The sequence below is a fragment of the Neofelis nebulosa genome, chromosome 3 (assembly GCF_028018385.1).
Source record: "Neofelis nebulosa isolate mNeoNeb1 chromosome 3, mNeoNeb1.pri, whole genome shotgun sequence".
Classification (NCBI taxonomy): Eukaryota; Metazoa; Chordata; class Mammalia; order Carnivora; family Felidae; genus Neofelis; species Neofelis nebulosa.
Genome location: NC_080784.1, coordinates 196,158,023 through 196,302,201, shown reverse-complemented (window position 1 = coordinate 196,302,201; position 144,179 = coordinate 196,158,023). Strand labels below are relative to the sequence as shown.

The 144,179-nt window shown below is 39.8% G+C and overlaps 1 protein-coding gene and 1 long non-coding RNA gene across 12 annotated transcripts; one reads left to right on the top strand and one right to left on the bottom strand.

Moving 5' to 3' along the window:
• Positions 1 to 11,118: 11,118 nt before the first annotated feature.
• On the bottom strand, positions 11,119 to 17,862 carry LOC131507806 (uncharacterized). Its single transcript, XR_009259717.1, has 2 exons — positions 17,039 to 17,862; positions 11,119 to 11,406 (listed from the first exon to the last, which is right to left on the bottom strand). It is a non-coding gene; the product is annotated as an uncharacterized LOC131507806 (long non-coding RNA).
• A 15,329-nt stretch (positions 17,863 to 33,191) lies between these two features.
• CPEB2 (cytoplasmic polyadenylation element binding protein 2) lies at positions 33,192 to 106,366 on the top strand. 11 transcript variants are annotated; one of them, XM_058723065.1, is made up of 13 exons: positions 33,211 to 35,104; positions 38,019 to 38,300; positions 39,065 to 39,154; positions 47,863 to 47,953; positions 65,057 to 65,107; positions 72,985 to 73,008; positions 87,754 to 87,924; positions 89,138 to 89,227; positions 92,540 to 92,596; positions 93,736 to 93,854; positions 94,164 to 94,278; positions 96,756 to 96,937; positions 102,334 to 106,366. In XM_058723065.1, exons 1-13 carry the CDS (start codon positions 33,407 to 33,409, stop codon positions 102,559 to 102,561), a joined length of 3,198 nt encoding a protein of 1,065 aa, XP_058579048.1. In that variant the 5' UTR covers positions 33,211 to 33,406; the 3' UTR covers positions 102,562 to 106,366. The 11 variants fall into 11 exon arrangements, 10 of the variants coding, with proteins under 10 accessions (XP_058579052.1, XP_058579053.1, XP_058579048.1 ...); XM_058723069.1 differs by lacking the exon at positions 39,065 to 39,154 and having other exon boundaries at positions 33,209 to 35,104; positions 38,019 to 38,309; XM_058723070.1 differs by lacking the exon at positions 39,065 to 39,154 and having other exon boundaries at positions 33,210 to 35,104.
• The last annotated feature ends 37,813 nt before the right edge of the window (positions 106,367 to 144,179 follow it).

Below are 144,179 nucleotides of genomic sequence, written 5' to 3'. Positions count from 1 at the left end.
ATAAATGCCACAGAACATTTATTGGACAAAAATTCCTTTTTTTTTTTTTTTTTTTTTGGTGAACTACTGTATCAACTTAGGCTCTCTGAGAGACAGACACCAAGAATGGACACAAAAGTCTTCCTGGGAAGAACACCTATAAGATAAGGGAGGAGGGAGCAGAGGGAGAGCATTCAGACCATGACACAAGTCAGACGCCGGTGAAAGGAGAGAGGGAAGGAAGGAGGATCAGTTGGGAAGAGCCTCAGACCACAGTGTGATTCTCAGAAAGTCTCAACCAGGCCAGCGGGGGTTCCACAAGCAAACACTGCCTGCTGGAGGAACCCCATGTCAGGGAGGAAAGGCCTGGCTCTTGTGCTCCTGCCATGCTCAAATGTTGGCTAGGAATCGAGGGGAAGCAGGGCCATGGCACCATCAGATAGGAAAAGTACAACAGCTGCTATCAGCTGAGGTCCCCACAGCAGGTTCTCTGGAGGGAAGATCCGCGTGGCATACCTCCACACCGCCGTCGCCCCTGTGACTGCATTTAGACGAATGGAATTCACACATGATGCAATGTCTGCTGAGCAAGGTTGGGTTAGGCCATCATTTAAAGAACATCGCTGTGAGGTTGGCACTGCACTGGGCAGCTGGCAGGCTTTACTACACACCTTATTGCTCTTGAAGGACCAGCCGGGAGGAAGCAGCTGAGGCTAGTGTTGGTCCTCTGGTGGGATCCATCAATAGGGAAAGTAGCTACGTTGCCAATTGAATGTGTCTGGAAACTAAAGCATTGAACCCTTACTAGATGAGGCATTTGCTGAGCGTGGACTCCAGGTGTGAGCAGCCCCCTTTTGTATGAAGGCAAATTCAGGCATAATACATATGTATGTACATATGGGTATGGTTATGGGGGTATGGCGTGTGTGTGTGTGTGTGTGTGTGTGTGTGTGTGCATTATTTGGAGGCCATGTTTCTTTCACTCAAAAGGAAAATAGCCATATTGGGCTCCACAGAAAAAACACATCTATTCTTGGAACTTGAATTACCTACCCACTTTATTGAATAGAAGAACATTAACTTTAGCATTGCTTTTTAGCCACCAAAATTATAATACCTAGATTTCTTTGAAAAGCATCAATAACACGGCAACTCTCTAAGTTTTCCCTCTTGAAATGAGCTCACGGACCACATTCTGAAGCTCAGCAGCCCCAGCTGGCCCTCGACACTGTGTGTTGACCACAGTTCTGTTCTATACCTTGTACTGCAAGGGCACAGGCATACAGAACCCAAAGACTCAGTGCCACACTTGGAAGGACACAGCGTATTGGGCAAAACAGACAAGGAAAAAAGAGCTATAAGAGGTCTTTGGAAGGACTCTGGAAATTCAGAGAATAGAGCCACAAGTAGTGATTATGGGAACAGCAGTGATGAGCTGAGACCTCCAGACAGCCGCCTGCTCTGCCCTGACAGCCTGCTGCACACACCTGACAGCCAACTTTCCCTCATCTTACTCTAAACCTTGGCTTCTTGCTTCACCTTGGCTCTCTCACTACAGATAGGGTCAGTGTGATCCTTGCCACCCCTAGTTCCTGAGTGATGCTGTCCTACATCCATCCATCCATCCATCTTTAATCAAGGACATAATTAGGCACAGGATTCATTTATATCACAATTTTGTGCTAACATCAGGTCCCTTACACAATAAATATCTATTTTGTTATGTTAATTTGTAATATTAACCATTCATATCACTTGGAGAGTGAATGGAAAGATAAGGAAATAAATTCCAGTAATTATAAGTGACCTGTTTTCTCAGCTATATTTTGCAGAGATGGCAACTCAAGGTTGAAAGAGCATGAGCGTAGTGGCGTAATCTCAGAATTTCCTGTAGATAACCTGGACAACTTTCTGAATCTCATTTTCTCGATCATAATCTGAGAAGTAGAGATAATGCCAGCCATCTTGCCAAGTAAGTGTTAAATTCTATATCAAAGGGCAAAGTATCGTGATTGGATTAGAGTAAAATAAAATGCAGAAAATAAATGTATATATCAAAAACAGGGAATTTTAATTTTTAAAATAAGCTGGAGGTAGGTCAAGCCTTCCTAAACAAGTCAAAAAGTTCAGAAATTACAAGGGAAAAATATAATAGATATGAACATATACAAATTATTAACCTCTATGTGGTAATATATACATGAACAAAATTCTTAAGCATGTAACAGACCAGGAAAAAAATAGTTGCATCGTCTATAACTAACAAAGATCAACAACCATAATATTTAGTGAATTCCTTCCAATTAATAAGAAAAATATAGGGGCACCTGTGTGGCCCAGTTGGTTAAGCATCTGACTTCGGCTCAGGCCATGATCTCACAGTTGGTGAGTTTGAGCCTCGCATTGGGCTCTGTGCTGACAGCTCAGAGCCTGGAGCCTGCTTCAGATTCTGTGTCCCCCCTCTGTCTCTCTGCCTCTCCCCAGCTCACACTCTGTCTCTCTCTGACAAAAATAAGTTGACATTAAAAAAAAAAATTTAAAGAGAAATACAACCCCACAGAAAAATTACCATTATGTATCAACAATTCACAGAATTACAAATAGCCAATAAGAAGACTTAAATGATAAGGTGATATCATTGTTTTCACCCACCATACTGACAAAAAATCTTAAATATTGATAATATACTTTATAGACAGATATATGGGAAAATGGGTACTTTTATATGTTGCTATATATGAGATACTATAAGTCAAGGTATCTGCTGTACAGCAGGCTTCACTGTTATGACTCTTGGTTCCAAATATGGAGGAAAGCCAGGTTCGACTAACTTGAATAAACAAATTTAAAAAATACATTATTATTATAATCAATGGAAATAAATTGGGATATTTCCCGAATCTCAGAGCTCCTGAAACACTGGGAACCAGGCATTCAAACCACATTTGGACTCTTCCCTTCTTTCCTCTCTGCATGTTGTTTTCAGATTTCTCTTTCTTGGTGTTGACTGGCTTTCTCCATTTGGTGGAAAGTGGAGAACTATGAATTTTATGTCTTATGGATTCAACCAACCGAAAATGACTAACTCAATTTTTCAGTTCCCCAGGTCCAAAAATCCTAAGGAAGGGATTCACTGACCCTGATTAAAATCCATGATCACCCCTGGACCAATCACTGGTGACCTGAGAGAGGGGCTTCCAGGATTGGCCCACCTTGAGTCTGGTCCCACCCCTGACACAACCCACTGCAACAGAAGATGACTTGGTTTAACTTGGCGATTCCCATCAGAAGGAAAAGAGAAGGCATACTTCCTAAAAGAAGGGAAAGCTATTCTCAGAAACAACAAAATGTGCTGGCCAGATATAAAAGCAGTTAAAAAACACAGGCATAAAAAATATTTTTAAATTAATTAGGCAATTAAATGATGAATTAGTAGCCAATTAGAAGTATTTAACACTGTGTATCAAGGCTAAATTCATATAACCTTATGTCCACTAATTCTACATCTTGTCATTTACCCTGAAAAATTAACATATATACACAAAAGGAGATTAAGTTTTTAAAAATGTGTATTTATTTTTGGGAGAGCACATGCAGGGGAGGGGCAGAGAGAGGGGGACAGAGGAACCAAAGCAGGCTCTGAGCTGACAGCGACAAGTCCAATGTGGGGCTTGAACGCACCAACCGTGAGATCATGACCTAGATGAAGTAGGACGCTCAACCGGCTGAGCCACCCAGGTGACCCAAAAGAGGTTAATTAAATTATTAATTTATTCAGCAAATATTTTGTGCATACCGTGTGCCTGTGCTCTTTTAAGAGCTGAAGCAAGAGTAGTAAAAGACATAAAAGTTTCCGCATTTATATTTGAGTGGGGAGCACGGAAGATAAGCAAGTGATTGGCACATTGCAATTGTTTATTATTAAGCATTCTGTCCAATTTCGATTTCTAGACTTCACAATCTCACAATATAAATGTATTTTCAATTTATGCTCAGGGAGTTTTCATTATCTTCAAAGCTCCATTTGTGATACCACATACGCTTGCAATTGGAAATGGTATCAGGTTATGTCTAATTTTTATGGAATTGTACACTTTACAAAGAGCTTTCACATTTACTATCTCATTTCTCTCGTGCACCAACACTGCGACTTAGGGAAAGGCAGGCATTATTATTATTTTGATCAGCACTGAATCCCCAGAGCCAAGCAAAGCGCAAGGCATAAAGCGAGCGTACAATAAGAGTCTGTTGGAGGAATCAAAATTAAGAGGCGCATAGCAAGTCTTCTAACTTAGAACTGCTAATCCAAATTCTTGAATTTTTCTAGCCACACAATGTTTGCCATTTCTAGAATCGTCTAATCATATCCCTCTTAGCTTAAGGACCTTGGAGTTTTGCTTTTTCATTCTGAAATAGATAGATATTTTGTTGATGGCCAATTTATAGAACATGAACTACTCTTATAAAAGCTGGGACCAACAGCAACTAGAGCTCAAAGTATGGAGTGTAGAAAGTAATGCTGGCAACTCTCAGACCTGAGCCTCCCGAGAAATCTGAGGCTTGTGTTTTCATTTTAAACACTTCCTTGTGACTTGGACAAGTCACTACCTCTCGGTGAAATGAGGTCATTATTCTAATTGAATGCTGATCCCTTCTGGCTCTGAAATGTGACGGTGCTTCAGCTTTTTCAGCCACGCCTGCTGCATAATTGTGGAGATCAAGGTTGTGTTTTAGTTGACTCTGAAGGGCAGGGATACACATTGCAAAACAAAGTCATTCCAGGCAGTTCTGTGAGCAACTGAGTTGCTCCACAAGTTGCAAACTGATGGTGAAGAACAAGTATGAATTCTTTTACATGATAAAATGAGTCAACAAAGGAGGGTTCGTTTGGGCCCACCCTCCTTCTTGGAGAAGTAAGACTCATTGTACACCAGGACAGGACTTTGCAGATGCCTACGTAAAGGCAATGGATGTGGACAACAGAAAAGGAAAGTCTGCTCTTAGGCAATCACCTTGTACTAAAGGTCTGCTGACTGAACCAATCCTTGAACAGGATATAACACCATTAATGACATCCTTCCGGATTACCAAGAATAACAAACACACATAGCCCCTCACCTAAATGTTCACGACAGCCTTCCGCAATGGAAAGTGAATGGGTTTTGGAATCTCAAAAAACCCGAACTGCAAAGTCCAGCCTCTGCCCTGAATAACCTTGAGTAAGCCATTTAATCTACCTACACCTCAAATTTATAATCTACAAAACTATGATAAAAACTAGCCTTATTGTGACCATCGCTTCTTCACAACGCATACAAATATGGAATTATTATTATGTTGTAGTCCTAAAACTAATACAATGTTAGGTGTCAATTATACATCAGTAAAAAATAAATAAATGATAGGAAAAAATTGGTTTCCGTACGGTTATCTTGTATTCTATCTTCTTTCTAAACTTACTTTTGAGTTCTAGGATAGGTCTTAGGAGGGGGGTTGGGTTTTTTTGTTTGCTTTTCGTACCTGCTCTGAGATTTTCCATGTAGACGATCGTATCATCGTATCATGGCAGTTTTATTTCTTCCTTCCTGATATGTATACCTTTTTTTTTCCTTTTCTTTCCTTATTCGCACCAGCTAGAACTTCAGTATTATATTGATTGAATGGGATAAGTACTAACATCCATGTCTCATTACCAGTTTTAAAGGGAAAGCTTTCAGTCATTCACCATTAAATATAATGCTAACTGTAGATATTCTGTCAGTTCTTTTTATCAAGTTGAGAAAGTTCTCTGAAAAAAAAAATGTCTTAATCATGAAAGGGCGTTGAGTTTTGTGAAATGCTTTTTCTGCACTCAATTGAGAAGATCATATAATTTTTCTTCCTTACTTGTTAATATATGGTTACACTGATTGATTTTCCAACATTGAACAAGTCTTGCTTTCTTGGATAAATATCATTTGATCATGAAGCATAATTCTTTATGTATGTTGCTTAATTCTATTTGCTAATATTTTCTTTAAGATTTTTATGTTTATGTTCATGAAAGATATTCATCTATAGTTTTCATTTTCTATACTGTCTTTTTTGGATTTTCATTTCAGAGTTATATTAGCTTCACAAAATGAATAAGAAAGTATTACCTTCTAATTTTTCTCCGGAAGAGGTTGTGTACAACTGACGTTAGTTATCCTTAAGTGTTTGGTAGAATAATCCAGTGAAAACATCTGGACTTGGAGATTTCCTTTTTGAGGGTTTTTAAATTACCAATTCAATTTCTTTAAGTATTTTGGGACTCTTCAAATTATCTCTCTTATTGGATTAATTGTGACAGTTTGTGCTTTTTGAGGAATTGATACATTTCATCTAAGTTTGCAATTTTTTTCTGTGTGGACTCATTCACTTATTATCTTTTAAATGCCTGCAGGATCGGGGCGCCTGGGTGGCGCAGTCGGTTAAGCGTCCGACTTCAGCCGGGTCATGATCTCGCGGTCCGTGAGTTCGAGCCCCGCGTCAGGCTCTGGGCTGATGGCTCGGAGCCTGGAGCCTGTTTCCGATTCTGTGTCTCCCTCTCTCTCTGCCCCTCCCCCGTTCATGCTCTGTCTCTCTCTGTCCCAAAAATAAATTTAAAAAGTTGAAAAAAAAATAAATAAATAAATAAATGCCTGCAGGATCTATAGTGATATCCTCCATTTCATTCTTCATACGGATAATCTGAATCTCTTCTCTTTTTTGTCAGGCTTGCTAGCGGCTTCCCAATTATATTGATCTTTCCAAAGAGCCAATTTTTTGTTCATTGATTTTCTCTATTTTTTTCTGCTTTCAATCTTATGAATTTCTGTTTTCATTATTATTATTTACTTCCTCCTGTTTGCTTTGGGTTTATTTTTATTTTCCTTTAATTTCTTGATATGAGAGCTTAGATTATTAATTTGAGAATTGTCCTATATTCTAATGCAAGCAGTTAGTGCTATAAATTTTCCTCTCAGCACTTTTTTAGCTGCACTTCACAAATTTTTACTTTTATTTTCTTTTCATCTAATGTGTGCTTTTTAAAAATTTCTTTTGAGAATTCCTCTTTGACTCATGGGTAATTTAAAAGTGGGTTGTCCAGGGCAGTGGGCGGCTCAGTCAGTTGAGCATCCAACTTCAGCTCAGGTCATGATATCAAGGGTTCCTGAATTTGAACCCCATGTTGGGCTCTCTTCTGTAAGCACAGAGCCTGCTTTGGATCCTCTGTTCCCCTCGCTCTCTGCCCCTCCCCTGCTCACACTTCCTCTCTCAAAAAATAAAAAATGAAAGTGTGTTGTCTAGTTGTTAAGTGTTTGGAGATTTTCTTGTTATTTTTCTGTGAATGATTTCTAGTTTGATTCTATGTGGTCAGAGAACATGCTCTGGGTAATTCTAATTCTCATAAATTTGCTGTGGTTTGTTTTGTGGTCTGGTATACGGTTAGTGGCTTAATATATGTCTCCTGGGGTGCTTGAAAAGAACGTGTATTCTGCCGTTGGGTGGAATGGTTTGTAAATGTATATTAGATCTCGTTGGTTGATGGTGTGGAGTTCTTCCATGTCCCTGATGATTTTCGGACTAGCCGTTCTGTCAGTTGTTGAGAGAGGAGTATTGAAGTCTCCAAGTATAATTGTGGATTTGTCAATTTTGCTTTCTAGTTCCATGAGTTTTGCTTCCTGTAAAATAAGTATTGATATGTTAGTATTTAGGTTCGCCATTCAGTTCCATCTCTTCTGTTTGTTCTGTTTTTCATTTCTCTGCTTTCTATTCTTGCCTTCCTCATGGGCTACTGATACATTTTCAGAATTCAATTTTGATTGATCTCTAGTGCCTTTGAGTATATCTTTTTGCACAGTTTTTTAGTGGCTGTTCTATGTGATACATACATAACATCACAATTTACTGGTGTCAACATTTTTACCAGTTAGAGTGATATAGACATTTTACTCCTTTTATGTCTCTTTACCCTCCTACACTCAAAATATAATTGTCTTAAATATTTCCTCTACAGACCTTTAGCACCATATCAGACAGTACTATTTTTGTTTCAATCATTTAACATAATTTAGAAACTCAAAAGGGGGTGCCTGGGTGGCTCAGTCATTAAGCATCTGACTTGGGCTCAGGTCTTGATCTCACAGTTGAAGAGTTGGAGGCCCACATCCGGTGAGCTTCAGCCTTGCTCCCAGTTAACAGGAGCCCTGCTTCAGGTAAAACACAAGCCCCGGGTGAACCCCACTTCTCTCTCTTTCTCTCTCTGTCTGCCCCTAGTGGGATTTTCTCTCTCTGTGTCCCTCACTTACTTGCTCTCTCTCTGTCTCTCAAGAGAAAGAAAGAAAGAAAGAAAGAAAGAAAGAAAGAAAGAAAGAAAGAAAGAGAAAGAGAAAGAAAGAAAGAAAGAAAGAAAGAAAGAAAGAAAGAAAGAAAAAAAGAAAGAAAGAAAGAAAGAAAAAGAAAGAAAGAAAGAAAGAAAGGAAGAGAAAGAAAGAAAGAAAGAAAGAAAGAAAGAAAGAAAGAAAGAAAGGAAGGAAGAGAAAGAAAGAAAGAAAGAAAGAAAGAAAGAAAGAAAGAAAGAAAGAAAGAAAGAAACTGAAAAGCTACTCATGTATTTGCTTACCATGTTCCTCTTCCTTCCCTGATATTCCAAAATTCTTTCTTTGTTTAAAGAATTTCTTTTATCCATTTGTTTAGAGTAGTTCTCCTAGAAACAAATTTCCTTAGTTTTCCTTTATCTTAGAATATTTGATTTCCCTCTTATTCCTGAAGGATATTCTTACAGATCTAGAATTCTGCATTAATAGTTCTTTTCTTTCAGTAGTAAAAAAAATGTCATGCCACTTTCTTCCAGCCTCTGTGATTTCAAAAGAGAAATGAGCTGTCCCTTGAATGATTGTTTGTTTGTTTGTTTGTTTTCTTGTATAGTTAAGGTATTGCTTCTCTCATGCTTTAGGCGTTTTTCTTCATCTGTACTTTTTAGATGTATGACCATAATGTATCTTGGAGTGGATTTTTTTTTTTTAGTTCATCCTGTTTGGAGTTCAGTCAGCTTATTGAATCTATAGAGTTTATGTCTTTTGCCAAACTCAGGAAGCCAATATTTCTTCACCGTCCAGTCTTAGCCTCTTTCTCCTCTCCTCCAGTATTCTTGTGACACAGATATTAGGTCTCTCCTTATTATCACACAGGTTCCTGAGCTTCTGCTCACTTTTACTTTAGTCTATCTTCTCTCTGCTATCAAGATTGAGTAACATCTATCGTTCTTTCTTTGGATTTACTGTTTCTTTCCTCTGATCCCTCCATTCAGCTGTTGAGTCCATCCACTGAGTTTTTTTTTATTTTTGGTTATTGTATTTAGAAGTTCTAAAGTTTAGGTTTTTTTGCTGAGCCTTTCATTTTTTAATTTGTGTCAAACATGCTGATAATTACTCATCGAAGCATTTTTAGGACAACTGTTTTAAAATCTTGTCAGCTGAACAGAAGAGATGGAAAAAAAGAATGTGTAAACTTGAAGAAAAACAATAAAAATTTACCAATCTGAACAACAGAGAGAAGAAACTGAAGAGACAGACCGACCAACAGACACTGTTCCTGCAGACAGGAACCTGTGTGACTATATTAAATGTTCTAACACTTGCAGCGCCAGAATTTGGAAGAGAGAAAAGAAAAGAAAGCTGAAAGAAATAATATCTGAAGACTTCCCAGATTCTAGCATCTTCGTCATCTTGGTGTTAGCACTCATTGTCTTTATTCATTTATGTTGAGATTTTCCTGGTTCTTGGTATTACAAATTATTTTCAGCTGAAACCTGGACATTCTTAGTATTCTGTTAAGAAACTCAAGATTTCATTTCAGCTTTCTGGGGACTCGTGGGTGGCTCAGTCGTTTAAGCGTCTGACTTTGGCTCAGGTCATGATCTCGTGGTCCATGATTTCCAGCCCCACGTCAGGCTCTGTGCTGACGGCTCAGAGCTTGGAGCCTGCTTCAGATTCTGTGTCTCCCTCTCTCTCATGCCCCTCCCTGCTTGCACTCTGTCTCTCTGTCTCTCTGTCTCTGTCTCTCTCTCTCTCTCTCTCTCTCTCTCAAAAATAAATGAACATTAAAAAAATTTATTTCAGCTTTCTGTTTTAGTGAGCTTTCTATGTTGTTGCTTTGGTAGAGGAAGAGGAAGGTGTTGCCTCCTTACTGTCCCATTGAGATTGACCAGGTTCCTCACTTGGCCTCTGTTGACACCTGAGGAGGGGGAGGGGGTAGGAGCTCCATGGTACTGCTGGGAAGAAGTGGGATATCCAACTTCCCAGGAGGCCTCCCCCAACTCCCCCAAAGGGGAGGAGTAAGACTACTTCATAACTTCTCCCCACATGTCCTCCAATGTCACCACAGGGTTTGTATAATGAGGCACTGGTAAAATCTTGACTATCCACGAACTCCTCTGAAATCAGCCTACTAAGTGTCTTTCCCACAGCCCTACAACTAGGAGAATTGAAGTGATATCTCAACAGCAGCGGGGAGAAGGAGGTAAGCCTCATTATTGCAGGGTGTGGGTGCAAGTCCAGGTTTCACACACAGTCTCCCATGACACTGTGGATGGAATGGGGGGTGAGGCGTTTCCACGACTACTCAGCAGGAATGAAAGTCCTTCTCTAACGCCATCCAGTGCGTGGAGGGGTACCTTGTTATGTCCTAGCTAGAGTGGGGCCCTAGGCTACCTCTGGTCTTTGTCGACATGGGTAGGAAGTGGGGCCACAATCTCTTTCTTGTGGTGTTTGGCTAGAGTAGAGCAGCTATTGTTTAAAAACTGTCTGTGATGTGAGACTGTCCTTTTCTTGGTCCTTTGGTTTCAGAGAGCAGGCTATTTGGGGGCTTTTCTCCCCCTGTACCTGTTGGCTTTCCAGTATTCTAGCTTCTCCAACTCCAACTTTGGGATATAAAAGGCAAAAAGAAAACCCAAGGACCTCACTACCTCATTGTTCCTTGGGTTCCAAGGTTCCTAGGCAGATTTTCCTCTTCTTTTGCCTAATAGGCAGTCTATGTTTGCTTTATATATAAAGTCAGGGGTAACTAGTTGTACTAGTGGGAGAAACAGGGAAAAATCATCTATGGATGATTCAATGGAAACTGAAGTTCTGAATGTTCATTTGTATTAACATTTTATTGTAAGAACAATTTTGAGTCACATTAAATAAAGTGAAAGCTGGAAAAAAGAATTTTATTTTTAAAATTTTTTTAATGTTCATTTGTTTTTGAGAGAGACAGACGGAGTGCCAGTGGGGGAGGGGCAGAGAGAGAGGGAGACACACAATCCGAAGCAGGCTCCCAGCTGTCAGCGCGGAGTCCGATGCAGGGCTTGAACCCACAAACCGTGAGATCATGACCTCAGCTGAGGTCAGACACTTAACCGGCTGAACCACCCAGGCGCTCCTAGAAAAAAGAATTTTAGGTGATCAGACTAATATTAACTGATAACAATATTGTAATGACACACAAGATTCAGGCTTGCTCATTTGCTCATATCGGTAGCAGAGGCGTGTACGTGTCCAGCCAATGATCCAAACTAAAAGCTAGTCTTAATAAGCAGATAGATAACTGCCTGTGGGTGTGTGGTTCGATGCTGCTAAGTAAGCCTGCCTTCCTCAAATAAATCCTCTCTCTGGCTCATGCATTGCATTACCAGGCTTAAGCTTTATCCGTTAGCTTATGTCTATAGTATCTGTTGAAATATAAACATCTATGGAGGATATATGGTACTAGTCTAGACCCCAGTACTGCTGCGGGCTGTGAGTGCTTACCAGTAGAGAGGAGCAAACAGATACTTAACAGAATCAAATAGAAATGAGGACCAGTCATCACAACCCCCAAATATGTTCTTTTGGACACACATACACAGTCACGTACATGTGTCTCCGAAAAAACAATGAAATGAACAAGCAAAAATATCCAGTTCAAATGGCACTTTGGATTGTAACTGATACATTTATTGACAACCGCTTGAGGTGTTCACAATGTGGCAAGAAGAAGTTGGGTCCTCCCCATTAGCTGGAGGAGAGAAGGTTTGGTTTTCTTGGTTCTCTCTCAGCCATTCAGGAGCTAAGCTCAGTAAGGATTTATTAAGCACTGGTGACAGGCACCAGATTATGTACTAGGGATAAGAATTCATAAATCACTTCTCTGTGCTTTCTCTTATTTGATGGCTCTTCTACCAAAAGGATGTTTCTAAAAAATTGGCTTTCTTTATCATTAATCTGTTCTGCACTTTAGAAACTGCTTTTCCCTTATCTCAACCAATTAATTCTTAAAATAAGGTAGAAACCTCACCTGTTATTGTTCATATTTAACAAATAAGGACAGTAAAGCCCAGAAATTTAAGTGTCTTTCCTACAGTCCCCCAAGTGGGAGAACAAGAATGAGGTCTTAAATAGTGGCCTTGAACCCCCAAGTCCAGGACACTTTTCACCCCACACCACAATGCTATTCAGCCCCTGAGAACCATTTCCCTCTAAAGATCTGTCAGTCTTTGGTGAAAATCTCACTTTACGACTATGTTCATTTTTCTAAACTTTTCCCCCAGAACCAAAAAGTCCGTGAGGGTGGGGACTTTATCATTTATAATTCATTATAATTTTATATGTCTGTCCTTGTTGGCATTCTATTGCTATTTGATGAGTTACCTTGGATGTTCTCCCTTATTACCCATAGATGTGCTTCAGTCCTTTCCTAGCTTGATGATCCCAGCTAAATTAATAAAATTCCCTTAGTTTGGGTTCCTTTTTGGAAAATGAGCATAATAATGCTTACCTGACAGGGCTGTTGTGAATATAAGACATACTTGATACATGGTAATTATTATTATAAAATATGTAAAATCCCTAAGACACTTTGGTTTGGAACAGGCCCTTTTCTCTCCCCTCCACTGGGTTGCGAACTTCATGAGGACTGGAATAGACTATTTAAAAACCATGGGGTGCCTGGATGGCTCAGTCGGTTGAGCGTCCGACTTCAGCTCAGGCCATGATCTCACGGGGTTCAAGCCTGCATCGGGCTCTGTGCTAACAGTTCAGAGCCTGGACCCTGCTTTGGATTCTGTGTCTCCCTTTCTCTCTGCCCTTCCCCCACTTGCACTCTGTCTCCCTCTGTCTCAAAAATAAACATTAAAAAAATTAAAAACCATAGCACAGTGCTTTGTACTTATCAGTCATCAGAAAGAGATTTGCCAAATGAATAGACAAAGAATACAATACTGCAAAAATATTGCGAAAGTACAATACTGTTTAATTATCAGTGTTACAAAATATTTAACGTTACTAAGAGCAATTTAGTACGGTACTTTGGCAGTTTAGTAAATCTATGTGTATATTCGTGACTAAAATAAAATATATGATCACCAATCACTCTGAATCCTCTTACTTTAACACATTTACTCTATTATTTATTTTACTTATGAAGTCCCCATCAGCTCCTTCCAACCTGCCTTCATCCTTTCCTGGGAACTAATCATTCATTCATGCATGCAATTAACATTTACTGAGCATTTACTGTCTACCACAAACCAGGTTGCAAAGATTCATAAGACTCTCTCCCTACCTCTATAGGATTTATATGCTACAAGGGAAAGCCAATGCATAAACAATTTATAATTAATGGAGGTGTTATGATAGAAGTACAAAAAAGTGCTCTGGTTATAAGAGTGATTCATTCTGCCTGGGGAGTTTGCTTATGGGAGCTTACATGTGGGGAAGTGATTTTTTTCTCTTTGTAGACTAAATTGACTTACTAGTAATAAAAATAGTTTCCATTTGTGTAGTACTTTGCAAAATGCTTTCACATCCATTTATTCTTTTTATCCTCACAATGAAAGCTAGATAGTTTAGTGGTTTTTTAAAAAAATACATCATCAAAAAAGGTAGCTAAGAGGCCAGCAGATAAAAAATATGGAAATCTATTTGAAAGCCTGTAGCTAGATGATGCAAGCCAAAACTAGAAGTAAGACTGTTAAAGCAGAAATCATTCCAAGAGTTAATTGCAAAGACACATTCCTTCCCTTTCATCCTCAGTTGCCATTGCCTGATCCCCCACCTTGCTAGTAGGTTCTGTAACAACCTTCTAAGTAGATTCTCTGATTTGTATCTCATCTCTCTCCAAGCCATTTGCTACATGGCCATAGATGATAATTTTTACATACAAATTGAACCATGTAGTCTTCCTGCTTAAAAGTCTTTTTATCCTATAGAGCTCCTCCCTCTCTAAGTCCAAATACTTTTGCATACTACATGAAGCTTTCCATCATCTAAACCTACCAAATTCTCCAAATCTTGATTGGTTATCCTCCTCCAACCATCTTATTGATTTATCTCAAAGCTATCATACTATTTCCATCTCTGTGGGTTTATAGTGTCTTTGGTCTGGAATGCCTAAGCTCTCCACTCATCTGTCTGGTGAAATGATGATAGACATAGAAAGTGTGCATTTTTTTTTGTAGTTTTATGGTTTTATTAACAAAATACGACGTGCACAAAAGCTGTCTATTCATTGTCTTTGCTGTGCAGCTTGGCATTGGGATTGGTGACTCTGGTGGTCAGCTGGGCTGCTCTTTCCACAATGGTTTTGTGGTTCCTGGAGGAGACATTGTGAGCATTCTCTCTACAGTGAGATTTGTTGCACACCAGCAGCACTTAAAACTCCTTGACGTTGTGGACTAAGAACTTCCAGAAGCCACTGGGCAGCATGTGCTTTGTTTCCTTGTTGCTCCTGTAACCAGTGTTGGGCATCAAAGTCTTGGCTTTTGAATCTGCTGTGCGCCCCGTGCCTCTGGGTTTCCATTAGTTGCACTTAATTTTGACACATTGGTCTGACTGGTGCCAGATGAACTTCTTGGTCCTTGGTTTGGTTTTTTTTTTTAAGTTTATTTTTGAGACAGAGAGAGACAGAGCATGAACGGGGGAGGGGCAGAGAGAGAGGGAGACACAGAATCTGAAGCAGGCTCCAGGCTCTGAGCCATCAGCCCAGAGCCCGACGCGGGGCTCGAAGTCATGGACCGCGAGATCATGACCTGAGCTGAAGTCGGACGCTTAACCGACTGAGCCACCCAGGCGCCCCTCTTGGTCCTTGTTTTAACTGTCTTGAGCTTCACCAGAGGTCTAAGGAGGGCCACAATTCTGAGCAAGAGTTGGCTGTCACCACCACAGACAGCCCCGAAGAAGAAGCCAAAGTGTGCGGTGTTGATCTTGTTTATATGTAGACTGACTTAATAATAAAATCTTGGCAACACATTTTGCCTCTTGTTTTCTTTTTCTTTTCTTTTCTTTTCTTTTCTTTTTCTTTTTCTTTTCTTTTCTTTTCTTTTCTTTTCTTTTCTTTTCTTTTCTTTTCTTTTCTTCCCCTAAATTCATTACTGAATAAAATACAGCTTGGGAATCAGTAGTCTAGACTTTTCTCTTTTTTAAGGAAAAGAGGGGAAAGATCACTATTTTTTTTTATGATTACATAGATATTTGTATTCATTTAACATGGAATTATTTTTTTCGAGAGTCTATTCTGTGCCATGGGCTTAGGAACCAGCTGGGGATAAATCAAAGCAAGGTAAGGCATTAGTCTATCATGGATCTTACATTTGGTGAAATAAATAGAAAATAAAATTAACTAATTAACTAAATTTTACAGATTGGGGATAAGTGCTATTAAGGAAATAAAGGATGGCTGAAGAAGGGAGGTACTCCGCAGCAGATGGTCCATGAAGATCTCTTGGAGGAAATCCCATTTAGATGAGACATAAAAGAGGAGAAGCCAGTCACGCAGCTGGGAGAAAAGTCTTCTGGGCCAGGGGACATCTTGGGGCGTTTGAGAAATTGAAAGACCATTGTGGTTGTGAGAGAGGGGGAGAGTGGTGCAAGTTCATGGTGGATCACGCAGGACCTCGTAGGCGAATGCAAGTAAGACACTGAAAGGTTACAAGCAAGTGAATGATGCACGTGGATGCAACAGAAGCTACAGGAGAAAGGGTAATAAGAAAGGACTGTAAGACAGCAGAAGCAGAAGTGAGGAGACCAGTTAGGAGGCTATCATAATGTTAGTAAAAGTACCCAGTGTTCCTGGCACCCTGAAGTTTAGATGAACTGCAGGGAATTTTTAAAATATGATCACTATTCACAGGTGTGTTTAGGTCATGCAAGTGGATTTTCAGTGATGAGATGTGTCTTCGTCTCTCCTGGTCTGGCCCTTACCTGCTTCTCTAGCCTCGTTCTAATGGCTGCACATCACACTCTGCCCCCATTCAGGTAGCCTTCTCTCCACTTCCCCCAACATGTCCTACTGTTTTCCTCCTCCAATCCTTTGCTATCCTTGCCGATCCCTCTTCCTGGAATGCTCTTCTAATTCTTCTCTGATCATCCCACCCCCATCCTACATCTTTTAGGGCTTAGTTCCAGTACAACCTCTTCTATGAAACCTTTCCCAATGTCCCAAATTGAAGTAACCATTCCTGCTTTTGCACCTGCTTATACCATGAACAGATGGCCATTTTTAAAACCATGTCTGAGTCTTTATAAAGGTCAGGAACTATTTACATATATATTTATTTAATCATCAGCACCTGGCACAGAGCCTGTCTATTTTAAGTAATTTCACTGACTTAGACAATAGAAAGGAGGGAGGAAGGGAAGAAAGAAGGAATGGCATCCATTTGTATGGTGTTCAAGGGGTGCCCTCAGTGGTCCAGAATGTATCAGTGGGAATCGGTGTTCCCTGTTTCAGTAAGATCAACAGGAAAAACCATCCCAGCACAAAGCCATCTTCTCACAGACCTGAGACACAGTCATGACTCTGGTGCATAGACAAACATTGTTCCAGATTTCAATTAAACTTATCTGAGATAAGTGGAAGGAGAATCCCTCAAAGCTACACAAGAGAGGGTTTACTGACGAGCATTGTAAGTTCTCTAACTTTCCATTTTTCTAAATTTACTCCCGTCTTTGAAAGATTTTCTAAAGTCCCACCACTTCTTGGAAGTCTTTTCAGTTCAATGGGGACAAAGTCATTGGACTCAACAATTTTAACCCACCAGATTAAGAGTAGGAGCTCTGGGATTTTGGCTCTACTATTAGCTCTGTGGTTTTAGGCAAGCTGCTTAACATTTCTATGCCTCCATTTGTTCACCTGTGAAATGAGGACAATAATACAATTTGTCATAGAGTTGTAAAGTGGATTAAATGTTTAGACTATCACCTTGCATGTAAGAGAGTACTAGGTAAATGATAATATTTAATATTATAAATTGTTAACAGTTTGTATTTTGTGCTACTTTATAGACAAGAACTACCGAATTCCTTTTCTTCATTCCATCCTTCCCTAAACAGGAAGAATGCAGGTGCCTCTGTTTCAATCATCATAACATTGCTTATTTTAGAAGTCATGAGATTAAATAAATATAGGCTACATTGAGGAGAGAGTTTCACCTTCTGTATAAATAAATATGTCTGCACTTAACCTAAAATATAGGAGATTTTTTTCATCTTTGAATCCTCTGTGGTATTTGTTGCTTCTGAGTCTATATTGGCAACGGTGAGACTTGGCAAGATAGCTAATCTCGTATAATGGCAGAGAAATGGCAGAACATCCCTGCCTCTGATTCATGAAATTTAAGCAAGGCAGTATCTGTCAGATGCACCAGGACTTTTTTTTTCTAAACTGGAATGAGCTGAACACAAGTATAAAGCTTATTATCAATCTCATTTTCAGTTCCTTTGAAATCTTTTGTGAGTCTCTCCTATCTAAGGAGACCAGCCATCAGAGAAGAGTCTATGTGTGGTAGGGGATTAGATTAAACAAATGCTTACAGAAATTCAGTACCTGTTGTTCTCTTTCCATTCTCCTGTTAAGAGGGCACATCTTGGGGCGCCTGGGTGGCGCAGTCGGTTAAGCGTCCGACTTCAGCCAGGTCACGATCTCGCGGTCTGTGAGTTCGAGCCCCGCATCAGGCTCTGGGCTGATGGCTCGGAGCCTGGAGCCTGTTTCCAATTCTGTGTCTCCCTCTCTCTCTGCCCCTCCCCCGTTCATGCTCTGTCTCTCTCTGTCCCAAAAATAAATAAAAAACGTTGAAAAAAAAAAAATTAAGAGGGCACATCTTATGCTCCTTGGTAAATGAACCAACCACAGAGGTCTCTAAATAGGGTGGGGCCTTTACACTGTCAAGGGATGTCTGATGTTTCCCCATGGACAGATTCCAGATTATGTCCCCAAGAAGGATGAATAAATCAATCAATCGATTATTTTTCATTTACATTTAAAGTCAACAAACCAATATTTTTTATACATGTGTTGTGCCTAAATTTTGAATACTCGTGATCATTAACAAAAGAGAGACTATGTTAGTATTCATCAGCAAGTTAGACCCACAGGCATATTACAGTCTTACCAGATCAGTGTTCCTAATTCCCTCAAGGAAGTAGATCCTGCTAGTCAAAAAGTCTTCTCGCTTTTTTCCACAGCCCCTGTCCCCAGATTCCTCTGGACACCTGCTGAGGCATTCCATCTTCTTGAATGATAGGGTAAGCAACTGGATTCATAGGGTCGAGATGGAAATAGGACATGGGGTGTAACTCAGAATATAGTGGTTTTGCTTAGTTTGGCCACTTACTAAGTGTGCTTCCTCATGGATTCAGTTAGCTTTAGCTTTCATTTACTCAGTAATAATATTGTGCCCTCCTTCCATCTCACAGTTACTTTGAGGATATTTGAATTGTCTAGACAAAAATTCTAATCTGCCAAGTGACATGCAGATGTCACTCTGACTCTGCTTATTCCATAGCATGGGAGTTAGGTGCAGGTGGCCTCTGGTATTAGATCACCTGAGTTTAAATCCAGGCTCCCATGCACTACTTGTGACCTTGAACAAGTTCACCCTACTGTTTCCACATGTGCAAAATATGAAATGGAAGGGCCCCTGAGTGGCATTTGGACAATGCCTGGCACCTGAAAAGCATTCCATAAATGTTTGAGTATGGTCCAAAAAGGATTTTTTTTTTTTTTAAGTGGCTACCCCTTGACTATGTGTGAACTTGCAGGATGCCAAGGAACGGACAAGATCTACATCCTACTTTTGGAGGTCTCACATACTTGCCAAGGGTGGACACTCAGGTGAACGAGTGTTATGATGGAGATACAATGGGGTAAAGCATAGGGCACAGACTCATTCCTAATCCCCTGCTCTGTCTTTTTGCTCATAGTCGGTTTCCCTGCTCTCCCAAGACAGCTTTCCCCGATAACTGCATCCACTTTCATGGCTTCAGCTCTCATCGGTGTACCAACAGAGTCAAGACCGCTAGCCAAGAATTCCACTCCCATTGCAGGATATCTCCATGTAGCTTACTCTCTCCCCTGTACGTGACCCTATACCTATTTCAACTAACTCTTCAACCTAATCATTGACCAGACTATGATGATTCTATCAGAGAAATGTTATATCCTACTTCACAACTCCTCTACATATTGACTACACACATCCTGTAGTGTAGGAGCTTCCTCAGCATCTCGTTGCCTGTAGTCTCAACTTCCCCTCTCCCCAGTCATCCACCTGAGTTCTTCTAAAGCTTATGTCTGTTCACAACACTCCTTTTGGGAAATCTTCAGTGGTTTCCTCTTGCTGATTCAACAGTGCTTTCTTAGGCCTACAGGACTCAACATAAGTCCCAGGCTCCTTTCTACTTTTTTCCACACATCTCAGACATCAACACACAAAAAAACCCTATGCACCTTTCCAGAACACACGTGTACCCTCTATCCTCTCTGCTTTTGCGCTTGTTGATCCTGGTGTTTCAAATGTCTTATCTGCCACCCATCCATCCACTCTCCTTCTTTCTCATCCTTCGGTGTTCAGTTCAAATGGCACTGACTGCACAACACATTCCCTAATTAGTGAATCCCTCAGGATTTATGGTTCTTTCATCTGGAATTACACTTACCATGCGGGTTGAAACAAATGAATTAGCAGTTTTTGGTAGGTCAAAAATGGTCAAGTAACAGTAACTTAATGTATTCCCCTTAAAGCATTAATCCCACTTCATTAGTCTTTTTTTTTTTAAGTTTATTTACTTATGAGAGAGAAGAGAGAGAGAGAGAGAGAGAGAGAGAGAGAGAGCATGGAAAGGGCAGAGAGAGAGAAAGAGAAAGAGAATACCAAGCATGCTCAGCGCTGTCAGCATAGACTCTGATGTGGGGCTGGGGCTGGAACTCTTGAACCCTGAGATCATGACTTGAGCCAAAATCAAGAGTTGGACGCTTAACTGACTAAGCTACCCAGGTTCCCCTAGACTTCTTAATCTACATGTATCCTTCATGTACCCTGTCTTCTTCACCACTGCCCAGCAGAGTGCCAGACAGGAAATAGATGCTTACAAAATACTTGTAGAATTCAAGGTGATTGCTATGTATGGATCTTAATACCAGGCTGGCCCCCCTTAAATCTAGGTCTCAGGCTTTCTCTCACATTCCTGGGGACTGGCAAACAAAGCTAGTCACTCAGGGCAGTCTTCTCAAGTCAGTAGTGAAGATTATTTTTCCCCATTTCCATCAGGACCCTGCTCTCTCCACCTACCAACTAATAATTCCCTAACCCAGATAGGGAAAAACCTACCTCCAGGGCCATCCTTTTTTTAAGCAGCAAGTATATAATTTGTAATGTTACCATTCATTCATTCATTCATTCACTCATTCATTCATTCATGGTGATCTGATTGACACCGGGAATAATAAGGCAACTTAGAGATGATGAATTTGGAGTACCTTTGCTCTTTGTGCCTAGTCTTCAAACATTTTCCCTCAAGAATCACTTTAAGAACCATTGAACATTTAAAATATCTTCTGGAGGCGCCTGGGTGGCTCAGTCAGTTAAGCAGCCCACTTCAGCTCAGGTCATGATCTCACAGTTCATGAGTTTGAACCCACATCGGGCTCTGTGCTGACAGCTCAGGGCCTGGAGCCTGCTTCGGATTCTGTATCTCCTTTCTCTCTGCCCCTCCCCTGCTCATGCTGTGTCTCTTCATTCTCTCTCTCTCTCTCTCTCTCTCTCTCTCTCAAAAATAAATAAACGTTAAAAACATTGTTTAAAGAAAATAAAATATCTTCTATATTTAAACAGTTTTAAGTGTCTTGTGCATTTTAAGTCATCTAAAAATTTTTATCCTAAGTTCAAATTGTTGCAAAGGATGTAATTTTTAACATATATTTAAATATAATGACTATCATTTTAAATATGTCCAATGAAATTTGAATACTATAATAATGTAATATCCATGACCAGCTATTAAAATATATTAATATATATGTAAAAGTTTATTTTGTAAATTTTAGACCTTTCCTTTTTCTCTTTGAACTCATCTTCCCATTATACTGTCTCCCTGAATTTTATACATATATATGAAATTAAAGCTGTGGAGCTGCATTTTTAGCTCAATTTATGGAAATTGTCCATTATATGCCTTATTGGTAAACCAATACGCCAAATCACACTTTCTTGCAGAGAAATTCTGTCTTTACCTTTTTATTTCAAATCAATGTGCTAAACAGCATTGCAAGAACTATTATAAAAAACATTGAGAAATATGTTACAAAATGAATCCTCTAAGATTATGAAAAGTAGTCAAGATTAAAAGAAGTCCAACATAAATAACCCATTTTCATAAATCATAAAAAGATGACTAAGTATGCTAGTTCTCATTAACTAATTTGTAATAGAGCAATGAATGTACAGTTTATGTAATAATGAGAACCTCGTTCTTCTAATAAGAACGTGTGTCTCTCTTTAGTCGAAAGGCAGAGTATGGTAGAATGGAGCATACTTGATCCAACTACATGCCATCTGGAGGAGACACACTAGATTCAAAGATAAAGTGGGAAGTAAAAAAAAAAAAAATAGAAAAATATACACCATGCAAATGGCATCCTAAAGAAAGCTGGAGTGGCTACATCAGTATCCAACAAAATAGACTTAAAGACAAAATTTGTTCCTAGGGACAAAAAAAGGGGGGGCATAATAATAAAGGGGACAATCCATCAGGAAGACAAAACAATTATAAACATAATGCACCTAACAAGAGAGTCCCCCCAAACATGAAATACGATGCGTAAAATAAAGGGAAAAATAGACAACTCAACAATTATATTTGGAAACTTCAATAACCCACTTTCAGTAATGGATAGAACAACTTGGCACAGGACCAACAAGGAAGTAGAAAACTTGAACTCTGTAAAGCAATTAAATGTAACACATTATCTATGGAACACTTCAATCAACAACAGCAAAGTAGATCTTCTTCTCAAGTGCACATGGAGCCTCCCCTCAGGATAGAGCATATGTTTAAAAGCCATAACACAAATCTCAATAAATTTGAAAACATGTGATCAAACAAAATACATTCTTCGTCCACAATCAAATGAAATTCAAGTCATAATAACAGGAATAAATTTGAGAATTCATGGATATGCGAAAATTAAACAAAACATACCTAAATAACAAATAGGTCAAAGAAGAAATCACGAGGCAAATTACAGAATAATTTGAGATAAATGAAAACAAAACACAACATACCACAACTTATGAGACTCAACTAAAACAGCAGTCAGAAGGGAACAGCTATAATGCTTGCATTTATGAAAAGAATAAAGATTTCAAATCAATAATGTAAACTTCTACCTTAAGAAACTAGCAAAAGAAGAATAAACTAAAACAAAAACAAGCAGAAGGAAGAAACTAATAAAGATTAAACCACAAATAAATGAAATAGAGAATAGAAATAATAATGAACACCAATGAAATCCAAAGTTAGTTCTTTTAAAAAAATCAACAAAAGTGACCATTAGCTAGGCTGACCAAGAAAAAAATAAAGGACTGAAGCTCCTAAAATCAGGAATAAAAGAGAGGATCTGGAAATTGTAGACCAACAAATTAAAGAAACCTAGATGAAATGTATACACTTCCACATAAACACACACGACTGAAACAGAAATAAGAAGAAATAAAAAAATCTGAATAAACGTATAACAAAGAGATTGAATTAGCAATTTTAAAACTTCCCAAAGAGGGCTCCTGGGTGGCTCAGTTGGTTGAGCATCCAACTTTGGCTCTGGTCATGATCTTGCGGTTCATGAGTTTGAGTCCTGCGTCAGGCTCTGTGCTGACAGCTCAGAACATGGAGTCTACTTCAGATTGTGTTATCTCCCTCTCTCTCTGCCCCTCCCCCACTCGTGCTGTCTCTCTCTCTCTCTCTCAAAAATAAATAAACATTAAAAAAAAAAAAACTAAACAAAATAAAACTTCCCAAAGAAAAGCCCAGGCCCAGATGGCTTCACTGGTGAATTCTGCACATTTATAAAGAATTATAGAGAATTAATTATATATTAATTAATTATAATTAATTATAATTATAATTAATAATAGAGAATTAATACCAATCCTTCACATACTCTTATAAAAAATTAGAAGAAGGAGCATTTTTCCAATGTTTCCAATTCTCTTATTTTATGAGACCAGTAGTACCTCGATGCTAAAACCAAAGACATCATAAGAAAACCACAGACCAATATCCCCTAAGAATAGAGACACAAATATCCTCAGCAATCTAAATTCAGCCGTGTGTGTGTGTGTGTGTGTGTGTGTGTGTGTGTGTGTGTGTTTAAACAGCATAACCAAGAGGGATTTTTCAGAGATGAAATATTGGTTTACTATCTGGAAATCAACATAATACATTATATTAACAGAATAAACCACAGAAACCATAATCATCTCAATCGATGCAGAAAAATCAATAATTACTTTTATATCAATGACATGATGAAAAGATAACATTTTGCAGGTGTTGAGTTAAAATATATTACTCAGGTTAATTTCATCCGTCTCTTTATCTTTTTTTAGATGTGGCTACTAGAACATTTCGCATTACATATGGAGCCTATATCTGTGGCTCACATTATATATCTAGGGGACAAAGACGGTCTAGATGGGTCTCGGTTGGAAGACCAGTGCTCTAACAGCATAGGGTATCTTTTGTGCGTGGCTCCCTGTATCGCTTGCTGGAGGAGAAGAGTGACACTGAGAATGGTCAACCTGCCTAGGTTAACAAACTCCACCCTGTAGGTGTCACAACTGATGCTGGAATCTACTTCTGCCCTGAAGCCAGAGTTTGTCCCATTTACATCAATTGTCTTCCTTAGGGATCAAGCCATTACCAACCTCTTTGTGCATGTTTTGAATAATCGTTTGGTTTACCTTATCCACCCCTCCATCCTCTGCCCCAGCCAAGTTCTACCACTTAGTTCTTCTATCTGGCCCTGGAGTTGCCTCTTTCCTTTAAGCTTCATAATAGCTAAGAGTTTTTGTGTGTTTGTCAAAACATCTGTTCTCTGTCAAATGTTACAGAAGACTCTCTACTTAAAATATTTCTAATCATCTTCACAACCCTCGCTTTGGGATGATGATTGTTGTTCCTTCATTTTTACAAAGATGAGAAAACTAAGGTCCCGAAACTTAATTGCTGAAGTTACACAGGAACAGAGGGAGTTGGGACTAAAAGCCAGGTAGACCTCTGACTCAAGAGCCCCCAGGTGTCCAGGATGTCCCTCTTCCCAGTCTCCTAATGTGAGAGAAATATGGATCAACTGTGGGCCTTTTTAAAAACATTAGCAGTAGTATTTATATATATATATATATATATATATATATATATATATATATATATATATGGGATTCACATCCTCATGATAATTTTCTAAAGTTTTTTTTTTTTTTTTCACACAAATCTATCTATAATTTTTCTCTATTGCAAATTGAGGTCTATTTTTCTTCTTCTTACTGTGGATGATGTTCTGCAAACTTCCTAAATGACTTACACTTATACATGAATTTTGGATAAAAGATGCAATGAACTCCTATAGTCCCACCTAGAGCACAGTAAAGGTGAATGGATAGCAGTAAGGACAGTGCACTAACCTGGGCTAATATCAAATATTCCTCTTGCCTCAGAATGTTATTCAGACATTGTCTTTATACTTAATCAATCCTTGTATAAAAATGGGGGGTGGGGCACCTGGGTGGCTCAGTCGGTGGGGCGTCCGACTTCAGCTCAGGTCATGATCTCACGGTTCGTGGGTTCGAGCCCTGCCTCGGGCTCAGTGCTGACAGCTCAGAGCCTGGAGCCCGCTTCAGATTCGGATTCTGTGTCTCCCTCTCTCCCTGCCCCTCCCCTGCTCATGCTGTCTCTCTCTGTCTCAAAAATAAATAAAAACTGTAAAAATTTTTTTTAAAAGGGTTGTAATGTGTGGTATCAAATAGAGTTCATGACTTTTCTTTGTTAACCAAACATTCACAGTTTCCAAAAAAAGGTTTAAACCTTTTAATCTAAGATTCTAAAAGTATTAAGATCAGATTTGATAGATGCAATATTCTTCATCTACATAAAGTTTAAATATTTAATATTGAGTCAAATTCTTCTTCACTTTTCTCTACAGAGAATAATTTATCAATTGAAGGAGTTAGCTTTCCAGAACGAAAGAAAATAATTAAATGCAATATATACTGCCAGGCCTCATTATTCTAATAGGAAAAAAATTAGTATGCACATATGAAAAGTATTTCTGAAGTTTTGTGGTCTATATATTTCAAAAATAAAATGCTCTCAGTCCGAGATCACTACTGCACATTGCTATTCAGCTAGTTAGGCGTTACTGAAAAGTTTTAAAAGATTACTCTTTCCAACCATTATCCTTTAGTAGAAGCAACAGCCATTGCTCTTAGGGCTTGTCCCTGTGTCTCTGTTTGCCTCAGATAAGTTGCATTTCTCAGGTGGTAGTCCAATGGACAGCTAATGGAGCAGCAGACTGAGCAACGGGAAGATGGGGGCTTTAAACCCAGGCTGTGCAAACTACTGGATGCAAATTACTTTATTTCTGGACTTTGTTTTCCAACGATAAAATAGGAATACTCTTTGCTTATCTAGTCACGAAGTATACTATGACAGGCTAAGGAGATAATAAATGGAAATCCCTAGGATTACAATGTGTTTCAGTGTGTGATTTCTTCTGCCTTCCTGCTGAAGTTTCCTTGGTTCAATATTCCATATTCACCCCAGGGTTCCACCCATGACCAGCCCAGCAAGATTATGTCACAGCATGTAGGACTCCAATTTAGTAGGTCAGTTTCAGCCTAGAATCTCACTGTTTATGACTCTGTCTGGACAATTAGGGCTGGGAATTATCATAGCTGATATCAACAGCCTCTGTGATGCCACAGAAGAATGCATATATCTTCAGTTTTGTTCAGGGTGATATCCCCAGCACCTAGCACTCAACAAATAGTTTCTGGATACATAAACACATCAAGAACCTGGAAAAGAAAGGAATATATAAGGCAGGCATAACCACTCCCTCCAAAGATTTATAATCTAGTCAAATTAACTACACCTAAAAATACAAGTCAAGAAGCAATGGAATGGTTAAGTGAGTCTATGTGCCAATGAGCATGTGGTAGGAATTACTGCAGAGGTTGACGGCTTCTCTCCGAGGTGGGAGTACTGGAGTTGGATGACAAATCTCCCAGGCTCCACAAAGGGTAACATAACCTGTGAAGACCTTTTATTGTGTTTGGAGTCTACACATTAGCAGCAGGGAAATATTCTAGATATTTTTCCTTTGTCAATGCATTCATCTTTGAATAGCACAATAACTGGAATGGAGTTTTCAGGTAGGTATTGACAAAGAAAACAATGGGAAAGAGTGAGATTTTGTTGTTGTTGTTGTTGTTGTTACAGTCTATTCTTTTTTTTTTTTTCTTTCCTCTAGCAAACACAGTCACTAATGTTATGGTTCTCGAGAAAATGGCGTATCCCCTTTTAGTTGTACTTTTAGGTGTACATTTTCTTCCTTCCCTCCCTTCTTCTTCTCTCCTTCCCTTCTTTTCCTTCTTTCTCTCCTTTCGTTCCTTCATCTCTCCTTCCTACAGCATTCACTGGGAAATTACTAATCCACAAACATGTATTGAGCACTTGCACTTCAGGTATAATGACAGGCAAAAGGATGCCGAGATACATAAAGGAGAGTTCATGACCTAGAGCAACTCAGAGTTAAAAGGGCAGATAGCGAAGGAGACAGAAAATTATTGTCCATGTGACAAGTGTTCTAATAAGAGAAAATTATCATGACAATGTTGTATGAGAATGTACAAAAGGATTTAACTCACTGTCCAGGGAGAGTCAGGAAAGGCTATGGCATTTGAACTGTCTCTTGAATAGTAAGGATGCATGAGCTGATGAAAAGAGGTAGGAAGCATTCCAGAGAGTAGAAACATCATATGCAAAGGTCCAGAGGTATGAAAAGACATGTCTGATATAGAAGACTGGGTACTATGGGGGAGTGACAGGAGATAAAGGCAAAGAGGCATGTTGCAGATAACTTCTGAAGGGTCCCATTCACCAGCGAGTTTGGACATGATCAGGTGGAAGCTAGGGAGGTGCTTATTGACCAGAATGTGTGACAGGATGATCGTTGTTTGTTGACACTATCAAAGGGAAGAGATTCAGAAAAAGAAATAGTAGGGAAGCCAGCTAAAGTCTGTGCACCAGGGAAGGACAGAGAAAAGACTGAGAGCTAAGACACAGGTAGAGGAGTGGACTGAGGAGACAACATTTGAGCACTATTTCTGCAACAGAATTGACAGAGTATGGTAACTGACTGCTTTTGGAGGGTAAGAGAGAGGCAAGAAGAGGATGAATCATGTTTCCAGCTTGAGCAACTGTGTCATGATGCCATCAACCCAGTGAATGAGCAAAAGAGGAGGAACAGGTTTTGGGGAAGCTGGTAAGTTCAGGTGTGGACATATTGATGTGTCTGAGCCAAGGTCAAGCTTTTAAAAAGGCAGTGGGAAATATGAGTTTGGCACATTAGCATATAGATGATATTTGAAAACATGATAGTGGATAAGGTCACCTAGAAAGAGCATGTAGAAGTAAAGAAGAGAACCAAGAATATAAGCCTAAGGAACTCCAACGTGTGAGGGATACGTAAAGAGAAGGAAGGCAACGGATAAGAGTATGAAGAAAGGTTTAGAAAAGCAGGAAAAGAACCAGAAGTATTAAACACGGTGATACTCTGGGGGTGTTGTGTCAATAAAGCAACTTGAAGTTGGACAAGGTCAGTATGGGCCTTAATTTCTACTCCCCACCCTTCCCTCCTGCCCCAACCCAAAGTCAGGCTAATGAGCTTCCAATGAACACTAACCCTTTCCCACCCTATGGGGTCAGTAACATTTCCAGGCTGGAAAGCAGTAGGAAACCAGCAGCTTGGCTGGTCAGCCTCAAGTTGGCCTCGTTGCCCTTCTACATGAACTCATTCCCTTTCTATGAGCTGAGCCTTGACTCCTTGTCTCTGCTCCAGCTCCTATAATGAACCCTTCCATTTCATTCTCCTTCCTCGATATCCCAGTCCCTCAAACCTGGACTCCTTCTCTAGGCTCTTAAGACAGAAGTCCTGCCTCCTGGAGTCCGGGTTTATCTATTCCCTTGCGTTGCAATCCTGAGCTGCCCTATCTGTGCATCCTCACACATTTACCCTGATGATGTCTGGAACTATCTTGCCTTCCTTAGAATTCCTAGGAGCATGTAGGTGGTGTTTGGGTAACTCCTGCCAACATATAAGCAGCTGATAAGTGGACCCTCATATTACTATAGTATACTTACAGCTATTATTCAGTGCATGCACAATTAACAGTTCTTAGGTGCCTACTGTGTGTCGGGCATCATTGTTCCAGGTGCCGAAGATGCAGCAGTGAACAAAACAATGCACCTTTCCTTGTAGAGTTTGTGATCTAATAGGAGGATAAACAATGTCGGTACACAGAGTGCCAGACAGGGGGGAAAAAATCAAACCACTTGTGAGTAATAGGGAGGCTGGAATGGAAGGATGGGGCTGCTCTTTCAATGGTGGTCAGGGAAGCTATCACTGAGGAAATGAGCTGAACAGAGACCTAAAAGAAATGAGACAGAGACATGCAAAACATGAGAGCGAGCCCTGCTGGTATTTAGGGGACAAGTGTTCCAGGGAGGGAGAATTACAAGCGCAAAGGCTCTGAGGCCAACTTGGCCTGGTATGTTAAAGAAATAAGCATTCCATTGTGGGTAGAAGTGGTCATACGGGTTAGTGGAGGCAGAAGGCAATCGTGAATGACCATTTGGTTACTGAAAATGTTTTGACTATTATTCCAGGAAAATATAAGTATTCAGTCAGGGAAGTTGACATGATCTGCCTTCCATTTTGAAAGGAGCCTTTTGGCTACTGTGTGAATAGACTACGGGGAGATGAGACCAGAAGCTTGGAGGGTAGTTAGGGGGTGATAGCAAGAACCCAAGGGAGAGATGATGTTGCCTGGCCTAGGTTGCTTGTGGTGGGCAGTGATTGCATTCTGGATATGATTTCAAGGGACAATACGCCACAGGTAATAATGGTTTGAATACGTTGTAAGAAAAATAGAAATCAAGAATGACCTTTTGATTTATTTGTTTATTTATTCATTTATTGGCCTGAGCAGCTGTAACAACGGAGTGCCGTTTACCAAGATGGGGGAGTTCAATTTTGGACACGGTAAATGTGGGATGTCTGTGAAACGCTAGGAGGTCTATGAAGCCATGTCCTGAGCAGGTGCAGGAAGGATCTGGTGTGCCAGTGGAGGAGCTTGGCCTTCGATGGGAGTGTGAGGTGTGGGCAAGCCCTCCACGCAGCAGGAAGGAAGAAGGTGTGTAGGAAAAGATGCACGGTGCCCGGAAAAGGGTGCCGTGAAGACCTGAAGAAGCTCTCCTGTAGCTACTTCTATTTTCTCAGTGAAGTAGAAAGCCAGGTCAGCGGCTGAGAATGAGGGTAGGAGAGAAGGTGTAAAGAGGCTTTGAGATACAGGAGAAGGTGTGAAATAGTCTTCTAGGACAGTGACAATAAATTTCAACTCATGGCGGGAGCACCTGGGTAGTTCAGTTCGTCAAGCGTCTGACTCTTGATTTTGGCTCCGGTCATGATCTCCTGGTTCGCGGGATAGAGCCCCTTGTCTGGCTCTGCACTGACAGCCTGCAGCCTGCTTGGGATTCTCTCTCTCTTCCTCTCTCTGCCCCTCCTGCCCTCATGTGCGCATGCACTCTCTCTCAAATAAATAAATAACCTTTAAAATAACAACAAATTTCAACTCATGACCTAATCGTGGGACTTAAAAAATCAACTTAAGGATTGGAGATCAACTCAGTGATTTAAAACAGTAAATAGAATTTAAAAGTAGAGTTCATTGCATGTAAAAAGAGTAAGAATTGCTTAAAGCTTTCTTTCAGGTGCACTTGTATATGTGTATGTCCTAGGTTGTAGCAATAATATTTTAAAGACACTGGCCCAAGACAGTGGTAGAAAATGATCAAGAGACTGTCGAACAACGTCAGGGACCAAGTTGACGACCATATAGTTAACAGAGAATACACCCTCCTAAGATTTTGGCATTGGATCTTCTAGAACACCACATCCACCCTCCCCTTCCTCTGGCCCACCTGCACCTCCACTATAGGAAACCTTTCTGCTTGAATATTTTCAACGATGGCACGCCAGCTTAAAAGATCGAGATTTCAGGATGTAACTTTCCTCTCTATGAAAAAAAATGAGTCGTCACAACATTCCCTAAGATGTTAAAGTGGTGCGCAGAGGGTCTGGTAGTTGGATTTTGGAATTTGGTGTACTTAATATGAAATTTGACCTTACTGTGCAATACCAAACATGACAGCTTTTCTCCTGTTTTGGAGATCTCTAAAGCCTCCAAAACAAAACCAGTATCAGATCACCAAGAAATCTTGTTTTTTTTTCAAACTTTAGCCCAGAATTGTAGCATTTGGCTTGTAAATGTATGCTCTCTCTCCTCCTTACATTGCACTAATGGCAATTTTAGTGGATGATTGAGCTAATTTTCATGCCTATATTTTCTTCCTCTTTCAAGACTTGTTGTTGGATCGGCTGGTGATTCCAAATATAACTTTACTTAGAAAAAAAAATGTGTTCATTTTTAAGACAGTCTTAAAGTCTTCAGTTGTGAAGTAGTTTTTGCCTAGCAAATATATTAATAAATAATATTTAAGAAGTTGTCAATAGACGCTGTGGAAATGGCCATTTATATTTTTAATTATAATGAGCTCAGGTTATTTTCTAGACATTGTAATTTAGAGTAATAAAAGTATTTCTCCTGTTCTATATTTTGCCTGATTGTTAAAAATGGTTCTGAGATTATTAACTCGAATCAATTTTCTACACACCTGACCAATTTCTGAACCATTTGAGTTTTTTAAAAACACTTTTTCCTATTGTAAAGGCAATATCAAACTTAGTTCATTAGACAGGCTATCAGACATAAACCTTACACATGAAACATATTTTCCTTTTGCAATGTTGTTCTCTTTCTACTGTATGTATTGTGATTTACGTAAATTTGAAACACCTTAGTAACAAAAGTAGAAATGAAATTTTATAGAGAATGAGGACTCATCACAAAGTACAGTCTGCCTACATCAGTCCACCTATAACACTATTTAATCTTAGACTAGTTGTAAATCAAAATCAGGTAGAGTCTCACAAGAGAAAAAATTAACTATGTGTGGTGATGGATATTAAGTAAACTTACTGTGGTAACTACTTTCCAGCATATATAGATATACCAAATTATTACGTTGTACACCTAAATCCATACAATGTTATAGGTCAATTGTATTCCGATTTAAAAAAGAATTAAAATATCAAGTAGTCTGAACACCCCCTCTACTGCTTTTGGGATTAGACTGTATTCTAGGATTCTTTAAATAGTTTCCCTTCCTAAGTGCCAAGAAAAAGTTAAAACTGCAAAACAGGATCATTCTGTTATTCTTTATCTAGACCCTCACGTAATATTTGTCTCTATGTTAAATGCTTCTTCAGAAAAGGAAATACACAGGATTAGTGTCTCTGCTATTGCTTCCAACAAGAGCTCTACCATGGAAAGCTCTTTCCCCTTCCATTTTGCAAGCCTCAACAAGTCTGTTGCTGAGTCAGAGCCTCCTTTTTTCCCTGATGTGAGAAATCTTTCTCTCTTGAAAACTCATAAAGCTTAGGAAATGTTTGAGTCTCCCTGCGGGGGAAGGGACAGGGGAGCCAGAATGAACGTGGTGAGGAGGAGTCCCTCACACAGCAGCCCTGGCACATTGAATGCTTTTGTGAAATACGAAGACTTGGACATGGCCCAGGGTTACCACGGGAGCTCGCCCCGTACGTAACCTGTTATATGCATATGTGTGTAAAAAGCCACCCCGAGCCTGGTTAGGTTCCTGGGACTCTGCTCCTCATTGCTGAAGTGAAAACATTTGGTGTACAGCTGAGGGTTCTTGTTTGCCCTGCAGAAAACACCTTCACGCAGCTGCAGGAAGGTCCAAGGCAGCACACAGCACGAGAAGCTAAATACGGAAACAAGCCCGAGAAGGCGCTTTCTAGGGCGACGGGAAGCGAAGACACGTCCAAGACTGGGACGTGGTGGGGCACGAGGTGCGGAGAGAGCCGCTCGGCGGTCTGCAAGGCAGGCAGAGCCCGCACGATCTTGCCGGCCTAAGGACCCCAAGGGCTGAGCCTGGAAGGCGAGAGGGGCCACGGTCACTAGGAGCCGTTCCCAGTCTGGTTCCCGGGCCTCAGTTTCCCCCGCGGGCCCGCGCCGCCCTGGGAAGCCCGCGTCCCAGCGGCCAAGCCTCATGTGACCGGGGGCGGGGCGGAGGTGACAGGAAGGAGGCGGGGCCGCGAGGGCGACGGGGGAGAGCGCGTGCGAGCCCCGCGCCGGGAGGGGCCGTTGCCCAGGAACCGTCGCCGCCGACGGCTCGCGCACGCCTTCGTGCGCGCGCGCGCGCCGGGCGCTCGGACTCCGGTCGGCCGCCTTCCACCGCCACCGGTCTCTCCTCTTCCCTGGATGCCGAAGGGGCCGGAGGACCGAAGCCGCTCGCTCTCGCGCTCCCCCGCCTTCCTGGGAGCGCAGGCGCGCCCCCGGCCGTGCCTGTATATTAATGAGGGGCGGGGCGGGGGCGGAGCAGCGGGGGCGCGGCGGCCTCGCGCCCGCGCGTGCCGGGACGCACCGCGGGGGGCGGTGCGATTGTGAGGTGGCGCTGACGCACGTTCCGGAGTTCTTAAGCGGCGAGGGCGGCGGCAGAGGCGGCGGCGGCACCCGAGCCGGTCTCGGGAGGCGGCGGTGACTGCCGCGAGGGGTGGCGGGGCCGAAGTAGGTGCCCCTGGCTCAGTCACGGTGTCCCTCTCTCACTGACTCCCCCTCCCTCCACCACGGCCGCGCCGCCCCAGATCCGGCGGTTTCCTAGGCGGGGCAGCGGACGGGGCGCCTCTCCTCCAGCTGCCGCCGGCCTGATAAATGAGGGACTTCGGATTTGGGGTGCTGCAGACCGCCCCGCTCCGAAGCAGTAGCCCCGGGTCCCTATTCGGCAGCGGGGCGTACCGTCCCTACGCCACGGGGCCCACCGCGGCCGCCGCCCCGCTGCCCTCCACCACGCCCTTCGGCCCGCTCTCGCCGCCGCCGTTGCCTGTCACCGGCTTCTCGGAGGCCGCCTCCCCCTTCTCTATCCCCCTAGGCTGTGGCGGCGCGGGCAGCTCAGCTGCCGCCGCTTCCTCTTCCTCCCCGTTCTTGGCGCATCAGCAGACCATGCAGGATGAGCTGCTGCTGGGGCTGACACAGCAGCCGGCGCGGCCGCTCTCGGGGGCGGCGGCCGCGGAGAAACTCCCCAACCACCACCCCGGCGGCGGCACGAACGCGGGTGTGACCCACCTCCTCCCCTCCCAGGACTTCAAACCGAGTCTGCACCACCCCTCCTCCTCCTCCGCCTCCTCCTGCTGCTGCTGCCGCACCTCCTCCCCGCAGGACTTCAGTAAGCGGCAGCAGCAGCAGCTGAGCAGCCAGAAGAGGAAAGAGTTCAGCCCTCCCCACCTTCCCCACCCTCCGGACTCGAAGCCGCCGCCGCCGCCGCTCCACTGCCCCGGCCGGTTCAGCCCGCCGCCGCCCGGCCCGCTCCTCCAGCCGGCGCAGCTCGCCCAGCGCCAGCAGCCACAGCAGCCGCCGCAGCCGCCGCCGCAGCAGCAGTTCAGCGTACCGCACCCGCAGCACCTCCCGCCGCAGGACTTCGCCCCGCGGCAGCGCCCGGCCGACCTGCCCCCGTTCCCGCAGCTCCAGCCCTCGCCGCCCGCAGCCCCGCGGCGCCGCCACGGAGGCGCGGGCAGCCCTCGCAAGACCCCGGCCGCGGGCGAGGGCAGCGCCGCCGAGCCCCCCAATGCGGGCTTGGCCCCCTCGACGCCGCCGGTGAACCCCGCGCCGGGCTCCATGGAGTCCCCCAACCACCCTCTGCTCAACAGTCCCAGTAACCTCCTGCCCGGCGGGGCGCTCGGCGCGGGCGCCTTCAGCAGCCTGCAGAGCCCGGACCTTCCGCACCCGGGCGGCGGCGGGGGCGGGGGGCCCCCGGGAGGCGGAGGGGGAGGCGGCTCCGCGTCGCCGCCGCCACTGCCCGGCTTCGGCACCCCCTGGTCGGTGCAGACCGCGTCGCCGCCGCCCCAGCCCCAGCCCCAGCCGCCGCCGCCGCCCCAGCAGCAGCAGCCGCCTCCGCCCCAGCAGCCGCCGCAGCCGCAGCCGCAGCAGCCCGGCTCCTCGGCCGCCACCCCGGGTGGCGGCGGCGGCGGCGGCGGCGGCGGCTCGCTCAGCGCCATGCCGCCGCCCAGCCCCGATTCAGAGAACGGCTTCTACCCCGGGCTGCCGTCGTCCATGAACCCGGCCTTCTTCCCGAGCTTCTCGCCCGTGTCCCCGCACGGCTGCGCGGGACTCAGCGTGCCGGCGAGCGGCGGTGGCGGCGGCGGCGGCGGCGGCTTCGGCGGCCCCTTCTCGGCGGCCGCGGTGCCCCCGCCGCCGCCGCCCGCCATGAATTTACCTCAGCAGCAGCCCCCGCCGGCCGCGGCGCCGCAGCAGCCGCAGAGCCGGAGGTCGCCCGTCAGCCCGCAGCTCCAGCAGCAGCACCAGGCGGCGGCCGCCGCCTTCTTGCAGCAGAGGAACTCCTACAACCACCACCAGGTACGGCGGGCGGCGGCCCGGCTGCGCCGCGGGGCCGGAGACCGGGGCGGCGAGGGCCACTCGCCCAAGTGAGAGGGGGGACTGGGAGGGCGGAGGAGGGGAACGGGGCTCGGGACGCCAGTCCCCGGCGGGGCGGGCGGGCGGGCAGCGGCCACCGTGGGCTGCGAGGCTCCGGTAGGGGGGTCGCGCCGGCAGCCGCTGCGGTCGGGCGCCCCCTCGAACGCCCGGCGCGGCGGGGGGGAGCGGGGTTGGGGCAGCGGCCGAATGGCGCCCGGGACCGAGGGCGGCGGCGGCGGCGGCGGGCGGGCGGGCGCCGGCCTGGCCGTCCCTCGCAGCGGGCGCCCCGACCCGGAGGACCAATGTCGGCGATCCTCGAGGACGGGCCGGGGGACGCGGGGCCGGCGGGCTCGGGCGGCGGCCTCGGACGAGCGGCCTGGGGAAGCGAACTTGCGAAGGAGGGTCGTGATCGCCGCAGACGGTGCGTGCGGCGAGCCGGTGACTCTTCCCCGTCGTCCAATGAGGGGACGGGCGGAAAGGAGAGGCTTTTTTCTTTCGAGTCCGTCTCGTTGCGAGTCGGCCCGCGCGAGGTCTGGCCGGGGGCGGCGGTGGCCCGGCCGGGACGAGCCGCCCGCCGCGCCCGGGGCCCCGCGCTGAGCTGTCAGGCGGCGGGAGAGCGGAGCCTGCCCGCGGCGGCTCCGTCCGCCTCTGCCGAGGTGCCCCGCGAGCCGCTGGCTTTCTGCGCCTCTTCGCGTTTGGGGACGGTTTGGTGGCTGGTGAGGCCAAAACTAAACTTGAATCCGGGAATCGTGTGATACCTCGCAGGGGGGACTCACGTTTTTTGGCGGCCTTGACCGTCTCTTGGGTTACGGGGTGTGTATATTTTGAGTGGGTAATGCAATTATGAAATAACACGGGACCGGGTTTTGTGTGTGTGTGTGTGTGTGTGTGTGTGTGTGTGTGTGTGTGTGTGTTTTATTCATCCGGGTCCTTTCCGATTCAGGCTCCGTTTTGTTATCTTCCCAGTACAATGTTTGAATGACCGCCGGCTTTGGTTCATTGACATCGAAAAGCGTATTTTGTTGTCCTTTTTTGATCCAGTCAGCATTTCCTGTAGTGATTCGTATGTTTAAGGTCATTTTCGTGATCAAGGACCGAGACAGAAGCAGAATTGGACCTTAACCGGTGCTTACTTACTCCTGTAACTTTTTCCATTGACCAGTTAAAGTTTTCAAAGGTTAACCTTTTAAAGGGCGAACGCTGTCTGACCAAAGTAACAAGTTGAGAGTTCTCTGAAATGAGAGTAACAGTTAGTCTTTCTTTCGAGTCCCCGGTGTCTCCCCGAGGAAGAAGAACGTGGCCTACAAGGATTGAAAACACGTCATTTGGAAATAATAGTCCGCTTTCCCATGATTTTCACAGTCTCGAGCAGCTGTGTCCTGCGTGTCAGGGTGTTGGGTTTTTTCCGCTGGGAACTTGCCACAGAAAAGTATCGATAGGTGCTTTTGTGCTCTTGGAGCCCTGCTCCCGGCCATTGGAAGACCGCGTAGGGTGGTTGGTATTTAACTGTGATCTGCGTCTTGTCAGAAGATGGTTCTCCCAGTGAAGTTTAAGAGGTCACACAGCTGCCCTGTGGAATTTTAGATCGCTGGAAGAGAACTTGAACCCTGTGTCAGCAAGGAAAGTCAGGCCCTCAAGAATGGAGTGATTTCTTCATGGTCCCCCCAGCTATGCTTTTGAACTGTGGGGAGGGCGAAATGGCAGCATATATTCATGATTATCTGGGCATTTAAAAAAAAATTTTAATAGGTACTAGGGGTCAAGTTCTCTCAAAAAGAGAAAGCTGTCTTACAAGAAGCAGGTTTCGTTTGAGGAATTCTTGACATAGTAACTTACTGACTTAGAGCAGCTGCACGGTCCATACTTCCTTTGGCTAAGCGTTAGAGCAAGCTTCTTGGCAATGTAATTGCTAGCAATTAGTATTTTTCAAAAACCTACGCTTATTGCCTCGTGCTGAATTGTCCATTCTTTGGCGACTGACAGATAAATAAATAGAATTTATTTTTGAAAATGAATGAGGTTACTGGAGACTTGTATGAAGAGCTCTACTAGAATAATCAAAGCATATAGTTAGTTGTTTTTCTTCAGTATATCTCAGTGGATCCACCTATGGGTAACATCAGATAATTGCCTAACAGTTCATGGATAATTAAGTGAAAGAAAAACAAAAACACTTTAAAAGAAACTACATTAAAATTGGAGTAAAATATCTTAAAAGTTGAATACGCGATAGGAAAAAAAAAAAAGAAAAAAAAACCAAACCCACATATTTTCCATACACTCCCTACCCTGAAAGGCGTTTTTAGTTCATGCAAGACAGTAACAGCAAATGTTATTACCATTATTCACTTTTGTAGCAGTGCCATTGGTTTTGGAAAGCTAACGTCTAAATATCTTACTCCGATTGTTACTCCTATCTATTAATTAAAGACCGGATTTTTACTTGTATGCCTAGTAGAATATGGTTGTTTTAAGATCACAATGTAGGTTCTATCTTTAAGGACCTTCAAAGTTAATTTCAATTTTAAACTATTTTTTTCTTCTTCCATACACGATTCTGAAAGGACAGAAATGTAACCGCCTGGTTCTATTTTAGCAGTTGTCATGAAATATCTGCTCGATTCATTATAATTTATAGTGGACCAGACGATGAAAACTCACCTAGCAGGAAATGAGTATGTTTTCAAACAGCAAGATCGCAAACCTATTACTTTTCGTAAACTCTTAAGCTATCCTTTATTGCCTTTAGAGATTTTTTTTTTAAGATTATATATATATTCTCAGCTCAGGCCGAAATTTTAGTTTGAATTGTAAACTCTCTAAATGCCTGTAATTTAAACATACGTGTTTTTCTCAGCCTCTTCTGAAACAATCTCCTTGGAGCAACCATCAGAGCAGTGGCTGGGGCACTGGAAGCGTGTCGTGGGGAGCAATGCACGGCAGAGACCATCGTAGAACTGGAAACATGGGGATTCCAGGAACTATGAATCAGATATCTCCATTGAAGAAACCATTTTCTGGTAATGTCATAGCACCACCGAAATTTACTCGCTCTACTCCATCACTGACTCCAAAATCTTGGATTGAAGATAACGTGTTCAGAACCGACAACAATAGTAATACACTCTTACCCTTACAGGTAAGAATGGTATGTAAATGGTCTTATTTCTAATGTTGATCTTTCAAAACAAGACATTGGGTGGTGGTGGTGGTGGTGGTGGTGGTGTGGAAAAACTGACAGATGAAAAAATAAAAAAATTCTGATTTTAAGCATTAATTTAAGGACAAAATACAAAAGGATAGAGAAAATGGATACTGTAAAAAATTCTCTAAACACATGGTAGAAAAGAAGCTTCCTAAAATGTAGAAAAACCTGCTGTGTTTCTCCAGTGCATATTGAAGCTTTTAATTGGCAGCTCAAGAATGCCTTAATTTCTTAATGTTTAATAGGCCACCAAAATGAGTTTCTCCTCCAATATCACTAAACTAAAATGTTAAGCAATTGTGCATAGGTTTGACTGTGATCAGCTGTGTGTATATTAAAATATACCCAGTACAGCTGTGATTATGGCAAAATAATATTAAGACTTTTTACATCCAATTAAAATTTGCCTTCACTGGTTCAGGGACTATTTTTTCCTAAATGTGGCTTAATAGTTATGATGATTAGACACTTTTTCAGGCCTTTTAAAATGTTTTATTGATATTATAGTCTAATAAAGCTATTTACGATGAGATTTTTTTTTTTTCTCCTGAGACCTTCAGAGGGCCAAAGATACAAGATAGAAGGAACTTTGATTGTTTTATTTTCTTTCTTTCTTTTTATTTATTTATTTTTTTTTTGTGGGTGGGTGTGGGGAAGAGAACTGCTTATTTCTGATGAAAACTTCTATGCTATTGAAGGTGAGATCTAGTTTGCAGTTACCAGCTTGGGGCTCAGATTCACTCCAAGATAGTTGGTGCACTGCAGCCGGAACATCCAGAATAGACCAGGTAGGCTGCACAGTGTATATTCTTCAGGATTTTGACTAGGAGTTTAGTGTTTATATTATGAGTAAGATTTATTATTAACTTTCCATTTATACCTTTTTAAAGCCTATGTCAGAGAGCATTAAAGCAATTGATTTTTAAAAGGTCACTTGACTTAAACTATTTAATATAAAATGTTTCATTTTCAAATTTATGAGTAATTTATAATTATTTCATTATTTCCAAAATATAAAATTTTCTTTTTGGAAAAAGGAATTATATACCCAAGAGCACCTGACTTTAAACATCAGTCAAACTGAACAGATTTTATCTTTGAGAGTTGTTTTCAGCTAGGGACAAAATTATGGATTTGCTTATCATTCAACTTTAAGTTTCATCAATATTTTACAGAATTTTTTTAGCAAATGCTTGTCATGGAATCTGCTACATTTGTCTTGAGGTATATTTCTGAAAAAGCCAGTCTTCCATTTTTTTCACCTTTATAAAAAACTTCGTGTGTTTTTATTCTTTATTCTTTATTTATTCTTTATTCTAAAATTTGTCACTGCTCTTATATACTATATTCTTCTAAAGAGTCAGTTTCCTGTAGAAAAGCCCTAAATCAAAAAGCTAGGAATCCATCTTAATCACATTACTTTCAAGCCCTTTGTGGTTGCAAAATGCTATCTCTTTTCCTGCAGACTAAATTTGAATTCAAACTGGGTACCCAGTGATGAGAATTATTACAGGATGAGTAGAAAACTCAGTCCTACATGAGGATTCTTTACTACAGAGCCGAAGCTTGAATGAGCATAGACTTGACATTGTGGGATCCCACTGAATGGAGCTATGTTCTCTTTAGCTAAGGCTCTCCCTTAGTTAATTTGTCAACATGAGATGATTTTACAAGTAAGGACTGTATAAATAGATCAATAAGATGTTTGTAAATAGCCTTCTAACCTGGAGGGTTAGCAGTAACTTCAGTAATCTACCATTAGCACCTATGGTAGACAAGTCCTACCTATTTACCAAAATAGTCCTGCCAGGATCTCCACTTAGAAATAAGTGGTTATCTCACATAATTTATAATTTATAATTTATAATTTATTGTTTTGTTAACAATGTAAGTTAGCTATCCATCTGTTTCTACCCTCTTCTCCACTCTGGCTCAGTTAGGCCATATTAGTGACATTTTTATGGTAGCCCTTTTATGTTGTTCAAATTGAATACGTAAATGCCTAGGAGATGGTATGTTTGAAGAGGAAAATTATGGTAATCATTTTGAAGGTGGCAAGGGACGTGTTTTTAGAGAAGAAGAGACATAATTATTTGAAGAGCAGGTGTAGGAAGCAGCACGAGGATCCATAGACGGGGGATATTAACTATGGAGAAGAAAGCAGACAGATTAGCTGTCATAAAGGGACCCCCGGGGGCGGGGCACCTGTTGAGAAATGAGGTTATTGAGATGCTGTCAGTGGGTGACGTGCTAGAGTGGATAGAAGTGATGATGAAAAAAGGGAAGTTTTCAAACTGGGCCCTACAGAGGTGCCCTTCCTTGGCTGCTCTGGGAGCCTCCAGTGCTCCCACTTAGACTTCAGTCAGAGCCGCTCTGTTCTTACCCATGTTATAACCGAGCATTTCACATAAATTCATTTTACCAAAAAAGATTTAGGTGCTTAATGTTTTTTTCTTTTGGTAAACTGCTGAGATACTAGCATTCCCTGTGGACCCTTGAAGCGAGGTGTGATGTGATGGAAGCTGAAGAGTGGTGAAGAAAAAGATGGTGGAAAGTGAAGTGAACTAGAAAGAAAGGAGGCCTAAAACCTGAACGTCCTTCATCTTTCTCAGTCTTTATGACATCGGAGCATACTGTTGATGCGCTTTCATCTCTTTGGGTCATAGTTTCCTGATCTATAAAAGGAGAACCTTGAACTAGATCATGGAAGGACTTTTTAGCCAGCTCTTATACTTTCTCTGATCTATTTTGGCCATTTCTTTTCCTCCTTATCCACCTCCCCCCCCCACACACACACACACACACTTTATTTTTAGAATACAAGGGTCTTAGTTTATTGGGGAGAAGGGGTGGGAATTGGACTGAGGCAGTCCAGGTGTACTGTATGGCCTCCCAAATAGGCTGAAAAGCAATGTTGTTCTCTCTTTTGAGCACCCTAAGGTACTTAACTATATAAAATTTGTTCTCTGTTTCTATCTTTCCATAAAAGGTTGAGGTATTTGAAGTTGAGGTTCTTAAAAGTACAGCAACAGCTGTAAACTTCCAATTGGTATCTTAAACCATTGGGGAGTTCCTCACTATTGGCAAAGTTAAAATTACAGAAAATTCTTAAGCACTTAAATATCTGGGGAAATATTTTCATTCTGACTTTTTTCCCACCACGTACAACATTTTAATACTAATAAACCTCAGTTAACAAATACATTATTTTAAAACATTTAACTTTTTATTTCTTTTAGTCTCAAATCGAGTAGGCCTATAAAATATACTGAATTGTAAAACCAGAGTCTTAATTTTTCTACCTGGATACTTGAGGCCTTACCTATACCAAGAACTGGACATGTAATTAACATTCAGTAAATGGGAAAGAAATCATTCTGAAAATTGGTTTTATTTCAGTTATATATAGCATTTTTAGGGTTGGTTGGCATTCTCTTATTTTAAGTAATTATGTCCTTATGGAAAAATCTTCAAATTTAGAACTTTTAAAAACAAGGGTAAAGTTTTATGCACATTTCTGACTTTAAAATTAATGTGGGTGGGGCGCCTGGGTGGCTCAGTCGGACTTCGGCTCAGGTCATGATCTCACAGTCCGTGAGTTCGAGCCCCGCGTCGGGGTCTGTGCTGACAGCTCAGAGCCTGGTCCTGTTTCAAATTCTGTGTCTCCCTCTCTCTCTGCCCCTCCCCTGCTCATGCTCTGTCTCTCTCTGTCTCAAAAATAAATAAATGTTAAAAAAAAATTGTTTTTAATAAAATTAATATAGGTATTTTAATTTCTTTAAAGTGCTATTAACTAGTTAACCTTGCAAGAAATTATACTTAGATGTGTGATTTTTAATTACCTTAAAATTGAATTTTCAGTTAGATACTGAGATTTCAGTTTATTTATTCATTAATACTTGAATTTTTTAAAGCAAAAAGTAAATATACTTGTAGCTGAGATTATTACTTAAAGGTTTATATATGGCACATTAGTTCTCTCTAAATAATTAGCAACGTGGTACCTTTAAAGGTGTAACATAGCCGTAAAGCCTATGAGATGGTATGTCTGTCCTCTAGCTAAGGGATTATGAATATATTTAGTTCTGTATTTTTGTTCCTATGGAAGTTCTTGAGTGTGTCACGTAAACTACCTTAAATTCATTGAAGATGCTTTGCACCAATCTTTAATATCCAAACTGTTATGACAACATGATAGATGATAATTTGGAGGTCTCTCAGAAAAGTATATTATTTGGTATCTTTATTCACTTTGCACAAAAACAATAAATAGTAGCAGAGCAAGTCCAATTTTTCATTCATTTAATAAAGCATTCCTTAAATTTTGGTTCTTAAAGGTGATGAACCTCATTTAAGGACACTGGTGGTAGTCATCAAACTGTAAACACTGAAAATGAGAGAGAATGGGTCTCTTGTAACCTGCTTAGGTAATGGATGCTTTTTAAGTTTTGTATCCTGCATTCACTTCTCTAATTGCACTTGATACATTTTTTTTTTTTTAATTTGTTTATTTTGAGAGAGTGACAGACTGTGCACACCCACGAGCTGGGGAGGGCAGAGAGAGAGAATCTTAAGCAGGCTCTGCACTGTCAATGCAGAGTCCTAGGCGGGGCTCAAACACACAAGCCTTGAGACCATTGACCTGAGCTAAAGTCAAGAGTCAGACACTCAACCAGCTGAGTCACCCAGGGGCCCCTGTACTTGATACATTCTTATACCGGATATTTTCTACTAGCCTTTTCATTTAACCCTTGTGGATACTAGTATACCTTTGGCCGTTGGGGCCTTTAAAAAAATTTAAAAAAAAAAATTTTTTTTTCAGTCCCTGTCATGCCACTTAGTCAAGGTTCAGATTCATAAAGGAAGTTCAAAAACTGTTATGTTCATTATGTATGAGGTAGTGTTTTAATTATCCTTGAGCTATATGGGGAGAAGTTCTGTTCTTTGCCTTTGAGAAGGTGGAAGCCCAGTTGGATGAAGAAGGGGTGTCTGTGTAGAACAACTAGAGACTGATAGGAGAGAGTAGGAGCCTGATGCTACATTGTGGAGGGAGACAGTAGCATGTCGTCTGCTGCTCATTCACCACAGTGCAGTAGCACTGCGTCATCAGGAGTGTAAAATCAGTGTTTGCTTGAAATGGAGGACAGTATTAATAACAACTTTGCTGTTTTATTTTAAAGCAAAAATTGGAAAACCAAACACAAAAATGCAACAAAAGTGGATCTCTCTACTTAGCCAGAAGGATATATGTTAAAGCATCTGGTATATCTTTAAACATGACAATAGAGGGTTTTTCCATAATCCATCTCCTTATTCTTTGGGAGAATATTTCATTTTCAAGAGGAAAATGTTCTACTTGACCATGTCTTCTGAAATGAGCAGGGTTTTGCATATTTCAAAGTAAAAATGTAACATCCCATTGAAACGTTCCCTTTTAATTAAGTTTAAGTTCTTTCTGTTGTACTAGTTTTAATATTCTTGACCTCTTTAGTTATTTTTCAGCATTTATAATCTTTTTTTTTTTTAGATTATCCTATTTAAGATGAGGATTTGAGATTAGATTACTTTGGTCTTTCTGTGTCCTGCAGTCTTTCTAGGACCGTATGGTTGTTTCTGTAAGTCTTTATGCCAAAAGTCTGGGTTCAAGAAAATAACAAAATATTAGAATATAAGAGATTATAGTTTTCCGTTGTTTTCTGAGCTTTGCCTGTTCACTGTTGTGGGATTCTGTAATCTCAGTTTATGAAAACCCATTTAAATCGATTCTTTGCCAGATAATTTTCATATTTAAGGTAGATTCCTCATAGTGATTCTTACTTTTGTGAAACTTCTTGGCTGTTTTCAAATAGTCATGTAGTAATAAACGTAGGTTAAGTTACATTGCTATGATTTTCCATATGTAAGCTAATCAGCTTTGGTGTGTTTATGTTTTCCTTAAAATGGTTTCGGGATTTTCATTTAGTTTTTAAATCAATGGCAGTTTTTGTGAACACAAATTTTTCTAATATCCTTATTTTAGAAAAATGCATATCTGTTTTATAGTCAGATTTGTTTCTGTTGTTTTTTCCAGAAGTTATATTTTAATACCCATACATTATTTAATGGAATTACCTGTATTTTTTTAGACATGAGCCTACAGGTTTCATTAAGTCTAGAAAGTGATTTTGAGGTGTCAGGAGCTCTTTGCCTGGTCAAGGTTATTTTGTGTTCAATGCTTTAAAAATCATGTGGGATGCAGCAGATGCTTACCAAAGTATAAGTTGGCTAATATTTGTATAATGACTTTATTCTTTTCTTTACTAAAGGAGGAGTTTGTTTCATTATGAAAGACTTGAAATGCAAGGGAAAATAGGGACCTGATATGTGGGCATTACCCTATTTCAGTTCAACGTAGGCATTAAAGCTAAAGCTATTAATACGTGCCGCTTTTTTGAATAACCGTTGTCGGTTGACTATCTAGTGATTGCTGATATTTATTGAATAGCGATTTCCCTTCTTACCTTAAGTAATTGCCCCTGGCCCATTGAGAGTACATATGGAGTTACTTCAATGATTTTACTCTAAATTTTGCTCTAAAGCAGGATCAAACTCAAACTCCTTGAATGGAGTTAGAGTGTGACTAAAAACCAAAAAGCAAAAGTCATTTGGGTGGTGGTGAGAGTCACCATCAAGTTCATAGGTCTGTTAAGGATGGGGCGTAGTCTGATTCTGTTAAAGAAAACATCAGCCTGAGAAGATAGCCTTAAACCATAACGTATTTTCTTTGTAAGAATTTAAGGCAAATAGAATATAAAGTATTTATAATACATCTTAGAACCTGTACAATACAGCATACCTAATGAGGTTTCTTTGCTTAATTATGTGAACAGTTTTTATCATGATAGTTTACATTTTTTAATTCTGTTAATTCTATTTTAAATACATTTTAATACGTCTTGTCTTAGTTACCATTTGAGTCCTTATTCCTGGGGGATTTATGGTCCTGTATGTAGTCTTTGCCCTCACAGAGCTCAACTTAAATTTGCCAAGTTTTTTTTTAGTAGAGTTAGGGTACTATTCATTCAAAAATATTTGAGAGCCAGCTATATTTCATAATTAGAAGGTCCTTACCCCTAATTAGCTTAGTTTAGTGGGTGAGGCAGGAAAATCAACAAATTAATTATGCATAAAGTAAAATGGAAGCACAGAAGATGGAAATATTTGGAGAGATTAGTAAAATTGTATGTAATTTTTGTCCAAGGGCCATGTTCTTCTCTATACTAGTTTTATTTATTTCATTTATTACATAGTACTTTGAGTCTTTTGCTTTTCTAATAGGTCTATTTGCTTTGCTATGGCTTTTCTATTATTAAGGTGGACTTTAGGCATTGTCTACTCTGAAATAATTTTTTTCTTTTCTCGAAGATAGAGCAGTGCCTAAAGAGGTTTAGTAAACTATAAGATCAAGAAGTCTAGCACTTCTTTAAGTATGGTTTGTGGACTAGCAGTCTAAGTATCACCTGAGAACTTACTGTAAATACACATTCTTAGGGGCCTCTCTAAACCTATTGAATTTCAGACTCTGTCTCAGCAGAGTCCCAGCAGCCTGGGTCCCAGATGATTGTGAAGCATGCTCATGTGTGAGAAGCGCTGTTGTAGTTCAGTGATTATCTGTGCCTCCTTCACCAAAGTCATGTTAATGATGTAAAATAAAGTAAGTAGGGGCACCTGGGTGGCTCAGTGGGTTAAGCGTCCGACTTCGGCTCAGGTCACAATCTCGCGGTCCGTGAGTTCGAGCCCCGCGTCGGGCTCTGTGCTGACAGCTCAGAGCCTGGAGCCTGCTTTGGATTCTGTGTCTCCCTCTGTCTCTGCCCCTCCCCTGCTCATGCTCTGTCTCTCTCTGTCTCAAAAATAAATAAACGTTAAAACAAATTTTTTTAATAAAAAAAATTAAGTAAGTAAAAGACAGGGAGTACCAATGTAGCTGTATTGTGGTCATGCTGGAGTAAGAGCTCTGGCCTAGCATTGTGTCTTTAGTACTACTTTGCACACTTCTAAATTCCTCAACAGCAACTTGTTTAGTCTATAATACTGATTCTGGCCCCCTAGTTTTAAAAAGTTCACAACCCTAATTTAAACCTCAAGTGGAGTAAATAAATCAACATATTTTCACGAAAGCTTCTTAGGTTTGTCTTCAGCTTTCCAAAAGACTGTCTCTAAATCATCCCTAGATTGTGGACTCCTTTGGAAAACTGATGAAAGTCCTAACCCTTTTCTTCAGGAAAAAAAATGTGTGTACACCCATACAGGATATTGTACATAATCTCAGAGATTTCATGGTCCTTCTTGGAGCTCATGCAGGTTAAAAAATGCCTAATTCTAATTTCTGCAAAGAGTTTTTCCCCTACTTTTCTGATTCTTCCCTTTTTCTGTGTTAGTCTTTTTTTTTTTTTTTTTGGAGAGTTAAAAATGGCCCGCCCTGACTCTCCTTCATATACAGACACTTGTACAAACACCTACACACACTTAAATGGGTGGGGGTCACCACTGAAATTTTTATTTGTTTGTTTGTTTGTTTGTTTGTTTTTGGTGACTTGGGCATGGGCCAGAGCTTGCTGTGGTAGTTCCCTGTGTGTATTTGTTCAAGTACATTGAGGGTGTGTTAGGCAGAAGAACAGTATAAATTCATTAAGCATTAAAGAATCAGATTCCTTCTAGTAAGCAAGTTGAGAGATTTAACATTTAGCAAACAAGACTCCCAGCTACACAAAAGACTTCGTTCTGGGACTTGATGAGGCAGGAAACTTGGAAGGTGGGAATATTGTCATCCCTTTCCTCCCTCCACCCCCTGCCTTTTTTGCAGGGTTTGGTGGGAAAGCGGATTTAGAAATGCAGAGACCAACATGTGAGAACTTCAGAGAGCAAGATTTGAATATAAGTATTCTAGGTGTTAGTCTTTGTTCTGATATTAATAGTTTCATTCTTTTGATTTTTATGGTATGAGATGTTTATGCATTTATTATTGTGAAATTCTGACCAAGTCAAATAATGTGTACCCCGTTTGATAGATATTTAAAGTGTGGTGCCATTATGGGATTAATTCCTTTCCCCCAAAATATTTATTTTTCAAGTGCCAGTGTCTTCCTGGATATATGAGAAAAGTATAGAAGTTAAATAACAAACTGCTTCCTACGTGTATAACATTTCACAAATCTTTTTAAGTTGAGAGTGATAACAGTAGCAATTATTTTACTGTATTAATGCTGCCAGTGAAATAAGATTATTTTTGGTATGTGATTTTGGAGATCTTAACTGTAGCATTCTCTCCAATACAAGAGATATTATAGCTCATGAGATCTTTAGCTACTGATACTGTCTTGGGATGCAGACTGATAAGTAATATATTAATCAGATGTCCTCTTTTATGTAAGAAGGTTTAGATGGTATGGTATATTTATCATCAGTTTTTGAAAACTTGTATAGATCATATTGAGTCTATTTCTTTCTCTTCTTCTAGGATCGAAGTAGAATGTATGACAGTTTGAATATGCACTCTTTGGAAAATTCCCTTATTGATATTATGAGAGCAGAGCATGATCCTCTTAAGGGTAGGTGGCTTTTTTTTTCTTGTATCACCCACCGCTTTGTCTCACCATTTTATGTAGGAAAATGAGCACTAAGTAGCACTTATGTTATCTATAAAATTGTACTACGTTTGTTAATAAAAACCTTTGTGAAATGTCATCCTTTTTCCTTTGTAGCTTATATAGATACCTGCTGATTTATGCAGAGAGAAATGTAAACCTGTGTCTCTTGTTATTGAACAAAAAGCCACTGTTTAGAGATATCTTGCAGTTTACCAGAGGTTGAAGAAAGGGTCTAAAATTGTTTAGTTCAGGGGCACTTGGGTAGGTCACTGGGTTAAGTGTCGGACTCTTGATCTCAGTTCAGGTCTTGATCTCAGGGTCGTGAGTTCAAGCCCTGCATTGGGCGCCACGCTGGGTGTGGAGCCTACTTTAAACACAAATGAAAATGAATGAAGAATAAATACATAAATAAATCTGCATGCACCTTATTAGCTTCAGCCCACACACTTGAAAAAAAAATTATGAAGTAACTTTTCCAAAATTCTGTCAAATTCAGAAATAAAAAAAATGCCTTGGAATATTTGTATTTACAGTTCACAGTGATGCCAACCTAAAATTGTCCTTTCCCCATTTTTCTTCTACCATCATAGGATTTTGAAAGGGGATATTTTATGGGAGCTTCTCTGAGGTTTCATACAAGTTGGGGCGAATTAGGAAAAAGAGTCAGCCCCACTGATCCCACAGTATCAGCCTTACTGTTAACTATATCTGAAGATATTCCATTAACATACTTGTTTTTATTTGTTTGTACATTACTTGTTGTTATTTTACATTTCTTTGTACAATATATCTCCTGCCTTTCAGTAGTAACAGTGAACATCTAGCAAACTGTGTGCACTTGAGTGATAAGAGATATGTTATTTATTGCTGCACAATAAATTATTCCACAATTTAGCAGCTTAAACAACAATAAATATTACCTCACAGAGTTCTACGGGTCGGGATTCAGGAGCAGCTTAACTGGTTAGTTCTGGCTGTCTGAATCAAAACCATGTGTTACTTGGTAATTTGTCCATATTTTTAATTCTATAAAGCCAAATAAGAATTCCCTTATAAGATTTTAGCCCAAAACTGTAGCACTTCAGTGTCGGCAGCAAGGTGGTGGCTTGAGGCTGTGTTGGCAATACTGGTCAGTTATCCAAACGGTTTGTTCTGTTTCTGGATTTTGTTAGTTTCTTGTCTAATTCCCTTATTTTTAAGGGGCTTAAGAAGTTCAAGGGATCATCATTAGTGATTGTTAGCAATGTGTGGGGATGGTAATTCTCCTCCTCAGAAACTAATAAAGATTATTATACTTTGGAATTTTTGGGGTTTTTTTGGCAGGGGGTGGGGGTGGGAGGGTTGGGTGGAGGGAGCTGCTTCTAACCAAAACCCAGTCTAATTTTTCGAGTATCTGTATATGGGGTCTTTTTCTCTTTCACTGTTATGGTGACAGTTCCAGTGGCATCTGTCTTCTATCCACTGTTTGATAATAGAATCCAGTAGTTTATGATTACGAAGAAGTTCCCTCTCTTTATTTCTTTGGTTTATGTAGAAAGAAAACTCTTAGAAATTCTAATGTAAGATAAAGTCATCATCAGCTGTTAGCAGCAAATAATGAAAAGGTTTTCATTGTCGTTTCTCCCAGTCGTCTTTAAAAAGGCCTTTTAAAGATGTTAAGAGAAACCATTCTCATTTCAAGTTTTCTTTTTTTCTAAAGTCTATTTTATAATAAAACTGGAGAAGACTTTGAAAAAGAAAATGGAAGCAGCATAAGACCAAGAGGAATTTAATAATTAAAAAACAAATCTCAAGTGAAGGCAAAATTCTTTCGTTAGAATGGGAAGGGGAAAATGTGCTCAGTACCACCTTTAGCAATTATGGTAACAAATCTCTGTTCCTTTTTTTTTTTTTTTTTTTTAATGTTTATTTATTTATTTCAAGAGAGAGAGTGAGCAGGGGAGAGGCAGAAAGACAGGGAGAGAGAGAGAATCCCAAGCAGGCTCCCAAGAGCCTGACGTGGAGGTCAGTCCCACCAACCATGAGATCATGACCTGAGCTGAAATCAAGAGTCAGAGGTGTAACTAACTGAGCCACCCAGGCACCTCACAACTCTCTAATTGGGAGTGTTTTGTATCCTACATTTATTATGGTAGGAAAGAAAAGAAAAAAATAAATAAAGAAAAACATCGAGAGATACCTCTATAGAGAAAGAAAGAAGACCGGTACTTGTGCATACTGCCATCAAATGGCTATTAAAATGGTCCTGATGCACCACAGCTACTACTGAAAGACTCTTCTTGTCTTACTAGTACAGACTTCACTGCCTTCTGGGACATCCTGTCATGTATCTTCCTCCTGGTACTCTGATCATTGCATGTTTTCTCTGGGCGGGACCTCGGTAAAATCTGCTAAAGCAAGGTTGTGACAGAACAGAAGAAACCAGTCTGTGGACTTCCCCCGTTTGTCCAGTCCTTGTCTTCAGGGCAGCACTGCAGCCTGTGTCCCGTCTCTTCCATCTCATCTTTTCATTCCTTTCAGAAAACTCTGTCCACTGTTTAATACAGTCTTTTTTTTTTTTTTTTTTTCAAAAAATAGAATTAATCTTACTTTATCCTTTTTAAATGTTTTCAAAGGTCAGCCATGTGCTTTGCCTTCCTTATGGGATCTAATGGAAAGGGAGTTGCAGTGTAAATTTTTTAATGAATTTCTTGTTTACCTTTCTATTAATGATGAAAGCTTCTAGAAAATTTTTCACATGAACTTAAGTGATAAGAGATTTTACTGTTATGTATTGCTGTATAACAAATTACTCCTAAGTTTAGCAGCTTAAAACAACAATAAACATTTATCGGCTCCACAATTTCTGTAGGTTAGAATTCAGAAGCGGTTTAGCTGCTTGGTTCTGGCTGAGGATTTCATGAGGTAGCAGTCATGTGAAGGCGTGACTGGGGCCGGATGTTCCTTTTCCAAGGTGACTCACTCATGTGGCTGTCAAGTTAGCACAGGCCATTGGTAGGAGAACTCAGTTACTCACCATGTTGAGCTTTCCATGGGGTGTCCTCACAGTATATTTTCTGGATGCCCCCCTCCCCATCCCCGCCCTGAGCAAAGATCCAGACTTGAGGTTAATGTTCCAGGGTCTTCTATGACCTAACTTCAGAAGTCTTACACCGTCACTTCCGTGGCATCCTACCAGTGACATAGGTCAGCGCTACTCAACTGGGGGTGGGGGTGGGGGGGGCGGGGGCCACTACTCAAGAGATGTGAATACTAGGAGGCAAGCATAAGTGGAGGGTGTCACGGAGGCTGACTTCCACAGAGATAAAGGCAGAAACTATAAATTGGCATTCGGTTTTACTTTTCTAAAGGAAAAGAGAAACTACTCAAGGTAAGAGTTAATGTCAGTAGAAGAGAAACAGTCAAGCAGCTCTCTGGAATCCAAAGGAAGTCTGGCAGGTTACTGGTCTGAGAACTGACTGGTTGTACTAACACCTCCCATCCCCAGTGAAGTCCAGAATACTTCACTCTACAGCTTGTTTCCATTTTCCCACTCTCCGGTGGTTTTTACAGGTCAGTAGGGGAACCTTTATTATTTACTGTTAAGGTTCTGTGGGTTAGCATAGCAGGTAGGAAGGGTCTTGTCTCATGGGGGCTCTGCAGATGTGAAGTGACGGCAAACAAAGATGGAGTTCTGGATGCACGTTAGTCCATAGAGTGTGCCTACTTTTCTACCAGGCAGTGTCCAAGACCTTGGCTGTAATTGTGTAAAACAGATACAGTCTCTGTTCTTAAGGGATTTACAGCCTGCTAGAAAGAAGAGACCTTATACGTATAATGTACATACATACGTGTGATATATTAATATGATGTTTATATACACATAATCTATAACCAGAGTGTTTGAAGTGCCATGGAGGGAGATGATAAGGTGCTTGGGTAGGTCATAAGTAAAGGGAGAGAGATACTTAATTCATCTGTGGAGTGAAGAAAGCTAAGACCTTAAGCTTGAACAGCACAAAGATGAAAAACCACTGGCGGCAAGTGTCAGCTAGACAGAGGGGCCGGGATGTATGGAAGAGCTTGTCACATTTGAGGAACTGAAAGCAGACAGTCCTGGCATAGCTCATTTAGGCTACCTGATGCTGACTGGCTGTAACTGGATATAACTGCTCAGCCCTAGGGAGCAGGTGCTGTCTTCTCCAGATCGTGAGCACTAACACACCGTTTTATGCTTTCCTTAGTATTCGTGACACTGATCTGTTTTTATTTATTCTGCATTGGTTTCTTGCCATTAACATCTCATTTTCTGATGACCGTCTTCATTCTTGGCAAATATTTTTCTTTTCAAAGGAAGAACAAATACAGATTCTTTTAATGCTTAAAGCAAATCATGCTTTGCCAACTGCAGTTTTGCAATTTTGCAGTTTTGTTTTTGCATACCTATATTAAATAATCTGTGATCTTGCTATGTATGTGTGGGTCAGTTCATTCTGCTTTAAACAAAAGAACAAGATGGTGATTATTGTTAAGCTCTCTATCCTCCCTGCCCTCAGCAATCTGCAAAAATGTCTTACTGTGTAAGCATTTTTACCAAAATTTGCTCATCCCCCTCCCCAAAAGGATAAGAGGAAAAAAGAAAAAATTAATTTCAGCTAAAAAAAAAAAAAATGATTCAAAAACTGTGGATAGCAGTGCAGTTTAATATTACAGTTCTTGGAAGTATCCGCTTTAGCAATTCACAATGACTTTACCAGTGTTCCCTAAACAACTTAAAGGAATCAGGAAAAAGGATTTAGAGTAGGATTTTATGGCAACACATGTTTAAAAGTGGATGCCTTCAGAACTTTATTTACTATGTATTTTCGCGTCTAGCATCATTTTTATCACTTGACTGCTAAGCTCCTATTTTCCAAGACTCCTGAAGTAGAATCTGTGCTGTTTCACTGAGAAGATAAGGAATTGCTTCTGTGTAAGGTGCTAAATGGTTGTGGTAGTACCGAATCAATTCTTGCCTCTTTTCTTCTACTCTTCTTTTCCCTCTGGTTCTCTTCAGCTGGCTGTAATGTAAATTTGTAGTACTAAGTCAGAAAATACCTTGTATAAATTTCCGAAAGTCTCTGGTATGAGAATTTACATTTTTGAACCTAAGAAGTGTTGAGCTGGACAGAGATTCTCAAACTCTGAGAGCATGTGTATCAGGCGGGTTTCAGGAGCCCAGTCCCAGAGATTGTGCCCTGTGGCCTGTGCAGAGAGCACACTTGGAGACACTCTGAAACAGGGGAACAAGATGAAAGAGATCTATTGGAAGTTGTAAACATTTTAATGACATTATTAAAACACAGCAAAGTGCAGAGTAAAACTAATACCAATCATCTATATGCCCGAGCAGTTCTGTTGATTCTCTTAAGCTCCTGGTACACTGCCTTCACTGATTTCTCTGGCAGAGAGTGGAAGGCATCCTTCAGAACAGATTTTACTTGTTTTCGGCCCACTTGTGTTTCCTGGAGTAAACTTTTCAGGAGTTCCAGAAAGTGCAAATCATGTATAATAACATGTCTTCAAAAAAAAGATCATCAAGGAGGGATTGCTGTATATATGCTTTCAATCTTTAAAGAAAATGTTTCATTTTTTTTTTCTTTAATGTTTATTTGTTTTGAGAGAAAGAGAGGACACACAAGTGGGGAGGGGCAGAGAGGGAAGGAGAGAGAGGATCCCAAGCAGGCTCCACGCTGTCAGCGCAAAGCCCGATGCAGGGCTCGAACCCAGGAGTCAGACACTCAACCGAGTGAGCCACCCCAGCATCCCAAAAATATTTCTTTTTAAAAAGGAGTGAAATTTGTGCATACTTTCCCCTGGATTTCATTTGTTTTTATTTTTTCCTACAGACCACAGGCCTTGATAAATAAGAAAAAAAATCATTAACTTTGAAAAAAATCATATTTATATCGAAGCCGTGCACATTTCATTATTTTGACGTTAAGAGATGCTCGCTGTTGATCCTTGTAATATGCCTCATACCTTAATACTTTACCCTTCAAACTACTCAGAATTGAATTCATCTCAAGAAAAGTACAATTTTCAAGATTTTAACTTTTGTTTTCTGTGAGAATGTCTGCAGATTAAAGAGGAAGTTGTGAAAATGTGGTTGTAAAAGTTCTTGTTTTAGAAGATTTACATGAAGTATAGTATCATGAATAGAGATTTTTTAAGTTTTATTTATTTATATTTCTTTTCAGGTAGTTGCAACAATAAGTAATTAGCAACAATATTATTAAATTTGAAAACAAATTGTTATTTCTTCAGGCAGTTTTGGCTGTTTAAGCAATTTGAATTACAACAATATGCAGTTTTTCTTCTTTAAAAACTAAAACCATTCAGAAACCACAGTGAATTTTCTTAAAATCACATTTATTTATTCAGAGCTTATATGGGTTTACTAAAAGCCTGTTTTCACCACAAATCTTCATTAAGACTTTAATTATGGCCTTATAACTCTTATTTTTAGGTTGAAAGTCAAGAAATACAACATTTTTCATATAGAATTTTTCACGGTAAAAATGGGTACTTGGGATAATTAGGCCTATGAATTTTAGTTGCTTTTAGTATTTGAAGGGTATCGGAGAATCTCTAATGAAGGATTTCCCTGTAGAGTATAGGACTTTATCCTTTTTTAAATGTTTATTTTCTTATTACAAAAAAAATAGTATGTGTTCATTAAAGAAAATTTGGGAAATCTGGAAGAATTTTTCAATCATCAGTTATTTCCACAAACTAAAATAACCAACCATGCTTGATATGTTGGTGTATAATTTTTTCTAATCTTTGTCTACTACATATAAGCTTAAAATATTTGCAATAGTCAAATCTTTTATCTTCCCTCAAACCTGGTTTGATATGTACCCGAGTTAAAAAGTCAAATAGTGCCATAAGGCTTCTATAACAAAAGATAGAAGTCTTCTCTCATTCTTTTCTCTTTGCTTCAGATCCCCATTCCTTAGAGGTAGGTAGCTAACTTTCAATGTTTTTTTTTAATGGATTCTTCATGTAATCGTTTGTTAATAATATGCTGAGGCTTCTAAATTTCCTACATTTTTGGTATTATCTGTTGACTGTGAACTTTGACTTGCCCATCCCCCAACACTTACCCTGCTCTGTCCTCTCCAAATGATTATAGGATCATTTTTGTTTAAATCAGGAAGTGTATTGGGGCGCCTGGGTTGCTCAGTTGGTTAAGCACCCAACTTCGGCTCAGGTCGTGATCTCACGGCTCGCGAGTTGTAGCCCCGCGTTGGGCTCTATGCTGACAGCTTGGAGCCTGCTTCATGTTCTATGTCTCCCTCTCTCTCTCTGCCCCTCCCCCGCTCATGCTGTCTCTCTCTGTCTCTCAAAAATAAATAAACATTAAATCAAGAGGTGTTTTGCCATGAAAATGCAGATACTCATGGGTGAACCTCATCTGTTTTTTACTGTAATGTAACTTTTTTCTTCTTTTTCTTAGAATTAATCATTGTCTCTTTTGGTTTGATTGCTTTGTTATCTAAGTACTTGTCACTGATTCATCCCAAAATTTATCAATAGAACCCTGAAGCTTCCTTCAATACCTCTAAAAACATCAAATAATCTCAGATTGATTTTTTTTTTTTTTTTTCCTGCTGTTGAAGGCATCCTTCTGCAGCCTTTCATAACTGTCACTGTGGGACTTCTAGAATGCTGAGAGTTCCTTTTCCTGTGGGATCCTTGTCCTGATCTCTATACCCTTTTCTTAGTGGTCTATACCTTTGTTTTATTGGGCCTGTTTTATAGTACCTTCCTTCAGGTGGGACATACATTTTAGATCTCATACGTATGAAAACGTGTTTATTCTACTATGTAAGATGATAGGCTGGTGTGGAATTACATGTTTGTAATTGCGAACACTGAAAGCATGCTTCATTGTCTTTTACCTCTCAAGGTTACCATAAGTGTATTACCATCATGATACCTGTTAATTTGTATGATCGATTGCCTTGTTTTGTGTTTTTAAAATTTTTGTCTTTCTTTCTGGAAGCTTTTAGGATATTTTCGTGCCTGCGGTTCTGAAATTTCATAATAATGAAATATGGATCTTCTTATGTGTATGCATGGGGGAGCCCTGTCTTTCCCTTCCTTCCTTCCTTCCTTCCTTCCTTCCTTCCTTCCTTCCTTCCTTCCTTCCTTCCTTTTTTCCTTCCTTCCATTTCTTTGTTTATTTCCTTCACTGCACATCCATTGGGCCTTTTTAATTTGAAGATGCATTTCTTTCAATTCTTGGACATTTTTGGCATTTTGATCATTTCTTCCCTTCTATTTTTAATATTTTTCTTTCTGGAAATCCTGTTCTTCAAATAGTTAACCTCCTATACTCATCTACTTGCCTGTTTTCCATTGCTTTATCTTTTGTTTTACTTTGGGAAACATTCCCTCAGTTGTTACTCTTCAACCCTTTTATTGATTTTTCTATTTCAAAAATTTTCTCTGAAGAACTTTTAGGACCCTCTTTAAAAAAGTCATTGAACTTTCCTTTTCTTCCTTGATACTGTTTTTCTGGTGTGCTTATCTTTAAACACTATATTGTAGTGTTTGTGGATTATTTTTCCATTTCCTTGCAATGTTTATACTTCTACGTTCCTCTTTTCTGTTTGTTTGGTTTTGTTCTTTCATTCATGCTGGAGGTGTTTATCACATATCTTACAGACCTTTGATGTCTGTTCATTTTTAAAGATGAGACACAGGGGCGCCTGGGTGGCGCAGTCGGTTAAGCGTCCGACTTCAGCCAGGTCACGATCTCACGGTCTGTGAGTTCGAGCCCCGCGTCAGGCTCTGGGCTGATGGCTCGGAGCCTGGAGCCTGTTTCCAATTCTGTGTGTCTCCCTCTCTCTCTGCCCCTTCCCCGTTCATGCTCTGTCTCTCTCTGTCCCAAAAATAAATAAAAAACGTTGAAAAAAAAATAAAAAAAAAGAATTTAAAAAAGATGAGACACAAAAATGGTGATTGGAAGCTCTGTGTATGTAGTTGGGATTGACAAACCAGTGAGCATTGCTATAAGCCAACCAGGTGGAACTCCCACAATGTCTGTTTCTAGGTCTTTTCTTTCAGTCTGGGAAATGAACACCGGATGTATGTCGTCCATTCTTCTGTCTGGGAGCTAGAGGCCTGACTTCTCGCCTTCTTAGAAAAGCCAGAGAGAGGGCTGTGTGTCTCTCTGATTCTTTTAAAAACTAAAAAGCAGTCCTCGACTTTCCCGTGTTGAGTTCCACCCCACATCTACTTGTAGTGATAACTAGAGCTTCTTATTCTGGAAGCTCTCCAGGTGTCTATTGTGGTAAATGGCTTGTTTCTGGATAGTCTTCCCAGGCACGCACCAGTATAGGTGTCAGAGATTTCAGTGATTTCTGGTCTACACAGGCAGTTAACCACTCAACCATTCCTGTTCACAGCTTCCAAAATTTTGGTGACATAGTTCTTCTGTGATCCTGTCTCATTTTATTTGTCCTGATGGGGTTATGCCTCTTTAAAACTTCCATGACGCCATTTTTAGGGGTTTCAGAAAGCAGCAAAGATGGACACAGGCATTCAGTCGTCCATGTTCGGTTGGAAGTCTCTGTAATCCCTAGTCTATTTATCTTTTTGGTGAAGCCCCCCCACATGCTTAGTCAGTAGTAGCTTACTTTATTAAAGATTGTTAAAGAATTCTATTCCTTTTAAATGGAGTGCCTTGCTCATTTATTTTTGATTCAGTAGCTTGTTTTCTTTTTTAATGTATCTTTCACACGACACTGTGTCATGGGAGCAGTGAGCACCTCTGTTTTCGCTCTGTCTTGAGTCAACATTTATTATAGTTCCAAACAAATAGAAAGGGCTCAATAAATTATTGGTTGAACGATTGAACATTTTTCTACAAGGAGTCATATTTTTTGTCAATATCTACTTAAAACTTTTAAAAATTACTTACATGCATATAAAATAGTTTACATAACCATTTCCCTACAGTTGGAAATTTAGGTATTTCAAATTCTTAAATGAAAATCAGTGAGCTTTTTGTGTTTATTTCCATAGAATAGGCTTAATATATATATTTTTGAGATTCTAGGTATATATTGCTGACTTAATTTTAGGTTTTATGCCATTTAACACTGCTGCTGGCAATGCTTGATTGCCCATTTGTTATTCTTAATATTACTTTCATTTATACAACTATTATAGGTTAAAGTTTTGCAACCATTAGTCCAACCTGATTTTAATGTTAATTTAATGGATCTTAATTAGTACCAGTTTTATTGGAATAACTTTATGATGACACATTATGATGATTAATGACTTAAGTTTAGCCTCTGTTGCTGTTGTCTTTCTTTTTGTGGTTATACTTTACTTGAAACAAACTTTTTGATATTCTATATTCCATGATGTTTCTTAGTTTATTTTCTAATATTAATTATATAAAAGTTTTAAAAGTTGTAAATCATTATTCAGTGAAGAAAATTTATGATGGGGCCCTGCTTTAAGAGTGAGTTAACTAGATTAATTTTCGTGGAAACTCAGATCGATGGTTTTTATTAAGGAATGATTCTGTTGCTCTCTTGGGATCTGGTACTTTGGATCTAAGGGTCTTTTCTGCATTTGTATGATCTTATTCTTAGGCTTTTATGAGGCTTGCATTGAGATTTGGGAGTGAGGTCAGGAATGACTGTCCTGCCCCTTGGATCTGAGCAGAGATTGGAGTTATTCAAGGTTGGTAATGACCACATTCTAAGTGGATTTTACCAGACTTCCTACGAACCATTTTTTTTTTTTTCTAATTAGATTTGGAAATAAAGGTAAAGCATAGACAATGATAAAATATGAGGAGAGTCTACCAAACCAGTGGGAGCAATGCTTTGTATTTAAAGCATATAAGAAGAATCTTTTCATTTGTACAATATGTTCGTGTGTATAAGAAACACACACACACAATATAAAATGTATGGTACATATCATGCATTAAGCACTTGATGCATGTCAAACACTGCTCTGAGGACTTTACATGTATTAACTTAAACATGATTCTCACACCTAAGATGTAGATATTTTATCTTCCATTCGGGTGACTGTTGTGGCTTACTAACAATAATTGTCCAAGTGGCAATGCTAGGAAGTGGTAGAACTCTGGAGTTTGTGTTTTTAACCATCTTAGCATACTGCCTCTCTTAGTATTTGGTTTAATAATAATTGTAACCCAATCTCCTTATGATTCTAATATGTGGTTAAAATTTTTTTTTTCTGTTGAAAGTAGTTGGCAGAATGTGTAACATTGTTCTTTAGTAATTTTAATCATCACTAATGAGGAATGGGTTGGCATCATCAACTGTGAATATTGGGGCTTTGGAGATCATATTTTGGATGTATTCTTTAAAAAAAAAAAGAATATTTGTGGAGAAAGGAAAAAATTCATCTTGACAGAGAGCAAAAAAAGCAAGACTTGTCTCCCTCCCTCTCACCATTTTAAGAGGTGTAGAAATGAACTGATAAAAACTTACTCTGCAATTTTTACGTTTACTGAGAGAATGGCCCACCTACAAATACGTGTTTAGTACTATGCTTTCCATTAAGCTCATGGGTCATATAATAGAATGAGATAATTTCGTTCATCGATTTAGCTAATACTTAAGGGCCTGTTATGTACTAGGCTCTGTTTTATTTATTCATTTATTTAATTTTTAATGTTTATTTTTAACGAGAGAGAGAGAGAGAGAGAACAAGCAGGGGAGGGGCAGAGAGAGAGGGAGACACAGAATCCGAAGCAGGCTCCAGGCTCTGAGCTGTCAACACAGAGCCCAACAAGGGCTTGAACTCACAAACCACAAGATCATGACCTGAGCCGAAGTCAGACACTTAACCAACTAGCCACCCAGGCACCTCTACTAGGCTCTGTTTTAGATGGTAGAGATACAGTAGAGAATAAAAAAGACAAGACTCCTGCCCTCATGATCTTCTGTTTTAATGAAGGGTGGAGATAATAAGAGTCAATGCTATGAAGAAAAAAAATACAGTATCAAGGGGATAGAGAAAGAAACTGCTATTTTAGGATGGTCTCTGATGGCATCGTTTAAACACCTGAGTGAAGTGAGAGGTATAGGCTTTGGTCATATCTGGACAAATGCATTTTAAATAGAAGAGGAAATCTACAGATCCTGAAACGGCAGTATGCCTGGCATGTTTGAGGAACAGCAAAGAGGCCAACGTGGTTAGAATGGTAGGGGATGAGAGGCCAGGTATTTATTCTAAGCCTGGGAGGGTTTTGAGTAATAGAGAAACCTGAGCTGATTGAGGCTTGAAAAGGATCTCTCGGGCTGCCGAATGGAGACTAGACTGTCAGGTTATTCTAGTAGTGTGTGAAGAGATGGAGATGGCTTGGGCCGGGGAAACCAAGAAGGAGCCCGTGAAGAGCAAAATCAGATCTAGGTCTGTGTTTATAAATCGAGCAGTGAGGATTTGTTGGCAGATTTGTACACAGATGACACACAGTGAGGTGTGGAGGCAACCCAGGGTTTGGGGATGAGCATCCATATGGAAGGAAGACGGTGCTCTGTGCTAATCTGGGAAGTATGGGGTTGAGGTATAGAGGTTGCGGTTAGAGATACAAACGTGGGAGTCATCTGCTCAGAGATGATGCATGGAGCTTGGGTGGTAGATGGTATCACCTAGGGAGGCCTCGTGGAAAGAGAAGTCCCAGGACTGAACACTGGGGCTTCAGCATTTTGCAAAGCTGAGGAGGAAGACACAGCAGAGAGTATTTAAGGAATAGCTAGTGAGAGGAAACCAAGCGAGTGTGGTATCTGGGAAGGGAAATACGATGCTTCAGCAAATGGGTTGCTAGAGGTTATTTTGGGACTTTCAGCTTAAGGCAACACAGACATTAAGAGATGTTGGGAAACTGCTGCATTTTATCCTTTCTAATTCACATTTCTGTAGTTTTAAAAGTATGGTTAAATCTGAGAAGTGACATGTCATTTTCTATCATCTCTATTTTTAAGTGCATTTTATTGAGACTAAGTAGGTAGTTTGGTGAAAGAACTTAAATGTACATGAAATCGTTTTTAATGCTGGCTTAGTTTTACTGCATGTCTTTAAATACAGCATTGTTTCAAATTTTAGTAATTAGTGATTTGCCTATATGTGATGAATTGTAGGCAGTTGTCATACTTCTGTGTTTTGGCTGCTTGAATATACATCTAAAATGGCCAACATGTATTGCCTTGTTTATACGTGTTATACAGATAATTAAAATGACAATAGACTAGTAAGATAATTTTAAAGATACTGTAGGTCCTCTTAATTATTCACTGATAGCTAAGAATAAATACATATTTTTGAAAGTTATTTATTTTAAATTTCATAGTATCTTAATGTAAAAGAAGTGCCAAGAGGCAGTAGATACCCATTAATTGTAGACATATTAAAACTATAATGAAATTATTATGCTTTATCATATTTTCACAATAATAAATTATAACCTGGTTCCCTAAAATTCAGTTTGCACAAATTTGTACTAGAGGGCTTTATTTGTAAGGTTAGGTTCTTCTGGGACAACAGAAAACACAGAGCAGCTTAAACAAGACAGAAGTATTTTCCTCTTCCAAAAGAATACCACACCTAGAAGTAGGGTAGTGTTGTTCATGGATCTAGGCGCCTGTCTTTTTGTTCTGCTGTCCTTACCACCCCGCTTCGGCCTCAAGCTAATATGGCTGATTCAGTTTAGCCATCACATCTGCATCCCAGCAAGCAGGAAGAAGGTAAAGGAAAGAGAAGATCTTCCCTTCCAGGATACTTCCCAGAAACTGCACATAACAATTTTGTTTTGCATCCCATTGGCCGGATCTTACTCACGTGGGCACACGTTAGCTACAAGGGAGTAACTCTGGGCACTTCTGTGCTTATCTAGGATTTGGGGTTCCCATTATTGACAGGTATAGGTGTCAGTGTGCAGCTAGCAATCTCTGCGCCACTGGGCTTTTTACACAATAGGGAGGAACCGATTTTATACCAATGTGTGTTTTTTCTGTGTTAACGTATAAGTTACCTAATACATACTTCATAATCATCCCATGAATTTTGTAATGGATTTAGTATAGGAATTTGTCCTATATCCAACCATACCTATCTTTCTCTATATTTTATCAACTAGGAAGTCATTACAAGATAGTGATTAAGAGTATGGAGCCATGCTGTCTAGGATCATATCTGCCAGTGGTGTAACCTTGAGCAAGTTTTTTAACCTTGCACAGGGTCTTTATCTTCAGAGGAGAAGATAGTCGTACCTAAATCACACATCGTCGTAGGATTAAACGATTGGTCGAAAAGAACTTAGAAAAGCTCCTGGCATGGAGCGAGCCGTCAAATTTTAGCTATTACTATAAATTGTCATGTTCTTAGTGGAAGTAACTTTAATGGTATCCCAGGTAAAAGTAAATTATCTATAAATTTAACTTGTAAAGATGTATTGATATTTTGCTGTGATTGAGGAAAAGGGACCAGATAATTTAAAAAGAAGTCTGAGGGGCGCCTGGGTGGCGCAGTCGGTTAAGCGTCCGACTTCAGCCAGGTCACGATCTCGCGGTCAGTGAGTTCGAGCCCCGCGTCAGGCTCTGGGCTGATGGCTCAGAGCCTGGAGCCTATTTCCGATTCTGTGTCTCCCTCTCTCTCTGCCCCTCCCCCGTTCATGCTATGTCTCTCTCTGTCCCAAAAATAAAAAAAAAAAAAAAAAAAAAAAAAGAAGTCTGATTTGTTTATTTCATTGTGGTGTGTTTGGCTAATTATATTGAGAGATTTTCCTGTTTGGAGTACTGTATTTTAGAACATGTATACAAATATACATTCTGCAAATAGGTATCTATCTTTTGAAGTTTTTGTGTAAGGTGTGCCTTTTAAGTCCATTCAGAGCCAAGAAGTCAAAAGACTATTAGCAATGAAAATATACTTGTGTCTTGGGATAAGTAAAGCGAACAATCAACCTGTTACAAGATAATTACGTGGCGATTCAAAGTTGAGTGTCTTTTGAAGTGGAACCAGGCTTAAAGCTTTGTGCCTGGTTGTAGGAGGTCTTCCCTGAATCTATGGCCTTGGTTAAATATTCCTTGTGTTCTTCATACAGCGTGCTATACATAATTCTTTTAACACTTGGCAGGCTTTATTGAAGTTGTTTCTGTCTTTCATACTACATCATAAACAGAGACTCATTCTTATTTGTATATTCTGCATCCTATACACTTGTAGGTATACAAGACAATGAGCTTGTTACAGTGAACAGCAGTACAGGTTACCACTTTTGTAGGGGTTGTGATTTTCATCTCAAGTCAGAAATAACAGCATTTTTTCATGGCCTTAAATTATTCTCTAAATTTGGTCATGTGCAACAAGATGTTTAGAAATAGGCATATTTCCAAAGTAAGCTACGATACTTGAGGCAAAGTAATGCTCCGTGATATTGAAATCCAGTTTAGGAAAGTTCTGCTTTCTAACTCTGTATTCGGTACCTTTTGTACGTACTATCTTTATTTCTCACTCCGTACTAAAATATTAACAACAGTGGACTTATTGTGTGTTTTTAGAGTATGGCTGCTTTATTAGTGTAGCTGGTGTCATGTGAAATGCAGAAGTAAATAAGAGTGCATTGTCTTTTGAAGGACAGTAACATTTGTTTCACCTGTTGAGCCTAAAAACAGAATCTGCTATGGTTAAATTAGAGCCCAGATGAAGTGTGTGTATATGCATAGGTGTACGTGTATATCTGTAACTATATGTCTAATATGTATATTTTAATGTTAAAATTGAATTATCTCCCCCACTGGCAGGTGATCAAGTTCTTTAGTTTCATAATTAAAACAAAAGCCTCTGTTTTGTATGGGATGTGTGGGCGTAACACAGGGCCTCAGAGTGTGTAGGGTGCTTGCTGAGGTGGTAAAGCTAGACACAATTAATCTATACATTAAGTATAGATTAATCTATAGTAAGGAGTATACTCCTTACTAATCATGTCAGATTCATGCGGAGAGTTCCGGGTTACTCTTCTGGCGGCTGTGCATCCTGCACCATCACAGGATCTGCCAAGGGGCTGCACTGAAAACTGCTGACGTGCCATCGCACAGACATTTCATTCTAGTAACTTTCTCAGTGGATTTTAATGAACCTTTCTAATAGTCCATCAGAGATTCAGGCATTAGAGGAAAGTCCTGTATTTTAATGGACTCTAAACAACGATCATCCTTAATGTTGGCATTTAGTCAAACAAGTGTTACGATGTAGAAATGCTGAATAAACCACAGTGTGTCCCTGCGTACCTTTTTTCTTTGCCACGGTGGCCTACGGTCCTGTCATCCTTTCCGCATGTATCAAGTGCAGAGCTCTCGTATGAGGAATGACTCAAAGGAAATAGGAGGCTACTATGCTCTTAAACCTTAGTATTTTCATTTTTTATATTTTTATTGTATCAGTTGTAAACTTTGAGCAGGTTAAACTTGCAATATGATTTATAATAATATGTTTAAGATGTTTTTATCAAACTTCCTTATTTACATACAGCTATATATAAAACTGTTGAATTAAATGGCAAGCTGTGATGAGTTTTTGCTACTCATTTTTTATTTTAATATTTAGGTGGTTTTTTAGTTAGGAATATAATAAATTACTTCAGGTTTTATTTTTTGAAAAAGAAAGCTGTGAAGAGAATTGTAAACAGTTTTGAAAATATTTAAACATTTTTATATCCTATATTAAGTGTGAAGGACTAGGATACCTGTATTGTTCTTACATTTCAAAAAACAAATAGGCCTTATTCTCTAGGCATTGCTCTGAAATCACATTGTCCTCATATGATCTGGGAACTAAGGTTAACTGTTTTATGTTTTGGTTTCAAATCTCAAAAGATGATTTTGGTTAATATGCTTAAACATTAGCTTTTTTTTAAGAAATATACTGTCTTCAGTAATTTCCTCCTTATTCATTTTCCCTTTTTTTTTTTTTTTTTTTTTTTTTTTTTGCCTTTCAAATAGCTCCATAATCTTAAAACTTCCCTTTCCTGTCTTTTTAAAGGTCGACTAAGCTATCCACATCCAGGAACTGATAATCTGTTGATGTTAAATGGTAAGTTGTATACAAACATTTTATGTTTCCAGTTGACTTTTATAAATAAATATAATTGAGTACATGGTTCTCTATACCTTGCATATACATAGAAGTTAAATATTTTATAGGTATAAAGATAAAGCTACAGCGTTTCCTGTACAGAAAGCAGAATTAGGAGTTTGGAATGTGCCTATTTCTGATCTCTGGCATATAAATTCTAGCTGTCAAAGCAATTATTGCAATGTATTTGTGACAGTATGATTTAATTCATTGATCACAGATTTTGGAGATCGTCCTGAGTTTGAATATTGTCTTTCTAGTTTTTGGTATGACTTTGTTTAGAAACTTCTGTGAGCCTTCATTTCCCATCTATGAAATGGGAATAACAATCTCAAGGATTATTATGAGAATTAAATGAGATGATGTTTGCAAAGTGCGTAGAACTTGTTACTTAGTATAGCACTTGTGCTTATGTTAACTAAGGAATGAATATACTTGTGACTCTGTAAATATGGTGATCACGCTAACTTAATTTATTCTAACTAGAAAGTTTACACAGTGAACTTCACCAGAGTTAGAAACAGGATAAATAAACTTTCATTAAAGTTTGTTCTCCTTCTGTTGGACAAACATTGTTTTCAAGTCCCAGTACTTAGCACACCCGTGACTGTGGGAGTAGACATGGAAGGTGAAAATATCCTTCATACAGGTATTTTTAAATCAGAGGGTGGACAAAGAGAGAGAAGTAGAAAGAAGGAAGAATAGACACAGTCTTACTTAAAAAATACATAATTATATCATTAGAATGACTTGGCTCTTCTATTTCAACTAAAGCTCTGTTGAAAACAGATGATAGGGAGGTTGGGGAACAAAGGTTGAAAAAAGGCCAGTGTAAAGCTAGACCTTGTGAACTTATACTAAGTAATAAAGACTCTAGTGACAGAGGGGTGGGAATAAAGTCCAGGCTTCCTGGGAGATTGGCAAGGTGTCAGATAGAATTTTGGAATGAGAGAAAAATTGAAGAAGCAGGGTGTCTGTGGTGCGATTGATTGCTTCATTCAACTTTAGATTGTTATATATTGAGTTGCCCACCACGTGCCAGCGTAATCTGAGCACTGGGGTATGTGTTAGGATCTTGAAGGATGGTTAGAGGTCAAATTGGCAAGGTCCTAACACTGGGGCCTAATTGTGCTCTCTAGCTGAGGCCGTGTCTGGGCTGGACCTTACAGCAGTACAGCAGGCCACATTCATGAATTCAGTGAATTATGGTGCTTACATAGACTTTGACCAGAAGGGCACTAGAAATCGCATTCCAGGACTTCTTCAGTCAACTTTTTTTCTACCATGGAATTAAAACAACACGTCACTTGAGTAGCTGGTCTCTAAACTCTGTATCTGTGACTAAAACTTACATTGATGAAATTGAGTTTACAAACTGAAAATAGATCATAATTTTGTATTATCCTCATGACTTGATTTTATAAAATGATGGGATTAAGCAGCAAGCTCTTTATGTATTTATCCTGACTTCCTCAAATAATTTGCTTTTGGGACGTTCTGTGTGATAAAGATCATTCCCATTTTAACTTCTAAAAACAAGTCAGTAGAAAAACTTGAATTTGTGTATATTTCACATACTCTGTTAAGATCCATTTGAAGGAAGGTGCTGTATGAGACAGTTTGTTAGATGATTCACAGATGATCTGGGATTGCTGTGTGCCTACCACACTAGCACGATTCAGAAGTATGTTGCAACCACAATAGAATACATCAGTTATGTATGAGCAAAGAGCTTAGGAGCCACACTGTTTTTGCACTAAATATTATTAAGCTAATTGAGTTCATCAGTTGCCTGAAGCCTTCATAAATAACCTAGATGTTAGGTTATCAGTGTTTTATCACCTAGTAGACACAAGAATATTTTATTTCAGGCAAGAGTTGAACCTTGTGGACAAATACGCTTTTTCATTATGTGAGCACTCTTCATGGCCTGCCACTTCAGAGCCATGTTACGTGCTCGATACAGTGAGCTGTCCTGGACATTCTGAACTTCTTCTGGCAAGGGAGTAGGGGACAGAAGAGATAATGAAACTAGGACATCAAAATGTGTTTAGGTCATAGGGACAATTTGATCCAGAGAGAAAAAAAATTATTTTGCTCATTTGGGAGCATTGTTAAGAGGGGAGCAGAGGTCAAGAAATTGGGTATATTTATTATGATTGGGAAGTATTTGAATATTAAGAATTTAAGTAATTTTTTCTAGACATCAAGGTCATTGAAGAGAGAAGTGGGCAAATGGCAAGAAGGAGTAAGGGGAAATTTTCCTTGAGCTGCTTTTAATTCTTACAGTTCAACTATATTCTTAGCATATTGTCTCCCTAGGAAATATGGGAATTAAGTGATGTCAATACCAAGCCTCTGCCTGTACTAAATTATTATTAAATATTATTGATTAAAAGAATTGTAGCATCTCAATACATAGACCTACTTTTTAAATTATGTCACAGATTTGAACTCATCATTAGCAACTAAGTAAGTTGTGTTACTTAACCAATAAGCATAGCTAATATTATTGACTTTGAAAATCAGTATTTGGCAATAAATTATAAGTCAGTGGTTTCGTGTGTGTGTGTGTGTGGTGGTGGTGGGGTTAACAATAGTTAACAGTAGTTGGTACCACAGACTCTGGAGCTAGATTATCTGGATTTAACCCTAACTTTGCTATGACCTTGGACAGTTCACCTAACTTCAGTTAGACTCAGATTCTTTATGTCAAAAGGAGATAAAATGCTGCCTGCTTCAGGGGATTGTTTTTTGAGAAATGAGGGAATTCATTCATGTAAAGTGTTTAGAACAGTTTCTAAAAGTGAGAGTTAGCTGTGACAGTGGGTGATGGTGAACAGTGACAAAATGACTTTGAAAGAGTATTAATCTGTCTTGTGAATACATAAATTGTTGGAGAATATAAATTGAAAGAAGACATAGCCAATGTTTTCAAGTATTTGAAGGATGTTCAACATATATGTAGTGACCAAAGAAGGTTTGTCTTATGTTACTGCAGAAAGTCAAACCAGACCCATTTGGAAGAAGCTATATAGGAACAAAATGTGGGTCAAAAGCAAAATGACTCTCTCATAGTGCTCCCTAAGGAGTGGTGCACATGTCCCATGTGGTACCCAAGACAATCTTTGGTGGCGCACAAATACATATTATAATAAATGCATGACTATAACAATTTGAGAACATTCCTTAGAAAACACAGAACTGGAAGAAATCTATGATGTTACTAGGCTATTATTAGGTGCTAGGCTTGAGTCCATTTAATAAAAATAATATTATAAATACTAGTGTAGTTGTTATGCAGATAAGGCAAATGTTGTAAAAAGCTTTCATGAGTCTGCCTTCCTGGTCAATTAACATTATAGTTAAACTGTGAAATATTCCTTTAACGGATAAACAGGGAATGGGGTAAAGGTCAGGAAGTTGGTCAGACTGGGTAAAACTGTGAAATACCTCTCACAGATCCTTATATTTCAACCTCTCTTAACTCAGAAAAAGAGATAGTATCCCACATCCATATGTCTCTTGAAGTTGTATAGACAAAATAAAATTTAACAATAAAAAAATGCCATAGAAATATAACTGCAGGTAGGCTCCTGAACAGACCATGTTCCTCCATCTAACTAGAAATCAAGTTGAATTAACTGGTGGAGACTGCTACCATTGAATAAATATTGTAGAGGAGTCCAAACCTAACACCCAGAAGCACTTTAGGGAAGTAGTATTATATAGGAATGGGTAGATTGTCTAAAAACCAAAATGCAAGCACTATCTGAATTTAGAATGACGGCTTAAATGTTGTACTTCCAAGTGTATAAATCTCACATATTTTATTCTCAGTAGGAAAAAACAAAATAAAACCACCTGTTTTCCATAGCAGTGAGGACCCATGCAAAATGATGTATCATTCAGGTGCTTGTATCTGTTTGGATCATGTTGTGCTCCCCTCACCCCTCTCCCAAGGAAAAATAGCTTATATTTTTATTAGTACATATGGCTTTTCAAAAGGGGGACAGATAGCAGAAGTACAGGGGGATGCAAGCTAGTTTGAAATTTAAATTTGCTGTCATTAGCCATATATATCTATGTTTATAATCAAGGGCTTGCTCTACTGTTTGGGAGGAGAGAGGTTATGTTTATCTTTTAATTAAGAAAACTTAGTGAAATTGTATTTCTGAGGGCAGAGTCTCTAAATGTACTGTATTAAGTCCTGAAAATAGGAAATTTGAGTACGTAATCCTTTTTTATGCTAATGGAAATAAGTGGAGTAGATAACAGATTTATTTTAGATCTTGAAAAGGATAATTTGGGGGTATATTTCTCTCCCTGGTTTTGGCTTTTCAGAGCAAGAAATAAGAATTTCTTTAGTTTCACACCAAGAGAACTTTAACCTAAATATTTCTGGCTAATTTGTTATGTTTCCTTATCTGTTACTCCAGCTGCAGTAAATCGGGTACCACAGCCATTGCTAAGAGCCAATATGTAAGGGCACAGAGACACTGAAGAGAATGTCAGAATCATCCTTTTTCTTTTTTAGTAGCAATGGGTTAGAACCTAAATGAGATTATTGATAACCCAGGACCAAATTTTAAACTCACTCTTGTAGGAAAAATTTTTTTCCAAAGCTTTATTATTATTATCTTAAAAAAACGTATGTGGAGGGGCACCTGGGTGCCTCAGTCCAGCTTCAGCTCAGGTCATGATCTCACGGCCCGGTCCTTGGGTTCAACCCCCACGTCGGGCTCTGTGCTGAGAGCTCGGAGCCTGGAGCCTGCTTCAGATTCTGTGTCTCCCTCTCTCTCTGACCCTCCCCCCCTCACGCTCTGTCTCAAAACTAAAATAAACATTAAAAAATAATGATAAAAGGGGCGCCTGGGTGGCGCAGTCGGTTAAGCGTCCGACTTCAGCCAGGTCACGATCTCGCGGTCCGTGAGTTCGAGCCCCGCGTCAGGCTCTGGGCTGATGGCTCGGAGCCTGGAGCCTGTTTCCGATTCTGTGTCTCCCTCTCTCTCTGCCCCTCCCCCGTTCATGCTCTGTCTCTCTCTGTCCCAAAAATAAATAAAAAACGTTGAAAAAAAATTTTTTTTAAAAATAATGATAAAATAAAACATATGTAAAAAAATATAATCTAACATACATACACACACACACACATATTTACACACGTGTGTTAAATAGCCAGTTCCTCACTTCTGAATGCGTGGTAATTTTTAGTAATAAGTTTTATAAAACTTAGGTAACTGAAATTGAATGTTCTAAATAGTTTTTATACAAAAATTGCTCACTTTTTTTTCCTAAGTCCTATTCTAAATGAGTTTGGAGGGGCATATTGTTTAAAGAAGTCTTCCTTAATTAAAACTTAATGAATAGTAATTTAATGATTTTCTTTTCTCATTGGGAACTTTTGATAACTCTGAATCCGAGTTATGGTGGAACAGAAATTCACATAAGAAGATCTCGGGTAGGAAAGTGAGTCCGTACTCCGTTGTTTAGTGTGATGATAGCAGATTGGTTCTTTCCATGACAGGGGATAGGAAGTGTTTCACATGATCTAGCTTCATTTGCAGGCAGTTCTATTTTTGGTAATGTAGAGAGCTGGAATTTGAGAGTTGTCCAGAAAATAAGTGCAATAGCTCTTTACAGAACTCTAAAATTCCTCAGGTATGAGGTAGTTGGAGAACTCTTCTAAATAATGTGTTCAAGCCTAGGAATGAGATGAGACCTAAGATGCTATGAACATTCATATGTATTTTGACTATTTTAGCATTGAGTAGCCTCAGCAAAGAACATAACAGCTGAGAATATAAACTGGTTGTCGTGTCATTAATTTTCTCAATAGGTCAGGAATTGTGGACCACGTTATTACTTCCTTATAATTCATAACTTGACTTTAAACTTGATGAGAGTAGTTTTATTCGCTTTGTAAATGATCCGTCTTCTACACCCATGACTGAAATTCCGTAAAGCAAATCTATACTGGATTAATATCATTTCGATCATGCCTGGAGAGAAGTAGGAAGCCTAACTTCTTAGACTTGTGCTGTGACCGTTTGGGAGCCTATTGACCATTTCCACACTTAATACAACGATTAAGACTGCAGGGAATTCGCTCTTGTATAGTCTGTTTTTGACAGCTCTTTTAAAATTCCTACTCGATTTTCCATAGTTGATCCGCTATCTCTTTGAGACCCTGTGTTTTTAAGGCCTTTATAAGTCTTCCAAGATTTCCACAGCAAAATTCTAAATGTCATTTCCGCCCCTACCTCACCCTAAACGAATATGTATGTCAGGTAATCTATATGTAATGTATACAGGTAATGTACATCTAAGCTCGATAGACACACAAAAACACACACAGGTAAGCTTGTATATAAACTAATGTACAGGTCAGACAATCTGCTAGGCCGTGAGGTAGCTGGAGCTCCCAAAAAGGTTAAAACTGCAGTAGTTATAGCTAAATAAAGACAATAGAGAGGCAGAGATGCAAATGAAGTTATTTTGTATAACAGACTCTGTTGTAAGCCTTGTATTTATTGACTTAAAGTGTAATGACTAAGGGTTACTGTAGGGGTATTAATCCTATATTTTCACCTGTGGGCACACTTCTTTATATTAAAGACTCACATTGTAAAACTTCTGTAGTAGAATGTATTTAATGATGTGAAATGTTTTCCTTTGGTCTTTGCTTTATACTTTTGGGGAAGACTACATTTCTGACAACTCTTAACATATGTTTCGATTTGAGATTTATTCAGAAAGAAACTTTCCCCGGCCAAAAAAAAAATTCGTAAAACATGGGTTAAGATCTTGATTTTAACAGTGATTTTTGTTTTAGTTTACTGCTTTGATTTCATATATTAATTCCAGGGTAAAAATCGTCATTGTGTACTCAGATTTGCAAGGAGGAATTATTTAAAAATAAGTTGTGGGTTTTATCAAACTGGTAGTTTATTATGGAGAATAAATTGCAGTGTTTTTTCTCCATATGGAATTATGTAAACTGCTAATAAGGTAGTTTGAAATGTCTTTCTGCTTCATACTTCTGAATATTTAACATCTGTGCTAGTCTATGATGATACTAAGAACAATTTGTATCTGAATCCCTTTTACCCCAGAGAGAGAGAGACATAAGCACTTAGATAGAGGTTATAAAATGTACCAGAAGGATTGAAAGCATTGGTAACTGTAGTGTATCATTAATCATTTTTTCAACTAAGCAAGTTTGAACATGGATTGATGTCTTTACCTTCTATCTAAGCTCTACAGGCTTCAGAGTATCAGTTTAACATTGTTCTATCTTTTCATAGCTCTGTGTCTTCCAGTACTTTCTCCACACAGGGCTTGATATAATGTGAATTGGATTTGAATAGCTGTTTGTTGGACTGTATCTGCTGTATCTCTCTTTATAATTAGTAAAATGAGGATTTAATTCAAGTTGTTTGCATTTATTACTTGGGATGCTGCTTAACTGTAAGGTGTTACATATTACCATCTTGATCAGGTGAAATAAATATTTATTCATGAATTGGAGCATGTATGAGAATAAATTGCATATTTCCTGTTAATTTCATTTTATGGTACAGTGCAGAATATATATATATAATATATATATATTATATGTATAATATATATACATATATTATATATATATAATAAAAGTGGTTTGTAAATGGTAAAACACATGCAGCTATTACATGGGGACATTGTCCTAGCTCTTAAAACAAAGTAGTCCTAATTACTAGATGCCCACTTAGCTTTTCATATCACAGATATTTGTATGTGTGGGCTTGTTTTTAGTTCTGACATTTTACAATTTGTCCTTTGTTTACATGCAGCAAGGAGTTATGGGCGAAGACGAGGTAATTCCTTTCTGTTTGCTATGGTATAACTGTTTTTAATTGGGTTTTACTGATCAACTCTATAATTAGCCTAGATTTTTTTTATGCACTGAAAACTCACAGAAAAGTTATATTTTGATTTGCACACTTGTCAAATTTTTGAATCCTGTATCTCTTAACTTTAAAGCACATTTCCATACTAATTTGGTTACTTAATAAATGTTTTCCTTTTAGACTGTCTAGACTCTAACTGTTTATTTTCATACCTTTTAAAGTAAAGCTGCTGTTTATAGTTTGCTTAAGAAAAATGTTTAATAAACACTAGTGAAGGTGACTTGCAAGGCGATTTTTCTGCTCTCTAAATCTGTAACTGGTTGCCATACCTATGTATATAATTTCCAACCCCAGTTTATTAGTTTTATGTCTGACCCAGTTGAAACTAAATAATACCAGATAAGCTATTGTTAACACTGGTGTATAGAAATCATGTTGCTAACATTTCTGTGTGTCTTCGGAGAATATAATGCTTTCCTTCTCCCTCCCCGGACCGTGCAGGCACACTCACACGCTCTGTCACACACCCTTTTTCTCTGCCCCGCAACAGTCTTCCTCTCTGGTTTCTTGCTATCTGAAGGACAAAACGAGGCCTCTGAGATGCCGGACTACTAAACCTCTTTGGAAAGCAGCTGACAGTGTCTGTGGCGCTTTAAACTTGGCTTCTCTTTTGTATGTACAGAGAGACTGAGAGGGAGAAAAGTACATGGGATGCAAAGAAGCAAAAGTAGCTTTACCTGCTAGCTTATCCTCTAAGTGCGCAATAATCATGATACTTACGTAGCTGTCATAAGGACCAAAATGAGTAAAAAGGGTTTTCCTTGACCCCTGAAATCTCCCTTGAGCCATGGAGGATAGACCATAATAATAGTGCCTTTTGATACATTTTATAACTGCGTGCCAGTGCTTCACTTTCTTTTCATGTGGTCATGAGTATGTGCACTTTGAAAACAAACAAGCTAAATCTTTCTGCCACCGCTGATGACAGAAACAAGTATTCTATGTTCTTAAGTAGTATTTCCAGTTTTGTATTTCACATTGTCTGAATTTAACTTCCTTTTTGGAATCTGTTTTTTTCCCATGCTTGACTAAGTCTCTTGGTTCTTTAGTTTTCTTAATGAAAAAATTATAGGATATAGAAACTCAAAACTCAGACACTAAAGCTGAATAACTTTCTGAAGGTTGCGGCTAGCAACTGAGAAGAGAGGGGGAAGGTTAGAACTTTAGTACCTGTTCTCACATCTGTAGACTGCCTTGTTTCACTGTGCTTTTTAAATATGGAGCTTTGGTTCTTGTGGCAAAACCCACTTACTAAGCTGTGCTTTTTAGGTATTTTTGAAACTACGGAGCATATTTAATTTAGGATCTTTTCCTTTTATACACTTTCATCTTTTAACCCTAGTGGTTTATTCTTAATGTAATTTGGCATACTCCAACTTAATATCAGGACCTAGGAAGTTCTCAGGAACTGGGTGTCAGAAAGTCCTGTTGTTTATCATCTTTTTTCTCAGTTTAATAATGGTAGACTATGATTATGATATTAAGAAAAAGCAAATTTTTCTTCTTTCAGATAGAAACTTATTACTGCTCTTCATGGCTCCCAGAGGATAGAGATCTATAAGATTTCCTCTACTTTAGGACTGCCTGTCAGCTTTGGAAGAAAGAAGACTCTCACATGGTCCTAAGGCTTCTACAGAAGCTTTCTGTAGGTCGGAACTGACCTGTCATACTTATTTGGCTTAGTGTGGAGGGATAACGCCTGAATTTTCCTCTCAAGTTATATGGCGTTAGTAATTTTTTAGTTGGTTCTCTGTGAATAGTCGGAGTCTGCTTTTAAAATTTCAATTTTGGGGGCGCGTGGGTGGCTCAGTCGGTTGGGCGGCCGACTTCGGCTCAGGTCACGATCTCGCGGTCTGTGAGTTCGAGCCCCGTATCGGGCTCTGTGCTGACAGCTCAGAGCCTGGAGCCTGTTTCGGATTCTGTGTCTCCCTCTCTCTGACCCTCCCTCGTTCATGCTCTGTCTCTCTCTGTCTCAAAAAAATAAATAAACGTTAAAAAAAAATTAAAATTTCAATTTTGATAATCAAATGAAAAGTGTACCTATTATAAATACCTATTGAGAAGGTTATGTGAATTTGAAAGTACTTTGACACAGTACGTAATAAAACATTAAAAAAAAAAAAAAAACACACACACACATACCAAAGGAATGACTCAGAAAAGACTAGAAGTAGCCTGGCTCTCTTCCTATTTTCTACTCATTTTTTCCCCCTTCTGTGCTAGATACAGTGCCATTATCACACTGATAATTTTTTAACTTCCAAGATCCCCCTTTTATGGGCTTCATGTTTAACGTTTGGTCCATCAAAGGAGCTGCATTTGTTAATTTTATTTAGTCATTTTTCCTTTCTTAAAAAAAAAAGTCTTACACATATCTGATCTACTGCTCATGTGGGATGTGTCACAATAAGTTGATACAGTTTGTACCAAAAATGAGACATTGCTCTCCACCACTGCAGTAGTCGGTGAGTAGCTTTAACTTTTCATAAGACATTTTGACTTTGTAGTCCACTTGGGGAAGAACTATATTTTTCTTACTTGCCACCTTAGACTCACCTTTAAGCCCAGGCACAGAGGAGCTGTTTTCATTTAAAAGATTTCCCACTGGACTGCAGTCAAACCAAATTACTACCAAAACGACTTTATATATTTTAATTTCCTTAATAATGTCAATAAGAACTTCACATCAGGCTGTTTCTAGATACTAGTATATGAAATATACCTTAGGAATATTCAAAATTTAATTGTACTGGAAGTAATTAAGAAAGAGCAAGTATTTCTCTCCCTGTTTTTCACTTGCAACCTGCCCCAACTCCTCTGCGTCTCTACACCCTAGGAGCCATAAAAAAGTTCTACCTCAGAGCTGCCTGGGGGGCAGGATTAGGAAGGAGGAAGACTCTCATATGGGGGGGGCAGTCTTTAATATATGGAACACTATCTTTTGTGTTTTATTTTCTGTTCGGCATTTCTTCCATTCAGTTCTAAGAGTGAACATACTGGTCTGGGTGGGAGTGTGAAGAGAGGTGTGAAGTGTAATGTAAGTTCTATCCCTCCTCTTCAAACGTTTTTATATTGCCATCTATTCCTTTCGTAAAGGATTAAAGGGCTACTGTGCTCCCAAAGGAACAAAAATATATGCGATATTTTAACAAATAGAAATAGAGCCTATTTTAGTTAATAGGACTAAAACATCATAATGCAATCTTTTCTAGCAGGTAATCTCAAAGCTTGAATTAATAGCTTGTGTATGGAATGAAATAGGAGAAATTATTTTAAAGGGAATGAAATTATGGAAGCTCAGTTAGGGAGGTTGGATTTATTTACACTATGTAGCCATTCAGATTTATGCACTGTAATAAGCAAGGAATTATTAGTAAGACAGTATACTATGTATTGTTCTAAAATTGACCCCGGGATGTTCTGAATTGGTTCGATTTGGTTTCAATCCGTTTGACTCTTAAACAATCTTGTCAAGTAGCCCAAGTAAGGGTGCACCCCCTAAATACCACCACTCTCAAATCCTTTTATGATGAAATCAAGGCTGAAATTCTTCATCTTTGGTAAGTGCTTTTGATACCTGTCAAAGAATGGGCAAAATCTCCAAAGCATGAAAAAAAAGCCAGAGTAGTACTGGAAGACAGAGGTCAGCAAACCGGCCCACAGGCTACACCTCCTGTTTTTATAAACAAGGTTTTATTAGAACACAACAATGCCCATTCATTTACTTTTGTCTGGTTGCTTTGGAGCTACAATGATGGCAGAGTTGAGGAGTTACAACAGAGAATGTAAGGCCCACAAAGACTAAAATATTTTTTACTCTCTGGCCCTTCACAGAAAAAATTTGCTTACCCCTCCTCCTTGAAGAGACTTACTCTGCCTAACTCTACACCTATACCCAGCCAGACCAGTTTCTAAAAAGAAACAAAATTTTAGTGAACTTACGGCCAAGTATAGTATGTCTAGAAGTTAATGTACAAAGATGTAATAACTAGGTTATAATTGATTATTAAAATTAAATATCTTATCCATCCCCTATGTGAAAAGAATGAACCTATTATTGGGACAAAATCTCTTTAGGTGATAAGGGTACCTTAATAGCTTCTCAGTTCTTTGGAAAAGCATGCCTGATCAATGATTCTATCTGATTAAACAGGTAGTGCTTGAGAAAGTGCAGTCTCAAACCTACTTCTATTGTTTTGATGGTGGGTTTTTTTGATCCTTTCATATTAAATAAAAATCATGCCATCACATTGGTAGATTTTCTACTCCAATAGAGTGACTGCTAAGATCTTAGAAGATGAGAAGAATATTCATAGTCATCTTTAATTTATATAGCTTGGTTTTTATTTTTAGAACAACAGTTAGTAAATGAAAGTACAGGATAACACATTGAGATCAAAGAATTATGCCTAGATTCAAGTCATAAATTGCCTAATTTTGTACAAATGTTTTCCTTTCCTACCTCCCCCTTTTTGATATGTTGAGAAATTTCTCTATTCTGGGCTTCCAAAATAAGGTCAAAATCTGAAAATATAGGGGTGGTTTGGGCATAGGCACATAGCCAGTGGAGTAAAATTAGTAATTGCTTACAACTCCTCTAACAGCACATACCAGAAGATCATGTACTGGTTGCTAACTATCATTCTGTCACATGGCCTAGTCATAATTTAGCCTTTAGCCCCATCTTCAGTTAAGGAAGCTCCTAATCTGGCTTTTATTATTGTGTGGAATAAACATTATTATAGGAATATAGAAAAATCTCATGCATTCTCTAAGCCTTTTTATTTAAAATATTTTGAAATGAATAATTTGAATCCTAATTGTCCACATAACAAATAAGGCTCATTCATATTTGAGGTAGTGGCTGTGCTTCTTTACTATAAAACCTTTGCCAATTTTCTGTTTTGGGAAAAGGTATATTGTTAGTCCTGTAATAGGAATATAGATCCTCTAACTTTGCCTTCACGTGAAAAGGATTTTGGTGACCTGTTTAAAAAGCCCTGGCAATACGGAAGCTGTATTAGACCCTTTCATTGGCAATGATTAGGCAACCTTCATTTATTCTTTTTTTTCATGTTTTTCATATCTCATTCACCTCTTACTACTTCCTCTGTAATTTTTATTGTAACTACTATTTTACCTTTCAGATTTTTATTGTACATTTTAGGTGACTAACTTATCATAAGGTATTTTACTTGAAGTAAGTAGGGCTTTTAAGCACATAGTTAAGAATGTCTCCAGTTTTCTATATTTTACCTTGATATGGCCTTTGGAATATTTCTGTACTTTTGCTCAAGCAAATATCTTCTACCTATAAAGCTTTTCCCCTCTTTTCTCCTTTACATTTTTGTCTCTAAAACTATCACATTCTTTGTAAATCTCTTAAAGAATTCTTAGTTAGATGCTCACTCTAATCTTGGTTGTAACTAACCTCATATTATATTAATTCTCATGTTTATGTTTATAGCATGCGTGTATGTTATAAATGCCTATGTATATTACAGACAAATAGGGATGTATATACATCTTAAGTTAGAATCACTGAAGTAGGATTTTTGTGTAACCATTCATACTTGTTGCCTTGTAGTATTAGTCAAGAATGTCATAACAATAGTTAGAGAATATAAATGGAGCATTTGATGTCAAGGTCAAATGATGATTTCTAAAATAGAAAAAAAAAAAAAAAAACAAAAAACCCCTACCCCTCCAAACAATGCAGTCTAATTACAGTTTAAAATTCTTTTGACTATAGAGCTTGTTGATCAATATCCTTACTTTGCTGCTGGTTTTAACAGCATGGAAATCTCACCTTTAAAATTATCTATCTAGGGCGCCTGGGTGGCTCAGTCGGTTAAGCGGCCGACTTCGGCTCAGGTCATGATCTCACGGTCCGTGAGTTCGAGCCCCGCATTGGGCTCTGTGCTGACAGCTCAGAGCCTGGAATCTGCTTCAGATTCTGTGTCTCCCTCTCTCTCTGCCCGTCCCCTGTACATGCTCTGTCTCTCTCTGTCTCAAAAATAAATAAAAACATTAAAAAATTTTTTTTTTTTTAATTATCTAGAGAAAAACAAAAAACACATCTAATTACTATGGTAAGAAGTTTAGGAACAACCATATCCAGTTCTTTTAAAAGAAGAAACATTTGGGGGCGTCTGGGTGGCTCAGTCGGTTAAACGTCTGACTTCGGCTCAGGTCATGATCCCATGGTTCGTGGGTTCAAGCCCCACATCCAGCTCTGTGCTGACAGCTGGGAGCCTGGAACCTGCTTCAGATTCTCTCTCTCTTGCCCCTCCCCCACTTTCACTCTGTCATTGTCTCTCAAAAATAAACATTAAAATTTTTTTAAATAAAAGAAAGAAGACATTTTAAAATTTCATAAGTAATTGCTTTTAGATACTTAAAAATGTCAGTCTCAAAGGGAAATTTAAGATTTTGTAGAACAGAAATTACTGTCAGTTATTTCTTTCTTACTGGTAAATAGAGTCATTATATGAATATACCACAATTTGTCCATTAACCTACTAATAGACACTTGAGTTGGTTTCCATTTGGACTATTGTAAATAAAAGTACCATCAACATTTTTGTATCCTTTTTCTTTTCTGTGTGTGTGTGTGTGTGTGTGTGTGTGTGTGTGAGTGTGTGTGAGTGTACATGTGCACATAAGCACTCATTTCTCTTGGATATATAAGAGCAAAATTGCTGGTTTATAGAATGAATGCATATTTTAACTTTATTAGAAACTACCAAGTAGCTTGCCAGTTTTACACTCCAACAGAATATAAGACTGACTTTGTACTGTTAGCTTTTTAATTTTACCTACTCTGATACATATATGTGATGTCTCATTATGGTTCTAATCTGCATCTTCCTGATAACTAAGGGTCATATAAAGCACCTTTTCATACCTTGTAACCCATTTCATTATACTCTTTTGTCAAGTTTCAGTACAAGTCTTTTGTCCATTTTTAATTCAGTATAAGTGTTCACTTAGAGGAGTTCTTTGTGTATTTTGTCCTATTTTCTGGTAGTTGCTTGTCTTTCCATTTCACTAACACTGTCTTTTGATAAGCAGAAAAATATTTAATTTTGTTGGAAGTCCAGCTGTTTTCTTTTATCTTTAGTTCCTTTTAATCCTAAGAAATCACTGCCTATCCCCAAATATCGTGAAGAAATTCCAGCAACTTTGTTGTTTTATCTTTCACATTTAAGTCATTGATCTTTCTTGAATGTATTTTTGGTATGGTGTGAGAATAGGGATCAAGGTTCCTTCCCCACCCCCCACACCTGGATATCCATTGGTTCACCACCATTTAAAAAAAAAAAAATTTTAATGTTTGTTTATTTTTGAGAGAGAGAGTGTGAGCCAGGGAGGGACACAGAGAGGGGAAGGCACAGAATCAGAAGCAGGCTCCAGGCTCCAGGCTCTAGGCTCTGAGCTGTTAGCATAGAGCCCAATGCAGGGCTCGAACTCACAAACTGTGAGATCATGACCTGAGCCAAAGTTGGATGCTTAACCAACTGAGCCATCCAGGCACCCCTCTTCACCACCATTTATTGAAAAACATCTTCCTTTCCACATCGAACTGCATGGATACTTTCGAAAACATGAAGTGACTGTAAATGTATGGGTCTGCTTCTTGACTCTGTTTTGTTCCAGTTAGCTATTTGCCTATCCTAAGTGTTACATTCTTTAATTTTTTTTTTTTTTTAACAATTAGTTTATTTTTGAGAGACAGAGCGCAAGCTGGAGAGGGACAGAGAGAGAGAGGGAGATGCAAAATCTGAAGCAGGCTCCAGGCTCTGAGCAGCCAGATGTGGGGATCGAACCCACGAACCACGAGATCATGACCTCAGCTGAAGTCAGACACTTAACTGGCTAAGCCACCAAAGCTTATGATTATTTTTTTATATTATTTTATACTATTATTATAATTATTAATAATCATAGCTGACCAGTAAATCTTGAAATATGGCTGTATAATCCTCTGACTTTGTTCTTTTATGTGATTTTTTTTAACTGTTTTGAATTCTTTGATTTATCATAAATTTCAGAACTTGCTTGAGAGTTTCTAGAAGACAAAATGTGCTCAGATTTTGAATGCCATTGTATGCAATCTATACATGAGATAATTTCACATCTCACATGTTGATTTCTTCTCTCTATTCATTTATTTCAGTCTTGTAGAATTTCTGAGCAAATTTTTGTTTTCAGTGTAAAGGTCTTACATATCTTTTGTTTAATTTATTCCTAGGAATTTGATGAGTTTTGATGACATAAAGAATGGCACTATTTTAAATTTTTTTCCCTATTATTATTACTGTCATCTGGAAATAAATTGATTTTTGTAAGTTGATTTTGTATTTGTCCCGTAGCTAATGCACTTACTTCAAGTAGTTTGAGTCTTTTGAATTTTCCATATAAAATCATGTTCGTAGCACAGACAGTTTTACTTTTTCCTTGCAAGTATTAAACACTTTATTTTTTCATCTTCCTGCACTAGTTCTGCCAGGATCATGTTGAATATAAATAGTGAACATCCTTCCAGACCTCAGGGGAAAAGCATTAATAGTTTATCATTAAAGATGTAAACTGCAGGTTTTCAGTGCTCTTTATCAGATTGTGGAACTTCTTGCCTATTCCTAGTTTGCTGGGAGTTTTTAATGAACTTTATCAGATGCATTTCTTACATCTGTGGAAATGATTGATATTTCTAGTTCCTTGTGTTAATATGAATTACAGTAATTGATTTTCAAATGTCAATCAGTCTTATATTCCTGAGGCGAGCTCCACTTAATCATGATGTATTTTCCATTTTTATATATTTCTAGATTCAACCTGTGACTATTTTCTTTACAATTTTTGCCTCTTGTATTCTTGATACATAGTTTTCTTGTAATTTTCTCGCCAGGTTTTTACTATCAGGGTTGCAAAACTAGGTAGGAAGTTTAGCTGTTTATGTTCATAGGCTCTGTGTTGGTTGATGTCCCCTTTTTCATACTTAGTACTGGTAACTTGAGTTTTCTAATTTTTCTTGATGAACTTGATAAACTCTGCTTAGAGGTAAATCAGTTTCATGTTTTTGAAGAGCCATTTTTGGCTTTGTTGACTTGCTATCATGTTAGTCTATGTTTTATGTCATTGACTTTATTTTTTTATTTCCTTCATCTTTCCTTGTGTTTAATTTGCTATTCTTTTTCTATCTTTTTGTGGCAGAAACTAGGATTATTTTAAGCATTTCTTGTTTTCTAACATGCGTGTAAAAGTAGTTTTCCTCTAAATATGGAAATTTTCCTCTAAATATGTAGCTTATGCTGCATCCCATAAATTTTATGCTGTGTTTTCATTATCATTCAGCTTCATTCTTTTGAAATGTAAGAACCTGAAAATATATCCTAGTTTCAGAGCAAAAAAAAGGAGGAAGCTAGTTGAATTTTGGTTGAAAACTGTTGCAAATATTTTAGTCCAAATTATTTTATAATCCAGTGTTACTTCTCTCAGCACACATCCTTTTACCTTTGCTGTAATTTTCATGTACTAAATGTAGGTATGTGTCATTCTCAGAAAGCATGTTCATAGTGTACTGTATGTGAAGTAGGTCATTACTTAGAGAATTGTATTAAAGTTGTGTTTCGAGTTGAATTAAATTGGGTGATAAGGAAAGATAATTGGCAAGATAAAACATGATGTTTTGGGGGACGTCTGGGTGGCTCAGTCAGTTGAACGTCCGACTTCAGCTCAGGTCATGATCTCCCAGCTCATACGTTCGAGCCCTGTGTCAGGCTCTGTGCTGACAGCTCAGAGCCTGGAGCCTGCTTCAGATTCTGTGACTCTGTCTCTCTCTCTCTCCCTCCCCGACTCGTGCTCTGTCTCTCTCTCTCTCTCTCTCTCTCTCAAAAATAAGTAACATTAAAAAAATTTTTTTTATTTAAAAACGTGATATTTTTGTTGTTGATGTATACTCAGTTAACTCCTCTTTTAAAAGAGCATATAATTCCATAGCTTTTATGGCTTCTATAAAGAAAATGGTCATGATTTTACAGCAATGAAGGTTCTTATTAGTATGTGTAATATGTTCTTAGCCTTTCCATTACATCCTTTGTTTAGCTGAGCTTTGGTTACTAGATTTTAGACATATAGATTATGGATGTTTGATAGTTGCTTCACTAACTATATTTTATTTATTATAGTTAAAGTGGTATTTTGTAATACAGAATCATCGTTAAATGCAGTTATAATATGAATATGCTTACAACATTATAGTTAACACAGAAAATTTAAATCCTTTTTGGGTCATGACCTCTCTTACGTAGTGACTTCCTTTGTCACTGTATTTAGTATTTCGATTTAGACTCTAAATATTTATGATCTGTATTTTTTCTCAAGATAAATGTTTGTTAAAAAGAGTGCATATCATATTCATGGGACTGCTAAATTCATATGTGTGTTAGGGCACTTTAGAGTGAAATAATTTCCAATGTATTGGCATGTCTGAAATAAGAATAATTTTTCTACTAAAAACTAGTTATATAATATATGTGTTTTTCTGCCTCATATTATTCCTTTTAAAATATAGAATTATTGAAGTCCACCTTAGAAATTGAACCAGTTAAAATATTATTTATAATGGATCTTGATTTTTTTTTTTTGTTAAAGTAATTAGATAAAATACTTTGAAGGGCTTTCTTTCTGTTGGTCAGATTATTGACAGATTATTGTCAAATAATGTCAAATTTGTCAAATAATGTCAAATAATGTCAAATTAATGTCAAAACAGATTATTGACATTTGTTTTTCATTGACCCTTATTTCTAATAGCAAAGGTATTGGAGAAGTTAATTATTCACAAAGTTCACATAGGCATCTTTCAGAACATCTTATTTAAGTTGAATTTGAGTCTGTGCTATAATTTCCTATTCCTGTACAAATATGATCTTTCTACCTGGTTTTGATGTTAAAAACTTCCAATTCTTATTTCCAACATCCAACCAGCTACAGTTCACAGCACGTGAGTCCCCTTCTCATCCCATCTTTCAGTCTGTGCAGGCCATCACATTTCATATTGCCTTTGTTGATACCACTTGCACTGTTATGAGTCATATCAAGATGATGAGATAGTTACTTTTTTTTTTAAGTGTATTTATTTTGAGAGAGAGAGAGGGAGAGAGAGAATCCCAAGCAGGCTCTGCAGTGTCAGCACAGAGCCCAGCGCAGGGTTATTAGATCTCAGGAACAGTGAGAGCATGACCTGAGCTGAAATCAAGAGACAGACACTTAGCTGAATGAGCCACCCAGGATCCCTATTTAATGACGTTTTATGACTCGGATATATTAAGGTACAACGCTACAGATTCCATGCATTGTTTCTTCATCCCCCCACACCCAAAAAAAAACAAAAAACAAAAAACTTTCATTCCATCTCGGAAAAAAACAATTTGTCTGCATTCTTTCTCTTTTTCCATCAAAAGAATCATCTCCTTTTGATGTCTTTACTTTATAAAACTCTACATGCAATGTGACTCTCATCCAACTTCACTAAAATTGCTTCCCTTCTGAAGATTGTGCATGTCCTCAAACAGTTGTCATTTTTTCAAGTGTTTATCTTAACATCTCACGTTGGTACTTCATTGCTCTTTTTTTTTTTTTTTTTTTTCTTTAAAGCTTTGTTCACATTTTTCTTTGGAACTGTTATAATAATGCTTCGGCTTCCCTCATACTTTTCTTACCACTCCTTTCTCGTGCTTCTTGAATGTTCCCTTACTTTCTTGTAAGTCTCCCAAGGAACTACCCTCATCATTTGTCTCTGAAGTTTTCATCAGTGATACTACAAAGAATTTTATAACCTGTCACTTTTGTAAAGTTGACTCTCTTCTCGAAAATGTGGCTTATTTCCTTCCTCCATTCCATTTGCATCTGCCCACCTTATTTTGAATTCTGAACATCCTCTCAGCATGTGAAGCTGCACTTATCGATCCTCTCTTTTTCTTCTTTCTTTCAAGGTTTTATTTAAATTCCAGATTGTTAACATACAGTGTAATAATATTAGTTTCAGGAGTAGAATTTAGTGACTCATCACTTACGTACAACAACCAGTATTCATCATACCAAGTGCCCTCCTTAATGCCCATCGCCCATTTAGCTCATCGCCCTACAACGCTCCAGTTGCGCTCCAGCAATGCTCAGTTTGTTCTCTCTAGTTAAGAATCTGTTTCTTGGTTTGCCTCTCCCTTTTTTTCCCTTTGCTCATTTGTTTTGTTTGTTAAATTTCACATATGTGTGAAATCATATGGTATTTGTCTTTCTCTGACTGATTCATTTCACTTAGCATAATACCCTCTAGCTCCATCCACATCATGGCAAATGGCAAGATTTTGTTCTTTTTTATGGCTGAGTAGTATTTCCTTGTATATGTGTATCACATCTACTTTATCCGTTCATCAGTTGATGGACACTTGAGGCTCTTTCCATAATTTGGCTATTGTTGATAGTGCTGCCATAAACATCGGGGTGCATGTGACCCTTTGAATCCATACTTTTGTATCCTTTGGGTAAATACCTCATAATTGCTGGGTCGTAGGATAGTTCTATTTTTAGTTTCTTGAGGAACCTCCGCACTGTTTTCTAGAATGGCTGCACCAGCTTGCATTCCCACCAACAGTGTAAGAGGGTTCCCCTTTCTCCTCACTCTCACCAACACCTATTGTTTCCTGTGTTGTTAGTTTTAGCCATTTTGACAGGTGTCAGGTGATATCTCCTTGTAGTTTTGATTTGTATTTCCCTGATGATGAGTGATGTTGAATGTCTTTTCATGTGTCTGTTAGCCATATGGATATCTTCTTTGGAAAAATGTCTATTCATGTCTTCTGAACATTTTTTAACTGGATTATTTGGTTTTTGTATGTTCAGTTTGATAAGGTCTTTACAGATTTTGGATACTCACCCTTTGCCAAATATGTCATTTGCAAATATCTTCTCCCATTCAGTAGGTTGCCTTTTAGTTTTGTTGATTGTTTCCTTCCGTATCTACCCTTTTTTATGCCAGTTTTTGGTCTTTATTGTCCTTATATTTAGTTAATGATTCTTTTTTTTTTTTTTTAATTTTTTTTTTCAACGTTTTTTATTTATTTTTGGGACAGAGAGAGACAGAGCATGAACGGGGGAGGGGCAGAGAGAGAGGGAGACACAGAATCGGAAACAGGCTCCAGGCTCCGAGCCATCAGCCCAGAGCCTGACGCGGGGCTCGAACTCACGGACCGTGAGATCGTGACCTGGCTGAAGTCGGACGCTTAACCGACTGCGCCACCCAGGCGCCCCTGATTCTTATTATTATAACATCTTTTAGTTCCTCCTTTCCGTTATTTTTCTCTGTTTTGTTTCTCAGATATCCACGCTTTACTATTACAGTGTCTCCTCTGTCCATCCTTCCTGATCCACTCATTTCTAACCACTTTAACCACATTTGCTGTAAGTCTTCCTAAAGCACCGGAAAAGTTATCTTGCTTGAGCCCCTCTATCCAGTTTTTTGTTTTAATCACCCACTAAATAAAACATCTCCTTTAACTCGACATTCAAGGCTAAGTATTCTGGCTAGCCTCAAAACTGTTTTCTTGCCTTTACTCTCCTTATATCCAACATGCAGTAGTCAACCATGACTACTCTCTGTTTCTTAAATAAATTCACATTTTCCTCCTTTGTCCAGTGTGTCTCCTTCCACTTGGAAAATTTACTCAAAACCATGTTCTAACAAATATTTCAACTTAGAAATATCTTATCCAATCTAATGCATGCACTCAGTAAATACCACTATCTTTCCCTTTTTACCACAGTTCCTATCCAGTTTCATTTAAGGATTTTAGAAATTATCCACTTATTAGCCAGGTTACTCCCTTCCTCCAGCAAACTTCCTCTGAAGTACTTTGAAGCTTTCTTATGAATATGTGCCATAGTTATATGTATAGATCTTATCTTTTCTAACTGTACATCCCCTGAGAGCAGGGGACTATATTTTATTAGGTCATTTAGTTTTTTGATCCCCATGGAGTCTAGCATCAGGATTGCTGCGCAGTAGAGGGTTGTACAGGATGTGCCCTATATAAAGGGTCACCTCTGAAGGGTGGGCTCAGATGAGGACCAAAGTCCTAGAGGGGATGCCTTTTTCTGTTTTGCACATGTGCAGAAACCCTGTCTACCCTCTTACATAATTGTCACATGTGTGATCAATTAACCTTATATGCAAGTCTTCCGTGTTGCCTTTGTCCTTACCGTAGTTTGCAAGTGGCTTTTTATTATGTCTTATCTATTTAGTCTGTGCCATTTCCCTTCTGCCACCAATTTCTCAAAGGTTTCTCCTATTACACATCCAGTTTAACCATCCCCATACCTCAGATTCTTGCTGCTTTCCATAAAAAATTGAAGTGATCTAGTGTTTGCAGTATAATTGTTGTCATATGACTATGTTTATTTCTAAGTCATTCTTCAGACTGCTTCTCTTTTGAATCCAGGTAATTAAAACCTTAAACAATCTGAATTTCCCTTATTTTTTTATGCCTATGTCACCTTCATTGTTTAAGCCTTTGAATTTGTCATTCCTATCTTTATGCTTGACTTTGTCATTTCTTTAAGATTCAAGTTATATTTGTTCTTATATTTTAGGTCGTTCTTCCCTCTTTCCAATAGATGATGGTCTGCTTGATGATGGCCATAATGATCAAGTTGGGGTTTTAAATTCTCCCACATGCTATTCTGCTCATCAAAATGGAGAACGAATAGAACGCTTCTCTCGAAAAGTTTTTGTTGGTGGTCTTCCTCCAGATATTGATGAAGGTAGGGTGATGATTTGAGTTTAAAACAAACAAACAGCTAAAATATAATGTGAATGGAGGTATACAATGTTTTACCTCTAGAGATTTTTATTCAGAATGGACATCCATTTCTATTTCAATATTTTATCACCTGTTGAAATGTTAAATCGGTAATTGGACAGTTTCAAGTTTGTTTCTTTATATGTTAAAATGCACATGGTTACTGTGAACATTTTTTTGTAAATAAGATGGTCATACAAAAATCTTTTCTTATAAAATTTAAAACCTGCTACATTACCATAATACAACACACACGAAATAAAGGTAACCAGCCATGAAACTCTCCCTGCAGTTCATGATAGTCAAAAGTTTAATTCCTTTAAGGATAAGTAGGCTTTTAGAAGCAGGTAAGAAAGAGGCAATAAAACCCCAAAGGGTAATGGAAACAGCATAAACAGGAAATTCAGGTTATACAAAGGCATGTATAAACATGTGTAAAAAATATTCATGTGTAATAATAATAAAAGAAAATAATTCAGGGTAAAGATTTAAAAGTACTGAAACTGTCTTAATGTTTGTAAGGTTGTGGGAAATCTGCCACTCTTAGTAACAACTAATGGGATATTGCTACACTTTGAGATATTTTTCAGTTATGATTCAAATATCCACAAACTTATTCTAAGGACTCATTAGTATAATAAGGTTTTCATGTGATGAAATAACCTAGACCATATCATTGGATTTGACCTAGGTGTATTTCAGCGAAACTACCTGACATGTGTCAGACCTTAGTGTATTTTATGAGTATGATAACTTTATATGTCTTATTTGCACAGAACTTTCCCTATAAAATTTTACTTATTAAGCAGTAACAATCTCTTTATTTAACTTGATATACTGTTGGCGTGTTTTTCAAGGCAGTAATATTTACGGTTTGGTGTACTAAAATCCATTAGTATCCATACAGTGTTACATAAAATTTTAAAACTCACACTGAATTGACTGCTCTGGCCAATGTGCTGCTTAAAATTGAATTTATTTTGACTAAAATAGCTATTTAGTTCATATATCCTTTTAGTAAGGCTATTAGACATGTTTTGAGTTTTCATATTCTAGTTTATCTTAGGCTACTTGGTACTTCTAAACATTAAATCTTTAACTTATACAGGATTTTTTTTTTTTTTAGAATGAACCATTAAAACTAATTCCTAATACATAATATTATACTTTTTTAGATGAAATAACTGCTAGCTTCAGAAGATTTGGGCCTTTGGTAGTAGATTGGCCTCATAAAGCAGAAAGCAAGTCCTATTTTCCACCAAAAGGTAAGAGTTTTTATTGTTGATATTTTCTAGGGAATCAGTTTTATGAGAGCAAATAAGATACTGTCAATTACTTTGTGTTTTCTTTTAGAATTGCATATCATCACACCTTTATATAAAACTAATAGAGTAATTTGTGAAGGCTGGTAATGTGTCAAAGTGAGGAAGAATGGTCCTTGTGACTATCCTCATTTCCTTTAAGGCAATCAGGAATCATAAGACACTTGTGCTATGATAAAAGATAGGATGATTTGACAATGATTTCAGACTCAAACCAGCATTGAGTAATTTCTCCGTCTGAAGCATCCTTCTAAGTAACTTGGGTACAGACATATAAAAAAGTGTCCCTCTACACAGTGAAATTGAGATCTGTGTGAAGTGAAAAAAAATGTGTATAAACACATGAGTAGTATAAATATTGCAACATTTGCTCAGGTGTTCCAAATAATAGCAGATAACAACAGAGCGATACTTAACCCTGTGGGTGAATTTAACAAGGAGAAAGTGTCTGGTCCAAAAACCCCATTATATGAAGAGAATACCTAATTGTGTTAGTGACTTACTGCTAGGATACTACTGCAGCCTGTCAGCGTAGCACAAGAGTCACAAATTACACTATCATTCATTAGCGAAGCAAAGCCACTGTCAGGGGAGAGAGGAAGTATCTCCCTGCCCATGATGAGCAGGGAGGTGAGGGGAGAGAATTTAACATGAATACACTCAGGTTGTTGATGGCAGATTCTCTGAAGTGAATAAAACGAAAGGGAGAGGTTGAGAATCTGAGATTTTTCTTTGAACATCGTTGAAATACAATTTAGAAGGAAAAAAAAACACTCACTCATGACTGAATGAATTTTCAAGCCTGGAAAGAGACTCCAGCAAACCTGTTAAGTGGTCTGATTTTGGGCCTGAGAAAGGAAACAAGTTAGAATAGTTCCTGGCATACAAAAACTAATTGAAGGTTTCTGAGTGAATTATATGGGCCATCTCCACTTTTTGTCATTGAGAATTCTAGAACCTCCATTACTAGTTCATGTAGATTTTTAGAGAAATGAAATCATTCATTCATGTGATTCTTGTTTTACACCTTAAGATCTTAAGGAATCAGGAGCATCTTTTGAGCAGGATTCTGAGTCCCAGGCCTCTATAAAAATCTGATTAAAGCTATGTACCTTTTTCCATGTAACCCTAAAGTGTCACCCAATTGTGGAGTTTACTGGACTTGGAAGCCCTGATACTTGGTTTAGAGAGAAAATTCGCTCCATATAGATGTAGACGTGCATTTGTTAGCTGAGTTTTAATCTATTGTTGTCCATTGTTTTACTCCCTTGTCCTTTTATAAAGCTTATTGAGTGTTCAGTAAAAATGCCAGTTAGTTTCTGATGTTCCTGCTCAAGTTACCACTACGGTGGCCTACTTCAGGAATGTGACTAGTCTGTCCATACCTCTGGCTGTCTCCAGTTTTTCTCCCACAGTACAGCTAGAGTAATCTCTCTGAAAATTCACCTGATAGTGCTATTCCCCTGACCCTCTACTTAAAACCCTTCAGTGGTTTCTTTTATTGTTAGAATAAAGGCAAAAATGCATTTGCCCTGCCCCGCCTCCCTATCTCCCTGGTTTCTTCTACCGCTGTTGCTTCTGGCTGCCTTCCAGTTCCAAAAACTGGCCTTGTTCTTTCCTACCTCAGGGCCCTTACGTCTGGTGTTGTCTCTGCCCGGAGGTTCTTCTCATGGGTCTTTATCGACATATCCCCTGCTTATTTCAGTTTAAATATTTGTTGCTCACAGGAAGCTTTCAGGACCGACCTAACGGTTCACATCCTCCTGTTTTAGGTTCTCCTAGCACTGTTCAGCCCTTTCATTGCACTGGTCACAACTGCAATGTTAGATCTCTATAATTCTACAAATCTGTGACAATTTTATTAACATCCAGTTCTTGCCTTAGTCTATAGGACTATGCCTTTACTCATCTTTCTATTCTTGGTAATTCACAGAATGATAATTGACTAACAAATGATATAAACAACAATAAATACCATAGAATAGAGAGATTCCTTTGACCTGAAATAGGTAGTTAAGACCTCACTGAGAAGTTTTGAACAAAATCTAAAGGGTACTGTGCAATTTAGATAGACATCAAGGAGTTGAACAGAGTTCCAGGAAGGAATTGAAATACAGTTTTAGAAAGGAAGGAGAATCGGTTTGTGTGGAGACAGGTGTCCATTTTTTGCCTGAGTTTTTTTCATATAATAGGATGGTGGACTCGAAGCCTGGAAAGATGCGTTGGCACAAATTTAATCAAACACAATGGTTGCTGTCTTTGTTGCTCTTGTTGTCATTGTCATTGTGGTTTTTGTGGTGATGGTTAGTTTATTTTCTGAAACTGGAAAGCGAACAACACAAAACTCACAAAAGTAGCACTGGCAAATCATATTTTTTTTGGTACACCTATAGTTAATTGTCATCGCCAAAGGCCAGTGTTCCCAAGCCTTGTTCTCTCAGGCAGTGTGGTCATTGTTGTAATTCATTTTCCGTGGTTTGGAAAACACTGGTATAAAAGCATCCAGTTAGTGAAGCTGCCTTGTGATTAAGGCAGTGCCATGAGCCCTTGGATACTGAGCCACACATGTACATGTGTTTCCTTTACAGTGAATGAGGCTCACCCTATGTGGGTATCAATTCGCTGTATAGCATGTGTTTGGTAAGAGTATTTTAATACTAAATGGCTTGCCTTAGCTAGATCATAATTTATCTGCCACGCTGCCTAATTAGTTTTGTGATATAAAACGTTTCGTCCCTAATAATCACACAAATAATTAAGCAATATTAAGAACACTGAATATAAAGTATTACTTTAAAACCAAGTGAAATGAAAATATTAGTATCAAAAATTAGTGTCACAAATCTTAACGTTAAAAATACTAAATTTAAAATACGATTTTAGTAAATTGGTCGTATAACCTATCAGTTATTACAGAAGTTATAACTCTCAAATCCTTAGCTTGTATCAAAATTAAAGCCTTCACCAGTATGCATTTTTTATTTTTTTAGGCATATTTAAATTATTTCTAGCAATTGAAAAGGTCTAAGATGTGTTTTTTAATCTTGTATAATCATACCTTTGGAAGTTTCTATTTGCATAGGTTAGTTTGATGGCTTTATGCAATCAGGTATTATAATTTTATTAAAATAAAGCACTTTTGTGTCACAATCGACCTTTGTGGCAATTACAGCCATTGTTAGCAATAAAGCTGTGTGCTTAGATTTCAACATAAAACATGACCTCACACTTACCATTCATTGCATGATGGAACAGATGTGCATGGCCTGCTCGATGACTTCTTCATAATGGAACCAGATTACAGTTCTCCAGGTTTGTTTGCATAGAAATCTTGCCAAGGCAAAGGGGTATTTTTTGGTCATTTAGTTCTCAGCTTCTAGGAATAATCGTGTAATGGTGAACTTGCAGTGTAAACTTTGGTACCTTCTTTTTATAATGAAGTCTATTCTGCTTAAAGATTGACCACTGGTTATCACAAAGAGAGGAGGAAGGGCATATTTCCCAAAGGTACAGAAACTAAGCAAGAGCTTGGATCCAAAGTCCAAACAGTCTCTAGACTATGTGAAAGGAGTGTTCCGCTGCTTATCCAACTTGAGGCTTGATTTGAAAGTTCTAACCCACGCTGAAGGAACCCGTTTCATTCCAACCTCCTTAAGGTAGTTTTCTTAGTATCATTTTGAAGTTGTCTTGCTGTGGACTTTTCTCCTCCTCATGGAAATTCTTGGGCCTTTCCAAGTATGCTCTAGCCCCAAGTATGCGCCAGAACATGTCTTACCCTGAGGGCATTTATAGGGATCTTCAGCTTCTAACGTTAGTGTGTTAATCTTGCCAAGTTCTTTTCTTTTTTAATTTTTTAATGTTTTATTTATTTTTGAGAGAGAGACCGATCATGAGTGGGGGATGGGCAGAGAGAGAGGGAGACACAAAATCCAAAGCAGGCTCCAGGCTCTGAGCTGTCAGCACAGAGCCTGACATGGGCCTTGAACCCACGAACTGTGAGATCATGACCTGAGCCAATGTCGGACACTTAAGTGACTGAGCCACCCAGGCCCCCCAAACTTGCCAAGTTCTTTAAGAAGACAGTATCATGGGAGATCTTAGGGGCTGTCCCAGGTTTAAAATTACTCCACCAGCTACTTGCTTATGTGACTGACTTTGGGCAAGTAACTTAGACTTGTTATGAGAATCATATGACATAATTTATGTAAAGCTCTTAGCAAAATATTGAATAGCACATACTCTATAGAAGATAGCTAATTAATGAGTATCTGTTTTGTGTGTATTCCATAGGGTGATAATCATGTTCTCCTTTGGAAAGTGTAATGGTTCTAGTTCTATTTGACGGTTAACTTTTTTCTTTTCTAATAGCATGTATTTTCTAAACAGTACTGAAGTTTGGGGTGAAATCACTTACCTTCACATAATTGCCTTATTTTTAATGGTTATTACAGGCTATGCATTCCTTCTCTTTCAAGAAGAGAGCTCAGTTCAGGCACTAATTGATGCTTGTATTGAAGAGGATGGAAAACTCTATCTCTGTGTTTCCAGCCCCACCATCAAGGACAAACCAGTAAGTAAATACCACTTGAACTTTAGGCTACAAATGCAAGTTTACCAAAAACTGTTCTGAGACCATTGTTAGTGATAGAAAAAATTAAAAAAGAAAAAAAGAAATTAAAAAGAAAGTGAAACTGCCATATTAAGAGTTCAGTTTTTAAAAATTTGGATAATTTTCAGTATCTAGGTTAAAAAAATAATTTGTTTTAAAATCCAACTATCCAAACTTTTGAAAACTGAAAGGACCACTGTTCATTGGCACAAAGCAGCGTAAGCTATCAAGGGAATAAGACCCATTGCAGTAATGTAATTTTCTTCATAGGTTCAGATCCGCCCTTGGAATTTAAGTGACAGTGATTTTGTGATGGATGGTTCTCAGCCTTTGGATCCTCGAAAAACAATTTTTGTTGGAGGTGTTCCTAGGCCATTAAGGGCTGGTAAGTAGAATGTTAACAAATGTGGCTTCTTTAAAAAAAAAAAAAATTTAAATATTAATTCAGTAAACATCTGGGAGCTGTTGTGTGCCTGTCCCTATTGGGTGGGCAGGGGCAGATTCCTCATGTTCCAGTAGTTGTTCACTACAGAATCCTGAGAAGCATTCTTGAAACCATCGAGTCACTGGAGAAGTGGACATTCATCTATCAATATTATAATAGTTAACTCCAAGCAGACTCTATAAGCAGAATCCAAATACTTCTGACTTCTTAAGTGTAATTCTCTAAGATAGAAGGATTTGAGCTGTGTTTGTTTTATGTGGGTTGATTCAGGTATCTGAAGAAGAAATACGGGATTTTTTTTAAATAGTGCTTTGATAAGTAATAAATTTCTGCTCATCAACAACCAGGAACCATTTACCAGACGATGCCATATAGGAACATAATTTATAGACCTAAATACCCACTGTGCAAGCATGTTCTGTGATTCCATGTGCCTGTGAGTGTGTTAGTGCCTTCCACCACTGGAAAACATCCTCTTCCAGTATAGGAGATGCATGTTAAAAGAACCATTCACACATGTAAATACTTATAGAACATAACTGCTACAAAGAAAGACCACAGAGAATAAAAGAGCATATAGCCCAGGAATGTGGTGCCATCTGATCTTTAAGACACACTTGAATTTTAGCTGACCTACAAGAACAGAAGAAGAGTTGGGGTGGCAGAAGGGTTTTGAGAACTGTGTTTCACACAAAGGGAACAGCATATTCAAAGATTGTTAGTGGAAGGAAGCAGAATGTGTTGGAGGAACTGAAAGAAGGCCAGAGTGGGTGACTAGGGGTATAAGGAGGGAGGGGAAAGGCACAAAAAGGCATTGAAAATGTGAATAGGAGTCAGGTCATATAAGTCTAATAAGCTGATTAGGCATTTACCCTCAAAGCCAAGGCAAAACAGTGAAGAGTTTTAGATAAGTGTAGCTAGCGACACATTTAGGGGGCAGCTGAGTTGGGAGTAGATACAGATAGACCATGTTAGGAGCCTATCTTTGCGGGACAGGAGACAGATAATGGGAGCTTCGATTGGAGGTGGCAGTGGTGAGAGAGCAGAATGAATGCATGTTCCTGTTCATTTGTGAGGTAAACACAAAGACTGACTTTCAGCTTTCAGTCTTCAGCTACTACATAGATAGTGAGATAAAGGACCCTGAGAAGGAAGATTGTGGTCTTGGTTTTGAAGGCAAGTTTCTGGTACCCTGTAGAGCTAAGTAGAAATTTCAGTTCAGCCATTTGTATCTGGTATCTTCTTTAAAAGAATCCCTCTTGCTACTGTTTTGAAAATAAATTTTGAGGGGCCCTGCTGCTGTTTTGACTGTAAATCAAAAGCAAAGAGATAAGGCTATTGCCACAATCCAGAGGAAAAATAATAATAGCTAGGAACAGGATGTTAGGAATGGAGGTGAGGAGATTGGATTTTAGATATGTCTTGAAAATCAGGTTCATAGGATTGCATGTACAGTGGGGGGGGGGGGAAGAAAATATGATGAAACCAAGGCTCTTGGCAGCTTCATCTTTAATATTAGTTACCAACTAAGTCAGCAAAACCTCATTAGAGCAGATTTAATGGGATGATGGAATATTAGGAGTGCCAGTTTGAACATACTATGTGATAAGGTCTGTTAAATGTCAATATGCAATGTCCATCATTGCATAGATGAGTTTGGAGTCCAGAGAAGAGGCCTGGGCTGGAGACAGGAATTTAGGAGCTGGAAACAGGTAGATGTATTTAAAGCCATGACATGGGATGAAGCCACCAAAGCCACAAGTGTAGAGAGAAACCCACACACTGGAACTTAGGACACTCTGACATTGAAAAGTCAAGGAGTGGAAGAAGAACCAGCAAGAAAGACTAAGAAGGAATTACAGTGAGGTCATAGGAAAATTAGTGGAATAATGTGTCTTGGAAGCCAGATGGAGAAAGTATTTCAAGAAAGAGGAAGAGATTAACTAGGTTCAGTGCTGCTGATTGACCATTGTATTTGGCAATGGCATGAGAAATTAAAATGGAGTCATAGGGTGAAAGTCAAGCTATAAAGGGTTGAATGAGGAATAGGAAGACAGGGATTGGGCAGTATAAGAAAAAAAATTTAGTAATTTGGCTATAAAGGGGAACATAGAAATTAAGCAGTCACTGAGAGGGAGAAAAACAGAGTAAAGAGATTTTTTTTTTTTTTTTTTTTTTTTTTTTAAGATGGGGAATAAGCCAGTATAGATGAAAAACTGGTGATACACTAAGGAGAGAAGAGAATTGCCAGGTGACTCTGTAGTGATAGCAGGTTGGGTCCAATATGCAGATGAAAGGATTGGATTTAGAAAACAGCTGAAACTATCCTGTTGACTTTTCCTTTTTAAGAAAGACTTAAATATTTTTGATTTACCGTGTTGTCTCACCTTTGATGGGAACTTCTTTTTCTTTTCAAGTGGAACTTGCTATGATCATGGACCGGCTGTATGGTGGAGTTTGTTATGCAGGAATCGATACAGATCCTGAGCTAAAATACCCAAAAGGTGCTGGTCGAGTTGCTTTCTCCAATCAGCAGAGCTATATTGCTGCCATCAGTGCTCGGTTCGTTCAACTTCAGCATGGGGATATTGATAAACGCGTAAGTTACCTATTGGGAAATCATTTGACAACATCCTCTAATGTGCTGAGTCAGTAATATAATTCAATTCAAACACTTTATTTTTTTATACTTTTTTTTTTTTTTTTTTTTACTCTTAGAGTTAAAAGAGTATTATATCAAAATATCCCTACAGTGCCTGGGTGGCTCAGTCAGTTAAGCATTTGACTTCGGCTCAGGTCATGATCTCACAGTTCAGGGGTTTGAGCCTGCATCAGGCTCTGTGCTTACAGCCTGGAGCCTGCTTCGGCTTCTGTCTCCCTCTCTCTCTCTGCCCCTTCCCTGGTCATGCTTTGTCTCTCTCTTTTTCTCTCTGTCTCTGTCTCTCTCTCTCTCAAAAATAAACATTAAAAAAAAATTTTTTTAATATATCCCCGAAATGTAAAATTATTGAACATACTTTGAACTTTAGATACAATATTCAAAATATAAATGTCATTGTAAAAGCATGTCAAGTTTTGTTGTTGTTTTTGTTTTTGTTTTTTGTTTTTTATCCACCAGTGAAGTCTTAATATCCTTCTTACCATGGAGGCAGAGCTTGTTGTAAGAGCTTGTACCCTGAAGCCAGACTGCCCGGGTTCCGGTTCCTACCATGTGCTCTGTAATCCTCAAGAAATTAACCCTCAGTGTGCCTTCTTTCCCTCACTTATCAGATAGAAAGCACTATTGGTATCATCGTGTCTCTTTCACAGTTATTTTGAGGATTAAGTGAGTTCACAGATGCAGGAGCACTTAGAGTTTGGCACTGAGTGTTATTTAAGTGTTTTTATTTTTTATTTATCATAAAATTTAAAATAAAAATACACTCTGTGTATTTCCCTTAATATACACAATAATAAACCTACAAATAAACTAAACCTACAAAATAATTATCCTAGGGGCGCCCAGGTGTCTCAGTCCTAATAAGCGTCTGACTCCTGATTTCACCTCAGGTCTTGATTTCACGGTTCATTGGTTCTAGCCGCATGTCGAGTTCTTCGCTGACAGCGCAGGGCCTGCTTGGGATTCTCTCTCTCTCTCTCTCTCTCTCTCTCTCTCTCAAAATAAATAAATAAACTTTAAAAAGCTTCTCCTAAACTTTAAAACATTCACTCTTTAATAGCATTGTTTAGGTCATCATAATAAGAACTTTTTAGGAGGTCCTATGAATGTTAACTAACAGCCAGCCCATTGAATAATTGCTAAGTGATAGCACTGATTACCATCCAAAATAGGGGAAAGGAGTGACTGAAACTCAATTGTTCACTTACAAATCTGTTTCATACTAAAATCTATTCATAGTTCCTGTATATAGCTAAGCGGTACTCCTAAACAATCATGGTTGCTTTGTAGTACAGATGAGGTATACTAAGAATAGGAGATAAATTAACTTTTATGTCCAAAGTGGTAGATATAACTTGAGTGCATATTTATTATCCCAGTGTAACAGTTTCTTGAAGTTTCTTCTCCAAAGCTGTCTGTATATAAAAAGACTATTTTGGAGGCAGGGGAGCTGGTTAAGGAATATGGATTGACTAGACCATGGACTCTAAAGGTAGTCATCAATTTAATTACCAATTACCAATTTCTAAATTACCATTTAGAAAAAAAAAAAAAAAGTACAGCATAGTTTCAGTTCATACATGCAGAGGTTTTTGGTTTGGTTTGTTTTTTTGCACTGTTACTTAAAATGTTGCAAAAAGATAAATAAGTGGAGGGTCTCTGTTTTAATTACAACATGCACAAAAATTTGTTGAACTGGAGTCCCTCTAACCCAGTGGTTTTCACCCTCAGCTGCACGTTAAAGTCCCCTGGAAATTTAGAAAAATCTTGACATCTGGGTCCTCCCTCCACCCCAATTCTGTTGTAATTGGTGGGGGCAGCAGGAATTTATAAAGCTCCCAAGTGATTCCAGTGTGCATCGGTGCTTGAGACCGCCTATCTAGTCTAACCTTGACTTTTGCAGAGAAGCGAGCCTATTGACTGAGGAAGTTACTTACATTGTATGTGATTGTAGTTATTTAACATGCAGAAGCACAGGGAAAATTGGTGGAGGGTCAAACCTCATCTTTCCTTGTTTCCAAAATGATAGTGAAGGATCAATTATTTGGGGAAGAGTATTGATTCTTAAAGAGCAACTGAAAACACATACATGCCATCTTAAAAAGGATGAAATGTTTATTTTTTAAGGTATGTGTTACTAAGGTATATTTTGAAATCTTTTTGAAATAATTTGAGGGGTGCGTGGCTGACTCAGTAAGTAGAGCATGCGACTCTTAACCTCAGGTTGTGAGAACTCAACATTGGGTGTAGAGAGTACTTAAAAAATTAAATCTTTAAAAAAAAAAAAGAATTTGAGCCTTAAGAATTCTATAAGTCACCTGTATTATTTATAAAAAAAATATAAACCATTAGCCTTTATGCCTTTCATGTCTCTACTATGAATATAGTTATGAAACCATAAAAACAGATTAATTTTACATTTATAACTGATAATCCAAAGATTTGGAGAAGATTAAAATTGTTTATTCAGAAAATAAAATAGTTTATTCAGGCTACTTTTTTGGCTCAGGAGCACATCGGGGTTTAATGCCTATCTCCTCAATTGCTAGGAAACACAGTCACCACAAAGGTGTAATTCATTACAATTTTTGTATGTTACTCCATGAGTAATATCATTCACTGTGCCTTCTGGTACTTGCTGAAGGGAGTTGTGTTATGCCTCAAGATGGATAACTAAATATTATTTCATCAGTTATGACAGACTATTACAGATAGGTTCTTCTGAAGTAAAATAAGGAAAAGCATCATAATAGAAAATAAAAATAGGTACAGAACTGATGAAACTCAGACTCCTTCTCACATATGCAAGAGATTAATTTTTAGAGATTATTAGTCAAAAATAAGGTTTGATTATACTCCAAAATCATAAATTTGAAATCAAATTTTCTATTTTTGAAGTCTGTGATTTTGAAAGTGAGTAGATTGGCTTCATGAAATAATATCTAGAATTTTAAAACATAAATAACTGAAATCATTGCATTTTCATATTTTATTCAGCAGTTTTACATTAAGTTACTCCTGAGCACCAGGCATTTTATGAGGTATTATGGAAATGAAGTAAACCACACAGATACTCTGTCTTTAATTAGCTTAAAATCTTATGGTAAAAGCAAGAGATAAAATCATGAGAAAGAAACTTAGCACACATAAGTGTACCACATTTACTCAAATATAGTTTCTACTTTGTGCTAGAGATTCTGCTAGGTCCTGGGAACTAAGAAGTGAGCAGATGCTTTCCCGGTGCCCATTTTGTTTATCATCTAGTAAAATGAAATCCAGTAAGTCTCTTGCTACTTTGAGATATTCTTTGAAAATTTAATTATAGTTATAATATTATATTATATAAGAATAGTGTTATAACTATATACACATAAAAATATTATAGTGATGATAATGAATCAAAAATGGCAGCCTGGCAATCAAGATAGAATTCATTAAGGAAAAAAGTTGAAACATAAAGATTGAGCATAAAATTTTTAAATTAGTGTCAAAGATCTTTTTAAAAACCAAAGGCCAATGGAAAAAAGGTTTAAAATCTTTAACTGGCAATGAGTAATTATTTAAAAAAAAAAAAACCCTCCAGCAGGAAGATATGCAAAAGATACAGACAGTGCAGAAAAGCAAAATGTTCAATGTACATAAAATATGTTTATCCAGCCCTAGTCCATGAAATGCAAATATAAACAACTTAATTCCATCACCTTTCTATCAAATGTTTGTTTTACAGTTCTTGTCATCAACTTTTAGATTTTTTTCCTGTTTGTTGTTGCTGTTGTTACAAATAATGCTTCAGAAAATACCCTTATAGGGGTATCTGGGTGGCTCAGTCGGTTAAGCGTCTGACTCTTGGTTCAGCTCAGGTCATGATCTCAGTTCATGGGACTGAGCCCCACATTGGACTCTGCACTGACAACACAGAGCCCGCTTGGGATTCTCTCTCTGTTTCTCTGCCCCTCCTCCCCCATTCTCACGTGTGTGCACACACACTCCCTATCTCAAACATTTTTTTCAAAAGAAGATACTAGGGGCACCTCAGTGGCTCAGTCGGTTAAGTGTCCGACTTCGGCTCAGGTCATGAGCCAGTTCATGAGTTCAAGCCTCACGTCCGGCTCTGTAATGACAGCTCAGAGCCTGGAACCTGCTTCTGATTCTGTGTCTCCCTCTCTCTCTGCCCCTCCCCTGCTTGCACTCTGTCTCTCACTCAAAAATTAATAAACATTAAAAAAAATTGTTTTAAATAAAAGAAAATATCCTTACATATTCATTTTCTGCATACATGCAAGTATTCATACGTTCAGAATAGAAATTGTTGGGTTGTTATTTTATACCTTGGGCAAGCACTACTTTACCTCTAACCAAGCCACTTAAACACTCAGTTTTTCCCCTCCCGTCCCCAGGAAAGGCTGAGGTCTGAGGCTGCCGGGCACCGTCCAGACGAAAATGGTAGCCCTCCACTGGGAAGGTTATTGTAGCAGGCAGCACTGGCTTACAGAGTCTGCTGGGTGCCAGGCTCTGTCCTGAATGCTTTTTTACCTGCATAATCTAATCCTCACAACTCTGTGAAGCAGGTTCTAGTATTCTCACTTGACAGACCTGGACGCTGAGCTTTAAGAGACTTAGCGCCCCGAGCTAAGTAGAGTCTGAGGTCTTCTCCTGAGTCAGGCCTTCTCAGTGGGCCTTTGATTTTATATCTTAGAAACTCACTGACGTCTAGACACGCCCGTAACGAGATTATCCACAGTTCTGGTCTGTGTGTGTGCCAAGGAGGCACCAGCAGGGTACAGGCGGAAGTGCTGCGCTGCCCGGCGGCCGTGGGGTTGGGCCGGCTCTCGGGTGGTATCGGAATGAAGGGGAAGGTGCGAAAACCACTCATCCCATGCCCTTCTCTTTCTCACTCAGTCACCGCCCCCCCCCAAAATATTAACACGCTTTTAAAGATGGCACTTCACCAAAGGTGAGGGTAGAATGTTAGATTTACAGGATTAGCTGTCTTTGAAAAACATAGTAAACACCACTCAGTTTATAAGTCCTCTGAAGAAAACATCAAAATAAAGTTACCCAAACTAAAACCAAGTGCTCGTTTAATCACGTGGTCATTTATGAACACGAAACGTCTTGTAAAAAGACGATTATGCAAGAACAGAGTGACCTCACTGGTGTTGGTTTTGTTTCGCTTTGTATTTACCTACTACATGGGAAAGCTCTTTCCCTGGGAAGCTGCCTACTTCCTCGAGGTTAAATGCGGGTCCCGCCCTTGAGAACACTGAACGTTTTAAATTCGCTAAAGCGGTTTCTGAAGCAGCCTTCGTGAGACCTCTTTTGCCCTCTCGTTCCAGGTGGAGGTGAAGCCATATGTGCTAGATGACCAGATGTGTGATGAATGCCAGGGCGCGCGCTGCGGTGGAAAATTTGCTCCCTTTTTCTGTGCCAATGTCACTTGCCTGCAGTATTACTGTGAGTTTTGTTGGGCAAATATCCACTCTCGCGCAGGACGTGAGTTCCATAAGCCATTGGTAAAGGAAGGTGCTGATCGCCCACGTCAGATCCACTTCCGCTGGAACTGAGACTAGCACACCGGCCTCCGTGTGACACGGAAAGAAAGGGTGCATGTGGCTTACTGTGTCTGAAGACGCGACACGCGGAAGAAATAAGTGCATTCTTCTGCTTTCCCCCCAGCTACCAGTACATGCATCTTGATCAGCAGCCAAAACACTACAAGCCTCTTGTTTTTCACCAAAACCCTACATCTCAGGCTTACTAATTTTTGTGATATTTTCATGTTAAAATAAAATGTTTTTTTGTATTTTCTCCAAGTTATTTTTATATGTAAAGTTAAAATTAGATATGAGAATGTTTTGCGTAGGGGCAAACAGTCTGCTGCTATATAGTGGGTGAAGCGTGCACTTATTTCTAAACGTGGGTTTTTAACTTCAAGATCTGCCCCAGTAATTTACCAAAGGTAGCAAAATAATAGTGGAGATGGAATATGTCTGCTACAAATGCTTATTTTTATTGTTGCTATTTTCAGTGTATACATAACTAAAAATTAGGGTTGGTTTTTTTGCTCTCCATTTTGACTTGCAAGAAATAATACCTCAAGATAATCTGATTTATTAGCTATTTTTAAACATTTTTAATCACAAGCTGTATTAGCTTTGCTGCTATATAGGTGTTATGTGTAAATGCCACCTATTAATACGGGATTGAAAACGTTAGAGACACTGCATTGCAGATAAAATGCAGGCAGCACAATATGGCCTAAACTGCCATAGTTTTAGAATGTGAAAAAAAAAAATGCATGTTTACTTACCTGTATACACCTTATGCATGCACTAGAGTTATTAACTAACAAGAGGTGAGGTATTGCAAATGTTCAAAAAAGCTCTCTTGAATCTAGGTAGCATGAACAAATTATAAAATTTATTTAAAAAAAGCAAACTTGCATGCATTATTGTGACTTCAAGTTAAAAAAATTGTCCTACATGTGTACAATATGCAAATTAGTTTTAGATTAGAGAGTGCAGCCATTTTGTGATCTGGTCGGTAGTGGAATTCGATTTTATGCAGACTGGATGTAATATTTGTAATCCCTGTGCAATTTTGTGATGTGCGGTTCTAATTCATGTGCAGTGATAATAGTATAGGTAAAAGATTGAGAGAAGAAAAATACTAGAATTTTAAAGAAGGTTGATTTTAGCCCCTTTGATAGTTCATGGTTAAGACATCCTTTATAAACCAAAGATGGCCAGCACACTGCTAACCAGTCACCAAATGTAAGACCCACAGGAAGCCCATATTAAACAAATGAACTTTATAGAAGAGTGCAAAACTTTAGTAAACCTAAGTAAAGTCAAAATGGAGATGGGGAAATATACAGATGGCTAGTTGCATAAAATTTAATTTTACCTTAAAGACAATGGTGAAATCTGGCTTAAACTTGCTTACACGTTTGACCTATGTATATTGGGGTCTTCTGTCTAAACTGGGGTCACTGTTGCATGGAACATTGTTGTTCTTAATGGTTAAGAATTGCTTTTTTTTAGATTTTGATGAAGGAATTTTGGTAATGACTTTGCTTGCAGTTTTGTTTTGGTTTTTTTTTTTGAGAAAGTGGGCATGGAAACATGCCATAGCTAATGAGTTTCTCTTGGTACCGAACACTTAGAATATCGCTAGTGATGTTTTTTCTCTTTAGAGCATTTTTAATGCAACTAGCCCCTATATTTTAATGTAGAAGTTACTCTGCAATCTAAGCAAAGCACCCAACAGTGGTGGATGTTTTTAAAAGAAAATGTGGAACTAAGGTTCTTGACTCTAAAGAGAGAAAATTACAAGGGTGTTGCCTTATTGCAACCCCTTGGGACAATCCTTCACGTGAGCAAAGTGTCGATCTTAATATCGGTTGTCTCTGGTGTGCTTTTTTGTACTGTAAAAATATGTGGTTCACGTCTAACTCTGCTGTTTTATTGTGGTTGTGGTTCCAGTTTTTAATGTTTCAAGTTGATGCTGTTTTCAGAAGAGCTTTTTACTAATTTATTTGTCGATGTTCCCTATTTGTTACTTAACCATGATCCTCCAGATTTTTGGAGTATTCTTTTCTAACCTTAACCCTGCCAACCTTGATCCATTTGACATTTGTTATGCACTATTTTTATATCTCTGTGAGAGATTTTTCCAACAGTCAGCTATTTTATGGCACACTTTTTTTGACTGATGACATCTCCTTTGCTATACCTCAATTTTTGGAATTTAGAAAAGAAATCAGTAGTTTTGCAATGTTAATTATTTAGATATTTAATTTCGCAGATTTTTTAACTTTATTTTCATAATTTCTGCTTAATGTTTAAAATTGAAGAGCCTTTTCATGTATTAAATAATGAACACTAAAATAAATTATATGATGAAAATGATTGGAGATGTTGAAAATCACTTTCCCTTCTTAAACAGAAATAAATATTGGGAATGAAGGGAAATGAAACGGAACCCCCTTTTCGCCACGGGTAAAAATGGCAGAAATGTATGGTTGGTTTTACCTTCATTTCTGTTATAGTTAAAGCTTGTCCGTCTAATCTTTTGTTCCTTCCCCACCTCACCCCTACCTCTTTCTTTCTTCTTCTTTTTTTTTTTTTTTTTTTTGCCTTTTATGTACTACATTCTTATTTTCTAACTGTTAAACACTGTATTGGAGGTTTTTTGTTTTTAATTTACAGATCATATTTATTTTCCTATTTTTGTAGAAAATTATTAATTTTGATTGTATTTTTGTATTTTCAAAGCTTCTTCACTTGTGTTCCCTAAATGTTCATATTGCTGCCCAAAAGTATGACTGTGGAGGAAAAAAAAAAACTTTAAAAATCCACACTTTTTGTTAAGAAGGAAACATTTAGCATTTATATATTTGTGTATGGAAAACACTTGATATTTTATCCCTGTTGCATCTGGCTGCACAGAGCCTCTCCTCAAAGATGCTACAAAACTTGAATATAACACATTTTGGAAGGCTGACTAACCTCGATTCTGTGTTGTGATGTGCAATACTGTTTCTAATGTTTGTATAAAAAAAAATAACAGTGTAAACCTTTTTAATGCAAATTTATTTTTTTCATTGCATATTTTGCAGATTTTATCCACAGTGTCATTTTTTACTGTCAGAAAAGATACCCCTTTTGTCATTGCAACTATTTTTTAAATCCAGAAATCTTTGTACTGATGTAAATGATTGTAGTTATTTTGGATAGTGTTTTGCTAACAAAAGGAGAGACTTTTTTCATGCATATTTCTATTTTGTTTTTTTGGGTTTTATTTTATTTTAATAGTAGTAAAATACTTGGAATAATTTTTCATATTCTTGTCATTAATATTATTTTGTATTTTTATGTGGAAATATATAATTTTATGACACTAATTGCTAAAGTTTATTTTATGTTGAATTATTTTTGGAGCTGAAATCTTTGTAATATTAAAGCAACTAGTTTCTAATTCCCAGTTTCTGTATAGAATCGCACAAGTGGTTTATGGAGTGTTTGGATTGTAATTATAAATGGTTCTTTGATATGCAAATTAATATTTTCAGTTGATTTTATTTTATATTCCTAATGGGGTGTTAAAGCCGTTTTTTATTTTTTTCTAAATAAAAAGAGAACCCATGCTTTTATGGACACTAGGTAAACGCCTTCAGCTTAAATTCTTTCGTTAAAATATTTTAGTTTATTTTATTGTTATCTTCCAGATGTCTAAATCTCCAGTCTGTCTGTTGTACTGGTAATTTAACTCTGTAATGGAATAGTTTGCTGCCAACTATTTATATTAAGTAATTTTTAAATATTTGTAATATTGTTGACTGACTAATAAACTATTAAGTTATTGGCATAGTTGTGGAACCTTGTTCTTCACTTTCAACTCTACAAAAATACTCCCCGAGGCCAGTATAACTCTTACTTAGGAAGCTCTGTGACATGAATACATTACGCAGCCCAGGCCCCTCTACAGCCCAGTGCCAGAGCTGGGAGGGCACCTTGGAGACCACGTAGCCCAGTATCTCTCATTGTTTTGACCGCAGACACCCCTGGCATCAGTTCTCCTCCCCACCCTCGCCCTTAGCCCCCACATACGTTCCATAGACTTTCTAGTGTGGTGTTGTCATCATCCCAGACCGTCAGCGTTCCCATCTCTAAATGGACTCTGCAATCAAACAACGAAAGCCCGTTGATTATTTTGCTGTAAGTGCACAGTTTCCAGGATGCTTCCGCAGACACCCTCGTTGGAAGTCACGTATCATTTTTCTACTTGTTTTCGGCACAGCCTATGAGTTCTTCCATGGTCACACTATAGACGAAAAAGAAGGAGAAGAGCTAGAAGTTCCTCATCCTAATGATAGCTAAAAGAGCTCTACTTTCCACCTGAACAAAGTTGGAATTCTACTTAAAAACTGGGGTGTGGGAGTGAGGTGGAGAAAACGTTTCCTTGCTTTTTTAGAAAACATTTTAAAAATCACTGATTGTCATCAATTTTTTCGCTTTACCTAGGAGGACATAGGTACCCCAGAGAGGGTAAAACTTAGGACGCCCTCCTATTCTACAGGACATCACAGAAACTTCTTAAACAGGCTGATCTTGACATTATCAGCACCTCTGAGCCTGTCACTGTCACCCATGTCCTACAAAGCAAATCCCACACCTCCACACACCTGCATCTTGGCATATGCTACCATTTTTCCATTTGGAATCTTACTTTCTTTTTGCCCAATGAATCTCCTTCCATAACAAAAACAAAGAGCCTCCCCTGCATTCTGGCCTATCTTTAAGGCTTCACGGGAATTTCTCATTGTCTTCACCCCCCTACTGTTGACATGACATAAAGATTATTTATCTTCCTGTGCTCCTCATGGCTTTGGTGTTTAAGAATAAATTTTGACTACCTACCAAGTGTTGGACTCTATGCTGGGTCCTTGGTTTCCAGGCCATTTTATAATCTTGTAGGTGAAAACTCGGGTCAATTCAAAGCATAATATAAAATATAAAATATACCATAGTTAATGTGTAGCAAGGGCAAAGGGAAAGACTGCCAAAGTGATTCTCTGACTTTGAAATGATTTTACTGAAGAATTTCTCACAGGAGTTAGCATTTGGAGGTTTTGTATGAGTGAAGAATTAAGCAAACTTCTAACTTAGTACTCAAACCATTTCTTAGAAAAGTCCTTGAAGATCTATTCCACCAAGAAGAAGGAATAAAAAAGTATCCCAGAATCAGAGAGACGTGTGATACTGTGATTTATGATACATATTTGGTCTTCCTTCTGTTTCTGGCACAGCTCCTAAATCCTTGGAATTTCCTGGGTGATAAGAGGGATAAAGATGTCTTGATATTCGTAACAAACCCCTTTCAACCACAACTGACTTGGTTGGTGAGGTGACTTTTGGAAAGTGCCTAAGGATGGGAAACCAACCAACTTTCAGTTCCTCCCATTCACTCACCCCCAGGAAGGGGACTGGGACTGGAGGTTGAATTGATCACGCCAAAGTTGTGAAGCTTCCATAGAAACACAAAAGGACAGGGTTCAGAGAACTTCCAGGTTGGTGAACGTGTGCGAGTTTGGGGAGAGTAGCTCAGTTCAGACGGGGCATGGCAGCTCCACACTCTCTCCTCACGCCTTGCCCTATGCATCCCTTCATCGGGCTGTAATGAGGTTATAACCGTTTACAAAAAACCGATATGTAGTCAAACCCAAAGAGAAGGTTTTTGGACCTCCAGTATATCTATAGCCAGTTGGTCAGAAGCACAGGTGACAGCCTGGACTTTGATACCTGAAATGGGAGGAGGGGAGCAGTCTTGCAGGACCGAATCCTTAATCTGTGGGATCTGATGCTATCTCCAAGTAGATAGCGTTTGAATTGAGTTGAACTGTAGGACATCCATCTGGAGTCAGAGAATTTTTTCGTGGTGTGTTGGGAAAAAACACACATAACTGGCGTCAGAATCATAACATGGGATAGCAGATAATGTTGTGGGTAAAGACGCCAGTCTAATGTAGAGTTAGGAAATACAATGTGGCTACAAAATTGAACACCATTTGTAAATAAGTCCAAATAGTAGAGACATAATTTAAAACATGATCAAGGTAATACTAAAAGTCAAGATAATTTAAGCAAAACAGAGCCAGTCCTGGATGAACATCTGAAATGATGACAAAGGTCTTGTTTGGAGTGGAGGAGGAGAGATTATAGATGTTGGTTAGTTTATTGTAAATAAATTATTTTTCGAATTGAAATATGTATTATGTGTATGTTTTTAAAAGTCAAATATAGGGGCGCCTGGGTGGCTCAGTCGGTTAAGCGTCCGACTTCAGCTCAGGTCACGATCTTGCGGTCCACGAGTTCGAGCCCCGCGTCGGGCTCTGTGCTGACGGCTCGGAGCCTGGAGCCCGCTTCGGATTCTGTGTCTCCCTCTGTCTGCCCCTCTGCCACTCGTGCTCTGTCTCTCGCATTGTCTCAAAAATAAACATTTTTTTAAAAAATTTTAAAAAGTCAAATATATAAATCATGAAAAGGAAAATATTGCCCCACTCCCTTTTCATCCCCAATTGTTACTCCTGAGAGGCAACCACTTTTAACTCCCAAGTGTTAACACTTTGCAATATCATGCTGTTTACCTCCTTACATCTAAGGAGCTCTTTGCTTTTTAGTTTAGAACTTTGCTGACCTCCTGAAATGTGAATATTTTGTTTCCAGACACACCTCATTCATGTACCTAACATGTATACTCAAACTAGGCTGTTCATTTTGTGAATAATTTGTCACGTTGATGTGTATTACTTGCACAATTTTCTGTAGGTTTCAAACCCCGCCAAAAAATTTCTTTTTAAATGCGCAAGAAAACACCTCTTACTTCAATAGTAAGGACGAGAGAGGGAGAGAGAGGATCATAGCAAGACAGGCAAAAGCAGAATCAGAAAGAGAGTTTCCATGGTAACTGAATCCCAGGTCTATGGGATTGTTTTTTAATCTTTTTGTGAAAGGTAATGCACACATGGAAAATGGATTAAGCATTAACTGGCACCGTGAATAATTTTAAAACTCTTGTCAACAAGTAGGAAACTGTTTAAAGCAGGGACTCAAACAGGTATTTATTTGTACACCCACGTTCATCATAGCATTATTCACAATAGCGAAAGGGTGGACGCAGCCCACGTGTCCACCAATGGATAAACAAAATGTGGTAGATCCACACAGTGGAAAATCGTTCGGCCTCACCGGGCAAGAAATTCTTACACATGCTACAACATGGAGGAACCTCGGAGACAGGATGCTATGTGAAATAACCAGTTGCAGAGGACAAAGCCTGTACGATTTCATCACCTGAGGTACCTAGAGTGGTCAAATCCATAGACACAGTAGAATGAGTGGTGATTGCCAGGGGCTGAGGACACAGGGAGACAGGAGTTACTGTTTATGAGTACAGAGGTTCCGTTGGGGACGATGAGAGAAGTTCTACAGATGGATGGTGGTGATGTTTGCACAGCAATGGGGATTTACTTAATGCCACTGAACTCTACACTTAAAAATGGCTAAGACGGTTAGGTTTTGTGTTACATATATTCTACCGCAACAGAAAAAAATTAATGGGAAGAAAACTGACAGCAACCAGAAACCTCTCTGTGCACAACCTCCTTCTCAGGTACAATTCTCAGGTACAACCATCCTTCCCGATCTCTCAGAAGGAAACACTTGCTAAGCTTTTGCATTTCTGTATAGCTTGACCACCCAAGCACGAATTCCAAAACAGCACGGTTTTTAAAAAAATGGTTTACTATTTACTTACTTGGGGGAGAGCACCAGCAGGGGAGGGGCAGAGAGAGGGAGACAGAGGATCCGAAGCAGGCTGACAGGCTGAGTGATAGCAACGAGCCTGGAGTGGGGCTCAAACCCACTAACCAAACTGTGAGCTCATGACCTGAGCTGAAGTCAGATGCTCAACTGACTGAGCCATCCAGGCGCCCCGTAAACTTTTTAATAAAGGGAATCAAAACTATGTATTTATATCTTTGCTTTTAATCTACACTATTTTCTATAAAATGCACCCGTGTTGTCTGTAGCTGTAGTTCATTTTCACTGTTGGATAGCATTTTATTATATAAATAGATAACAATTGTTGATGGGCATTTAGATTCCTCCCAGAGCTTGGCTATTGTGAACCATGTGACTGTAAACATTACTGTATTTCCTGGTGTACACATGCCCAGTTTTGAGAGAATATTACCCAGGAATGAATTGCTTGGGTCATAGGGTACACGAACTTGACATACTAAATAATGCAATCTGTTTTCTAAAGTGGTTGTACCAGTTTATACACTCACTAGCAACTTGTGTAAGCTCTGATCTCCCACGTCGTAGCATATACTATGCTGGCGGCCTTTATTTTTTTGCCAGTCTCGTGGTATTTTCATTTTTCAGATGACTGATAGGGTTGAGCACATTTACTATTTATGTGCTTATTGGCCATTCGGATTTTCTCTTAAATGTTTTATTTTTTTTTAATTTAATGTTTATTGTTTATTTTTGAGAAAATAGAGAGAGAGTGCATGAGCAGGGCAGGGGCAGAGAGAGAGAGGGAGACACAGAATCCGAAGCAGGCTCCAGGCTCTGAGCTGTCAGCACAGAACCCAACACGGAGCTTGAACCCACGAACCGTGGGAACATGACCTGAGCTGAAGTTAGATGCTCAACCAACTGAGCCACCCAGGGACCCCGGATTTCCTCTTTTGTGAGGTGCCTCTTAAATCTCTCCTCTATTTTTCCATTGAATTTTGTTTTTCTTACTGACTGGTAGGAGTGTAATTTTGGATACGAGCCCTTTGTCAGTAATATGTCTTGAATACATCTTCCTATTTCCAGAGTTTTGCTTTTTTCACTCTCTAATGAATAGATGTTCCTAATTTCAATGCAGTCAGAGGTAGTCCCCATTTTCAACCTTGTCCTTACCCTCAGGTCAGGTTGATATTCTTCAACACTGTCTTCCAAAAACTTTATATTTTAACCTTTTATACTTTGATCATTATCCATCTGGAGTTCTGCGTGTGTGCACGCACACATATGCACAACCTGTGCAGTGAGACGTAATTGTGAGCTGACTTAAAAGGACTTGACGTCTCTCTCAAGATGTTTCCGAGTCCTCATCTAGACCTTGTACTCTCCTCAGTGCTGGGAAATCCATTTGAAAGAATCTACCCCCAAAACCAAGAGCATGCAATATACACTGTATATTAGCCAACTTGACAATAAATTAGATTAAAAAAATAAATGAAAGAGAAAGAGAGAAAGAGAGAGAGAGAGAGAAAGAAAGGAAGAAAGGAGAGGAGAGAGAAAGAGAGGAAACTGCCTTTGAAAAGATAATTTTTGTCACTCTATTTAGTTTTTAGAAGTAATACAAGTTCATGGTAAAGTATTACAACATGGAAGAAGTACCTATTACAAAGTAGTCCCCTTTTATTACCTGCCTACCGAAAATATATTCCCCAGGGGTAATTGCTGCTAACATTTAGTGTCTACTTTTCTAGACCTCTCTCATAAGCTCAGGTAAACGTATATGTAACCCCCATGTTAGCTGGGGGCCTCCTCGTCATTTTCTCCATCTGCACTGTTGAGTTAACCACATGTCAACCAGGGTGCACTATCGGGCTCAGCCACTGGTTTCCACAAGAAATCCTCCTAGCACAAACATTTCTTGATCAGTGTAGACTTTACTGATGGCTGGGGGTCAAGATGATATATCGTACCGTATGCTACCTTGTTGGCCCCCTTTCCGCCACTTTCTCTCCCTTTACCCAGTCAGGAGCCAATTTCCTTAGACCTCATCTTTCTCTAGCACGGTAATCTCTTCTTGTCTCTCATGGCACAGATTACAATAGATGATGATATGCCTCGGATGTATTTATTCATTTAGTGCTTACCACCCCTCAAGACCAGTTGTAAGCAAGCTGCATGGTCCAAAAACAGCCCACTGCCTGTTTTCATAAATAAAGGTTTGCTGGATGACAACTACGGATTGTCATGCTACAAAGGTGGAGCTGAATAGTTGCAACGGAGACAATGTGGCCCACATACTGTCTAGCGCCTTACAAAAACAGTGTGCCAACGCCTCTTCCAGACTATGGGCAACACATCTTTTCATCATCTTATAACCAGCATCCAGGACCACGTCTGGCCCATTCAAAGGGACCTGCCACTGAGAATGATCTATAGTCATGAATTTCAAGGATTGAGATATCTCCTTTAGGCCTTTTATTATTATTGTCAACTATGTGAAAGGTTTGCTACGCCCAGGGTGGGAGCCAGTCAACAAATGTATTGAGAAGCCCATTGTTGGTACACTGGAGAAATTTCATGCACAACACAAGCCCAAAGACCAAATCCTACCGGACCTACATATGCCTTTTCTTGACCTCAGTCTTTAAAGAATGATGTATTTATATACAAGCTAATTTAGCTAAATGTCATCTGCTGTTTAGCGGTCACTGTAAAATCTATGCACCAAACAAGTAAATAATTGGTTAGTATTAATCTTGGTGGTGTCAATATTTTTAACCCTCTCTACCAGATGACAAACCATTCACTACGTACCGGCCTTGAGGAACACACGTTCCCTCTTTCTCCAGACACGAGGTCATGCGACAGCCACGCTGCCATCAGGTTTGTTTTGCAAGTAGCCCGGGAAAGTAGGGCATCCAGGATCATGCTGCTGCGTCCTACCACGTCACTGCCCAAACTTGCCCTTCACATATGTCGTTCTGCACATTAATGTCTATCTCTTCCCCTAAATGTTAATTTTTCGAGCAAGCACTAGCTTGTATTGCTTTCTTTTTCCTCTTTTTTATAAAGGTATTACAAAATTCACAGAGTTTAGAAGTATAGCTTGATGGATTTGGGTAATTGTATATAATCATAATCGCCATTAGGGTCAAGACACCCAAGAGTTCCCTTGCTCTGACAAGTTCCTCTGTGCCTGCTATGCTTGTTCTCCTTACTCTGCCATTCTTCTGGCTTCTAGCAACCAATACTCTTCTCTACTTTCTCTGACTATACTTTTGCCTTTGTTCGAATTTCATGTAATTGGAATCATACAGTACATGATAGTCTGTGCTTGACTTTTTCACCTAGGATTATGTTTTTGAGATTTATCCACATTGCCGCATATACTAATATGACATTCTCCTTTTATTGAAGATGAGTACTCCATGGCACATAATTTTTTCACCCACTTATCAGTTGAGGGATATTTGGGTTTCTTCCAGTTTGGGGCTATTATGAACAATGTCCACACATTTTTATGTGAACATGTGTTTTCATGTCTCTTGCAATAAAACCCAAAAGTGAAATCACAGAGTCATCTGATAAATGTAGCTAACTTTATAAGTGCTGCCATATTATTTTCCAAAGTGTCTATACCATTTTGCCTTCCACTGGCAATGTGTGAGAGAGTTCCAGGTGCTCTATATTCTCACCAACGTTTGTACTATTGATCTTTTTACTGTAATCATTCTAGTGGGTGTGAAATAGTATCTATCCCATTATGGTTTTAATTTGCATTTTGTTGATTACTAGTGATGCTGAGCATCTTTTTGTGTGCTTATTGGCCATTCCATTATCTTCTTTTGTGGAGTGTCAGTTTAAGTTCTTATGTCTAGTTTTTAGTTTTTTTTTTTTTTTTAAACCCTGAGTTGTCTTATTATTAAGTGATGAGTATTCTTCATACATTCTGAATTAAGCACTTTGTTGAATATATGTTGAAGAAAATCTTCCTCCCAGTCTGCGGCTTGCCTTCTTGTGTTCTTAGCTATGTCTTTCAAAGAGCAACAATTTTTAATCTTGATGAAATCTATTTTATCTTTTTTCCCTTAGAGTTTCTGTAATTGGTGTTCTATTCAAGAAATCTTTGCCTTGGGGCGCCTGGGTGGCTCAGTTGGTTGGATGACCGACTTCAGCTCAGGTCATGATCTCACAGTTCATGAGTTCGAGCCCCGTGTCGGGCTCTGTGCTGACAGCTCAGGGCCTGGAGCCTGCTTCAGATTCTGTGTCTCCCTCTCTTTCTCTACCCTTTCCCTGCTCACGCTCTGTGTCTCTCTCTCTCTCAATAATATAAACATTAAAAAAATTTTTTTTTTTTAAAGAAATCTCTGCCTTACCCAGGGGCACCTGGGTGGCTCAGTCGGTTAAGCATCCGACTTCAGCTCAAGTCATGATCTCACTGTTCATGGGTTTGAGCCCCACGTCGGCCTCTGTGCTGACAGCTCAGAGCCTGGAGCCTGCTTCGGATTCTGTGTCTCCCTCTCTCTCTGCCCCTCCCCTGCTCATGCTTTGTCTCTCTCTGTCTCTCAAAAATAAATAAATGTTAAAAAAATTTTTTTTTTTTTAAAAAAAGAAAGCAATCTTTGCCTTACCCGGCGAGTGCCACAAAGATTTTTTTTACCTCTGCTGTCTTCTACAGTCTAATCGTTTTAGTACTTACATTTAGGCATATGATCAATTTGAGTTAATATTTATGGATGGTGTGAAATAGTTCCATGTTTGTTTGTTTTTTTCATACAGACACCCAGTGAGTCCAGCACTGTTTGTTGGACTATCTTTTCCAATTGAATTACCTTGGCATCTCTGTCAAAAACAAACTGATCACACAAGCGGGGGTCTATTTTTGGGCTCCCACTCCGATCCATTGATCTGTGTGTCTGTCCATCACTGCAACCACACAGTTGATTTGCAAAAGAACAGCTGCCAAAGCTACTTGTTATTAACTGTTCCAGATTCTATAGTAGCCCTCGATCTCCCTGAACACCTCCGTCTCCTCAGTCTTTCAGAAGACAGAACAGTGAAAAGAATGTGTTATCCATAGGCTTGGAAGGAAGGCACTTAAAACTTTGAGTGTCGGTGATAGCACGCAACATTTTGAAGCAATAGCCACGTCAGCAAAAGCTGTTAAAACTAAGTATTGCAGCAGTCGGGTCCCAGGAAGCAACGGCCTGCGTGGGACACGGCATTCTGGGGTTCACAAAGCAAGGCTTTCCAACCACTTCCGAAGCAAAGTTCAAGGTCACTCCCGATGACATTAATCAAGGCTGCACTATTTTTTAGGTGAGTTTTGGCTTAAAGTTACACTGCAGTTCCATTTGAAGATGTTTATCAAGCATGTAGCAGTGGATGCTAAGATTAGGGAGACAGATACATAGATCTGGGGAGGTGAATAGGAGCAAGATGTGTGTGTACCACATCCTCATTAACCACTCCTGTATCAACGGACACTTGGGCTGCTTCCCTATCATGGCTATTGTAAATAACGCCGTGGTCAGCATGGGGGTACATGTGTCTTTTTCAATTTGTGTTTTCCTTTTCTTTGGGTAAATAATAGTGGAATTATTGGATCATATGGTGTTTCTGAGGCCCCTCCACCCTGTTTGCCACAGTGGACGCACCAATTTACATTCCCACCCACAGTGCACAAGGGTTCCTTTTCCTCCACATCCTCACCAACACTTGTTACTTCTCACCTTTTTGATGTTAGCCATTCTGACAGGTGTTACGGATGGGCCTAGAGGGCCATGTTAAGCGAGATATATCAGACTGACAAGGACAAACACCATCTGACTTCTCTCGAATGTGGGATCTAAAAAAAACCAAATGAGGGCGCCTGGGTGGCGCAGTCGGTTAAGCGTCCGACTTCAGCCAGGTCACGATCTCGCGGTCCGTGAGTTCGAGCCCCGCGTCAGGCTCTGGGCCGATGGCTCGGAGCCTGGAGCCTGTTTCCGGTTCTGTGTCTCCCTCTCTCTCTGCCCCTCCCCCGTTCATGCTCTGTCTCTCTCTGTCCCAAAAATAAATAAAAAACGTTGAAAAAAAAAATTTTTTTTTAAAATAAAATAAAAAAAATAAAAAAAACCAAATGAAAAACAAAACAAAAAGCAGAATCAGACCTATAAATACGAGAACAAACTGGTGGCCACCAGAGGGAAGGGGCCTGGAGGGGGGGATGAGAAAAATGGATGAAAGGGTTGGGAGATACGGACTTCCAGTTATGGAATGAATGAGTCACAGGGCTACAAGGCACAGCATAGGCAATATCATCAGTGACACCGTGATCGTGTTGCAGGAGACAGATGGTAGCTACAGCAGTGGTGAGCATATCGTAAGATACAAACTTGTGGAATCACCGTATTGTACACCTGAAACTAAAGAAACATTGTGTGCCCTTGATCGATAGATAGATAAATAGATGATGGATAGATACAAGACAAGTGTATACGGCCAATTCTAGGAACAGACTGGTAATTTCAATACCATGGTAAAGTAAGAATGAGATATGTCCAACGGGCCACAAGAGTACAGAGCGAGGTGAGCAGCCCAATCCAATGACTGAAGGAATGGAAGACATCAAAAACGGAGATTAGGTTTGAAGAATACATATGACTTAACCAAGGGAAAATGAGGTGAGATGGGGATTTCAGGGAGAGCGGAAGAGTGAGCAAAGAGTTCGAAACAGCCTAATGCATGCTTCTCTAGGGCGTAAATTGCAAAACGGCATGGCGGACAGCGAGGTTGGTGATCTAAATGGATCTCGAGGTTGCCAGGAGATGGAGGTTTTCAAGACCCAGCTCCATGGCTACCTCCTCCAGGAAGCCTCCCATCAATTAGCTTCCTCTCCACCCTAGACCCTCTTGAGCTGGGATCTACCATTTTCCCCTCTTCTTGTCCTCACTGCTTTGCCTTCTCTTAGTGGACACACGTGGCCTGCATCTGTATCACTCATGAGACCCAAGTGGGAAGCGACGACGGCTGTGTCCCCAGGATCCAAGACAATCACCAGATCTATCACAATCAGGAAACAACGGTAAATTCAGCTTGTTGGAAAAGCAATCATTTCATAAATACTGGGCCACTTGCTATGTTCCGGAAAATTATCAGAACAGGTTTGAGGAAGGAGTTCAGCAGGTATTAGGAAGAATAATTGAGAGACATGTGGTCTAGCCCTAGCATCACCCCCTTATCGGCTATTTTCACATGCTCTCCCCTCCTCACCTGAGACTGAAGAAAAACTGCATTATGTTAGCACCCGGGCATCCTACACTGAATGGCAGGAATATGGTAATAATATCAACGTACAGATAGTAATATGGTGTCTCCAAATAAGCTCTCCTACAATTCAAAAGATTACAACTCTTACAACTATGGACGCAGCTTCAATAATAATTGAAACTTAAAGTTTGACTTCTATTAATATATAAACTGCGTAAGTTTGTCTGATTTGAAACTTTAAGTGAATTTTAATGAGAATAAACAGGCATCTGAGATTTGGGGAAATACACCTTTGAACATCTTATAATGACTTAAGGTACATTTGTAAACTATTTCCTACCCGACAGGGAAGTTGAATGCTGTGCCTACCTGTCCATCCAATTACCTCTAGAGAGAGTACTTACCAAGTCAGGAGTTAGATATTGTTAACAACACAACTGTAATAGTCCATTTTCCAGAGACAGAACCAACGGGATATAGAGAGAGAGCTACAACAGGAAATTTATTATGGGAATTGATGCGAATTGGTTCACGTGATTCTGGAGCTTGAGATACATCACAATCTACTGTCTGCACGCAGGAGAACCTGAAAAGTTGGTGTTACAATTCAGTCTGGGTCGGAAGACGTGAGAGCCAGGAGCCCCAGTGTCCGAGGGCCAGAAAAAGGCTGATATCTGAAGGTGGTGCGGGCATCTCTCCTACAGTGTGACTTTTCATGATCCGAATCACATACAACGCGGTACAACAGTGAGGGGACTCGATCTGCATTATGCAGGCTGCTGTTGCTTAAAGCGTGGCTGGGCAGCTCTGTCTGCAGGAAAATGCTATTTCACATGCAGCCCAGCCACCTTGTTTGGATGTCTCTTAGCTTCCCTAGACTGTGCCAAGCTCTCTCTCCCTTGGGGCCTTGACATCAGCCTTTCCCTCCGCCTGCAATGCTCTCCCTCTGGTCTCTTGTCAGTCCTTAGGTCTCGGCTTGCAAGAGGCCTCCTGTGTCCACGCATGTCGCCGTGAGCCCCTCCTTCTCGCCCCCCATCTCCGTGTCCTATCTGTTCTCTTCCGCGCGCATTGCATGCCAGACTCGTTGCGTTGATCTGATTGCTTCCACGTATCTGAAGTCAGAAGTCTTGTGTCTACGTTGGCCACGACCACAGTCCCAGCATTTAGAACAATGCCTGGCACACAGCAGAAGTCGTGACAGACAGTTGTTAAGTGAACAAATGCAGGTGATAGGGATGTGTAATGAGTGCTGGTGGTGACAGGAAAAGAAAAGAGATTACTTTTTGTTAAGGCCACAAGGTAACAAATGCCAGATTGGTTCAGTCATGTTTAAGTTTTATGGCTATATATTTTTAGGTACAAAAAATACTTCTATTATTAAGATTCCTACCGGGGGCGGGGGGGAACCCTTGTTATTGCAAGTCTGAAATGCTTTAGTACCTTATTTCCCCTTCCTATGGAAGTAATTATTTCCATAATGCACTTTTTGATGACATGAGATTCATTAAGAATGCCACAGATTGCAGAACTGAGTGTAATCCGCATAAAGCCCCTTTAAGACATCCCCTTCTTCGGGGCACCTGGATAACTCAGTTGATTAAGCGTCTGACTTTGGTTCAGGTCATGATCTCATGGTTCATGGGATTGAGCCCCGCATCGGCTCTGCACTGACAGTGTGGAGCCTGCCTGGGATTCTCTCTTTCCCTTTCTCTCTCTCTCTCTCAAAATAAGTTAAAAAAAGACACTCCCTTCTTCTACAACAAATTAGAAAGTTCACTGGATTTTAGCTGTCGCCTAAATAGGGACCAGGGTGTTTAAGGAGACTTGCTCATTTCAAACTGGCCTCGAGATCTCCCGTCCTGAGTTGGAGGCATCGCTGGCTACGTAGGAGCTCCAGCCCATCTCCCCACAGTTGGGCAAATGCCACTTTGCACGAGAGCTGCACCGCGAGAGATGGCGTGTACGTTGGCATCCTCTGACACAGCCCATCTCGCTCTCTAGGTAAGTAAACCCTTCGGGGAACTGATCTTCAACAAGATTAATCCTTTTTCTAATTTGTTTGGGCAAGTGTGAGTGGAAGGGGAGAGGAGCGCCCCCAGGGAGACTCAAAGTGCTAGCGTTATCTCCTAATCTCCTGTTTTTTATAGTTCTTCCCTCCACACTTTCTCCGATGGATCCCATTTCGTGCTTTCCCGGAAAGCAGGGTAAATGTGCTGGGGACGCCGAAATAAATACTAGAGATTTGTCATTTTCCTCCAAGGTCTCAGAGTAGGTGGGGGAAAGCTGACTTCGCAGAGCCTGGAAACGCAGCAGAAGTAAATTCTTCTCCGTAATCACTTACAGATTGTCATATTCGTGCATCTTGCAAGTATATTGCTCTTGGGAACAAGAAGTGTAATAATAACAGCTACCCTTCGAGGAGTGCCAGTCCCTGTACCGGAAGGAGGAGGAGGAGAAAGGGGATTTTTGAGTGTTGATGCACAAGGCTTTACATGCACAGCATTGTATACTCCCATAACAAGCAGGTTAGATAAATACTATTATCTTTTTAACATTTTTTTGTTTACTTATTTATTTATTTATTTATTTGAGAGAGAGAGAGAGAGAGGAGAGAGAGAATCCCAAGCAGGCTCTGCACTGTCAGCACAGCCCCATTGCTGGGCTCCATGTCAGCCCCAATAAATACTATTATTATTCTCACTCTGCATATGATAATGCCAAGGCACAGAGAGACTAAGTGACCTCTTCAAGGTCACACAGCTCATAAATGAGGGGTGCGGGGTTCTGAGTGCAGATCCACCTGACTCCAGGGGCCATGCTTCTAACTGCTACACTGTATTAATACCCCCCCACAAGACGAGGAAACTGAGGTTCGGAGATGTAAAGTAGATTGCACAGGATCACAAACCTCATGTGGCATGGAAATGATATCTGAATTCCAATCTGGAAACTAGATATGTGAGGACAGAAAGAAGAGAAAGAGGAAGATGTATGGTGGTCACAGGCACGTCTGCAAGCCTGGATGTGAAGCTTAGGTCCAGTCCATTCTCGTAAAAGCAACACTTATTGGGGGTGTTATATGTGTTGGAAATCATGCTAACTTGGCAGGGTTAGCCGTGTTAACCCTCACGTTAACCTCCTGGTGAAGATAGTACTTTCAACCACATCACAGATGGGAAAGCTGGTGCTTAGGGATTTTTAAGCACCCGTTCAAAGCCACACTGTTTCTACTGGCTTCACTTCATCAGATTAGCCTTCAAACCCCTGTTACAAATGAGACCTTTTGTAGAGGGTGGAAATTGGAATGGAACTCTCCAAAAGTTCCAAATTCCATGGCCATGACGGTGGGATAAAATACCCAGAAGGAAGCCAGGCACATACCCAGAAGGGATCCAATATGTGGTAAGTGAATTTCATTAAATAAAGAGAACTCACAACAGGCCATTTTCTCTTCAAATTCACTAAAGACGAGGGGCACCTGGGTGGCTCAGTCAGTTAAGGGTATGACTGAAACTCAGGTCATGATCTCTCAGTCCATGAGTTCAAGCCCCTCACCGGGCTCTGTGCTGACAGCATGGAGCCTGCTTGGGATCCTCTGTCTCCTGCTTTCTCTGCCCCTCCCTGCCCCTCTCCTTCAAAAATAAATAAACATTTAAAAAATTAGCTGCAGAAGAGAAGGGAACACCATTCAAATACCTGGGCTTGAAATACAAATTCAGTTGGTGCTGAATAGTAATAGAAAGGCAATAAAGTTTCTCGCCAATATCTTCCAGCCCTCTGTCTTTCCCATCCCAGTCCTTGCTATGGCTTCCTCCCACCCGTCCCTTCCTTCCCAACCTCATTCTGTCCAAGGCACAATGCCACACAACTCACTGGTGGCCTCTAGACGGTTCCCCTTCTTTCCTCTTCCTTCCATACCGTATCCCTCCTGGGGTTGCCTGTGAACATGATGACGACAATATTCATAAACAGTCTGCATTTACCGAAATGCTTACTCTGTGAAAAGTACTAAGCTAAGCACTTTATATCCATCTGGAAAAAATTCCCCATTCATGGTCGAGGAGACCAAAACACAGAGCTTAGGAAACTTGTGCCAGATCACACTGCTACACGATGCTAGAGCTCATTTTGCAAAGGGGCTGGCATAAGAAACGAATTCACGAGAAGACCTTAATGGTTGATAGTAGCTTCCTTTAACCCTCTGTGAATACGTTAAGTCAACAAATGATAATGACACCCCTTTTGTGGGGCGTCACAGACACTGATTGGTACTTTCACTTGCATTCAATTACTGAACACTCATGTTTGAGTTAGGCTCTAGTTTGATCACACACAATTGTAAATAGGGAACCCATTTCAATATAACATAAGTTGTGTTGCTTCATATGTAATATCTCTTAGGCAGCAGAAACTGGGATACAAGCAGTAGAATTATACACTCCAACAAGAATGGAAAAAAAACATTAGCTAGACTGCTGTACGGGCAGAAACACTTTCAGCTCTATTTTTTACTTATTTCTAAGTTACACTTTTTATTTTAAGATAATTACATATTATATGCACATATATATGTGTATATATGTGTGTGTATATGCATGCATGTGTGCATATATATATATATATATATATATATATATGCAGTTGTAAGAAATAATGCAGAGAGAGCCCATGTACCCAGTTTTCACCAATGGCAACATCTTGCAAAACTAGAGTACAATATCACAACCAGGACGGTGACATTGATACAGTCAAGATATAGAACATTTCCATTACCACAAAGATTCTTTGCCCCGCTCTTTTATAGCCCAAACCACTTCCCTACCTCCTCCTTAAGCCCCTCATAACCACTAAATCTTTTCTCCATTTCTGTAAAGGTGTCATTCCAAGAATGTTATATAAACAGAATCACATAGTATGTAACTTTTGGGGATTGGCTTTATTCACTCAGTATAATTTTCCAAGTTGTTGCATGTATTAAAAGTATGTTGCTTTTTACTGCTGGGTAGTATTAAATACTATGGATGTACTGTCACGTGTTTACCCACTGAAGGATGCATCTGGGCTGTATTAGTTTTTGTCTGTTAACAAATAAAGATGATATCAACATTTATGTTAAGGGTTTTGTACGAAAGTAAGTCTTCCTTTCTCTGGGATAAAAGCCTAAGAGTGTAATTGCTGGGTTGTGTGATAGTTGCATGTTTTTTCTTCTTCTTATTTCTTAACTGCCAAATTGTTTCCCAGAGCAGCTATATCATTTTACATTGCCACCGGCAATATATCAATGATCCAGTTTTACCTCATCTTCACCAGAATTTGGTGTTATTTTCTTTTTAATTTTTGCCGTTTTGATAGATGTGTGAAAACACATCACTGTGATTTTAATTCGCACTTCCCTAATGACCGATAATGCTGCCTATATTTTCATGCTTCTTTGCTACCACTTATCCTCTCTCACGAAATGTCTCTTTTTGCCATTTGCCCATTTCCTACTTGCATGGTTTATGTTTCTACTGTTGAATTTTAAGAGTCATTTATATATTCTACAAATTAGTTCTTCATAGACGATGTGGCTTGCAAATATTTGCTTAAAAAGACACAGTTTGTCTTTTTATCCTCTTAGCGGGGTCTTTTACAGAGTGAAAGGTTTTAATTTTGCGGAAATCAGATTTATCAGCTTTTCCTTTTATGTATTGTACTATTGGTGCCAAACCCTATTTCCCAGAGATTTTTTCCCCTATATTTTTATCCTAAAAGTTTTATAGTTTTACATTTTATATATAGTCTGCGATCTATTTTTAGTTCATTTTTGTGTAAGTTCTGAGGCTTAAAGCTCATTTTCTTTTTTTGGCTGTAGATGTCTAATTGCTCTAGCACCATTTATTAAAAGGCTATCCTTCCTCTGTGGAATTACATTTACACTTTTCTCAAAAACAGTTGGGCAGATTTGCTGTGGGTCTATTTCGGGGTTCTCTATTCTGTTCCATTGAGCTGTGTGTCTTTGATCCTTCTGCTGAGACCACACTGTCTTGTTTACTATGACTACATAATAAGTCTTGAAATCAGATAGACAGATTCCTCATACTTTATTCTTCTTTTTCAAAATTGTTTCAGGTATTTCTAGTTCCTCTTGTTTCCATATAAATTATAGAACAATTTTGTCTATATCTACAAAACATCTTGCTGGGATTTTGAGAGGAGTTGTGGTTTACATGCATATAAATCTGGGAGAACTTACATTTTACTATGTTGAGGCTTGTACTCCATAGACACAGTATGCCTCTCCATCTACCTAGCCCTTCTTTTTTTTTTTTTTTTTTTTTTTCATCAGCATCTTATACTTTTCAGGGTATAAGTCCTACATGGGTTTTATCAGATTTACATCTAAGTATTTCTCTTTTTTACTGGTGATTATAATTTTTTTTAACACTTATTTATCTTAGAGAGAGACAGAGTGTGAGAGGGGTAGGGGCAGAGAGTGAGGGAGACACAGAATCTGAAGCAGGCTCCAGGCTCCGAGCTGTCAGCACAGAGCCTGACACGGGACTTGAACTCACAAGCTGTGAGATCATGACCTGAGCCGAAGTTGGATGCTCAACCAACTGAGCCACCCACACACCCCTTTTATTGGTAATTATAAATGGAAAGGTAGTTTTAATTTTGGTGTTGATGTGTCAATTTCTAGTACACAGAAGTAAAAGTGACCTTTGTGTATTTATTGTGCATCTTGTGATATTGTTGAACTCACTTACTGGTTCCAGATTTTTTGTAGCATACGTGGGATTTTCTACACAGACAGTTATGTTATCTGCAACTAGGGACAGTTTTATCTCTTCCTTTCTGATATGCATACCTTTTGTTTCCTTTTCTTGCCTTATTGCTTTGGCTAAAACTTCCAGCATTATGTTATTTATACAAGAATGGAGATAGGGGGCACCCTTTACCTGCTCCTGATCTTAAAGGAAAACCATTCAGTCTTTCATGGTTAAATACAATATTAGGTATTTTTCTAGATGCTCTTTTTTTCAAGCTGGGCAAGTTTTCTCCTTTCCTGTCTTCCTGAGAGTTTTCACCATTAATGGCTGTTGAATTTTGTCAGATGCCTTTTCTGCAACAATTTACACGATCATGTGATTTTTCTTCACACTGTTATGAGGGATTATACTGATTGATTTTTCAATCCTGAACCAATTTTGCATCCCTGGAAGTAAATCCACTTAGTCTCGATGTGTAATTCCTTTTGTATATTGCTGAATTCTATAGTCAGCTCTATTGTAATGACATTGAAAACAAGCATCAGTGACTGAGACTCCCTCGCATGGTTCTGGGTTCTTGGCTCTTGGCTTTGGCAGGTGACACGTCTTTCCGGGCCCACGTGGTTCAGAGCTCCACTTCCCTCTGTACCGTTTCAGTGCCCAAGAGCCAACATCTCCATCCTGTTGTTTCGCTGCGTTTTTAGTATCTTCTGAGTCAGCCTCCAGGTTCACTCACTGAGCTGCCTACTAGAGGAGACCAAGGAGACAAGACTAATACATATAATTTGATGTCCTGGTGATTCTGGAACAGAAAAAGGACATTAGGGAAAAACGGAGGAACTCTGAGTAAATATGAACTTTACTTAATGATGATGTGTTAATATTGATTCGTTAATTGTGATAAGTGTGTCGTATTAATGCAGTATGTTAAAAATAAAGAAATTGGGTATGGGGCATAAGGGGAACTATCATTCTATAGAAATCTAGAGTTCTTCTTTTAAAAAAAAAGTTTATTTAGAAAAGACATCTCCCCCTCGAACTCCTTTAGTTCATGGTTGATACCTACTTGTTTTTATTTCACAATTTCTTGCTTTTTTTATGAATATGTCTGCCTTTATTGTTCTGAAGATTTAGTCTTCATCATAAAACTCCTTATTAAAAGGTGGCTCTAATACAGTTTTTCAGCAATGAATTCTTTTGTTCATTGAGTCTATAGGCAATTTTCCTTGATAACTGTTTTGATCACATACTTTGTAATTTTTGTTTTCAAATTCATCTTGAATAGGCATTCCTTTATGGTTTTTCTCTCACTTATGATGTTCAGCCTTCTGGGTCTTGTGGTTGTGCAGAGTACTGGATTCCGCAGTCCAGGCCAGGTTTTATATTGGCATCCCAGGCCTCCTACTTGATGGAACTTTCAGAGATGGAGTTATTGGCTCAGATCCCACTCTGTGCACCACCCAAAAGGGGCATAATCTTCGAAAGTGTAAAACAAGCCTGAAGGGAGCCAGTGAAAAAAATCCACAGTATGTGAGACTTCTAGTACACCAACTCACACACGCATGCCCTCACCTCTAACGCCAGCCATTGCTCTGGTGGACAGTTTCATGCAGGGTTGGAGCCGCTTCAGGCTGGCAGTTCCTGCACTATTGAGTGTGATGATCCTCCCTTGTTTTTTGCCCCACGGCTTCTGTCATGCCCCGGAAAGCCTGCTCAACACTCATCCAAGAGAAACCACCAATGTGGAGGCAATGAATGGCCCATGGGGCAACCTTCAGGGAATGGAGACTGGAAACAACTGTCAACTGCTCCTTCTTGCACCCTTCTGGTGAAAAATGCTGAGGCATACTGTTTTCTTCTCAGAACCACTGAGCTACTGGGATTAAACACCAGTTGTTCACCACAGGAGCCAACGTGGAGGTCTTTTGATTGACTTTGCTTCCTCCCTTATTTTATTCTCCCTCTTCCTTTACCCCTACTCCCTGTTATCATTTCCAAAATAAGCCGCTTGCACATAAACCCATTGTTGGACTCTGCTCTGTGTGTGTGTGTGGGGGGGGGGGGTGGGGGGGTGGGGAGGATCTGGGAGAACACATCAGTGTTCCCAGTGGAGCCAGCAAGAAGTCAAAGGGCAAGGATGCCCACTAATACGGTCCATAAGAGTTAGCCTCTTCAGTCACAGAGCAGGGCAGAGGGTTAGGATTCGATCTGGAGGGGCCAAGGGAAAATAAAAAGAATTCTCCACAAAAGTTTATTACCTCCTCTCTTAGGACAAAATAAATAAACTTCTGTCCACATGACATGCTCCTGTCATACAAATTCTTCTAATTCAGTGACATATGAAGACTACTAGATGTGTCTGCCTCATTCACGTAGGAAGAGCTTTTTGTCAAAAGGTGGTGGTTTGAAATTATAGTAGATAGCTGACGGAATAGAACGAAGGCAGTGATAGAACATGGCAGCAATACGATGGAGCACGGCAAAGCATCAGAAAGGAGATTCACCAGACGGTCTTCAACGACTCCTCCAATTCTAAGTCAGGGCATACGTTTCTACCAATAAAACGGAAACAGCCTCCCTCCACGCCTCCATGGGTGACATGAGCAGTGCTGACTGAGACACGCTCGAGTCGGATGCAACAGCAGAAGTTTCAAAACAGACCTGCGTGTGTGTGTGTCAGGGGGCGGGGTGGGAAGAGCTTTGTAGTCTGTATTCTCTGAAAATATGTGCTAAAGTGAACAGAGATGCAACACGGAGAAACCCAAAACGGAATGCGACCCTTGGTTTCAGCTCTCCAGCAGCAGGACCTCAACGGAGCCTTTGTTCAATATTTGGCACACTGTTCCCAAGGCAGTAATGGTCCATTTGGGGAGACATCTGACACCCTCAGGGAAACTGGACTTGGAAGAAACAGTGGGACCAGCCCATGCGGGAGAAACAGCGATGGTATGTTCTTTGACCCAGCAAGGCTGTTCCCTGCATACCAGGATGCTTCTACCAAACAAAGATCCTTTGGAAAAGAAAGAGCAGCTCCTGGCTGATGCTGGTTATGAGCAGACTCTTTTATGTGCAAGGTAGTTGTGAGAAATTGGCTCCTATTAAATGTCAGATGACTGTGTTGATTTGATTTTGTATAGTGGCATAATTTTATAACAAGTCAGATAAGTACCAAGAACAGTACATTTACTTGGAGCCAGAAAGCCTGGGAATGAGCCTCAGCTCTAACGACGACAACATCAGCCCTGCTCGTCATCTAACATAACCCCCAGAACACCCCTCTGAGGTAGGTGTTAATATTAACCCCATTCCGCAGATGTGTAAACTGAGGCACAGAGACGTGGAGTAACGTCCCTAAGTTTACAAAGCTGGAAAGTGTCAGATCTGCGATTCTGACTCAAGCCTCTCAGCTCTCGAGTCGCTGTGTTTTACGAACCGAGGGGCCTCGGTGAGCCGACTTACTCCTGAGGGACAGTTTTCAAATATTTTAAACATACCTAATAATGCTTACAGGACTTAAGGCAGAAGCACATGAATTCATTCGACAAGTGTTTCTGGAGAACTGGGGGTGTTCATTGAGTGTACTGCATATCAAAGAGAACTTTCCCAGAATAATCTCTGGTACATAGATGTGTTTATTTAGTTGAATGGGAGAGTGACTATGTCATCCTTTGCCTATCACAGCACACCACACACCCACGCCCCCAAATAATGCTTCCAGTCCACAAATACTGAATCTCCATTTTAAGACATCCCCCCCCCACCCCAGGCCGCCTGGGTGGCTGAGTCGGTTAAGCGTCCGACTTCGGCTCAGGTCATGATCTCGCGGTTCGTGGGTTCGAGCCCCGCGTTGGGCTCTGTGCTGACAGCTCGGAGCCTGGAGCCTGTTTCAGATTCTGTGTCTCCCTCTCTCTCTGCCCCTCCCCTGCTCACGGTCTGTCTCTCTCTGTCTCTCAATAATCAATAAACGTTAAAATATTTTTAAAAAGAAAGAAAAGAAAAGAATTCCCCCCAGGGGGTGTAGCCTTGGTGGGAGGTGGGTCCCACTTCCCACTATGGAAATCTGTGGGGAGAGATTGCTCTCCCGGCAGCGCACCCCCCACAGCCACCCCGTGGTAGGAGTCTAACGAGGTGAGCTAGCCGTGCTACCCTTGGACAGTTAATGGCCCTTTATAATCACTGGGGCCCCAGCATGGAGACCAGGCTCTTCTGGCAGCTCTGCCCATGTCTCCAGACTTCCTCCAGCCTTCATCCATTTCCCAGCCACAGTCAGTTCCCAGGGAGCCCTGGCCTCCCTTTGCAGCAAAGGCGAAATACCCCTCACTTGCACGACTGCAACAGCCTCTGAACCTTCCTCCCTGCTTCTACCCTTGCCTGTCCTACAGTCAACTTTCCAGCCAGCATTTTAAATATAAATCAGATCAAGCCACTTTCCAGCTAGCTAGCTACCATTCACTGGCCCCCAGCGTGCCTGGAGTCAATCCCAAACCTCTCCCCATGACCTTAAGGCCACACACACCGTCCCCGCCCACCCTGTGACCTACCTTCCTTTCACACCCCTCCTGCACTCAGCCTCAGCCACCCTGGTAAGTGTGCGTCCCCCTGGGAACCTCCGCATAATGTCCCATCCACCTTGCGCCCTTTGTCAAGGGGCTCACTCCTTGACTTCATTTAGGATTGTGCTCAAATAGTATCTCTTCAAAGAGGTTTTCCCCACCAATGCTACTGAAAATAGCACCCTCGCCTAACCACTCACTCTCCTTTATTTTTTTTCATAGTATGTTTTGTGGCCTGAAGTTCTGTTCTCCCTCCCTTCCTCTTTTCTTTTCTTTTCTTTTCTCTTTTCTTCCTTCCTTCCTTTTCTTTCTTTCCTTTCTTTCTTTCTTTTTCTTTCACCCTCCTTTCTTTCTTTCTTTCTCTCTTCCTTCCTTCCTTTCTTTCTTTTCCACTTATAATCTGTTTCATCCTCTAGAACATAAGCTCTATAAGGGTATGGCTCTTGCTTTCCTGTTTTTCTAGGGCCTACAGCTGTGCCTGGCCTGTATTAAGATCACACACACAAGTGTACAAACATAGATATACATGTAGATAGAGACAGGTATAAAGTTACATACATATATATATATGTATATATATGTGTGTGTATACATATATATATTCAATATAAACATATACTGAATGATTGAGTGAAGTGATTATTATAATACTACTGTGGTCAAAGATTTAATACCCAGTGATGATTAATTTTATGTGTCAGTTTGACTGGCCTGTGACATGCTCACGTATTTGTGCAAATATTATTCTGGGTGTGTCTGTGAGGGTGTTTCTGGATGAGATTAACAGTTTAATTAGCAGACCGAGTAAAGGCATTGCCCTCCCCAGTGTGGGTGGGCCTCAGTGGATCCTTCGGATGCCTGAATAAAACAAAAGGTGGGTAAGGGAGAATTCATTCTTTCTGCCTAATTGCTTTCAAGCTGGAGCTTTGCTCGGACAGGAAATGACACCGTCTGCTCTCCTTTGCCAGCTCTCCCGGATCTCTAGTTTACACATGACAGATCACGGGACATCACATCCTCCATAATCACATGAGGCAATCCCTTAATCAATCTTCCTCCCTCTCTCTCCCTCTCCCTCTCTCTCTCTGTCTCTCTCTGCCACACACACACACACACACATACACACACACACACACACACACACACACACCCCTCCTATGGACTGTATCTCCCTGGAGGACCATTACGAATATAATACCTTTTATGTTTCTGGCAGCAATTACTCTGATCTTTAAAATGACTCATGATTAAAAGTATCATTCTATAGCAATTTAGAAACTTAAAAAAGACAAAAACTTGATAACCTCACTGTTCAAATCCAACTATTATTCATATTTTGTTTCATTTCCTTCCAGTATCTTCCTACACATACAATTGTGTTTTTCAAGATGTAATTATACTGCATATAATTTTATATCATTTTTCTATTAAATTATAGACATTTTCATCATTAGTTTAGTCTTCCTAACCAGCATTTTTAATACTTGCACAAGAGGAGAGTATGTGTGCCATAACTGACTTAAATTCCCCCCGCTTGTTGCAAATCTAATTTGTTTCCATTTTTCATTATTACAGTAATAAACATCTGCCTGCATAAAGCATTTTCCATATTTAGAATCACTTCCTTGGGATATATTGTCAAAAGCGGGACAATTGCATCGAAGTGTACACATTTACTTAAGGCTCTGGCTACAAATTTCCAAAAGACCTTCCAATTTATATCCTCCCTAGCAGAATAAGAGAGTCCCCATCATACATACACACTGACCAGCACTGTGGGTCTAGGGTTCTTCTTTGGTTTTATAATGAAATGAAACAGTATATATTACCTGAATTTGTGTTTCTTCTGTTGCTACTGGATAATGGGGGGTGTCTTCTGACCTCTCCCTTGTTATTAACCTTCATATACACTTGCACGGAGATGCAATCGATTGCCTATTATGGCTTTGTATGTTTTAGTATGTTTAGGGCTGCTCATATCAATGCTTTTTTCCTCATAATTCTTTTTATTAGTATTGTCTCTTCTGTTTATATTTCTAGATGAATTCTGGGATCGTTCCGTTAAATTCCTAAAAAAAAAAAAAAAAAATCCCTTCGGGATTGAGACAGGACTTGTTTAAATAAATGAAGTATTCCCACTGACCCTCAGTAAAGTCTTTCCCAGGAGGAAGTATCCTCGCAGTGGGAAGGTTCAGGAAGCCTCATGGTCTCCCTTTCTGGCTTCCCCAATGCATTCCGAGGCTTTCTCTTCCAAGCAACAGAACACCCAACAACAAAGTGGTCTGAACCACTGGCAGTGACTTATCCTCTCTCCAGGAGGAAATCCTCAGGCCAGGCTTTTCTACCTTAGCTCATCAGCTCCACAATGTCTCCAAAGTTTTATGTTCTCCCATGTGGTCCATCCTGAGTGGGTCAGCCACGGGGCTGTTGCAGCCCCAGATCACGGGCAGGCTCTCCTTCCTCTCATTAAGGAGGAAGGTGCTTCCCAGAAGCGCTCCAGGGGACTTTCCCATGCATCTCATTGGACAGTTGGTGTCACGTGATCATGCACTCTTCGATCAGTTGCCTGTGGAAGGACTTGCGGTAATTGGTTGTGGCCACTCAATAGTCACGTGATGAGGCTGGGGCATGGTCTCTTCTCAGAGCACTTTTAGAGGGTAAACATGAAAATAAAATAAGGGAGCTGGGCTACCCTGGTGGCCCAGTTGGTTAAGGGATCGACTTCGGCGCAGGTCGTGATCTCATGGTTCCTGAGTCCATCCCTGGGTTGGGCTCTGGGCTGACAGCTCAGGGTTTGGAGTCTTCTTCGGATTCTGTGTCTCCCTCTCTCTCTGTCCCTCGCCTGCTCATGCTGTGTCTCTGTCTTTCTCTCAAAAAATGAATAAACATTAAAAAATAAAGAAATAAATAAAATAAGGGAGAGTCGGAGGCAGGCTGTTAGGTAACAATGGCTGTGCCCCCAAGACTTCCTCAAACTGTCCTTTGGAAAACACAGAGGATACAGCCTTGCTAAGGTGTGGATCCTGATTTTGCTGGTCTTCAGGCTTATGTATGGGGGGACAAAATATGCTATACAAAACTAGGTATGGAAGAATATTTAAAAGGAGAAAAAAATGTGTAAATTATATATTTAAAAAATCTAACAAATTACCACAAATACCACAAACACTACAAAATACTACGTTTTAGTCATCTGCCCTACCCACCTAAAACAAATTTTAAATTGGCTTAACTCATAGTTCTGAAGAATATACAAAATTAGGTCAAACACAAAAACAATTCAAAGCATTTTACTTAGCTGCAGAACTGTGTGCAATCAAATTACTGTTGTGTTACCTACACGGATGTATCGGTGTGCGTGTACAAAACTTGGGTCATGGGAACATCAGTGTCTTTACAAGATTTCACTTCATCACTGGCCATTTTGAGTGCTCTTTTATCTGGAATGTCCAACTTCCCTTAGGGCAACACATCAGCTCTGTGCATGCTGGAATGCACAGATGTGGCTTCCTGGGCCCGTGTATTCCCTGTTTGATACTCATGGTAGTTTTCTACTCCTGTGTAACCAACTATCAGAAACTTACGGTTTCAAACAACCCAAATCATTGCCTCATGATTTCCCTGCGTCCAAAGTTCAGGCGCAGTGTAGCTGGATTCTCCACTCAGGGTCTCACCAGGAAGGAAACAAGGTGTTAGCCGGGATGGCGGGTCTCTTTCAGGGCTCGGGGTCCACGTCCAAACTCCGTGGCTTCACGGGTTATTGACACGATTCATTGTCTTGCACCAATCGGACTGACTGAGCTGTCAGCCCGAGACTACTATCAGCATCAAGAGGCTGCCGGCGGGTCCTTGCCACGTGGTCCCAGTAGGAATTTCACAACATGGATGTTCGCTTTCTGCCAAGCCAGCTGGAGAACATCTCTGTGGTTTTCTCGTCTGCAGTCGGCCAGGGGAAAAATCTGTGCTTCCAAAGGACTTGTGTGGTTAGGTTGGCCCCTGCACCTCCCCCTGAATAATCTCCATATTTAAAAAAAATTTTTTTAACGTTTATTTATTTTTGAGACAGAGAGAGACAGAGCATGAACGGGGAAGGGGCAGAGAGAGAGGGAGACACAGAATAGGAAGGAGGCTCCAGGCTCTGAGCCATCAGCCCAGAGCCCGACGCGGGGCTCGAACTCGCGAACTGCGAGATCGTGACCTGAGCTGAAGTCGGACGCTTAACCGACTGAACCACCCAGGTGCCCCAATAATCTCCATATTTAAAGTCAGCTGATTTGGTAGCTTCATTGCGTCTGCAAAATCCCATCACGGCAGTACCTAGATTAGTGTTTGATTGAATAGCTAGAGAAAGGTGTGTGTAGACCAGCGCCAGGTTATATTTTTTTTAATATTTTGGGGCTCCATTTTTAATACTGCCTACAGAAGCATTATTTGTTACACACTTGTGCCTTACAGATGCAGTGATTCTACCATATTTTATAGTGTGATTCCCTTCAGGACGATAGCAGTCCATTATCGTGTATCTTCCAAACAGAAAAGCTTCTATTTTGCCTACGCATTGATGAGTACTAAATTCTCTGTTGGTGATTTCACATGACAAGACTGAAAGAAGTTCCCAGAGATTAGTTTCTGGCTCTACACATTTCAAACTTTGTTTCGTCTTCACTACCTTTGTCTTCTGAAAAAAACAAAACAAAACAAAACAAAAAACATGTTCTTTGGTCGAATGAGATCGGGCTGCATGTCAGACCTCCTTCCAGCAGGTAGCAGCCCTCAGTTCCTCATCCACAATTCTGAAATCTAGAAAGCTCTGAACCAATGCTTTACCTAACTCCGATGGTGGCAAAACAGCTTGAATTGAAGTGGGGCTACCTACGGCCCTTGTTATCTCAGTGTTCACTTTTACACGCATCTCTGGGGAAGTGTTAGTGGTTGGTTGTGAGGGTGCTGCCCGGACTCTGCAAGGAGTCTTAAGACACAGCTTTCTAAAAATTCTAAATTCTGGAAAACAACCCCAAAAGCCTAAATCCTCTGATCGTAAAGATTTTAGATAAGACAGTGTAGACTATTGTTAAAGACTAGGAGACATTGTACTGCAAAACTTTTTAACTGGCAAATGAACATGATTATTTGCTCAGGGAATGGTGCCTTCCGTCTATTCTGACACCAACTGGTGTCTTGCCATTCCATTCTGGCACTGCTGACTCAAGAATTAATGCATAGCCTACAAGTGTAAAGGGCATGGCTCCCAAAAGACTATGCTCATTTCAGACACCAGCCACAAGTGAAGGTAAGTGCCTAAGCCACACACACTTCTGACCAAATGGCTACAGTTTGGGAGTTCCCATGACCCCTTCCGATCTGACAGTTTGCTAGAACGATTTACAGAACTCAGGAAGGTGCCATACTTATAATTGCAGTTGTATTATAAAAGATACAATTCAGGAACAGCCAAATGAAGACACAAGTGAGGAAAGGACTGGGAGTCCCGAATGCAAAGCTTCTGTGCTTCTTCCCCATGAGATCAGGACACGTCACCCTCCCGGCACATTGATGTGATACCCAACCAGGAAGCTTCAATAAGCTTTATGGAGGCATGACTGATTAAATTGCTGGCCACATCATTAAACTCCTTATCCAGCCCCTGCCCTTCTCCAGAAGTCAGGCTAGCTCCAAGTCTCATCCCTCTAATCTGTGGTCAGTCTTTCCGGTGACCAGTTCCCACCCTGAAACTATCTAGGGGCCAGCCATGAGTCATCTCGTTAGCATTAATTCAGATGTGGTCCAAGGGATGCCTTAATAACAGACACTTTTATCACTTGGGGAAATTACAAGGATTTCAGAAACTCTGTGCTAGGAACATTGGATAAAGATCAGGCAAATTAGTAGACAACTTCAACTCATGTCTGTTAACATTCCTAGAATGTTCTTCCTTTACCACTAGTGGGGCTACTACCTAAGATTAATGGCCCAGTTTCTCTTTTTTTTTTTTAATTTTATTTAATGTTTATTTATTTTTTAGAAAGAGAGAGACAGAGCACAACCAGGGCAGAGGCAGAGAGAGAGGGAGACACAGAGTCCGAAGCAGGCTCCAAGCTCTGAGCTGTCAGCACAGAGCCTGATGAGGAGCTCGAACTCACAAACAGTGAGATCATGATCTGAGAAGAAGTCGACACTTAACCCACTGAGCCACTCAGGTGCCCCAGTGGCCCAGTTTCTGACTCCTATTCTTCTGTTGATATGACACCCAATTGAAAGAAAAACTCTTAGGATGTCCCCATTGAGTTAGTGCTCGGCTCGAATTCCTTTTCTGCCCCTGGGTGGGGAACAGGGAGATTTTTATTCAAATCATATTAATATTTCAGTAAAGATGTATAAACATACACACTTCTTTTGATCAAAATTATTGCTTCATATTTTATGGTTAACTGTCATTCTACTTTTGATTTATATTTTCCTTACGTTTTCAAACTAGCAATTGCTAGCTTAAAGGAACGCCACTAATTTGTATACATTTATCTTCTTTCTGGCCTCTTTACCCATAAACTGTTATTAATTCTAAAAGCATCAAAATTGATTCATTTGGATTTTTGTAAGTGCTAAATCATAGCGTCCTCACATAACCATATCCCTCACATAACCATATACTCATAACTCTTATATCTGGTTAAAGCCTTATTAAGCTGTCCAGGACATATAGAATACAATTAAATAATAATTGGGATGCTAGAAGCTTGGAGCTTGGTTTTATTCTTGATTTCAATGCAGGAACTTCTAGCATTTTATCATTAAGCACAATGTCGGCTATTTGGGAATCTACTTTGTCACATTAACAATGTATACTTCAAGTTCTTTCATATTCAACACTTGTATTATTAATAGATGTTAAGTTTTATTTATGGCCAGTGAACATCACTAATCTTCACACATTATTTATTTTAAGAAGACTGGTAACAGAATGTGCTTTGTGAGTTTTTTTGTATAAAAGGATGATGTGAAATTATTATTCTAGAATGTGGGATCATCTGTAACAGATAATTCTATCACATATATAAAGCCTCAGTTAAAGAACTCCTCCGGGGGCACCCGGGTGGCTCAGTCGGTTAAGCGACCAACTCCCGATTTCAGCTCAGGTCATGGTTTCAGCTTGTGGGTTCGAGCCCCACATTAGGCTCTGTGCTAACAGTGTGGAGCCTGCTTGGGATTCTCTCTCTCTCTCTTTCTCTCTGCTCCTTCCCTGCTCATGCTCTCTCTCTCTCTCTCTCTCTCTCTCTGTCTCTCTCTCTCAAAAATAAATAAACTTAAATAAAAATCTCCTCGAGGTCTTTTTACAGATATCTTTATTGCATATTCTCTACTTAACTATTGGACTCAAGATTTGGAGGCCTGCAGTGGGTGGAGCCGGATAAACTGCCTGGTCTACTCCAACACTTTGTAAACAGTGAATATAATGTCCTATAATAGCATCTGAACTGTTTCAGGAAACAAATGTTCTACTATAGCCGGGGTCAGGAAACCAGGGCCCGTTGGCCAAAGCCCACCCATCCACCACCTGGTTTTATAAATACAGTTCATTGGAACACAATCACTTATGCCTATTCATTACATACAATCAGTGGTTATTATCATATTATACGAAGAGTTCAGCGACTGAAACAGACTATATGGCCCACATAGCCTAAGATATTTATTATTTAGGCCTTACAGAAAAAGGTGCCTACCCCTGTTCTAGATACCAACTAGTATTCTGAGAGAAAAAAAAGAAAAAAAAATGGGAAGGACCTTCCGCCGTCAGGTAAGTCCAAGAAGTGGCACATCTCTTCATGAAAATTTCAACTTTATGCTCACAAGAAAAAAAATCTGGAGTTCTGCCTAAGTATAAACACACACATACGTGTACAAGCTCACGCATATATAGCAACTTGATTTTACACTATTACTTTGCAAACTTTTTTTTTTTTTTTTTGAGCTACAAATCCGTTTCCCCTTGAAGAACTATGCCTACCTCTCGGCTCACTACTCATGGTGCAGTCGTTATTTCTTTCCTGGTTACTGGCAGATACTCGTGTATTTTGTCATCTTATCTCTCCCCTCCCTTGATCTTCTGATCTGTTTGATGGCTTTTTTAAAAAAAGTACTTTTAAAACTTTGCTTCTTGTTCCTTTCTAATCCGTCTGCCTCAACAATTATTTGTAGCGACCGTGGCTGTTGCTATAGTCCGTTTCTGTTCCTGACAATGCTTATTCACATACCTGGAATACTTCCAAAGCAGCTACGTGGGAGGTTCCAGGAGCAGAGGACGTTTCTTGGGAGTCGGGCAAAGGAGGAGCGGTCCCACCCACACTTTCAGCTTTGGCAAGTTCCTTGACTCCTATCAGGTGACTTTCCTCTTTTGTAAACTAGAAATAAGAATATCTAGCGAATTGGGAGGATGATCTGAGTTAATGCTTGGGATGTGGCCGGCCTGGTTCCAGCAACGTAGCAAATGCTTACGAAGGGTCAGTATTCTGCTACAGAATTGCTGCTGACACCATTGAGAGAGATGGTTTTTGATTGAGGCTATCCATGGGAGGCAACGTACGGCAGTGGTTGAGAAATATGGATGTTGGAACCAGAGATTTCAATACCCCAGGTACCCCGTTTTCTGCCTCTATGGCAAGTGAGTTTCTCAACCTCTCCCATCACCTGGAAAATGAAGATAACCATGTGATTATACATGTGACTGTACGTGAGGATTAGTGAGATTAGTATGAAAAATGCTTGACGTCCCATCAATGAGAATTACTGTATGTATTAACATTATGGTCATAGAGACATCGTGCTATCGTAAAGGGAATGGAGACTTAAGAGGTTAAGGGATGCAACTTCTAGTCCTAACTTCACCACTAACCTCCTGTGTGTCCATATCTGGCTATCTAACTTATCTGAGCTTCTGTTTTACAATCCTTTCATTGTAGGTTTGAGACAGACATTGCTACACATTTTAGAGCATCTGTGGGCCACAGCATATTTTCACATTCTTGGTTTCACTTTGTAATGCTGACAGTATATCTAAGTTTGTACAAAATAAGGCTTTAGGATGACAATATACATAGATCAGAACCACTTTTTTCCTTTAGCTCTGGTCTCTCCCATGCAGCCAAATCATTTCCAATGTCCACAAAAGGGGTCCTTGTCAGGCGCTGTTTTTATTAGCAAACAAATGTTCCAACTTAATTGGCTTCTGGGCTAATGACTGTAATTTGACAAGGTAATTAACCAGTGCTCACAAAGTTTCTAAGTTATTCTATGCACTTCCATCTTTACTTGGCCTGCATTCACTGTTCTGCATGCGGGTGTCCCTGGGGCTTTCCAAGCCACTGAGGATCAAGGGGACAGACTCCATCACTTGCCTCAAGGCCCCTCTTGAGTTCATAGCTGGGTTATTCCCACACTGGACTGAAGGTTTCCCTAGTTTCATGCCTTACCTCCAGTATAGCCGCTGGGTCCTCCCTTGGGCTGAGATTTTTTGTCCTTTAAATGACTTTGGTATGAATAGAAGCACTTTTGAGGAATGGGAATCTGGCCAAGAAAAATCACCAGGAAAGAGCAGACGTGTGAATGGTAGAGGCAAGCAAGTGATAGCAGCTCCCAGTGAAATTTGCCTCTGGAGTGACTCTGGCCTACCTGTCACCACACCTGTTTGCTGTCCTTAGAAAGCATAAAAGTTAATTTAAGGCATCTATTGGTTCACCTGGCCCAATAGAATGTACCCTATGGGAGTAGCAATGTGACACTAATTTGTGGCAAAGAAAGAACTTCATCTAAAAAGACTCAAATGCAAGACTGGATCACTGAAGAAATAACTGAGAATTAAAATTCTGATGTTTACTCCCTGTAAGTCACTATTCTGAAAAATATGTGAGCACGGCTTTAGGTCACATTTTTACTACGCAAATTTTTTGCTATTTTTTTTCTCTTCCAGGTCCCTTTGGGTCAGAAGAAAAATTGGGGAGTTGTTGTGGAGTGTGAAATATACTCTATCCTCCACTTTCCTTTTTACCATTATTTTTATTATATGTACAGTACCTTAGGGTAGAAATTCTAATTCTGAGAATTTATTAGAGGGAAATAATCATATAAGTACTAACAACAATAATAATGATCGTTAAAAATTCTTGAGCCTAGTGTTTGTGAGGATTTGGGCTAACCACATTATCTGCCTCATTTATACCACCTTTGTAACCAAACATTGAAGTGCATTTTATTGTCCCCTCCACCCCATTTTTACAGAAGAAGAAATAAAATTTGGGAAGGATAAGTACATTGCCAAGGTCATACAGCAAGACAAAGGAAGTGAGAACTTGTGGTTTACCGAACTCCTAATAACTCTGATACAGTTGTGATGCATTTAACTGTATACTGAGTATTGAATATAAAAATAAAGAAATAAAAGACTGGAAGATATAAATACTAAACTGTTCATAGTGTTTGACTCTAAGCAGTGAGATGATTTTCACCTCCTTCTTATTTTCCAAATTTTCTTAACCATTAATATATATATTCCCTAACACTCTCACACTTTCTCTCTTTAAATATTTCTCCTCAATTACTCTTATTTCCAGCAAATGGCCCAGCCACCTACGCAAAAGAAAACAAAACAGCTAGGTGCTGTCCTAGGCTCCTCTCTTTCTCTTGACCTCACAAGCCCCATCAATAAAGTTATACTCCCAAATATCTCTGGTGGTCTCCCCTTCTCTCCATTTCCAGGAATATCACCCTCATCTTTCTTGACTATTCCCACTGTCTTCACCATATGGTAGCAAGAAGGATATTCTGAAAATGTAAATCAGAATAAGTTTCTTCCTCTCCTAAAATCCTTGCGTAGCAAGTAGAATAAAATGCAAATAAAATCCATGGCCATGTCCCATCCAGGCTCTCTATGTGTCACTGATTCCTGATTCTTCTCCAAATTATCTTCCTGCCATTTTCCCATCCCTCACTAGACCTTGTCAAAATTTTCCCCACGGTCTTCAGACATGCTAGAACTTTCTCTCACATGCTGTGGCACCTGCTGTTTCCAAGGCCACGGATCTCATGACCTGGCTCGTGAGGGGCTGATTCTTAGTCAACTCCTGTTCATTCTTCATGTTTCTGCTAAGACGCCTCTTCCTCAGAAAGGACTCCCTGGCCATTCTATCAAAAATGGGTTCCTCATCCCATTGTGTTCCCAAAGAACGCTGCTGTCTTCTCCTTCCACTATTTGAAATTATTTTGTGTTTCCGTTTCTTTTCTTGTTCATTATCGGCCTTCTTCCAGAAGATAGAGACATCATGAGAGAAGGGTCCTTGCCTTTCTTATCCCGTGCCTGGCACAGACCCTGGCTCCCAGCGGTGCTCAGTAATCACCACCAGCAGAACTGTATTTTGCCGGGGGCACACACTGCCCATGGGGCAAGCTCAAACAGTTTCAAACCATTACAAATTTACTCGTGAAACAAGGGCATGACTCCATGGGAGTCGGGGACCAACAGGACACCTGGGAGTCCTCGAAGTTAACTTCTGTGTAGAAGACATCATCAGTTAAAGCACAAGATGCAAATGAGCCTACCTGAAGTTTCCATATATGTTAAGACATAATAGCAACTGCAGAATGGTTTACAACCTTGAGCGGCCAAAGATTTTTTTCACAAGAGTATTTGACCGCTGACATTGTACGGCATTATGAAGACATAGCAGTAATTAAAAAACAGACTCTCAGTCAGTTTTAGTACTGATTTTAGCTTGTCTTCAGATAATAGACTCTGTCGTTACCTGAACCAGGATGAGTGCCTCCCACTGCTGGGATGAATTGGGGCCCACTGACCATTCACAACTTCTACAGCCTGTGTCTGTCCTGCTGTGGGTCCTGCTCAGGCCGCTATGACTTGGGCTCCCTCTTCTAGAAAACAGGTATACTTCATGGCTTCCTTATTGGGTTTCTGTGAGAATTAAATAAGAAGGGAGCATAATATTTTAAATGTTTGGTAATCGCATTATGCCATTTTGAAGGGTAGAGATGGTCGTATTAATCTTTTTATGTTAAGCAATAAACCAATGGTAGAAGCTTCACTGACATTTATACAAATGATGACAGTGAATCTTGTCTTTTTAGCCTCACTCATTCCACAGAGGGTCCTTAGGACCTCAGAAAATGTTTGCTCAAAGGCGTTATGAAAGATCAGGCATCGTCCCCACCAAATCTTCCCCTGAGTTGCCCTTCAGATAGGCCCTGGGTTCCTGGATTGGGTCTCAGGCAGTAAGAAGAAAGGATTTTCATCTCAAGTTCTGGTCTACAGAGGGACCTTACCACCTTAACCATTGTATCTGCTTTTGCCTTGCGTCAGCTTTCTGTTGGAAAAGCAAGGTGGACAGAGCAGGGAGCTGAAGGCAGCTGGACAGGAGTTCCAATCCCAGTGCTGTTTCTTATGGGCTGTGTGACTTTGGGCATTTTACTCAACATCTCTGAACTTAACTACTTCTGCCCACCAACGGAGGTAATACACTCCTTTTCATGGGCTTACCATGAGAATCAAATAAAATAGCATTCCATACCCAACATGATGTCTAGAACACAGTCAATGCCCAATAAATATTAATTTGTTAATGTCTTCTTTCAAGCCTTTTTTGTGGGAAGAGAGTGGGAGAAGGAGGGAAGGAGGAGAAGAAAGACAGGCTCAAAAGACAAATCATGTGATGTCTGCAGAACACAGCAGGTTTCTTGGAAAAGCCATAAAGAGCAAGAAGCAGCACTCAGCCCAGGCTGTGTCCATGACCACGGGCTAAACCCTGCTGTTTGCAGATGGGGAATTCTGGAATGGCAAATATTAGACCAAGGCAAACGGGGCTTTTGTGACTTTCTTTGGGGCTCCTTTCTGAGGAGTGTCACTTTGTGTGCCAGCTCTCCACCTCCGTCTGTTCCCTGGCCTCCGGAATGTGGCCCCCACAGCAGAGCCTGAATCGTTACCAGGGCAATGACGATATCCTTGGCTCAGAGTGTGCTGATGTGGGCTTGAATGGCTGGTCAGGGCTTAATGACCAGGAACTCCTGATGTTCAAGGGCAGCGCTGGCATTAAGACGGTATGAAAGCTGGCAGCCCCGTGGAGATTTGTTCGCTCCTTCCCCCCACATTCAGAATTTCAATTTACTTTTATCTCTATGCATCCAGGTCAGGAGCCATAGGGCTTTTGATCATGGTATTAGGTGGCATATCTCTGACTCCGAAAGATCCTGTTATGCACTGAGTGTTTGTGTCCCCCCAGATCCATACGTTGAAGTCCTAACCCCCAATGTGATGGTATTAGAAGGCGGGTCCTTCGGGAGGTAATTAGATTCAGATGAGGTCACGAGGATAGAGCCCCCATGATGGGATCTCTTATAAGAAGAAATCAGAGAGCGTTCTCTCCTTCTCTCAGCCATGTGAGGATAAGCAAGGAGGCAGCCTTCTGCAAGAAAGCTCTCTCCAAGAACCAAATAGGCCAGTACCTTGATCCTGGACTTCTCGGTCTCTACAAGTGTGAGAAAATGCATTTCTGTTATTTAAGGCACCCTTATCGTATTTTGTTATAGCAGCCAGAGCTAAGGTAGCTCCTTAGAAATGTGTGTTTTCTGGGATCACATATGCCTGGGCTCCAATCCCGGCTCTGGGGCTTCACCCCACTTTTCTGAGCCTCAGTTTCCTTGAAGAGTGGGAAGGGACAAGAAACAGAGAAAAGAGTGTTCCACTTACCTCTTTCTAATGAACCACCCCAAAACTTGGCTTAAGACAGCAATTATTCTCTCTCATAGTTCTGTGGGTTGACTGGGCTCAGTGGGGCATCCTCACTTGGGGTGTCTGGAAATGCACTCATCTGAAGGTTGGACATCCAGATGGCTCCTCCTGTGTGGTGTTATATTATGCTAGCTCTCATCTGGCAGCTCAGTTAAGACTGTTGACCTGAGAGCCTATGGGTGGCCTCTCCGTGTGGTGTGAGCTGATTGCAGTGTTGTGTATCCCACAGGAAAAGCCCCCCAAAAGAGCATTCCGAGGAGCTCAGGCAGGAACTTCAAGGCTGCTTACGATCTTGTCTTGGAAGCCCCAGAACATCACTTCCTCTGTCTGCTCATGATCAAGCAAGTCACTTGAGTCAGCCCACCTTCAAAGGAAAAAACCAGACTTCACTATTTGATGACATGGAGGTGAGATCACAACACAGTAGAGCATGTAGGATAGGAGACACTGGGGCAGCAATCTTTGACAAATATAGTCAGCCGCAAAAAGACAAAAAAAGGGGGGGACGTGAAGTTGGTTTGGTTCCCTTTCAGAAGACACACTTGTTCATTCTCTGATTCAATTTGATTCTATCTATCTCCATTGTTCACAGCTTTATCAGTAGTGGATGTGATCTTAGTCCTGTGGTCCGCATCTTTAGTCACGGAGTACTCTCTTAGAGAAAGACTGTGACATCTCACTTCAGCCTCTGCTAATGATATGTGTCCAACAACCCTTCACCAGACACGGCGTTCCTTCACTTGGTTGTCATTTGGGCGTTCCCCCTGTTCTTGCCCTCTTTTCTAATTTCCAGTGTTTCTTCAAATAGAATTCAAGAGCCACCGGATGTTCTTCCGAGGATTAGGGAGACTTGGGGATAAGTCAGGATGCCCATGCACATAGTCCAGAATCTACAAGCTTCCTAAACTGGGAAGCTGGCAGCACTAACTACAAGGTACACATGCCCAGCACTTCCTTATGGTATTTATTAATCTTCTAGGCTGCATACAAAGTTACTACAACATTCCAGTTAAAAACAATACCCATTTATTATCTCCTAATTCTGTGGGTGTGAAGTCCTTGGCTCAGATGATCACAAGACTAAAATCAGGGTGTTGACCATGCTGAGTTCTCATTTGGAGGCTCTGGGCACCCAATCTTCTTCCAGGTGAATTCAGTTTCTTGGCACAATTCAATTCCTCGTGGTTGAGGACTGAGGCCCCGATTTTCTTATTGGTGCCAATCAGATTCACTTGCATCTTCTAGAGGCCACCGGCATGCCTTGCCATGTGGCTCCTTCCATCTTCAATTCACCAATGGAAATCTCATGTACCCCATCTCCCTCCCACTTCACATCTCTGATTGCCTCAGTCTCTGATTTCTAGACCCACACAGAAAGGTCTCATGGGATTAGGTCAGGTCCCAGACAACCTCCCCATCTTAAAGCAAATTGATTTGAGGCTTTAATTGTATCTGAAAAATTCTTTCACATAAGAACCCAGACTAGTGATTGATTGGAGACTGGGAAAGGTATGAGGTATGTGTACATCAGGATCT

Coding starts and splice junctions, on each gene's coding strand:
- CPEB2 (XM_058723065.1), top strand. CDS start 33,407: ATGAGGGACTTCGGATTTGGGGTGCTGCAGACCGCCCCGCTCCGAAGC. Junction 73,009..87,753: donor GAGTTATGGGCGAAGACGAG/GTAATTCCTTTC, acceptor CTTATATTTTAG/GTCGTTCTTCCCTCTTTCCA. Junction 87,925..89,137: donor TCCTCCAGATATTGATGAAG/GTAGGGTGATGA, acceptor ATACTTTTTTAG/ATGAAATAACTGCTAGCTTC.